This window comes from Taudactylus pleione, unplaced genomic scaffold (assembly GCF_031769625.1).
Source record: "Taudactylus pleione unplaced genomic scaffold, aTauple2 ptg000128l, whole genome shotgun sequence".
Lineage (NCBI taxonomy): Eukaryota > Metazoa > Chordata > Amphibia > Anura > Myobatrachidae > Taudactylus > Taudactylus pleione.
In genome coordinates, this window is record NW_028284530.1 from 12,799,785 (window position 1) to 12,943,963 (window position 144,179).

The window sequence follows — 144,179 nt, forward strand, 5'->3', positions numbered from 1 at the left end:
ATGGAGCGAGATCTTCACACGTCCATGTTACAAACTATGCATGTGCAGATCTCGTACTAGTAGTTTAAGCTAAGTGCCCCCTAAGCTGCTGCACGATTGCCATGGTTCGCACGTTAGGGCATCAGCCCCATTTTCTCGGAGAGATGAGGCCAGTGCCTGAGTATCCTAATTTAGAGAAGTTGTTATAATTAGTTACTATGGCCGTTTCCTTCTTTGCAAAATGCCTTGTAAGTGTTCATTTCCTGGCAAATGTGTTCAAATTGATAAACATTTTAAATTTATTGGGTTTCTGTGTGAGGGCAAACATCAATCCTTTACTGAGTATGGATACTTCAGATTGTGATAAATGGTGCAGTGCCAAGCTGAATATAGCTTTGTTTTTTGGATCTAGCTCCTTGTTTGCCTCGTCTTCTGAACTTTTGCTTCTCAAAAGGAGATATCCTATTGGACGGCATCCACGCCCTCACATCTTCTTCACAGATAAGCTATTTTATTCTGTATGATATAGCTTGTATGCTGTATGTGTTGTTCCTATTTTTTAAACGTACATACTATGCTATGGAGAAATCTTTTATTGATATATGGGGCTTCTCATAAGTGAAGTATTCTCTTCTGGGAGGAGTACCAAACCTGAAAAGTTAAACTCCTGCAGTTACGCTTTTGAACAAGCGAACATTTGATACGCATATTATCAAAGGATTTTCAACCATAATATTACACTATCTGTCAGGGTCCTGTGGGCCGACCCTCCAGATACGCCAATCTGAGAATCGCCACCCGTGACTTTTGCAGGTTACCTCAGCATGTGTGATTAACTAAACCTGGTTACTGCCACCAGCAGAAGAATATAATGCTAAAGCATATGGTAAGCTTCTGCTCTTACCTGCACACACATTTATCAATACTTGGAAAAATAGGTAACATGAGCCATATGAGGCCTTGGGTCATAAAAACACAGATCCAGAATTAGAATTAATGTTTAATTGAAGAATGTTTTCAAAGCTAATGTACAAAAGCTTGTATGCTGTATGTGTTGTTCCTTTTTTTTAAACGTACATACTATGCTATGGAGAAATCTTTTATTTATATATGGGGCTTCTCATAAGTGAAGTATTCTCTTCTGGGAGGAGTACCAAACCTGAAAAGTTAAACTCCTGCAGTTACGCTTTTGAACAAGCGAACATTTGGTACGCATATTATCAAAGGATTTTCAACCATAATATTACTCTATCTGTCAGGGTCCTGTGGGCCGACCCTCCAGATACGCCAATCTGAGAATCGCCACCCGTGACTTTTACAGGTTACCTCAGCATGTGTTTAACTAAACCTGGTTACTGCCACCAGCAGAAGAATATAATGCTAAAGCATATGGTAAGCTTCTGCTCTTACCTGCACACACATTTATCAATACTTGGAAAAATAGGTAACATGAGCCATATGAGGCCTTGGGTCATAAAAACACAGATCCAGAATTAGAATTAATGTTTAATTGAAGAATGTTTTCAAAGCTAATGTACAAAAGCTTACAAAGAATATAATAATGTTAAAAAAAATCACAGGTACTCACACTTTCCAGAAAATAAAATAATAAATGGGGAAACAAACCATTCGGCGGATTCAAACAGCGGATTAAATGGTTCTGGGATGAGGCCTTCCCAGTGACGAACTCGAGATCATCTGTATCCTTTGATAGCCTCATGCCGGATGAACCATTGAGGAGGTTTGACACATATTTATGCCTGCTTTTTCCAGGCACCCCTTCACCCCCTCCCTGGGGATGATTTTACCCTTTTTAGCTCAGAGTGGATTGTTTAGCTGGCTGAAGCTCAGGGATTCCTGGCAACCTGAGCAGGGGTTCTATAACTACACACTCAGCTCTATTTGAAGTTTGGGGAACAGGCTTTGGTCAATAAACATGCCCAGTGACTAGGTGAGGAGATTCACACCTCTGGAGAGCGAGTGTCTCCCTGGTCCATCCATTCTTTTGATCACTGGGCCTGATTCAGAGCCGGACGCTATTTGCTGATGGTCGTTCCAAAAAAGGGTCCGGCTATGTAAATTGAGCGCTCACTCATTGCGGTTTGTTGACGCCTCTATGTCTGAGTGAGCGAACGAAAAATGCGCTTGCTATTTTGCAAAGATGCCCCTTTGCCGTTCACATCACATGTCATCTCCAGTATTTATTTGATTAATCGGATACATCAAAAGGCATCTGAACTGCTCGCAGTGCTTGTGGTAGGTTTTTCCTACCGCTATCACTGCGAGCAGTTCAGGCTAAAAGACAACCAAGTGACGTGGTCGATGACGCTCCTTTACTAGTTATGCACTCCCATTAAATCCCCTTTTTACCGTTAGGCACGCCTGCATTTGGATCTCCACTCCCCCGTTTTCAAGCACCTTCCCCTGTTACCATCCACAGACGGTACATTCTGTCAATCAAATTAGTAGCCCCTCGCTGTTTTGCGAGCGCACGATTTCCGACCGCAATGACTGGTGTGCGCATGCGGATTATGACCCATACGCATGCGCAGTTGTGCGAACATCGCTCAGAGTGAACAAGCTGCCGTTTACGAGCGGCTCTGAATCAGGCCAACTGTCCCCAAACAGAACACAGGGCTCTTAATGACTGTTTTAGGAAGACGGACCTTCTTACATCCTCGCTTGCCCAGCTTCAAAGGGGACTAGTCAAGAGGGGTTTTGTCACCTTTCCACACACCAGACCTCATGCTGATTAGACCCTAGAGTAACGCTATACAAAGGATTATTACATACAACTGAGGAGGGAAAAATACCTGTTATTACCAATACAATATCATTTGGAGTTGTGCCCATTCTGATGTGAAATTAGCTTTTCTGCTACACTATCAGGAGCTTGTTCTGTCTCCATTTGTTTCTAGAAATTCTGTTGACTCACCATCGGTTTACCGCAGAACTGAGCTGCCACCCACCTTTTTCAGTGCAGTATTTTTGCCTGTGGCACTGCCTGCCCTGTGCTCCAGGCAGTTTCTGATAGTCAGAGGGGAGGCTGATCTTGTTGCTGCCTCACCTCTCACCTCTTCCTGTCATACTCCAATGAAAATAGCAGCTGACCTCCCATTAGCAAGTGGTAGGCGAAGTAGATGCTGGATATAGCTGTTACAGGAGCATTATGGCAGTGGCAGTGCACTGTCAGAACCCCCTGCATATAGAAAATGCATGATAAAAGGAATATATATGTGTTTAACTTATCGAAGATGTCAGAATGGCAAGAGGTTGTATCTTATTTCACGCTGAGTGTAATCTACAGGCTCACAGATGCTTCCTGAGATGGCGGATCATAGATGATAATACTGAAAGATACTGTTCACCTTGCTATATGAAGATCGCGGGCTAGAGATACTAAGGTCCATCTGTCACTAGTGATTGCGGTCTCAGATAACTTGGAGAAAGTCCACATAACGGTGGCAGCAGCACAGATTAACACAATCCCCATTGATAAGGTTCACTGATGAATTGATTTCCAGAACGCTGCAGGGATCCATCAACCAATCCATAACTGATAGGAGGATGCCAGGAACCGTGCCAATCACTTAAATTTATAATGTCTGATTAAAAGCAACAGTCTTTAATTAAAACTCATTTGAATATGTAATTGAAGTACAGGATAAATAGCAGGACTGAAGTGTAACCAGTGGGTTAAATAATTAATTTCTACATAGGTAAATAAGTTGTAATACACAACTGTGCTAGGCCCCATTGAGGTTTGAAAAGAGATTGTATCCATGTAGTTCTAGTCTATGCATAGACTGGTCAGATTCACCTTTGGGGTCAGACAAGACATATATTGGGGGGCCTACTTGTACCTGTCATTAGCAGAAATTAACCCTTAAGACCTTATATGGTGTTAGTTGTAGACAGTTAGCCACATTCCAATAGAATAACCATTGTAAGATGTGTAGAGATGCTAAGCATTATGGGTTACTGACAGCGATGTCCATATTCTTTATACAAAGAGGGGCTTTGAGATAGTGTAACTCCAGACATTCTAAGACACGTCATAACTGTATTTCTTTGTCCTGAGTATATCTTAGTGCTTACTGAGCATGTGCAAGAGATAAGAATGGTCCACACTATGTTGTACCAATCATGCAGTAGAGTGTCTGCAATGTAAATTGAAAGACCTGGGCATTGTGAAACGAGGGCTCCCCAGATTAACATGAACTACATCTTATGTTGAAGATAATGAATCACCGGTGTCATCTGAACACATAGACAAAAGTATACTGTATACTTTGTATGTTTGTTACTTGTACTTAATGGGCTTGATTCAGAGCCGGTCGCTCTGACAGAGCGCTCGCTCTGAATCAGGGCCGGTCTTTTTTTTTTTTTAGAATGGCCTTCTGGCCGCTCGCATAGCTGTGGCCGACGACCCACAGCTATAGCGAGCGGCCAGGAAGATGGTCGCGATGGTCAAGACCATCGCGACCATCGGGCTTGCGATGAGACCATTGTAGTAGGGTCTCGTTTCCGCAAGCCCCAAAGAGCTTTCGGCTCAAACAGAGCCGAAAGCTCTCCCACTGACATCACTTGTGATGTCAGTGGGGCCGCCCCCAGACGGTAGGCGTTCTCATGGGAACGCCTCTGCCTGGGCAGCCACCCTGGCCCGCCCACCAAAGGGGGCGTGCTGTCACTCAACATCGACAGCATGCCACCTTTGGTGCAAGACCCGGAGTGATGTCTTGCCCGTCGCTTTCTGGGTCTCGCGCATGCGCACGATGGAGCCGGCTCCGTCGTGCACATGCACTCTGGGCCACCATCGACCCGGTTGCGAGCGCTCAGCGTTTGCGACCGGTTCTGAATCAGGCCCAAAGTGTGTTAATTTGTACTCACTCAATTGGTTATGTGGTATAACCATTCACCTCGATCAGAACGAAACCCACCATTATGCCCTGAAGCTATGTGAATGAGAGCCTTTGGATTGAAGCCTTAGGCATGGCTGATATCAATATTGCTGATTTGTAATCCCCTGCTAAAATATTATATAAAGAAGAATTTTCTCTTTACTTGGTTTGGAAAGCAAAAGTTATTTAATTGCTCTAACTACACTGATGTGTATATGGGGACGAGAGTGAGAGACACTGCACGAATCCACACAGTTCTCTGTTCCTGCAGGAAGTGTACGAGTCTCCACGTGGGCCCCCAGGTTCTGGGTTTAGCACCCTACAATGGTGATTTTCTGGTCCTCCTGGATGTTATCATTTTGTAACCCCTCACCCGGGCGCAAGTCTCTCTTGGTGTTACTGAAAGATGCCCCCTCACCCGGGCGCAGGTCTCTCCAGATGTTACTAAAGGATGACCCCTCATCCGGGCGCAGGTCTCTCCTGGTGTTACTGCAGGCGGTGGATTTGCTCTGCTCGTTGATGGTATTACCACAGATGCCTCTGCCAATGACTCTGCAATCAGAAAGAGATCCAACATTGTTAGCGATATGTTTATGTGGATGGACGTACTCTACAAGTCCCAGATTGGCTAACGCTACTGTAACATGAAAAGGGCCACACATCAATTACACTACAGCGGCAATAACCCAATATTGGTAACTTAGTGATAGTTTTCACTAATGTCTCATTCTACCACGTAAGTGAAATATAAGTTATGATGTTAGATACTGTACTACTATAGTAATACATGACAAATGACCGGGGATAGTACTTACCATCAACATCCTCCGGCTTCTCCAGAATGGAGGCACACTCTGCACAGGTCCATGTGCTCTCAGCAGATCTCAGGGCTGAGCAGGCGAGGTGGGTTCCCGCTGACCCACAGCAGTGACACCGAATTATATACCATTCACTGAAAGAGGAGACACAGAGGATAAATCTCTTCCCTACAGCTGGAGCTATAAATCTGAGAAATAGCCCTGAAGATACTAAATGTTTTATTGTGTCTAAATACCTCCTTGCGTGCCCCACTAGTCATCCGCCATGCTATGGCATGACTCTGTAGTGCTGAGCATTTTTTTCCTTCAAATTCATCTCAAATCGCACAGTGATGCGAGTAGGATGCACAAGCAGCCCCTGATGCGGCATGCCTATATTCTGTGCGCGACTGCGGGTTTATCTGCATGCAAAATGCTACGTTACAGTGCCAGTGGCTGCGACACTGTAACGGTTGATACGCCACCCACACAATGGATGAAACACCACCCGGCTACCCTCATTCTTTTATATTGTGGGCATGGAATATCATAATGAGTCTCTGGTGCCGAATAGAAGAGCAGCCAGGAAGAGAAGCCTCCGAGCCGCCCAACCAGCACAGTGAAGCACAATAAAGAGAAGAACGGAATTATAGGGCAGAGGAAGAAGATAGAGGCGGAGGAGCAGGTAAGTGTGGGGTGAAACCAATAACAAAGTGGGCAGCGCTGTCAAGAAAACCTAAGGCACTGGGAACTCTCTGATAAAGATTCCAATAATACAATTTATTGAATACACTATAGATTCACAACACATATAAAATATGGCATACGTTCAGTATCCCGGCGCATCCTGTACCCATCCTATAACATATATAATAACAGAAAACGATTATAGTAGCCAGGTTCTTAGTGTCGGCATCTTAGTAAGCACACAGTAAATGTGAAAGATATCAGCCTCTTAGTAAATACACCATCACATATATTACGCAAACACCCAGTAGGTCCTTAGCTAATAAACGTAGGGGCCTATTTATCAAGAGTCTCGGCCGCATTAATCATGCGGAATGAGCAGGGGTACATTCCCAGGGGCTGCTGCTGGGCCATAGCACACTGGCAGCCCTTAATAAATAAAATGCAAAAAGTTTTACCTGCCGCTCTCGCTGTGAGTTCTTCCACGCTCGCAGCGGCAGGGATCCGCGTCACACTGTTGGTGGACCTGCAGCAGTTCTCCGAAGGCGTTGTTCTCCAGTTCCCAGGATGCATCTCTGAAAGGTTAATGTGAGTTAATATCGCTGATGTAGTTAATCAATGTGACATTACAACGCTTTATTCTGTCTGTTTCATCTACTCCAGCAATTCCCAAACTGTGTACCATGGCGCCCTGATGAGACGCAGTGCACCTACAGGAATGCAGTGCAGGCCTGGGCCTGCCTACCGCTGGGCGTTCTCCCCAGCCAGTCTCTGGGACCATGCGGTACTCCTGATTTTGGGAGAACCGCACTAGGGAGGGGGGCCAGATGGTGGTGGGATATACAAAGCAGCAGCTCTGGTCCTTCCTTCCTGCTGCTCTATGGTGAGGCTCCAGGGTCAGAGGAGCATGTGCTGAGCCATGATTGGTGGACCCCAGCAGAGGGCGTGACTACAGCGGCATGTCCTGGCAGCATGGAGGAAGGAGCTAATGGCTCCACATCAAGGAGAGAGGTACCTCAGTGTGACCCTGCCTGTCTGTATGTAATGTATGTATCTATGTGTGACCACTCCCTGCCTGTATGTAATACATGTGTCTATATATGACCCTGCCTGTCTGTATGTCATGTATGTGTCTATATGTGACCCCGCCTGTCTGCATGTAATGTATGTATCTATGTGTGATCCCTCCCTGCCTGTATGTAATGCATGTGTCTATGTGTGACCCTGCAGGTATGTATGTATGTATGTAATGTATGTGTCTATGCGTGACCCTGTCTGGCTGCATGTAATGCATGTTTCTGTATGTGACCCTCCCTGCCTGTATGTAATGTGTGTCTATATGTGACCCTCCCTGCCTGTATGTAATGTTTGTGTCTATATGTGACCCTTCCTGCCTGTATGTAATGCATGTGTCTATACGTGACCCTGTCTATCTGCATGTATTGCATGTCTCTATATGTGACCCTCCGTGCCTTTATGTAATGTATGTGTCTATGTGTGACTCTGCAGGTATGTATGTATGTAATGTATGTGTCTATGTGTGACCCTGCAGGTATGTATGTATGTAATGTATGTGTCTATGCGTGACCCTCCCTGCCTGTATGTAATGTATATGTCTATGTGTGACCCTCCCTGTCTGTATGTAATGTATGTGTCTATGTATGACCCTCCCTGCCTGTATGTAATGTATGTGTCTATGTGTGACCCTCCCTGCCTGTATGTAATGTATGTGTCTATGTGTGACCCTCCCTGCCTGTATGTAATGTATGTGTCTATGTGTGACCCTGCAGGTATGTATGCATGTAATGTATGTGTCTATGCGTGACCATGTCTGCATGTAATGCATGTCTCTATATGTGACCCTCCCTGCCTTTATGTAATGTATGTGTCTATACATGACCCTCCCTGCCTGTATGTAATGTATGTGTCTATGTGTGACCCTCCCTGCCTGTATGTAATGTATGTGTCTATGTGTGACCCTCCCTGCCTGTATGTAATGTATGTGTCTATATGTGACCCTCCCTGCCTGTATGTGATGTACGGTATGTGTCAATATGTGACTCTCCCTGCCTGTATGTAATGTATGTGTCTATGTGTGACCCTGCAGGTATGTATGCATGTAATGTATGTGTATATGCGTGACCCTGTCTGTCTGTCTGCATGTAATGCATGTCTCTATATGTGACCCTCCCTGCCTTTATGTAATGTATGTGTCTATACATGACCCTCCCTGCCTGTATGTAATGTATGTGTCTATGTGTGACCCTCCCTGCCTGTATGTAATGTATGTGTCTATGTGTGACCCTCCCTGCCTGTATGTAATGTATGTGTCTATGTGTGACCCTCCCTGCCTGTATGTAATGTATGTGTCTATGTGTGACCCTCCCTGCCTGTATGTAATGTATGTGTCTATGTGTGACCCTGCAGATATGTATGCATGTAATGTATGTGTCTATGCGTGACCCTGTCTGTCTGCATGTAATGCATGTCTCTATATGTGAACCTTCCAGCCTGTATGTAATGTATGTGTCTATGTGTGACCCTGCAGGTATGTATGTATGTCTGTATGTCTTATGCACACATAAGAGATTATTATTGTGAGATAACCTCACTTGCATTTGCTAGTATTACATTAGCAATAGAATTTCCAACAGAACCTCAACGCTAATTGAATCTATCCCTTGGCCTAGGGGTGCCGCAAAACAATACTGATACAGTAAGGGTGCCATAACCCAAGAAAGGTAAGTTTGTGAACCACTGATGTAGTCCTTTCCAAGCCTTGCCAGACACACAGTAATATTATCAGGCAGAAACTGGCATCTACAGTACATGGGCCTCCCCCGACTAATACAGATGGCAGAAAACACATTATATCTGGACACTGTAATGGGTCCTTGGTATCCTCCACACAGAAATTTGTCTCAATGTGTCCCGGGCACCAAATCTACAGACCTGGCCAAGGAAACTGGGCCTGGCATGGAGTGTCCAGCACTGTGACTATATTATAAACCTCACGGCCATTGCACGCCTGGCTGGCTATTAATTATGGCTGTAGGAAGAAGCCAGAAGACTTTCAGCTATGATTGAAGTGTGCAAGCTGGAGCATGGTGTGTAAGCTTCCATAGAGAAGGCACTTTGGTAGTTACAATGACGGATGCAACAGACTTGTCTCAGAGCCGTACTGATGCCGTTCACCCCATGATTCCATTGATAGCTTTCAAAAAATGCAGCCAGCACCGTGTTTCAGAAGCGATCCCCAGAAACATGGCAGCTGCGCCATATGTACGGATATAACACCAGATTACTGCGCATGCACAAGGGATTCTGGGTAAACTCCAGATTGTTTGTGATGTTCTGTGAATGCGCCATTGCCATTTTTTTTTCAGGGGGAGTGGGCTCACAGAAATCCTTACACGGGCCCCCCTCCAGTCTTTAAATGCCCCCTAGTTGGCACATGCATACAGCTATGCGACCGAGCGAGAGATCCGGCAAAGCCTCTGTGATGGAGCTGGATTCTATGTTCTAGATAAATACAATAGTTACATATACCTGTGGGGAATGTAAATTCCCATTTGCAGCATCTCCTGCTGGAAACTCTCCATGTTCTGGCATATGGGGCACTTCAGGAAATACTTCCCTGCGTTTAATGCCTGCATCTGTAATGTAAGAAGTTCAGATGAAATACCAAATATATATCTACAGTCATAAAGCAAACATCCTGCACAAGAGCTGACGAGCGAGGACAAGCCGACCAGCCTAACGTCAGGCCGCATTCGCCATAATCCTTCAAAACCCTCCACTCCATTGGCTGTCATGCCTCGGCTCTCTCCTGGTTGGCCTCCTCCCGGTGACTCCGATAGTGAGGAGTAAATAGTAAAGCCATAGCTCACCTGCAGGCAAGTCCTGTGGAACCAGGTGTTTTTGCAGCAGGGGCTCTTAATCACATCATATGCAGGGGCCGGGGTCAGCTCCTCCAGGCAGATGGTACATGCACTTACTTCATTCTGTGCCGCAGCCTTCTGAATTGGCCGATGCCTTGGGCAAAATGATCTGCAGGGAAACAGATATTACAGAATTAATTGTGAGAAGTTCAAACAAAAAACTCCACTGTAACGGACCATACATACACAGCGCGATCGCACGCCAAGACATAGTGGGCGTGCTAATGCCTTGCGATCGCCTGCTTTGCCGGATTTGCATACGCCGGCTTCCTGTGAACGCATCTAGCAAGCGGGTGTGAATCGAGCCCTGTATACCTAGAAGCAAATGGATTACTCACGGAAACTCCTTGAAGTACTGGAATATAAATTCCTTTTCCTGGCCACAGGGGAAGTGCACGGTCTCAGCGCAGCCCTTCCTGCTGCAGCGTATGGAGGCGCCCGTCCTCTTGCACACTGTGCAGGGCTGCAAACATGATTAACTGATTACAATACTGAGCAAAACATGAACAATGAGTGTACATAGGTTCCCCACTATATATAACCTTTGTTCTAGACTCCTTTACTTCCTAATAATAGAACAGTCACTGTATATAACACTCAAGTATAGCCAGGTCCTCTGCTAACCACCTTAGTGGGAGAGATAGAAAATAGCTCCTATAAGGCTTCCAATCATAGCTGCTGCGGCCGATCGGCCATCCTACAGAGAGACCTATGGGACTTTAATCTTTTTTCTTTCTTTTTTTTTTATATTAGTGAAGTGCAAGTGCTGAGCTTCCAGTCCTCTGTGCATGCAGGAGCCGGCAAGCTGGATCACACATGTGCATTTAGCAGCACACTGGCTCGGGGAAGCAGAAAGATCTGCATTAACGCTGACAGGCGGCATCACTTATCTGCTCCCAAGAACTATTTGGGAATTGCGTTAGACTAGCTACAACCCCCACCTCCTCCCCCGTTTCTTTCCACAAGCACCCACTGTCTGCTCTGCATCCAAATACTCACTACGACCACAGTAAGTAAACCATCAGGACACATGAACAGTAAAAAAAAGAAAAATAATAGCCAACTGCGCCAACACCTGCAATGCATCCACCTCTGAATTAGGCTCATAGACCCAAACATTTTATATAAATAAGACTCTCCAGAATCTGTCGGCCACCTTGGGAAAACACTTCTGATTGGCTGAGTAGCTTTTGACCTTCCTGGTCACTTCAGTCCCACAGTCATTCTGCACCGCGGCTCTAGGCAGAGCCGTTCTCACTGTGGCATCACAAAGCTGTTTATTTTATTCTCTGTGGATTATCAGGGAATAGAATAAACTCCCAATTAGGCCATATATGTGTCATTCAGTTCTCCGTTGACTTCCTTAGCGCCGGTCACATGCATGAGAAAGTATCAGCACGATCAGCTCCTCACCTGCTCTGCCGCACGGCTGGCTGCCTTCCACACGTCTGGGTACAGGAAGCCATAGAAGCCTTGCCTGTCACTGCCCCTCTGCAGCACACCGCTGGATAGTAACTGGATAGGAAAGAGGGGAGAGGTACTTTTATGGCTGTCACCACTGCTGCAATATCTATAACAATTAGGAACATTTGTAACTCTAACATATGCTCCAATACAGTTTTATCATGTTTTATGCACTTAGCATATTAAAATTTTCCACCATTTTAATTAACAGAAAATATATGGTTTAATTTGGTAGAACAATTTGTTGCTTTTATGTGGGGGGGAGCAACCACACTGATTGACCCCCCCCCTTCCCCCGTGGCTTTGTGCTAGGCTGTGGGGCTTACAGCGCCACCGTCCCCAGTGCTGCAAAAAAGAGGGGGTTTTTAAGCCTCCCACAGTTAGGCCACCTCCCTTGCTCCATGGCCCAGTTCTCTACACCCCTGCCCAAAACACCTACAAGCTATCTCTCTGCTTCAAAGGCTTACCGTGACTTGTTCTTATCGGCACTGGCCTCCCAGGAAGAGGAGATTGATAAATTTGAGTAAACATTTACATTATCACCTTGCGAATATAGGGCCTGATTCAGGATGGATCGCAAGTCTGCAATCGCACGCATCCGGCCTTCGCAAAAATATGCTAATGAATGCATTCGCAATGCGATCGCAGCACTATACTCAGACGCAGCCCACTTCCCAATACTTACATCCGCAATACCTTTGGTAGTCTGCGAAAACATCGGTAACACAGAGTAACATCGGACCCAGACGCACAGTTGTGGTAGAGCTGACCTGACTCAGAAATTGCTAAACTTCCTGTCAGTATCTAGAGCTCAGGCTGCGTATGCTGTCACAGGGACTTTATTATGCAGGCCCCTGTAACGGCGTTCAAACGCACTGGCACGCCTGCATTCCTTCGACCACCCCCCTCTCTCCAGCCCAAACCAAAAACAGTCACTTCCTGTTAATTACTGTGCAATGGGACTGCGTGCTCACTGCGATCACTTCCCGATCGCAGCGGCCGGTTCGCGCACTGTGATGCATATGCATGCGCAGAACGCAAACATCGGCAGGGTGCGTGTGTGTCCGCAGACTTGCGTTCCAAGTTGAATCAGGCCCATAGGACAAAATGATTATCACATTTGCATAAATATTGCAGACTGTGATAAATCTGCACCTTACTGTGTAACAGGCTGATTTCAGCTGCTATAACTTATGCATCATTACTTTCCATACTTACCAGGCAGTAGTGGTGGACAGTCAGCTTCTCCTTGGCATTACGCAGCAGCTCTCCATACTTGGGCACGTCATTCTCTGCACGACCACAGAAAATGCATGCTGTGGAAGCAAGGCAAGACATTATGTATGGTGTGTTCTTCATACAAAACACAAATCACACATTAAACCAGAACAAGTACATGCAAGATAGGTGAGGGAATGTAGTTGTGAGACAGAGGGTAGAGAGAGCGATGCTCGACCAGGTGTGTACCCAGCTTTACTCTATGTCAAAATGACAGATATATTACTGAAGGTGTATAAAAACTTCTGCTCCTGTCTTACCTGGATCGGCTTCTAGCGATGAGCTTGATGCCGAATCTCTATTCGTCTTCCGCTTTCTCTTACTAAAGATAGAGATGCAAAAACAAAATTGTGAATTATAAGTACAAATAATAATCCTCCTTTATGTATATGTCATATGTAATATGTTCTGTGAGCTGGTGCTTTAGTAGAAGTGGATCTCAAAGTGCAGCTGCTGTATAAAATTACCTTTATGGGACCAGATAAACAGGGGTTAAAGTGAGCTGGAAAGCGGCGGTACTGAGTTCAGTCAGTTATATATGAAGGGGAAAAAAGTCCCTCCGCTGCCCGCGGCCCTGCAGCTGAGCCCAATGCCAATCTAGTGACAAGCATCACCCCATGCCGTCTGCAGTCAGCGCACAGCGTCACCCCATGCCATCTGCAGTCAGCGCACAGCATCACCCCATGCCATCTGCAGTCAGCGCACAGAGTCACCCCATGCTGTCTGAAGTCAGCGCACAGCGTCACCCAATGCCATCTGCAGTCAGCGCACAGCGTCACCCCATGCCATCTGCAGTCAGCGCACAGCGTCACCCCATGCCATCTGCAGTCAGCGCACAGCGTCACCCCATGCCGTCTGCAGTCAGCGCACAGCGTCACCCCATGCTGTCTGCAGTCAGAGCACAGCGTCACCCCATGCCGTCTGCAGTCAGCGCACAGCGTCACCCCATGCTGTCTGCAGTCAGTGCACAGCAACACCCCATAAAGGGCGGCAGCAGAGTCCAATTGGCTGAATGCATCTTGAGCCTATTTATGCCAATACTACAGTAATGTTACTGTTATTATCTATATGCATTATTACAGTGATATTGGTAATGGGTTTGCAGTAATAAGGCATATACTTCTGCAGGTCAGATTACATTAGTCTTCATTCTAGCACACTCTGGTCTGTATCTCGGCAGTGTGTTGCATCAGCTGAGTGTGCTAGAAGCACCAGAGCAGAGAGCGACACCCCAGGCAGAAAAGAGGAACTGCATGGGCTGTGACAGGTGCAGGGTGCTAGAATGGACACTATTAAATTGGCCCCTAAGAACAGAATTTTGATACAGCATAAAACTGTTCCTAATCTTCAAAAATGACAATAACAAAATGGAACAAATTGTTTCCTTGGATCATTTTGAATTTATCTTTATAAGCAGATTGGATGGTTTATAATGAGGAGGATGAGGGCTGGTATGTTTCCCGACTTATCTTAGAGACAACTACATTAAAGAAGTTTGTGTAGAGCCAACCTGTGGCTCTACAGCTGTTGTGAAACTACAAGTCCCAGCATGCCCTGGTACAATTTTAGCATTCCCTAATAGCGAAATTGTGGCAGGGCATGCTGGGACTTGTAGTTTCTCAGCAGCTGGGGAGCAACAGGTTGTCTAGGCCGGGTGTAGAGGATGAGAACGCTTGTTTAGTACTATTAAAAGAATTCAAGTGGTTTCATATGAAAATAAAAATAAAAACAATTGTATTATATGCTATTATGTAATGGATTGATGTGATATTCTATTTTTTTAAACAAATTTTGTAATTGTAATTTTTTATGGTGTTTCAATAAAAAAAAAATAATAATAATAACAATCCCCACAAAAACAAACAAACAGTGAAACTTTAAAGTATCTCGGCTTCTGTTTCAAAGAATTTGAAGCAAAATTATAGGTTAATCAATTTTGGATGCTATCAATGTTTGTGTAATTAGTCACAGTATTGATGTACTTGGTGAAATAAATTAGCTATAATTGGTGTTCCACATAATTGTAAATCTGATCATAAATATTACATTTGTAACAAGGAAATCCCTATTTTTAAAAACTCAACACAACCAGTCACTTACCTAGACGAGGCCATGACGCCTCACATTTAGTCTTACAGCCTCCCAGATGCTTCTCCAGTAGTAGAATTAGAGAAAAATGCGCTTTATAATAAAAACGATGCAACTGGCTAGGATTCTGTAACTATAATGCAAGTCTCTGCTGAGGGTGAGCCTCACTGGCTGTCCTGTGTTATGACATCACTGGCCACTGTGACATCACTGATTTGCATAACCATGGCAGGTCAGATATCTGACACAGGGTCTCCATCATGCACATGCAGGGGCTCCATCAGAGGCCGGACTGCCTGGGGGCCCGCTGTGGCCAGAAACACAGCCTAATTCTTCTGTACTGGGCCCCATATTTCTCTGCGCACATGTACCTGCTGCCCGGGTCACTAGTTCTCTCAAGAGAGTCATTCTGGGGAATAGTGAGCTCCTTGTAATAATAAGCAAAGATAAATCAGGGCAAATCCATGAACTTAAAGTTTTCTTCCTGAAGTTATTACCACTTAGTGTAGCCCCATGTAGTCTATTAATGCACAGTCACATCATACTCTGCAATAAGCCTGTGTACCAAACTTGCTTACTTCTGAGGTGACAGACAGGTTGGCTCAGCAGGGGGGAGGGCCCCACGGGAAAACTGGAGCCAGGTCAGTGGTCCAATCTTTTTCTTATTAAATTTTCAAGGTGCAGCAATGACGGGGCTGCATCTCTTGTGCGCCCTAAAAGGCTGCACCACGGGCCTGGAGCAGATACTCGTTTGCTCAGTAGTAGTACAGAATCCGCACCGTAGAGTTAGGTGACGCAGTTTAGCTATGCCGCATATATGCCGCGCCCCCTGACCTCTCCTCAGTGCTGCTGCTGCTCCATTGGGGCTAGAAGGGAAATTATGTTTTTCTGATGGGAAGCTGAAGTTTGTTTCTATCTGCTCCATGAACAGAACTCCAGTGTGCCCCATGTCCTACAGAGGGAATCGGTATGAAATACTGCCGGCTGCATGGCCGGCGGTTCGATTCCCGGCAGCGCCTGGCCGACAAAAGCAGAGTTCCCGGCAGCGGCAGCCCGACAGCGCTGGAAATCCTGATCGTCGCTAAGGTAAGTATAAACTAACCTAACCCCCTAACCCTCCTTAGGGGTGCCTAACCCTAATCCCCCCTCTAAGTGCCTAACCCTAACCCCCCCTTCCCCGTTGCCTAAACCTTAGTCCCCCGGGGGAGTGCCTAACCCTGACCTACCCCCAGGGGTGCCTAACTCTAACCCGCCCTCTCCTTAGCCTAACCCTCCCGGGGGGGTGCCTAGCCCTAAGTCCCCCCCAGCTGCCCTAAACCTAACCCTCCCCCCCGTGGCTGTCCGCTCGCGCCGCCCGGCATCCCTTCGATCGGGATGCCGGGCGCCGGTCTCCCGACGTCGGGGAAATGACAGGCATCTACATCTAGACGCTCGGCATTTCACCCTCGCCGGGATATGACAGTCGGGAAGCTGGCTGCCGGTATTTAGGCAGCCAGTTTCCCAATTGTATACCCTACAGAGTGCCCCACACCACATCCACAGCTTTTCAGTGTGCCCTGCACACTACACAGAACACTCCAATGTAACCCTCGCCCTTCCAGTGAGCCCCATGCCATACCCATGGCCTTAACATGTCACCAACTGCAAACCAGAGGTTCTCACATGCCAGCCCCTGCCCGCTAGCATTTCTATCTGCATAACGATGGGTTTCGTTCTGATCGAAATTAAATAGTACACACATGTGACCAATACGAGTGAGTACAAATAAAAACACTTTATTTACAAGTAACAAACAAACAATAAACAAACAACATACAAAGTATACTGTATACTTAACTTTTGTCTATGTATTCAGATGACACCGGTAAATCATCATCTTCAGCATAAGATGTACTTCATCTTATCTTCTCTCTGGGGAGCCCATCGTTTCACAACGCCCAGATAATCAATATACATTGGCAGCATCCTACTGCAGTCTCAGATCTACCACGAGCTAAAGGGTCCTTTGTGTACCTCTGGTTTATATACCCTAAAATGGGGTGTTGACTTTCCGGATATTAAGCCCATATCAATTGCATACAGTGCTAGGTATCAAGCACTCATTGGTCCAGCATAGCATTGACCAAACTTATCTCTCTTGCACATACTCTGTAAGCACTAAGATATACTCAAGGAGATACAGTAATGATGTATCCTAGTGTATGGAGATGAACTGTTTCAAAGCTCCTTCGTGTGTAGAGTCTGGACATCACTGCTAATTACCCATAATGCTTAGCATCTCTACACAGCTTACAATGGTCATTCCATTGGAATGTAGCTAACTGATAAGAACATAGAAGCTATGAATGGCTCATTATACTTATAGTTGCAATAGAAATGACAGGTAGAGCTAGGCCTCAATATTTATGGCTTATTTGACCCCAAAAGGTTATATCTAACAATTCTATGCAAAGACTGCAACTGTATTAAGACAATCTCATTTCAAACCTCAAGAGGCCTAGCAAGGGGTCTATATGTGATTGTAACTTATATGCCTATGTAGAAATTAACTATTTAACCCACTGATTACATTCCACCCTTTGATTTCTACATATCAAATATAAGGAACATGATCCCCATTGCATAATCTAAACCTCCATTGTACTTTCACTACTTATCCTAACACACTATGTAACAAATAACATAATATCACACTAAGCAACATTTCCATTCAGGACTTGACCACTCTGGCTGTATTGCAGAATCTGTCAATAAGCATCACTGAACTCTTGTTTCATTTCTAACTCTCTACATATATATATTCCTTTATATCATGTGAATATTCTAATAACACAGTGAAGAATATATATGATTATATCAAATATATCAGTTACTTATAAGATAATTAATATCAGTAAAGTAAAATAAAGTTCAGTTCAATGAAATCTTGAAAAAGTCTAGAGAATATTGGTGAGTGTGGATCCAACCAATATAAGGCACAAGTTCAGTTAAAGAAAAGAAGTGCAATTTTTTATTTTGAGGTGCAAAGGTAGGGAAACCACTAAGAACCCTTGTCACAGCCCCCCCAAAGGACAACTGTGTCAAAAAAAATCAGAAAAAAAAGAACACCCCAAAAAAGTACTTTAATTTTGGTGGCGAAAAAGTAAAAAGTGGGGGGACAAGCATAAAAACTAGCGAAATAGACTTTTTGGGGGTCTACAAGGATGGGTCAGGTGTTTTTAGGATTGCAGGTACATGCAACAGGTGCGTTTTTCACGATTTTTAAAAGTTCACTTTAGAGACATAAAAATATGCTAGCACCCATTTTCAGGTATCCCAAATTTGTCAGGACTACTTATTTTCACCCAAAAATACTGCTTTATGCCATTCTTCACCACTTGTGCAAAGACGCTAATAAGAAGCTATTAACACAACTTAAGTACCCCAAATAGATTTATTAGGGCAATTCGGGCACATCTACACTGATCCCCAGTGTTAGTGCATCTTTTTGGGGGGTTCAGGCTGATTTCCCTATTTCTGACAGCACTTTCTGTCTGATCCGACTTCGCGGCTCGCCGTTTTCGCGTGGTTTGGAATCGAATAGGGCGAATAGCGGAGCGCACGATAAGTTTACGCGTCCAAAACACGCGATGTAGTTGGAAAGTCAGGCAGGCGAAACTGTATCGCGGACATGAAACTAATTGAATACCGCCCATGGTAGAGAAAATCTTTATTTTAAGGATACAATGTTGGAACAACTTGCAGAACCCTGTGCCCCCCCCCCCAATGAGCTTAATTAGTCCAATAATTACATGTCATTTTTTTGCCTCAAATTACCCCAAAATGAACTTGTTAGTTTGATGACCCCAAATGTATGTAAATTGTAAATTTTTATAATTTTTTTAAACACCCTCAAAGCACACAAAAATCTCCTTATATCCTACTTTTTTTTTTTTACACACCCTACACCTACAGTGCAATAATAACAAAAAAAATCATTCCATGCAAACTCTTTGTTTTAGGAGAGAGAACATGTAGAACATCCCACCACATACCTCCCAACTGTCCTGCATTCAGCGGGACAGTCCCGTTTTTGTGGGACTGTCCCACTGTCCCACCCATGGGCCGCAGTGTCCTGCGGTGGGGGGGCAGTTGAGGAAAGCATACACCGCTGCTCGTGGGGGGGAAGCCCGGGGACTAGGTCACGCCCCCTTTACGTGTAGGCCAGGCCCCTTTTTGGGAGCGTGTGCACCGAAGATGTCCCGACTACAGATTGTCAAATGTTGGGAGGTATGCCACCAGGACTAACATCATGTAAGTTAGAAGATCTTTTGCCTCAGAAAGTGGACAGAACACAACTTACTCGTCCATTTGGGGTACACACCAGGGAACTTCTGACACAAACTTGCTCTGCTGCTTCCACAGGAAATCAGATGCTAGCTTGTGAGACATATTACCGGCAGCAGAGAGCCAAACCCACACTCACTAGCAGCAAAACAGAATTCTGATTTCTGACATTTGTTTTATTATTATTTTATTTTTATTAATTAAACAACTTGTCTCCAGTACAGAAGACATTTTCCTTGAGCCCACATCCTTATCGTCAACCAGCTTCGGTCTTCAAGAAAATGGAGACGACGCCAGACCACTGTCAGACATGTTTTAGCCAGGCCAATCAGAGAGCGGGTCGGGCCGTCGCCATGGTACCTTGAAAGCAACAAGCCTGTAGGGAGGGTGGTGAGAGGGACTGGAAGGCTCCTGCACTTACGGAGTATTGCTAGGGAGCTGCTCCTTCATGTTAGGGGTACTTTATTTTATACACTAGTTATTTTTTTTTTTAGCAGGGTTAGGCAATGTGTGGCACTCCAGCTGCTGTGGAACTACACCTACCAGCATGCCCTGCCACAGTTTTGCTGTTAGAGCATTATAACCCTGTGGCAGGGCATGCTGGGATGTGTAGTACCACACGAGCTGGAGTGCATCACGTTGCTTATCCCTGTATTATTATAGCATAGAAGCCTGTTATCATCAGTAATGCATGTGGTGTGACAGCCCTGATATCAGATTTTTACAGTGGGTACAATTTTATGGATCTGTCCCTGGTTTCTTACTGCACGGTACCATCCTGTCCCACCGGAGGCTATTCTCATTATCTATTATTATGTGTCCAGGCTCAGACGATAGTGGCACTGCAAGTTCCAGCATAACCTGCGAGCTACACAATTCCTGTGTTCCTTGGGCTTAATCCAGAGTTGCACGCTATGCCGATGTTGGACGAATGTGCGGCTATGCTGTAGCGAAGGTTGCGGACAGGATTAAGTTTAATTGATACGTAATAGCGAATTTGGTTGTTACATTTAAAAAAATGGTTTCCAACATGGTTGCAAGTGACACGTGAGTGTCTGTGACGTGTGCCTGACGTAAATCAGGCGCATAGGTTCCTGTCCCCAACCCACACTTAAAATAGTCATCAGCGTCACTTTGTATGTGGTTGCAATTTGTGATTTTTTTTTTTAGTGAACCTAATTTGCGTTTGCGATCGAATTAGAGTCTAATGTTGTTTTGTGAAGTAGAACCACTAAAACTATGATCCTGGACATGTTCAGCCGCTTACATATTTCTCCATTCTAGGACCAGCCCTAGTGTAAGCTCCGGTGATCTGTCACCCATGAAAATAGCAGAATAAGTAGGAGAACTTGTGCCACCGCTGTCTTTATGCTGCAGTGCATGTAAAGCACGGGAGCTGCTCCAATGACATTATCCAAGATGAAGCTATGCTGAATGTGACAATGGCTACAGAAGTCTCGTTCCAGGACTTTCGTCCACCAATGGCTAATCACTTGATGGGGTACAAGCAGAGAGATCTGTCCCAGACTCGTTTCTTCAAGGTGGCCTGCAGGACTTTTGGACCTCCAAAGTCAAGGACAAGTCGGGATCTGAAAGGATGGCTGAGATCGGAGAGACTAGTAACACCGGTCAGAGCATTTCAGACTGGTTACTGGAAAGACTGAAGTTCAGGACCCAGTTGGACAGTATGGGGGACATAGACAAATGGCTGCATGGAAAACCGGACCTGACAGACGTAGAAACCCGGGTACAGGATAGGATGGATGAGAGAAGTCTCAAAAGCCGAATGTCCCTAGAAACCACTGAAGAAACGGTGGGTTCAGCCAGAGCCGGATTTAGACCTCATGGGGCCCTAGGCAAGATACTAGTTTGGGGCCCCCTCCCTCAAACGATCCACAGCACTATATTTGAGTTCCTGATTCATGCCCTTACATAATTTTTTTTGTTTTACCTCCTTATATTGAACTTTTTAATGCTTTAAACGTTACGGACATCAAAACATTAAAATGGAAAATGAAAACACAAATAATGTGCATACATAATATGTGTGTGTGTATATAATATATATATATATATATATCAATGGGAATGATCCATTTCCTATATATATATATGTACACATATACAGTATATAAGATGTTGACATTGTAAAAACTGTGCATATATCCAGTAGCTGTCACTAGGTCAAGTGTTGACCTAGGGACCCCTACAGGATAATATACCGTTTTAACAATGTTACTGGATGAGAAAAAAAAATATATATATAATTATTCCCCCAAAAAATTAATTTGAAAATTGGGGTGCAAAAAAAAAAATGGGGAAATAGGTTCAGGGCTATTCTGCAAGTATGCGGCAGATGTTTTCTAGAATAAAATTATAGCGGCAGGTGCACAAATGCAGAATTTTTAAAAACTTACTTTAGGGACATAAAAATATGCTAGTACCCATTTTCATGTACCCCAAATTTGATGGGACCACTTAAAAAAACGAAAAAAATAACCTAAGTGCTCTTCTGCATCACTTCTTCAATGTCGGGAAAAAAACACCTGCTGCGGCTATTTAAATCCCCGACTTTCAATTAAAGGCTAAAATGGGGGTACCCATAGTGTTCCCCCATGTTTTTACTACTTTAGGGGGGTCTTACAATTTTTTTAAGGAAAAATTCGTAACTTTACGCAAATCCAACTTCGGAGTTTCCCGTTTTCGTTAATTTTATATTGAATACGGGTATAAGCGGGAGCGCGCCCGATACTTTAGCTCAGGTAAAAACTCCGATATGAAACGTTAACTTCGACAGTGAAGTTAACGTTTCATATTGAATACCCCTTTGTTTTAAAATTTACAATAATTTATTTGCTCTTATCCATGCTTCTTTTATTATTTTATTGTCTGATTTCGTTATTTGTTATTACACAGTCTATATATTATATATGTTCCCGTTTTTTATAAATTACTTTTATAAATAAACTGCATTGTTTTTATGTATACCTTCTGGTTGGTGCTATATTATTCTTTTAATTAGGTCATTTTTTGCACTACAGCACTTGCACTTTAAAACCTATATACTGTCTTTCACACTTTGTGGCTCTTTCTGGCACTCTGATCCTGTTCTGCTAGTTTCACAATTTTCTAAGGGGTTTACCACCCCTCATTTCTATTGGATTGAGCTGACACCCCATATATTTTCGGGGGGTGCCCCTCTTGTTTTATGTCATATTTGATATTTAGATATATTATTACTACTTTTAGAACACACATATATATGTTTTTATGGTAAACCACAAATTTCTGGCGCTCTAAAGAATCTACTAGTTACATATATGTATATATATATACACATATATACAATATTTATAAACACACACAAATATATATATATATACACATACATATATCTAAACATATATATATGTATTATATAGTGTCTATATGGCAGCTCATCAGGGTAATACAGGTGCCTACCTGCCTGGCCTTGGGTGCAGCACTGCTGCTGATTGTTGCTGGTGGAAAGCACTGACAGCCGCGCGGGACTCTCTGGGAGTGGAGGTGGGACCGCGTGAAGTCATGATGTCACGCGGTACTCGCGCAATGCTCCTTTGGGAGTGCTGTGATCGGGGGATTTCTTCAGGCAAAGAGGCCCGCCGTCCACGGGCCCCATGGGTCCCGCCCGGCCCTAGGCGAGTGCCTAGGATAAATAGCGGGAAATCCAGCCCTGGGTTCAGCACTTAGAAATCACAATTTTCAGCAACTTTAGTCCTATCGACAGACAAAGGTCAAAAGTATCCTTCAGCACCGGTGCAGCTTAAGGTGGGACTTATCCAGAAATGTGAAACACTTATCCTTAAACTCTCAGCAACTGCCCATTCAAACCTTTATAGTGTTATACAGGTATTTTATACAGACTTATGAATCTTCTCCACCACTCAGTGGGAGCTGCCATGTTGGTTTTGCTAAGCGTGTTTTACATACTGAGAGCTAAGACCATGTTATTGTTACAGAAGGACAATATTCTTATTTATTAATAGGAGGTGTAAACAGGTAGAGGATGGTAAAACATATGTTAATTTATTTATTGACCCAAATCAGTCATTAAAAATGTGGGGCATACTGTGGGGTAAAGGGCAGTAAGCAACTTCTGAATAGTTTTCTGAACAACACTATATCTGTGTCTATGCATTAGAGTTCCATTTTAAACTGCTTTTTCTTCTCCTGGCATCATTGTTGTTAAATCGGGGTCTATGTACTAAGCCTTGGATGGAGATAAAGTACCAACTAATCAGCTCCTACACTTCGTAATATTAGCACCACTTTGGGTCATATATTCTTGTTTCTAAATTGAAAGCTAACTCACCTAGTGGCACCCCAGCATCCTCCAGTATGACAATACAAGGATCAGCATTCCCTCCAGAAATTATTTTTGGCACCCCCCTCATACTCACACACACACACCTAGAAGGGGCAGCATTTCAGTTTACTGATTACATTTCTGCTTAAATAATTAAGAGCTTTCAGGGAACTTGCGTTGGCTGGATTAAGAATGCATCTGCTCTCGTTTGAAACATCTTTTCACTATTCCTAGATACTTGTGATATCTGATATAGCTCAACTAGATGATCCCTGTTACCAGCTAACTATAGTATTGTGCTTCCAGGCATATAAAACTGAGGCAGGCGGTCGAAGCATGATGAGAAGCTCGCAGTCCCTTGTGATCATACCCACCATCCAGCAGCCTAACCCAGAAGCCCTGGCTATCCTGGAAGGTTACCTGAATCAGCACCCGCTGCGCCTGGTGGACCTCTATAACCAGACAGACAAGAGAAAGAGGAAGCAAATCTCCAGCCACGACCTGAAGACTGTGAGAAAAGAGGTAAAGATTTAAGAATGGTGGTTTGGTTGTTTGGTCAAAGGATAACTCTTTCCTAAGTTCTTATTTTCTCTTATTTATTACTTGTAGATAAATACATACTATACTAGTGTATCCAGTGGTGCTGGCTCTCATGTAATAGGCTCCTCAGTTCCTGCATTCAACCTTGGATAGTTGAGATGTTTATCGAACTGACCGCTGGACTGTAACGCAAGCCTTGCTCTTTCCTAGGCTAATATTCCCATCAGTGACTTGCAGTGTGATGACCTGGTGATCTCACTCAGCAATAAACAGCCAAATCAACTACAAGGAGCTGTCAGTGGGACTTTATTCCTGGAGGAAGAACATGAAAAACCATAAGAATGGTGTAACCGTCAGACCAGGTAGACTAACACCTCTTACACACCCTCACCTCAGGGATCCTTCCTGTGCAGAATAATTGCCCATAGTCTTATTACTGACCAAATATTGGTTTTCTAGTTAACAAATGAGAGACAAAGCTGAGAGTATGATGAGTGTGGTAGTTATATCATACATCCAGCAGGTAGACTCATCATGGCTGTTTAGTTTTTGGGTGGTGTTACATAAGAAGTCTCCAATGAAATGAGTGGATAGTGATAAAATGGAAGAAGACATGGGGTGACCATACTTACACGGTCCATGGCATGGACCATTATGCCTGGTGGTAACATCATCCTTTTTGGGTACAAAGAACAGATTGCTCCTTCTCGACAGAAAAGCATAAGTACTGTTTTTGTTTGGGTGTAATGTGAGCTGCGACGCTGCGTGTTATGTGTCTCTGTTGGCCATTATCATGTTAAGTTTCCTATGTCCTTGCAGCCGCAGTGAGGTATTTCCAGCCTCTCAGCGACCACAACACTGAGGGAGGCGATTCCCAGCCTGTGGTGACCCTCTCTGGCATGCTTGAAGGCCTAGGAAGTGTAAGAACAGAATCTTGGCCAGTCCACAGTGTGCAAAGCGGGGGAGCGGGTCACAGTTTCTGCAGGTGCCCCCAGTCAGTTTGGAGGAAATACCCCTCAGCTATGAGGACATGGAGGACATTGGGAATAACTAGAGAGAGAGGAAGCGCAGAGTAAAGGTGAGGACACCAAAGATGGAAATACGTAGGCATGGCCACCACTCCCGTTGTTACTGAACTGCAAGTCTCAGCATCCTTTGCCAGAGAGTTATACTTCGTACAGGAGTAGCCGTCATCACTGTCAGCGGCACTTACCCCTACCCTCTACTGGGTGCAGGAGATGCGTCTGAAATTGGCATCTACTGTGCATTCACACAACTCATAATAGAACGCAACACAGCAAGCCAATGACACACCCCCAAAACGCACATCCATATTGTTGACGCCCATTTAGTATTCATACACAAAATGGTGTAACACTCTGAATAGAACATATATTCACATAGATGCATGTGCAGCCCGCAATGCATATGCAGTCTGCGAAAAATCACTAGATGCGGCCTGCACGATTCAGTATCAGGTCCTTAATGTTAGGCTTAGGGAACCTGGTGACAGCATGGTATAAGCATTCGGTATTCACACTGTCTTCCATACCCCCCAGAGTAACTCGGCTTTTGGACTGGTTAGAGCAGTGCCGTTTGGTGCGCACCGGCAATGCTGCAGTGGATGCTCATTCCGTCTTCTACACGGGGAGGGGAGACAGCAGAGCTGGTGGAACAATTCCGGAAACAGGGGCTGCAGCAGTATTACAAGATCCTAAGGCTGTGCCAGGCCTATGAGGTTCCTCTCACTGAGAAGCAGCTGGAACGAGGTGAGGAACCAATTTTATTGTCTGTGCTCTAGAGACGTTCATCTTGAATTGGGGATATTCCTGGTGCCAGGGTCTGATTCCGCTTTAGACAGGGAAGGCTAGGAGGTGGCTAAATAGGGGATGATCTGATTGGAGCTGGGGGGAGGATGAAATGTATATAGTAGGGACACTATATTCTGTAACATAACTGGGAAAGCTATATAATGTACTATGTAAACATGGGAGGGAATCACTTTTTCCATTTTAGTCAATCAAATACTAATATATTATAGTATCCATGCAAACATACCTAACACTCAATGTACTGAAATAATTAAATTGAGACAAAAATAAACTTTACAAGTCCATTTAACTGAGTTAAAGCTAGACTTTTCATATATGCAAATTAATTTGAAAGTGCACCAGTATACATGGTCATCTGTGTGTTATAGGGTAACACGGTACTCCAGTCACCACCCATTACATAACAGCATGTGTTATCATGAGCAAATAAGTCATTTTCACAAACTGCAATAGATCCCAGCAGCCCTAGGGACCCCTGTATGCTGCGCAGGCTCTGGGCTGGTTATTTCATTCCCCCCTCATTGCAGTCACAGGAACACAAGTACGAACCACTTAGCGGACATAGGAATGTTTCTAGATCAGATTTTCAGAATTCAGAAGTAGAAACTCTTCTGTATCAACTAATCAGACCTCACTGGAGGTGATGGGGAATCATACTAATCAGACCTCACTGGAGGTGATGGGGAACCATACTAATCAGACCTCACTGGAGGTGATGGGGAACCATACCAATCAGACCTCACTGGAGGTGAGCGTGGAACCATACCAATCAGACCTCACTGGAGGTGATGGGGAATCATACCAATCAGACCTCACTGGAGGTGATGGGGAATCATACTAATCAGACCTCACTGGAGGTGATGGGGAACCATACTAATCAGACCTCACTGGAGGTGAGCGTGAAACCATTCGATTGTGTCTGCATGGTAAAATGTAGGTAATACTGTAACACAGCCTGTAAATCTATCCATATTGTCTGTGCCTCTATAAACAGCACTATTATATCCCGGGGACAAACTGATCACCTGCGGACCAGGGCAGCAGCTGCCGATTCGCCAGGCCCGAACTGTCACCATGTCAAAGGATAAATTCAAGAGAAAGAGCGGAGCGTCAGGGAGTGATGCCCAGGAAAGCGGGACAGTGCCACTTCGACAGCAGGGAACAGCAATGAGGCCCAAGGATAGGTCCATGAGGAAGAGCAGTGTATCAGCGAATGATCCCCAGGAGACAGGAAAGGTGCACACGTGATTAGTCTTTGGGAGCAGACATGTTCATTTAATAAGTCGCATGGAAACAGATTTATTTTATAAGTTTATGTACAGGTGTAGCAGTCTTGTAAGATATACATACATTTTTGCCTACAGACTGGAACGGTCATATTTGCAAACTTTATTTTTTATACAGTATAAAATTTAAGGAGTTAGACAAATTATATAAAAATTTGTAATTATAATAAAATATTTTTTTTAATATATAGTTGAGCAAGATATTACCACACAAAAGACACATACCTTAAAAAAAGTGAAAATAAAATAAAACAAAAGACGGTACTTAAATTGAAATGACCCTTAGTGCTCCCATTGCGGGCAGGAGCCAAAGCATAAAGCGGAATATACCTATTGTGGTATTGAAAATGGAGATTTGTTCTCCAAAACCTCAGTAGAAATATGTACAAAGAAATACGGATGACGTATGTGCTGTATATAAAGAAAGGAGCATACAGGAAACGCACACTGTTAAATAAGGGTGGTAAACTATTAATGCCAAAATCTATATTTCCCCTGCCAAACACTATTTAAAAAGTACTTCATTTATTTGGCATGTTTTGCTAGAATGTTAAAGTTTTTACTTCTTCCCCACAGAAATTAAAAGTGCAAAAACTACATATGCAGAGTGCAGGCAACCATTCTGTGGACACATTTAACTTAAGTTCCTTGATGAGATCATTGGTTTCTAAATACAAGTGACAGAATGCAGTGTCATGAATATTTGTTCTTCTAACAAAATGGCTGCCACCACTGTATTAAGGCAACAGGTGCACTTTAAACAATGTAGTGATAAAAAAGTCACTTTGAATTCAACCTTTTTAAATTAAGAGCACATAAAAATAAAAAAACATTAGTGTGTCATACTCCACAGGTTTATTTTTAATTAGGTCTCCTCCAATTCCTTTGCATGGAGGAAACCCCCATCACTGCTGATAGTGTATGCAAATGAGAGAGAGGAGACTGTTTCAACAGGGGAGGTCATTTACAAAAAAATGGACCCTGCCAATATTTATCCAAGAGTATTTATCTTTCCCACCACTCTAGAGCAGGCACATCCGTAATCATACATGCGATACTGATTCAGTGAAACAGAATATTAGATTTGGTGAAATAGTTTCTAGTATGCCATATGGTCTACGATGCATTCTGCATGGTACTGCAGACGACAACAGAATATTCAGTGCCAGCCAGAGTCCTTCCTTTCCACCGCACAACATGAAAGGTGCTTGTTGTTATAAGTTGTTCCGTCATTTACCAATTACATGAATACTACAAAATAAAAAACAAAACAGGCTTAAGTTTCAGTTTCTAATATCGGTTCTTCAAAAATTGGTATTTTTCTCATGTTTATAGGTGTTTAATCCATTCCCGGCAGCAACGACATTGCTTTACTGGTAAAGTTGTTTTATGGAGAAAGGAAAAAAAAATAAAAATATGTTGAGAGAAGAATCAATCTGAATCGCTGAAGTCACTTTGAAGAAAAGCAGAATAGAGTCAGTACAAGAGTACAACAGATTAAATGATTAAATGAGGACACCAGTCAAACAACATTCTTATTAGATCATTACATGTTTTCTTTAATGAGGCGTTTCTCAAATAATGTCGGATATCAATTATAGATCACCTATTTCCACAAATAACATTCATAAAATGTTAAAGAGAACACATTTCCCTACAAAGACATACGGCAGATTGAAAAGTACTATAAAAGCAAAGTCTGTATTTACAGAGCAGTTATGATACACAAAACTAAAAATATTTTCAAATTCAAGAGGGGCAGTGCAACAGTTACTGACCATAGTACTGTTATTAAACGTTAAAGCAGCAATTCCATGAAAAAAACTAAATATTTAACTTTTCTCCTTGCCATCTTTATTTCCAGGCTGCTATTAATGATCTATCGTTCCTACAGAGTGTCATGGACTACCATGGCGACCACAGTCACATACCACATGATGTTGAGAGCTTTGGAACACCCCTCTGAGCTCTATCTTCCACACTCTGTTATCACATGACATACTGAGAGCCATACTTAATTTACTCTCCAGAATTACTTTGAAAGGAGAAGGATCTGTAGGTGTACAGCAAAAAAAACAAAAAAAAACCAACAACCTGATAAAATATGATTATTAAATTATTTAAAAGAGAAAAAAAAAAAATATCCCTATTGGGGATTGCTGCTTTAATGCACAGTTATGAAAAACAATGCATCACATACACAAAAACATTGACAACTTAGGTTTCTACCTAATTTTATATACAATGCGAAAATCATTAATTATTTACTGTAGATTACATGGACAAAAATCAGTTGTTTTTGCTTAATGTCTTGTACAAATGTATAAACCAGCCATTAAATGCATTCAAAAGAGAAAGTGTACAGCACTTTTAGGTTGCCACTACATGGATAAACTATTTTCTTTACAAATTGATGGGAGAAAAGTCCCTAACCAAGACAGAATATTTTCAGGCATTTACTTTAGATTTTTAACATTTTCAAGACAGTGACCACAGTTCCACGGTAATCGTTTGATGTAATTTTTTATTTAAACTATAGACGTAATAGGACCCACTCCTACTCACATTAATAGCATGCAAAATTAGAAACTGAAAAAAAAGTTGTGTGTGCATAATGACATGACATACCTCCATGTGTTAGAATGCACATAAAATTACATATCCATGAAAATAAACCCAAACTGAAATTAGTGCTATTTTCCCAGTTACAAGCACTGTAAAGTAAAATTACAGAAAGGTGCCTTTACATAGAACAGGAAATTTCCGTACTATATAGCCTGCTTCCCATACAGAAATAACATTTATACATGTATAAAACACTTACACTGTTATGTAATTACTTCAGAGTGTATTAGTTACACCTTTGTATTAATTAAAAAAAAATCTGTATCAAAATATATCAAGTCAATTGAGTTATGCGATTTTTCTTAAACATGCAGCAATGTACAGTGATAATTCAGTTCATTCTGTAAAATTGATATATTCGGCTACTACCTGAAACTATATACGATATACAATAAGAAAAATCATTTCTATATAATGGAAATCGTGATTACACATGTAAGATATGGTCGCTTATACAAGAGTGGTAACACTCCGGCACTCCAGCAAGTGGATTACTATCTTAATTCAGCAAAAAGCTGGAGTCACAAATGTAAGGAAGGCTGCAGATTTACAGGTGCTAAACTATTCTCGCATTCCCATAAAATGGACCCACAATGTGACAATCAGAGGACAGTCAAAATAGTATTAATAATAGATGTCTATTAGGATTGGTGCCAAAGCAGGTAACATGGTCACCAGAAATTTAATTTTCGCCCCCGTTCAACCTTCCCATGACCCTATTCCCTCCTGCCTTCTCCACTACCTTTCTCCTTTTGCCTGTTCCCATCTTGCCCACCTCCTCAATCTCTCCCTCTCATCAGGCACTGTCCCCTCTGCATTCAAGCATGCCCGTGTTTCCCCCAGTCTTAAAAAAATAAAAAACCCTACCCTTGATCCTAGCTCTCTCCTTCTACAGATCCCTCTCTCGCCTTCCTTTTGCCTCCAAATGCTTTAAACACATTGTTTACAACCGCCTTAGCACCTTTTCTTTCCTCCCGCTACCTGCTTGACCCATTTCAGTCTGGCTTCCATACTCTCCACTCCATTGCAACTGCCCTGATGAAAGTCAGCAATGACCTGCTTGCTGTCAAGTCTAAAGGCCCCCATACATGGTGCGATATAGCAGCCGATCCGACGGATTGGAACGATATCGCCGCTATATCGTTCCATGCGTGTGGATATTGGCAAGTGCGCGCTCCTGTGGGATCGTACATCGATCCTCCAGATCTTTCTGCATGTTCAGTTCATCTGGGGGAGCGATGTACCATACCATGCAGAGTTATGCGGGTGGGGGAGGGGGGGTACCAGCATATCGGGCCCACTCGACTGCTCCGTGTATGGGGGCCTTAAGGGCCATACGCTCTCATATATTCTTCTTGACCTCTCTGTTTCGACACTGTGGATCACACTCTCCTCCTTCAAATCCTTTACACCCTTGGTTTACGTGATATTGTGCTCTCCTGGCTGTCTTCCTACCTCTGACGGCACCTGGTCTGTCTCCTCATGACTCCACTTCTCCCCTACTTCCGCTAATGGTAGGTGTCCAAGGTTCTCTTCTTGGACCTCTCCTATTCTCCTTGTATACGTCCTCTTTAGGTGAGCTCATCAGCTGTTTTGGCCTCCAAGATCATCTCTATGCTGATGATACTCAGACCTATTTTTCCTCCCCTGACCTCTCTCACTTGTGTGTCTGTACCTCTCTGCCATCTCTTCCTGGATGTCCCAGTGCTTTCTTAAACTTGATCAGTTCAGTTTCAGACATTATCTTCCCGCATAACCTCATTTCTCACAATTTCATTTTCTATTGATGGCACAACCATCTCCTCTAGCCTTCAAGTGTGCTTTTCTTGAGTTATCCTTGACTCTTAACTCTCCTTCAGACAACACGTTCAGTACCTTTAAAGTCTTGCAGTTTCAATCTACAAAAATATTTCTAGGTTCAGACCCTTCCTCACCCTGGATACTACCAAGACCCTCATCCACTCACTGGTCATCTCCAGATTGGACTATTGTAACCTCTTCTTATCTGGCCTCCCTGACTCCCACCTCTCTCCACTCCAATATGTCCGCAATGCTGCTGCCCAGCTTATCTTCCTCTCCAAACATACTACATCTGTCTCCCCTGTCCTACAAGCCCTACACTGGCTCCCCTTCCCTTTCAGTACCCAATTCAAGCTTCTCACACTCAGAGTCCTCACCCATTCATCTCCCAGTTACATCTTGGACCGGATCTCCCTTCACACTCCTGTCTGCCCTTTTCTCTCCAATAATGAATGCCACCTCTCCTGCCAACTGATTACTTCTCCCCACGGCCACCTCCAAGATTTGCATGCGCTGCTCGCAACCTCTCCCTGTCAGACTCTCCACCACTCTGAAAAACTTCAAACGGGCTCTCAAGACCCACTTCATCAAAGCCTTTCAGCTCTCATCCCAACACTCAGTCAGCATGGGACAATCTACCCCATTCTTCGGCACCTAACCCTTGACTTCTGCCACCGTGCTACTTGAGTGATATGACCGCTGTTGCAGCAATGTTTATATACCATGTTCTTGTCCTGCATTGTCTTGTACAGCAAGTCACTGTTCTCTTCTTCTGCTAAATTGTTTATGTACTTTGTTAGGCGCTGTGGAACCCTTCTGGCGCCATATAGTAATGCGGATGTCACATTTTGTAATATTACCAATAATAAAGCCGGGTATAATATTTCTGCATATTCAAATCTCATACCAATTATCTTTCACACTAAGTCTCAACGGACAATTTTTTTTCCCACAAAACCGCTCAGAAATATATTTTTTGTATCATTTAATAAAGTTTAAAAATTGTGCAGAATGGATCTCCTCTATAAAAGATGGGGGAGGCAGTGCGGTCGCATGTGATTGCAACCTTCCCAGCTGAAGCACTACTGGCTGTGGTCTCCAGTTAAAAGGGTTAAAAGGAGTGGCATCACGTATAAGTCTATAAAACGTGTACCCCAACTGTACTCTCACAAGCAAGCATACCAGAGAGTTATTGGTTGTACAGTCTCATCTCATAGTAGTTCCATAGGAGGGTTACGCCACTTTGGCTTTACACTTTTCGACTGGCATGCAACATTTACAGCAGCAAATCAACCAGCTGCTTTATAAGAGGATGTGCCTCACCTCTACCCCACAGAAATCTTTATCGATTTTAATTAAATATCAGGCTCCTTGACTTAAAAAGGAGACCCGCAGCACTGGTCTATAATTCTCTCAATAGAAATCATTGTCCCATATGCCTCTTAACAACTATTACCACCAGCAAGGTTTTCTTAAACATCTAGCATGTTTATCAGTACTCTGCACGTTATCAAAAATTAAGAACGATTTGTTATTCTATATACACTACAGAAACCTCACTAATTGTTACCGGTTGTGCTCCATAGGTCCCATTTTTACTTAGCAGAGCACAAGTTTAAATGAGGTTCGGAACTGCCAGAGTTAAACTGGTCTAACTCTGGATTGAAACAGAAAGGCAATGGGTTAATATTTATCAGAATGCTTACAAATGTCCACATTGGGTCTCATATTTGGAAATTAGGTTCTTGCATTTGCCAAGCTCCTTGCGCAGCTCGGCCACCTCTGTACGCAGCACAGTGTTCTCCTTTTCCAGAAAGGCTGCTCGGACAGTGATCTGATTTTCTTTAAGTCGACGAGCATCTCGAGATCGCTTGGCCGCCACATTGTTCTTCTTCCGTCTATTCCAATACCTTTCATCCTAAAAGAAAGCACCATGAACATTGATTTATTAAACTCCGATCTGGTACCAAACACAGTAATGAAAACAAGAGATATGGTAAGAACTTACCTTTGTTATCTCTGTTTCTACGAAGTCCATAGGGTCCACAGGGTTGACCTTGGGGGTATAGCTGGATCTGGATCCACGGGCACCACGCAGTTAAAGCTTTGCTGCTCCCAGGATGCACTTGGGTCCGTCCTCCTCTATACCCCGCCCCGGCCACAGGCACCTCAGTTGGTAAGCAGCTAAGGCCGGAGGAGGAGACTAAACAGAGAGAAGGAAGACTGGAACACACAAGAAACCATACTCACAGAAATGGGAGACGGAAAACCGGTGACCAGCCACACAGCCCATTTGAAGCCAGGTGCGTCAGGGCGGGCGCCCTGTGGACCCTATGGACTTCGTAGAAACAGAGATAACAAAGGTAAGTTCTTACCATATCTCTTGTTTTCTACTTCAGGGTCCATAGGGGGTCCACAGGGTTGACCTTGGGGATGTCCCAAAGCAGTTCAACTAAGGGCGGGGACGCTCCTGTGCTGAAAGGAGTACCCGGCGCCCAAAGGATGCATCCTGAGAGGCGAAGGTGTCAAACGCATAAAACCTCAAAAACGTCTGAATTGAAGACCAAGTAGCCGCCTTACACAGCTGAACAGCGGAGGCGCCACGTCTAGCAGCCCAAGAGGGACCCACAGAACGAGTGGAATGAGCCTTAACAGAGGCTGGCACAGGTAAACCCTCCTGCGCATAAGCCTCACAAATAACTGAACGAAGCCAACGGGCTAACGTTTGCTTGTTGGCAGGCCAACCCCTCTTGTGAAAACCGAAGAGGACAAACAAAGAATCCGACTTCCTAACCGAAGCAGTCCGGTCCACATAGATTCTAAGTGCCCGGACCACATCCAAGGAAGCCTCACCAGCAGAAAGATCAGGTGACTGAAAAGCTGGCACAACAAGTTCCTGATTAATGTGGAACTTTGAAACCACTTTGGGCAAAAACTCAGGACGCGTGCGGAGCACTGCCCTGTCCTGGTGAAAAATCAGAAAAGGAGGGCGACAGGAAAGCGCCCCCAATTCTGAAACCCTCCTGGCCGAAGCAATTGCCAGGAGAAAAATGGTCTTAAACGTCAGCCACTTCAGCTCCACCGACTCAAGCGGCTCAAAAGGAGGACCCTGCAAGACCCTCAGTACCACCGTCAAGTCCCACGGAGCCACCGGAGGCACGAAGGGAGGCTGGATCCTGAGAACACCTTGGAAAAAGGTGTAAACATCTGGCAGTGTAGCAATCCGTCGCTGAAACCACACGGACAAAGCAGACACACGAACCTTCAGAGAGGCCAGGCGTAAGCCGAGGTCCAAACCCGATTGAAGAAATTCCAAGATTCTGGAAACCCGGAACACCTGCGGATCATAGTTTCTGGATTCACACCACTGAAAATAAGTGCGCCACACCCTGTGGTAAATCCGCGCGGAAGCAGGCTTGCGTGCCCTAAGCATGGTACCAATCACTGAACTGGAGAAACCCCTAGACCTCAAGACGGCTGTCTCAAGAGCCACGCCGTCAAAGACAGCCGACCCAGATCCGGGTAAAGGCAGGGCCCCTGAGACAACAGGGCCCGACGCTGAGGAAGAAGGTACGGAGCGTCGATGGAGAGGCACCTCAGATCGGAGTACCAAGGACGTCTGGGCCACGCCGGAGCCACCAGCACGAGCGTGCCGCCGTCCTGCTTGAATTTCCGCAGAACCCGAGGAAGTAAGGATATCGGAGGAAACAGATACGCCAGGTGAAACGTCCATTTCACCGACAGAGCGTCTACCAGACAGGCGCCTGCGTCTCTTGTCCTTGACCCGTAAACGGGCAACTTGTGATTGTGACGGGAGGCCATCAAGTCCAGCTCCGGCAGCCCCCACCTGTCCACGAGTAGCTGAAACACCTCTGGGTGAAGCGACCATTCCCCGGGATGCACATCGTGACGGCTGAGGAAGTCCGCCTCCCAATTGAGGACTCCGGGAATGAAGACTGCCGAGATCGCTGGAACGTGACACTCCGCCCAAGCAAGAATGCGAGACACCTCCGACATTGCTGCCCGACTGCGAGTTCCCCCTTGGTGGTTGATGTACGCCACCGTGGTGGCGTTGTCGGACTGCACCTGAACCGCCCTTCCGTGAAGAGCGGGGCCGGACGACTGCAGGGCCCTGTACACAGCCCGCAGTTCCAGGATGTTGATGGGGAGAAGTGCTTCTTCCGCCGACCAACGACCCTGAAGCGATAATGAGCCGGTCACTGCCCCCCAACCCCGAAGACTGGCATCCGTCGTGAGTAGGACCCAGTCCGGGATCCAAAAGGGGCGCCCCTCGACCAGATGCGCCGTCTGAAGCCACCAAGCCAAAGACTGCCTAACCTCCGCGGACAACACCAGCATCTGAGAGCGGATCCGGTGAGGTAACCCGTTCCATTCCGATAGAATCAGCCCCTGCAGGGGCCGGGAATGGAACTGGGCAAATTCCACCATGTCGAATGTCGACACCATGGACCCCAGAACTCTCATAGCTGAATGGACCGACAGGCGGCAACTGCTCAGGCAACTGTGTATCCGCAGCTGCAGGGAGGAGACCTTCTCTGGAGTCAGGAAAATCCGCTGCTGACGAGAATCCAGCAGGGCTCCCAAATGAGCCATCCGCTGTGATGGAATCAGGGAGGACTTCTTCCAGTTTATCAACCACCCGTGTGCTTGAAGACAAGCAATGGTCAGGTGGAGATGTCGAAGAAGCACCTCCGGGGAGCTCGCCAGCAGCAGAAGATCGTCCAGGTACGGCAACAGACATAGACCCTGACCCCGAAGGTGGGCAGCCATAACCGCCATCACCTTGGTGAACACCCTCGGAGCCGTGGAAAGGCCAAAAGGCAACGCCCGAAATTGGTAGTGATGGTTCAGGATAGCAAACCTCAGATACCGCTGATGTGCCGGTGCTATGGGCACATGGAGATAGGCGTCCTGGATATCGAGGGAGACCATATAATCCCCGGGTTCCATCGCCAGAATGATGGAACGTAACGTTTCCATCCTGAACCTGGGAACTCTGAGGTATCTGTTCAGAGACTTCAAATTCAGGATAGGGCGATGAGAACCATTGGGTTTCTGTACCAGAAACAGAGTAGAATAGTACCCCGTCCCGCGCTGAGACTGCGGAACGGGAACAATGACCCCTGCTTGTAGCAAGGATTCTATAGCTACCTGAATCTGACCAGCTTTGGTCTTGTCCAGAGAAGGACTCGTACAGAAAAACTGGTGGGGCGGCCTGAACCGAAAAGACAGGGCGTACCCCTGAGAGACTACTTCTCGAACCCAGGCATCCGTGGTGGTATTGTGCCAACACTGGGCGAATTGGAGAAGTCGGCCTCCCACTCTGGGGTCCCCCAGAGAGAGGCCCGTCCCATCAGGCAGCAGGCTTATCCTCCTGCTTGGAAGAAGGGCGCCGAGCACTCCATGCCTGCTTCTTGGGCTTGGGTGCGGCCTTGGTCGCCGAATGTCTCGGGAAGGACTGGCCCTTGGCCTTACCCTGAACCCGAAAGGACCGAAAGGCAGAGCTCCTCACTTTAGCCGGCGCAGAGGCCGAAGGGAGAAAAGCCGACTTGGACTTAGCCAAAGTATCCACTATTCTGTCCAAATCCGGACCAAATAGTAAATCACCATTAAAAGGCAAGGCCTCCAGACCCTTTTTTGAATCTGCATCAGTCCTCCAGGACCTCAGCCACAGGGAGCGCCGAGCAGACACCGCTGCAGCCGACACCCTAGAAGTGAGCAGGCTGGCATCCAAAGACGCTTCCCCAATATAGGAAGCTGCATCCCGCATCTGTCCCACTAACGCTCTCTGGATATCCGGAGCCTCATCAGGAAAGGTATCCTCCAAGCCATTGGCCCATGCCTCAATGGCTTTAGCCACCCAGGAGATAGCCATGGACGGGCGAGCCACCGCCCCGGAAAGAGAATAAATGGACTTTAAACAAGTCTCCACCTTCCTGTCCGTGGGATCCTTCAAAGAGGAGATAGACGGCAATGGCAGCGTCGCGCTTTTGATCAAGCGGGTAACGTGGGAATCCACCGCCGGCGGAGTTTCCCATTTCCTGCAATGAGCTTCAGGAAAAGGATAGTTCGCCTCCAACCTCTTCTGTGGATGGAACCTCTTACTAGGTAATTGCCAGGCCGCCGCCATATGATCCGATAATTGATCAGACAGGGGGAACACAGTTGAAGTCACCTTGGCCTTTTTAAAATTAGGAAACTTCGACCTAGGAGCCGGCGCATCATCCTCAACATGTAGGATAGCCCGCACCGCCCTAACTAAGGCTGGAACATTAATGGAGGACTTAGCTTCCACCTCCTGCCCCATGACATCAGAGTCAGAGTCCTCATGGATTTCTCCATCATCTGAGGACACTTCCGAGTCCGACAACTGCGCAGCTAGTGAACTCACAACCGGACGTTTAGACACCCTTGGTGGCACATCACCTTGCAACATGGACTGAAACGCCGAGGATGAAGCCGCCAGACTCTGTACGGAGCTGGATAGAACATCCACCCAAGGCGGAGGAGCCGTCGGAGCAAAACTCTGCAAAGGCACTACAGACTGACGCGTCCCTGGGGAAGACTGCACATACACAGGCAGTCCCGAGTAAGGACCCACAGTCTGGGCCCCGGGGGAAGACCGCAACATTTGTGGAACCCTCGGGGAATGGGGGATGGTGGGCTGCGGTAACGCCCTAGAAGGGACCGCTGATGGGACCGATAACCGGTCCGCAATAGACGCCAGCACCTGTGAAAACATCGCCCAAGGAGGGTCCTGTGATACAGGGGGGTTGGAGGGGTCCGGTACCAGCTGGCACCGCCCGCACAGACCATCCTGAGATAAGTCCTCCCCATCAACTCCAGCAGCACAACGTCTGCAGGAAAATAGCACAGGAGCCACAGAGCGCTCAGTCTCCTCATCAGACATGATACCGTAAATCACAAGAAATAGGTATCACCAGAGGAATTACGGTTTTAACACCCGCGCACTCACCAGTATGCGACACAACAGCCCAGATATGGTACTGTGTAGCACACAACAGTATGTGACTGACCCCACAAATACGTGTTTTATATAAGTGAGGGTCTCAGAAAAACGCCCTTCCCCCACACACCTGCCGGGCCGTAGGAGAAGGAAAGGGATAGTTATAAGCTGACAGTAAGGAGAATAAGTCACAGACAGGCAGCACTAGCAATAGTCACATACAATGCAGAAAAGTTATACTCACTGCACCTTCCGCTACAATCAACCGCCCAGATTCAGTGTCTGGGAGGGTTATAGCGCTGTGTACACTGTCCTTTAGCAGGGGAGAGGTACACAGGGGGACCTATCCACTTGATACCGCCTGGGAGTCTGCGATGTGCCAGTAAAGATGGCCGCCGGAGACCTCAGAGGAGGAGTGGCCGAGAGATAAGAGCAGCTCAGCGACGCCAGACTGCTTGTTGAAAGGCGCGCTGAGCTGAGGGGAGGAGCCGCTAGACAGGGAAGGCTGCCTCCCCTGGCTAGCAATTAACCCCCGGGTTGCCGGTCCCGCTACCAGCCTGATACCCTGGTGGTCTAGCGGACACGCGGGGTATTCCTCAATTGAGGGGGAGCCCGCCGCCGCCGCTAGCGCCTCCGGTCTGTCCCCAGAGACCGGAGGCTCCTGACTGCATTGAAGTATCCGCGGGCCGCCGCACGCGGCGACCCGCGGCATACCTGATCCCCGTCGCGTCCGGCAGCAGTCAAGGGAGTCCCCAGAGCCCGGCTAGTACAGGCTCTGGGGTCCCGCCGCGATCCCCAGCGCTGTACTGGCGTCGCGGCGCCAGCGGGGAGAAGGAGCGGCAGCGTGGACGTCCTAAAGGACAGTCTGATGCTGCCGCTCTAACAGTGTAAAAAAAGTAGAAAAAAATAAAAAATTTCTCTTTTAAAATAAAGCTTAGGGGCTGCTCCTGCAGCCCCACTGCGACAGGTTGACCCGACTCCGGCCGGGCACCAACTAAAACTGAGGTGCCTGTGGCCGGGGCGGGGTATAGAGGAGGACGGACCCAAGTGCATCCTGGGAGCAGCAAAGCTTTAACTGCGTGGTGCCCGTGGATCCAGATCCAGCTATACCCCCAAGGTCAACCCTGTGGACCCCCTATGGACCCTGAAGTAGAAAGGTTGGATTCTAAGGAGCTACATATAGTGGCTATAAAAAGTATTCACCCTTCTTACATTTCAGTTTTGCTTTTTTTTTTTTTTTTTTAAATCATGGAAACAAAATGGATTCAAGAATTTCTAGCATTGAAAAAAATCATATAAAAAACAAAAACTAATGTAAAATGAAGCCCACGCCAAGTCTATTATTTCCCACTAGAAGCACACCGAGCTTCCCCCTCTCGGAGGTCAAAAATAGCATCTGGTATGTCACACACATGGAGAAGGTTACGCAACGCCTTATGATAGACTGGACATCTTTACCCAGTTGTTGGCACCCTAGCTTGTTGAGCGACGATGATGCATACAACCATTCTTATTTTCCTCCAGACAACAAAGTTAGTGCAATTTGTTTTTAATGGCGTGTCTTGATCAATGATGGTCTATGCATTTTTAATTAACATTTCTTTATATATTCTGATTTTCCTCTACTGTTCTTCAAATACCCCAAATGTATGTTCTTGCCTGGTTAAAGCCTTTTCTTCGAGAACCATAGGGGACACAGGGACAACGCTGGGTATAGGGCTGTGCAGAAGTCTGGGTACCAAACAATTAAAACCTTTGACATAACGATGGCCCAGCCTCCTCCCCTATATCCCGCCCCAGCCACAGGCAGGCCAGTTAAGTTAGCAAGCCCAAGGCAGGAGGGAGAAAGAAGGAAGGCTGGTGCGCACACACAGATCCAAAAACACAGAATAGATGGACGGGAACCAGAAACAGAACAAACACAGGAAAGCCAGGTGTGCCAAAGTGGGTGCCTTGGGTCCCCTATGAATCTCAAATAAAAGGATTTAACCAGGTAAGAACATAAATCTCCTTTTCTTCTTCACTTCCATAGGTGACAAGGGACAACGCTGGGACATCCCAAAGCTATTGCACTAAGGGAGGGGACGCTCCCGAGCTTCACTGAGAACTCTCCGCCCAAATGCCGTGGAGGTGAAGGTGTCAAAGGCATAGAAACAGATAAACGTATGGATAGAAGGCCACGTAGCCGCCTTGCAGAGCTGCTCCGCCAAGGCACCCTTGCGAGCCACCCAAGAAGTCCCTGTCACTGTGTACACGTGGCGGATAGTCAAACGGAGCCAGCGGGCCAAGGTCTGCTTAGAAGCCGGCCAGCTTTGTTTGTGAAAGCCATAGAGCACAAAAAGAAAGGAATTTGACTCTCAGATATTCCCCGTGCGGTCTACATAGATCCGGAGATCCCTCACCACATCCAAAGAGGCCTCCTCCAGTGAAGAATCAGGTGGTTAAAAAGCCGGAATCACAATCTCCTTGTTGATGTGGAACCAAGAAACTACCTTCCGAAGGTAGCCTAACAGTGTTCGAAGAACGTCCCGGTCTGAGTGAAAGACCAAAAGCGGAGAGCAACATGACAGCACGCTCAAGTTCGACACACCCTTAGCACTAAATACAAGTCCCATAGAGCCACCCGAGGAACAATGGGGGGCTGCACGTGGAGGACTCCCTGAAAGAAAGTTCTGACGTCAGGCAACAACACAATCAGTATCTGAAAGCGTACCGAAAGGGCTGAAACCTGAACAGTCAGGGACGAAGGGCAAAGATTCAAATCCAGGCCCGCTTGCAAGAAAAGAGAACCCAGGAGAGACAACAGAACCTAGAGTTAAAAGGCCCCTAGCCGAACACTAAGAGAAGTAAACCCTCCAAACCCAGTGATAAATCTTAGCTGAAACAGATTTGCGGGCACTGAACATGGTACGAATGACCATCCTGGAAAAACGCTTGGCCCTCAAGACAGACGTCTCAAGAGCCACCCCATCAAAGTGAGACAGGCCAGGTCTGGAAGGAAGCAGGGGCCCCAAGACAGTAAATACGGCAGCAGTGGAAGACGCAGAGGAATGTCGATGGCGAGGCCTTGAAGATCCGCGTACTAAATTTGCCGCAGCGAATCGAGAGCCACTAGGATCACAGTGCCCCATTCCAATTTCAATTTGCAGAAAACCCGCAGAATAAGAGAGATCGAAGGGAATATGTGCATGAGACGAAAGACCCACCGAACCACTAAGGCGCCCACGAGAAGAGCTCCCAGATCCTTGGTGCGAGAACAGTACCTTGGCAGCTTGTGGTTGTGACGAGACGCCATCAAGTCGATGTCTGGTAGGCCCTAGCGACGAACCAGAAGATGAAAGACGCCTGGATGAAGAGCCCACTTGCCCAAGTGAACGTCCTGGCGGCTTAGGACTGGATTGAAGACCGCCGACAGTTGGAAGATGAAGCTCTGCCCAGCTCAGAATGTCTCTCACCTGCTTCATGGGCCTGCAATTATGAGCACCTCCCTAATGGTTGATGCAGGCAAAGGTGGTTGAGTTGTCGGACTGAACCTGGACCGGACGATGCTTGAGGAACGGTTGCGCTAGAGACAGAACCCGAAAGACCACTCGGGGCTCCAGAATGTTAATTGGAAGGTGGCTCTCCTGAGCCGTCCACTGACCCTGAAAAGGCTGCTGGCAGGTTACTGCCCCCACCCACGCAGACTTGCATCAGTGGTGAGCAGAACCCAATTCAGAATTCAAAAGGAGCAGCCCTCATCTAAGTGGGACCCCTGGAGCCTCCACGAGAGAGAGCAGGACCTCCTGAGAGAGGAGGATTGTCTGCACCTTGATCCATCAATGGGATTTGTTACATCGAGTCAGAAATTCTCTCCGAAGCAGCCGGTACTGAAACTTTGCATTAGATCTTCTCCAATCTCACGGGTGGATTATCAATCGCCAGACGAAGATGTTCCTTGAGGACATCCAGAGACTGGACCAGGATTAGAAGATAGTCCAGGTGAGGGAGAATCTTGACACCTCTGTCCCGTAAATTAGCTGCCATAACCGCCATGACTTTCGTGAAGACACAAGGAGCCGTGGAATCCGGAGGAAGCACTGGCTATTGAGCTGGATAGGAACAAGTAAGTACATATAATTAAGTATTCTGAACGTCCAGAAAGGCCATGAAATCCCCCAGTTCAAGCGCCAGAATGATAGCATGCAGAGATTCCATGCGGAACCTGGGGACCCACAAGAAGTGGTGTAGAGACTTCAGGTTGAGTATTGGCCGAAAGGACCTGTTCGGCTTCTGAACCAAGAAGAGGCTGGCATAGACGCCCGTGCCTTTCTGAGCCTGGGGTACTGGAGTAATTACCTTGGAGGCCAGAAGGGAGAGAATGCACTCCAGCAGTGGTCTTGCTTTTCCTGGATCCGCTCGATTGCCTGTGTAAAAACTGGGCCGGAGGAAGCTTTCGGAAGGTTGGAGCGTAGCCCTGAGAATCCACCTCCGGTACCCAGAAATCCGATGTGGTCACCAGCCAGGTCTCTGAGAAAGCAGATGCCGGCCTCCCATGCTGGGGTCCCCTCAGGTGGAGACCCTTCCCTGTCAGGCTGCAGGCTTGCTGGTGGGACGTATGGCAGCCCAGTGTTTGTTTTGGGGCTTGGAGCCATTGGAGGAAGAACCATGGAACCTGGAAAGACTGGCCCCTGGCCTTTCCTTGCAGAAGAAAGGAGCGAAAATTAGACACTCGTGACCTAGGGGCCGCTGCGGAAGGTGAAAACTCCATTTTGGATGCCGCCAATGTGGCAATCATCTTGTCCAATTCCAGACCAAAAACAAACATCCCCAGAATAGGAAGAGCCTCAGAGCCTTCTCAGAATCGGACGGCGTGCCAGGAACGACGGCAGAGGGCTCTACTAGCCACAACAGAGGAATCTGACACTTGGATATTAGGATACTAGTGTTAAGGGCCACCTCGTACAGATAGGAGAAGCCTTCTTAATATGCGCCACTAGGGACAATAACTTTCATGGAAGCACCAGAAGAGAAGCCCTTTTCTAGGGCGTCCATCGAACTACTGATGGCCTTAGCCACTCAAGCGGATGCCATAGCCAGACGTGCGATAGCACCTGCATGGGAATAAATAGCCTTAAGGAAGATTGCCAAGCTTCCTATCCGTTGGATCCTTAAGGGAAGTCGTATTAGGGATAGGAAGGGTAGAGTTCTTAACTAGAGGAGCAATGGACCCGATCTCCTCAAGGTCTTAGGAAACCTCAGAGTCTGAAGCATAAGTAGACTGGGGGGGTACTTCCCACTTGGATGGTCCACGTTTAGAAGCACTGTCCTTATCCAGCATCTGCTGAAAGGAGGTGGACACTTGCACCAAACCCTGAACAGACTGGTAGAAGGAACTCATTCATGGCGGTTTCAAAGCAGATGGCTGCAGGCCCCTCTCGGTTGGAGGGGAGGAGCGTGGTTTGTCAATCAACCAACCAGCTGTAACATTTCCTGCGACAGGGAGGCAGCCAAAGCCCGATCCAGGTTGGCGGCTGTGGATGGGACCTCTCACTGCGCATCCATGCAGCACCGGATACATAAACCGTCCTACTCTGGATCATGCGGGGAGAGACCAACAGAACAAGATCTACATATGCGCAACACAGGATCTCCCACCTCCTTAGGCGCTTTGCCCCTGGAAGACATGGTAGAATCCAAGGCAATCCCCACACACGAAGCTGCAGTAACAGATGTGTGCAATAATGGGACGGTAACTACCAATGCGCACTCCCCTGCCGGGGACACACAGGACGATTTTCGTTCGGGGAGAAAATCGTCCCGTATGTACACACCATACTGTATAACCTGACCAGAGAGTGAGGTATACAGGGAGACAGAAGCCCAAATCTCCGGAGACTAGCTGCAGCTGACTGTTAAAGAGAAAATGGCCGCTCAGGATTTCTCTGGGAGGGAGAGGAGGGAAAACCAACTAACAGGAAGCCTCCGTGAGGGAAAGCACCAGGGGCGAGGGGAGGAGCTAGCGTGGAGAGCCACCTCCCCTTTTGACATGAAGCTCCCTGGGCAAATGGCCGCCACTATAGTAGTGCCCCCCATTACCAGAGTGCCCTAGTGGTCTAGCTGGGGTGCGGGCAACCCGGCCACCAGCTTGTCAGAGATCGCTGGTAGGTGAAGTTGCACTAATGCAGGTCCCTGCAAGCAGCGAGCCGCCTTACCTGCTCCCCCGGCGTCCAGCCCTCTGTATTTGTGGAGGTCGCTGACCCGGCCACCGGCGATGGGGGTTGGGGGTACAGCAGCGCTGTGCATCCGCTGCTCACTCAAAATGAAGTAAAAACAAAAAAATTTAAGTTTGAGGCTGCACAAGCAGCCCCGTTATGTGTGTGCCTGGCTCCTGCCGGCACCAAACGTAAACTAGCCTGCCTGGGTCTGGGGGCGGGGTATACGGGAGAAGGAGGCTGGGCTGCCATGATATCAAAGATGTTAACTGTTTGGTGCCCAGTCATTCTGCACAGCCCTATACCCAGTGTTGTACCTGTGTCCCCTATGGAAGTGAAGAAATAGTGGATGCTAATAATAAACGAACTGTAGCAAGATAAAAATAAATGTTATAATGATATCTATTTCATCCCACCACAGACTTGTATGTAGATAGAACTTGATAAAGAACATACCTTCATGTCTTCTGGAACATATATTTTCTTGGCTTTCTTGATCATAGGCTGTGGCTTCAGCTCTTCTTCCGCAAACCGATGTTTCCTTGGATCAAAGAGTTCCCCTCCCGGCACACTGGAAAGAACCAAGTCTGTGGGATCTGGACTGAAATTTACTTCCACCTCTATCTTGTCAGGGTCAATGGGACTGGGAGGATCAGCATCTTCAATTAGAGACGTTTCTGCATTCAAAAACAAAAGGCAAATATGTCAATAGAGCAGAACTGTAAGATAACAACTTTACTACAAAGTACTACCATTTCCTGTTAGACTCAAAGGGCTGATAAACAGAAAGACAAAATTGGTCCAATATAAAAAAGTAAACAAATAATGGACATTGTGGGCAGCACAGTGAATCATGCTTTACAGCAGTGGTTCTCAGCTCCAGTCCTCAAGTACCATCAACAGGTCATGATTTGTGGATTTCTTTAATCATTTTGTTGGGTCAGTAATTATCTCACCTGCTTCCCTAATCCTCATAACATGACCTGTTGGGAAAATTTGAGGGTACCGATTGCAAACCACTTTAACTTGTGACTTTGGTTGTGTAAATTCCCAACAAGGGTCCTGTCTGTGTTGAGTTTGTACAATTTCTGTTGGCATGGGTTTCCCCCCCACACTCCAAAAACATATTGTTAGGTTAAATAAGGAAACTTTGGTGAACTGAAAATTACTATTCACCACAGGGTGCTGCGCTTATTCAGACTTCAGGGACCACATATAATATATATATTTTAACAAAAACATTACAAGCTTAGTTGTTAAGTTAAGCTTAGTTGTTAAACTGGTATTATAAGTAGGGATGGGCAGGCTCGGATAGGTTCGAGTTTGCACGCCGAGTTCGGATTTTCCCTCAAAAAAAACGGAACTCAGAAAGAGGCTAAACGTCATCTTGCATGGACAAACATCACCATTCCTGGACAGTCCAGGAATGATGATGTTTGTCCATGCAAGATGACGTTTAGCCTCTTTCTGAGTTCCGTTTTTTTGGAGGGAAAAATCTGAACTCGGCGTGCAAACTCGAACCTATCCGAGCCTGCACATCCCTAATTATAAGTAAACAAAAAAAAGGTTAATCTTTTTTCAGATTTAAATCAGTTCCTCTAGATGATATATGTTTCAAAGATTAATTACTTTGCCTCTGTAATCTGTTAGTATCAGTTCCAGCAGATACATATGACCATATTAATTAGCCTCCGTACAATGTTCGTTAGCAATCAATCACCGATGGTATGACCATTGCGTTATGCGAAGACTGCCTCTTTCTATATTACTATAAAAAAATTTCCTAATGAGAAAAGTATTTCCATCATTAAATCTTTCAATATTTTAAAATATTTGACATCAGGATTTGAACCCGGGTCTCTGGGGTATTGTGGCTGTCTCTTGAGCCACAGAGGCCCTAGGTAACCCAAGAGGTTTTTTAGATATATTTGAACTACAATGTTCTTACCTTGGGCGCTCCCTCTCTATTCCTATAATTATTTATTTCTGTTCTTATAATTATTATTTATTTATACATTTTGCAACCGACATATACTGCAATTTGATGAGGTCGTTGCCTATTAAGTTATCTTTTTAATATACTGTGGAAGATCTAATGTGTTTTATACTAATTTGATAGATCTCAGGCCACATCTTTGATTAATTATCTAATCAACAATCTAATTGGTCTAAAAATAACAAGGAGGGGTATATAAGATGTTCACAAAGAGGACCCCATAATACTGACCCTTTGAGGAAACCGCCATATGACTGAGAAACGAGTCAACAACAATACCGCTACATCTAGAATCCAGTCTTTACCAGCTCCTTTTACATATGTTTTACCATCCTCCAATCAAGACATCATCATAAAGATATGTACCAGCAGTGCGTGATGGGATTCAACCTGAAGTAATAACCCCCTGACTTACACCTACACTGGGAGGAATCACTTAAAATTTGTACAGTACAACAGAAACTGTTTGTGGACCGGCGTCACTCCTGAGGACAAGTGAGGAGAGGAAAGCTGAGTAATTATACCGGGACTGTGTGTGTGCGCATTTCCATAATCAAATGCTACAACCAATATGCTGGAGAGTATATCTATTACTCTGTAGTGGAGCTGACATTTCTTCATTGCTCACGAACACTGCACGGAAGCCAATTAATATGGTCATATCTATCTGCTGAAACTGATACTTACTAACAGATTACGGAGGCAAAGTAATTATTCTTTGCAACATATATCTAGAGGAGCGGATTTAAATCTGAAAACAGATTAACCTTTTTATGTTTACTTACAATACCAATTTAACAACCAAGCTGTGGATGATACAAACAGTGGGTGTATAGATTGTTGATTCATGTGGTTTATTTCATGATTGTTTTCTTTACACACACACACACTTATTAAAAACATCACAATATATATGTGGTCCCTGAGGTCTGAATAAGTGCACCCTAAAGGCGAATAGTAATTTTCAGTTCACCAAAATGTCCTTATAAAATGAGTCGAGTATGTATGTATGTATGTATGTATTTATGTGTACACGCACTTGCAGGTTACAAAATTTAGACTGTAAACTGAAAGGAGCCGGGACTGATAAGAATGAGCAGTATCTGTTCAGAGCTACTTAAAATTGTAATACTATATAAACAATGATAACTACTATTTTTGTAGTCAGTAACATAAGCAGAATTAAATCCTTTTAATGTTGATCCACCAGAATGTAAACTCATGAGCAGGGGGTTGGGTAGGGGATGCAGGCACTTGGGATCCCGGCAGTCAGAATCCCGACAGGGTTAGGATACAGACACCTGTCGGTCGGTATCCTATCCCTCCTCCAGTCCCTACCCGATGCCTGAACCTAACCTCCCCGCACCCTAAACCTAACCCTCCCCCCTTGGTGCCTAACCCCGCTACTTACCTTTGGGATTCCGTTGGTCGGGATGCCGGTGCCGGCATTCTGAGCGCAGGAATCCCCGCGGTGGGGATTATGACGGCATCCCTGAGCAAGGCCCTCTATAACCTGCCTGCCATCTGCACCTTTGTTGCCAAACTCATGTTCTGTGTTAATGTTACATATAAATTGTGCATCACTTGTCATTCTGAATTTCCAGCAGTGCAGTGTTCTGTGGTTCCTGTGACTAAGTGAGGACAAGAAATATGCAACATGATGCTAAACAACATGCTTGTGATTACAGTACAGTATTGTGTTGTGTTGGCTGAATAAGCTCTTCCCTTTCTTTATACTGAACTTCTTCCAATACTAGTGAATCAGTAAGACTGTTGCATCAGCATTTCTCTCTGCAGAGAGACAGCTACTAATGACCTAGCAGCTCCAATCAGTGTATATAAATCACTCAGTGTTTGACATATTATATGATGGGGAGGGTAGAAAAATTAAATCTCCCTTCTACCTATTACTTTCATTTTGGGGTTCAGTACTTTAAGGTAAAATTGTGCAGAATCATACAGTTTGTGTGTCTTTTTTACATTTCATGCAACTTAAATGAAAATAAAATAACTGGATTCTAGAAGCAAATATATAACATCATAATCACCCTTTTTTTCAGAGTTCTTCAGCAAAACAGATGGAGATACAGGTGGTGTAGAGGTAGAAGATCCTGGCTCTGCTCCATCTTCCAGCTCAGCTACAGGAATAAGAGAGTTCTGAAGGGCCTGGGCAAGCTGTGTAGGGCTGGATGGGATCCCGTTCTCCAGCAGGAATTCGTCAAGGTCCATGTACTCCAGATGAAAAGATTCTCCATCATATGGAATGGTCTTATCCCAGATAGGGGGCATAAGCGCAGCAGAAACAGACATAGCATTTTCATTAATGTCATCCTTGTCCAATTTGGTCTTGTCTTTATCTATAATATATAAGAGCAGATCGGCATTAAGAAATCGCAGTTGTGAACATTGCATCTGCTATATAATAAAAAACAACTACAAACAAGTTGAAAGTTCCCTATAACTTCAAGTGGTAAGCATGTTCCCATCAATCACACAGAGTAAAAGGAAGCGCCAGTATGAACTAACAAAACCTCAATCAATGCACTTGTTTTAATTACGTTCAATGTAAAAAGATATTAAACATGTCTGGGATCTGATAAGTCTGTTATAAATAAACGTTGCAGTATAGGGGTGGACAATCCATTATCTGACCTATGCATGTAACCTTACAAGCAGGGCCCTCTTACCACTATGTCTGTCTGCTATTACCCAGTCTTCTTTTATTACTTTTTTGTTCCCAATTATAAAGTGCAACAGAATATGCCAGCACTATACAAATTAGTGTTCCATCGCACCCAGCCCAATTTTAAAACGGCAACATGTGCCTTGTCTTTTTGGCGGTGCCCTGCTGCAACAGCCTGTCGTGTGGCTTCCCCACCTGCCGGCGACAGTGACCCACAGAGTGATGAAACGAGGGCGCTTCTTAAGGATTCGCCCCCTTTCATGTTCCCTTTTAGGACCCACGCGTGCAATTTTTAAGGTTCGGGACAATGTCCTGCGCCGGACCTAGAATGAACACTAAGTAATTGTTAATAAATAAATGTGATCCCCAGAATCCTGCAAAGCCATGAAGCCCAATGGCAGGTCCCTATTTGCCAGACAGAAACAGCGCAATCAAAAAGTACCCAAAGGATATCAAATCTACTAAAAGATTTAACTTCCACTTGAAATACATTAGGATCAGAAAACAAATAGAACACAATGTACTACAGCAGTCATTTATGGTCTGACTAAATGTTACTGGGACATTAAACATTGTCAGATAGTGACATATTTTTTATATTTACAACCATCTGCTCCACAACAAAGTCATACTTGCTCCTATTAGGCTTATGCAGAGCTAGGACCAAAGCCTAAAAATAAAAAAGCAAATTTGGACCTTGGCAAAACCAAGTTGCTCCTTTTTTGCTTTGCACTCTGTATAACCCACACAAATCCTGAGACCAGGGCACAACTGAAGTAGTGACAACTACACTGATGGTTAGACATCAACGTGCCACTGCGCTGCATCTTTACAGATCACTGATGAAAGTGCAGCCACAACTACAAGTCCCACAGTGACCTGCGATGATATTCTGTGCAGCCCCACAGTGACCTGCAGTGGCGTAACTAGGGCAGGGCGAGCGGGGTGCGTGCCCTGGGCGCCGTTGGACCGGCGGTGCGGGGAGGCGCCGCCGGCCACGGTACCGGCCCGCCCTAGCTAGCCAGTGTAGCGCCGACCGCAATGAGTGCGGTCAGCGCTACACATTTACACAGGACCGGCGCTAGGCTTCCAGCGCCGGTCCTGTGCTGCACACCTGAGCCCGCTCCCACCCCCTGAGCACTTGCCCAATAGCACTAGGAGGCGGGCTCAGGCTGTGCATAACACACGTATCGCCGCCAGCGCTGGCAGCGATGCGTGTGTTAAACAGCAGCCAATGAGAGTCAGATAGACTCTCATTGACTGCTGCAGCACCCACTGCAAGAGCCGGACTTCCGTCCGGCTCCTGCAGTGGGTAATGGGACAGACATCATAACGTCTGAGCGCTGAGCGCGCCAGCCCGGGAGGTCAGGCGGGCGGCGGCGCGGACCGGATCAGCAGCAGCGTGGATTCAGGTAAGTATATTTTTATATATTTTTTAACCTATCTGCACTACTGGGGGCACAACGGGGGAGGAGTGGCTACTACTGGGGGCACCATTTTTGGGAGAACCTCTACTGGGGGGGCTACTACTGGGGGCATTTAATCGGGAGGGGGAACCTCTACTGGGGACTACTAGGGGAGGGAACTACCACTGGAGGCATTATAAAAGGGGCCTACTACTAGAGGCACTGCACTCGGGGGACCACTACTGGGGGCAATAATAGGAAGGGCCACTACAGGGGGCACTGGATAGGGGGGATCACTACTGGGTGCCTGCATAAGGGGACCACTACTGGGAAAACTGCATTGGGGGGGGCGCGGGGACTACTGCTGGGGGCACTATATAAAGGACACTGCACAGGGGGGGGCGGAACTACTACTGGGGGCACCATATAAAGGGCACCGCATAAGGGGATACCGCTACTGGGCGCACTGCATTGTGGGGACTGCTACTGGGGGCACTGCATAAGTGGGGGCCACTACTGGGGGTACTGAGTAAGGGGAACTAATTGGGGGCTGTATAAGGGGAACCACTACTGGGGATACTGTATAAGGGGCACTACTATGGGCCTGCATCAGAGGGACCACAACTGCATACTGGGGGTACTGTATAAGGGGTACTACTAGGGTTAAGGTGCAAATGGATGTTCAGTGTGAAAATAAAGGGGTGTGTCATGTTGACACGCCCCATTTTTAAGTGACCACGCCGATTTTTTGCCGCGCGCGCACATCGGGGGGGGGCTCCCTTTTCAAATTTGCCCTGGGCTCCAAATACCCTAGTTACGCCACTGGTGACATGCGATGATGTTCTGTGCAGCCCCACAGTGACCTGCTATATTCTGTGCAGCCCCACAGTGACCTGCGATGATATTCTGTGCAGCCCCACAGTGACCTGCGATGATATTCTGTGCAGCCCCACAGTGACCTGCGATGATATTCTGTGCAGCCCCACAGTGACCTGCGATGATATTCTGTGCAGCCCCAGTGACCTGCGATTATATTCTGTGCAGCCCCACAGTGACATGCGATGATATTCTGTGCAGCCCCACAGTGACCTGCTGTATTCTGTGCAGCCCCAGTGACCTGCGGTATTCTGTGCAGCCCCACAGTGACCTGCGATATTCTGTGCAGCCCCACAGTGACCTGCGATATTCTGTGCAGCCCCACAGTGACCTGCGATATTCTGTGCAGCCCCACAGTGACCTGCGATATTCTGTGCAGCCCCACAGTGACCTGCGATATTCTGTGCAGCCCCACAGTGACCTGCGATATTCTGTGCAGCCCCACAGTGACCTGCGATATTCTGTGCAGTCCCACAGTGACCTACGATAATCTGTGCAGCCCCACAGTGACCTGCGATGATATTCTGGGCAGCCCCACAGTGACCTGCGATGATATTCTGGGCAGCCCCACAGTGACCTGCGATGATATTCTGGGCAGCCCCACAGTGACCTGCTGTATTCTGTGCAGCCCCAGTGACCTGCGGTATTCTGTGCAGCCCCACAGTGACCTGCGATATTCTGTGCAGCCCCACAGTGACCTGCGATATTCTGTGCAGCCCCACAGTGACCTGCGATATTCTGTGCAGCCCCACAGTGACCTGCGATATTCTGTGCAGCCCCACAGTGACCTGCGATATTCTGTGCAGCCCCACAGTGACCTGCGATATTCTGTGCAGCCCCACAGTGACCTGCGATATTCTGTGCAGTCCCACAGTGACCTACGATAATCTGTGCAGCCCCACAGTGACCTGCGATGATATTCTGGGCAGCCCCACAGTGACCTGCGATGATATTCTGGGCAGCCCCACAGTGACCTGCGATGATATTCTGGGCAGCCCCACAGTATCTGAGGAGTAAAAAGCAACTTTTATCTCTGCTGAACATATTTCCTGCCATCATTATGCAATATAGCAGGTAGGTAGCCTACATGACCCTCCACCTTCATCCATATAAGTGCAGATCATTTGACGCCTATGTAATAGGGGTGGCCAAATGGCGGTGCTCTGACAATCTTTAGGATTGATATGGAATTGTCACCTTTGTATATAATACATATTATACACACTCGGGAAAGATCTTGTATGCGCATACTAATGAAGACACTGCAGAGCATGTAAGAGAACATTGCTTTGCTGCCATGTAATTTTGGGATCGATACTTCAGATACATCATGTCTCCAGGATCAATGCAAATATTGTGATACATAGGGGGATAAATAGAGATATATCTATCTATATCTATCTGATATGACTTTGCACTCCTGGGGAGAATAATGTGTGCGTGTGTGATGATCCCATGGCCTGGTGTTATGATAGACAGGTACGCTGCATACTATGGCCGCTAGCAGCTCGGAGAGGAGGTGCTATGGCCGGTCACAGGAGTCCCTCACCAGCATCCAGAAAGCTCTTTGGAGGGTTCTCTATGAGCTTCTTCAGCACGAGCGGGAAGGATTCGCCCAGCAGTGACCCAGGGACAGCCGGGACGGTGGAGGCTTCGCCGGAGGGATGTGGCGCAGACATCGCGGACACAGCGACACCAAGCAAGTAACTGAAGGGATGTTTACTGTCACTGCATTATTCATGAGCAACCGGCGTAAATTGTCCCCGTGACCTAACAACCTCCATCCATAGGCTCACCAAGCTCTGACGTACAGTATGGGAGTGGTTTGAATCCTACATCGTCAAAACGGGCAGTGGCACCCGAGTGACGCAAGTTACTATTAATTGGATGCGCTGCAGATACAGCTCATTGGCTGTCCGATCTCAATATATTTGCATACAGCGTAACTATTTGGCAGTGCCGGTGCGTCTGTTTTACACCGCCTTCCGCTCAGCACAATCACGTTTCGGTTAAGAGGCGGTCACATTTGAAAGCTCCGCCTCTTGCGCGCTACCAATGCGTTGCGGTGTTTGATGGGGTGGCGGTTGTTTATAGACGTCTCTGGCTCCTTATTGGATAACAGCCAGGTGGTATCACCGCCCCTTGATTACCACTCGGGGCTGTCACAGGGCTGCAGCACGTGTCCCACAAGAGAATGTCATGTGACTAGCTGCACAACCCATGCAATACATTGCTAGTATAGACCGCTAAGGTTGGCTGTATCTCCCCTTCGTGCTAGGGATCTGGAAGTAACGTGAGTGAGGGCGGAAGTGAAGTTCCTGCCCATGAAAGACAGCTAAAGAAGTACTTTGTCCCCACTTAAATAAGTTTGCTGCGCTCGCCACACTTCGGGGACGGTGGCTCGCTACACTCGCCACATGATTGTATTCCCCCTCTATGCCCACTTGGATGGCAGGGAATGACACTGGCTGATGACGTCAGGCTCCTCTCCGTGAAGGGGATTTAGACATTACCATAGACCTTAGGTTAGCTGTCACATGGTTGTGACATCAGAAGTCCTCTCCTTTCTCCAACTTGGAGCTAGCAACAACCCCACTCCTCTGCCGGCCCCCTCCTCCCTAAAGGTTACAGCTAGATCCCCTTCCGTAGATTGACCCCGACGTCACCCTCTGCTAAAATGCCTATGGGCATTCAGAGGACACGCTGGCTGCATTAAATGCCAATATTCACGCATTAGAGTACTTATTTGCTACTGCGTAAATGCAAAATATTCTGAAAGCCCCTATGACGCTTGCCTCCTATGTGCACGCACAAATGTACTGTTGCCTATGGGAGTGCCAGCATTAGAAATGGTAACACAAACATCTTGGGCGTTCCTGGTTGGTTGGTGACCTGAAATGAATGCAAAAAAAAAAAAAAAAGGCTGCCTCGTGGGGGTGTTATAGGAATATTGCTGGGGTGTCAATGATGCGTTCTCAGTCGTAGAGTCACAGCCACAGAGGCCATGTTTAGACAGAGACGCTGCACTTACTTTTTATAACACTGCACTGAGTTAGTTCAAATACATTAAAGATAATAACCAGAAAAGAAGTCTACTCCTTGTCTCTTATTATTTTTACTTTTATACCAACAAATTTACATTTTGTTATAATTATATTTATTGGTTGATTTAGTGTTTCTATGTAAAACTATGTTACCACATACCAATCCTGCTGCTTCATGAATTAATAACGTTTTTAATTTCTCTTTGTAGTCCATTTAGGGTTTACACTTTTAAATAAAGTGTTTCTTCATAGAACCATGACAAATTGCTGTTCAATAACAAGATTATTTTAAATGATGCATATTATATTTTCATGTACTATACATTACTATATGATAGACATACTATCTTCAATGGGGTAGATGTCCGAAGCCTAGAAGTATCAGCACACGTTATGTGCGCTGATACCGCTTCTCCCCGATGTGTGATCGGAGGTCTAGGCGGTAAATGACAGGGGTGCTATGCGCCCCTGTCATTATCGGCGCTATCTACAAGACAGCAGCGCCGAGCGGCAGGGCCATGTATGAACGGTCATACCGCATGACCGTTTGGCCGGCTGTAGCTGACGTTATCGGCAGCTATAGCCTGGCGCTAGCCTATCCCCACAGCAGGGACAGCGCTGTCCCTGCTGGGGCTGCTGCCGGTTCCAGGGCTGCACACGGGGATCTCGCGACACTTGTGTGAGATCCCGCGCATGCTCAGTGGAGCCGGCCGTGACAGAGACACAGCGCATTAGCACTAGGCTGATGCGCTGCTGTCTCTAGCGGGTAGCGCCGGAGGGGGGAGTTAACGCTCCCACTCTCTGGCCGATGAGATGTTCTTACATCTCATCAGTAGTGCTTCCTGCTTCGCCTCGGTATAGAGGCGAAGCAGGAAGCGGTATAGCGGCACGTTAAGTGCCGCTATCATACAACTACCCCACTGTCTATTGTGACATGTAAATTAGTACTATAAATATTCTTTGAAACAAGGCTTTTTGTTTTGTTTTTAGTTTAGTTGTATTGGGTTTCATAAATAGATACATATACAAAATTCTGAAAAACAAAACTGAAGTTCTTTATACAAGCATGGGACTTATTACTATATGGCTGAAACATGGTTTTAATTACCATATGTTAAACTACATGATCATAATAATTAATGGGCAAAGCTTGATTTCACAATAAATATGTTGTCTGCAGAGCTCACAGTCAGTATAAGGTGCATACACACGTAAAGATTTTCTGTCCAACCATCCAACTAGTTGATTGGTTGGAATGAAAATCTGGTAATGTATGGGAGTAACTGATGATCAGCAATTTGTTCCTAAATGCCAGAAAACAGATGAAAATGGTCGTCAGACAAGTTTGTTAAATGTTTGATCTAAACAATTTGTTCAAACAACAGTTTTTGTCCATTTTCTGGCGTTTGGGAGCAAATTGCTGATTGTCATTTGCTTTCATACCTTCCCAGATTTTTATTCCAACCAATCAACTAGTTGGATGGCTGGACAGAAAATTTTACGTGTGTATGCAGCTGAAGTCCCGTATTCAATATTGGAGCGAAAAGTCCGTGCTGGACTTTTCACTCCACATCGGACCTTTTCTGGAGATAAAGTATCGGGTGCGTGCCCGCTTTATCCCCGTATTCAATTTGGAGCCTGCGGAAAGGTAAGTATCGGGAAAAATAGGGGAATTTTCGGGAATTAATCCAGGGACCCCCCTAATGACATGGGGGGATCACTGTGGGTACCCCCGTTTAGCCCTGCAGAATGCGTTCTGCATTTTTAAATAGCCGCGGCAGGTGTTTTTTCCCAACATTAAAGAAGTGATACAGAAGAGCACTTCGGTTTTTTTTTTCGTTTTAAAAAGTGGTCCCACCAAATTTGGGGTACATGAAAATGGGTACTAGCATATTTTTAAGTTCCTAAACTTATTTTTAAAAAATTCTGCAAAAATGCACCTGCCGCTAATACCCTAATCTAGAAAACACCTGCCGCATACTTACAGAATACCCCTAAACCTATTGCGCTATTTTTTTTTTTTATAATCATATAATTTTATTGGGGTGTCAATACCAGAGAAACAGCAAAAAAAAATTGCAGATTTCAATCCCCAAGGGGGATTAAAGAACGAAATAAACAGTAAATAATCGTCATACAAATAGAAAAACAACAGGTATAACAATATACTGACATTGAAATTGAACTTTTCTTTTTGTTATTTCCCCTTTTTCCGCAAAACCTTAACAAAATAATAATAAGAAAAGAAGAAAAAAAAAAAACAATAAGTAAAAAAGAAAAAAAAACAATAATAAGTAAATAAATAATTACAAATTAAAGGCTTGGGAATGATGTAAAGGGGAAAGTTAGGGAAGAGAAAAAAAAAAAAATCAAGGAGCGGAGAAGAGGGAGAGAGCGAGCTGGGGGGATAGAATAAAAAATTTGAGGATGAGGTACTGAGGAATAGAGGGAAGAAGAAAGAAAAAGAAAAAGAGAGCAGAAGGCAGAGAATTATGAGGAACCAGGAGGGGTCACACCGTGGGAACCGTACCAGGGGGACCATATTGCGTTAAACTTGTCCACCGTGCTGTATTGGAGACTCGTGATGTATTCCATTTTGGCCACAAACCAGACGCGGTTGAGAAACTGTTGACGAGTGGGAGGGAGTGGTTGTTTCCAAGAACTAGCAATTTGATATTTGGCGGCACAGGAGATGTGTAGGGTCAACTTATTCTCATGATTGGATAGTTGACAGACCGGGGCACACAGGAGCAACGAAGCAGCAGAAAGAGGGAGAGCATGAGGAATCATTGACGATATAGTAGACTGGACCATGGACCAGTAAGGGACAATATATGGACAGGACCACCAAATAAGCTAGAAGGAGCCGACCTGTCCACATTGTCTCCAGCAAAGGTTGGAAGAGTTAGGGTATATTTGGTGAAGACGCTCCGGGACAAGGTACCAGCGGGTGTATACCTTATAAGAGTTTTCCTTAATGGAGACACTAATTGAGCATTTCGATATATTAAGGCGTATAGCCTCCCAAGTGTCTTCTCCCAAAGAGGTACCAAAGTTCATCTCCCAACAACGCTCATGGGTCTCTAGGGGTGGGCAATCCTGATCTAGTATAGAATGGTAGATCTGAGAGATTAACCCCTTTTCCGTGGGTCTATAAATACAAAGGCATTCCATAGCCGTGGGGTTTCGTAATGCGTCTAGCGAAGAAAGGGACGAATAGACAAAGTGACGGATCTGAAGATATTGGTAGAAACAAGATAGCGGTAAAGAATGCATCTCCCGCATCTCTGTAAAAGATTGGGGGGCAAAATCTCCCAGGATGTGGTGAAAGCGGGTGATGCCCGCTGCCGACCATGTAGAGATCATGAGGGGCGAATGGCCAGGGAGAAAAGAAGGGTGAAACCAAAGAGGTGTCTGAGGCGAGGAATGAGCAGACAGAGAGAACTTAGTATCGAGAGAGTCCCATACAGATAAAGTAAGAGTAACTGATGGGACCAGCGAGATAAAGAGAGGTCTAAGTTTTCTAGGGAGCCACGGTAGGTTTGAGACCGATGGGGTTTTGGTGAGTGCAGATTCAAGATCAACCCAATCGTTTAGTTCCCTTGGGAGAGTGCCAGGTGACTAGTTGACTAAGTCTAGAGGCTTGGTAGTACTTGGATAACGAGGGGAGACCTAGGCCTCCAGCCGAAGTGGTCTTGAAAAGGACTGTTCTACGTATACGAGGTCTTCTATGATTCCAAATAAATTTGCCATAACTTGCCTGTAAAGAAGATGGAATGCGGGAAGGGACTGCCACAGGAAGGGTTTGGAAAAGGTAGAGGAGTTTGGGAAGGGCACTTATTTTAATCACAGCTATACGACCTGTCCAAGAGATAAATAAAGAGCGCCAATGAGAGAGGTCTTGTTCTATGGCCTTAAACAGAGGGAGATAGTTTGCCTTGTAGAGACCATGATAAGATTTTGTCAGATTGACACCTAGATATTTAATGGATTCCGAGCGCCAGTTAAAATTGAAATTGAGACTGAGGAGATCTAGAGATGACCTCGGAATATGGAGGGGCAAAGCTTCCGATTTGTCGTTGTTGATTTTATAACCGGAAAATTGTCCATAAAGGGAGATTTCTTGGAACAGATTTGGGAGGGAAATCAAGGGATTGGTAAGAGTAAGCAGGACATCGTCGGCAAATAGAGAAATTTTATAAGAGGAGTCACCTACATTAATACCGGAAATGTCTGGGTGCCCTCGGATCTTACAAGCCAGGGGTTCAATAATTAGAGCGAAGATCAGCGGGGAGAGTGGACACCCCTGCCTAGTGCCATTTGAGATAGGGAAGGAGTCAGAAAGAAGACCTCCTGCAAGAACCGAAGTGGATGGATTGTGATAAAGGGCCCTAATGGCCTGGAGAAATCTACCCTGAAAACCGAAGCCAAGGAGAGTATTAATCATAAAGGGCCAAGAGACCCTATCAAAGGCCTTTTCGGCATCAAGAGCAAGAAGGAGAGAGAGAAGACTGATAGAGTTTTCGTGGTGTATAAGGTCTACTGTACGCCTAGTGTTATCAAGGGCAATGGCGGGAGGGGACAAAGCCTACCTGGTCCGGATGGATGAGAGAAGAAAGAATGGGGTTTAGTCTATTTGCCAAAATTTTGGCAAAAAGTTTGAGGTCCGTATTTAAAAGGGAAATTGGTCGATAGTTAGTTACCATATGGGGGTCCTTACCCGGTTTCGGGATAACTGTTATTTTAGCCCTGGTGGTATCAGTGGGAAAAAAGTTACCTTCAAAAATTTGATTAAAAGAGTTTGTGAGATGGGGGATTAGAGAGCTCTGGAATGTTTTATAGTAAGAAAAGGGTAGACCGTCCGGACCAGGTGCCTTCGAAGGTTTCTGATGTTTCAGCGCACAGGAAACCTCTTCCTCAGTTATAGGGAGATTAAGTGATTCAGAGGTGGAAGCATCGATGTGGGGTAGATCACAAGAGGTCAAGTAGTCAGTAATGGAAATAGGGAGGGGGGGTGGAGACGGATCGTGATCTGTGAGGTTATAAAGATAAGAATAGTAATCTTTAAAGATAGAGTTGATTTTGGAAGGGCTGTATTGTGGACATCCAGAATGATCCTTAAGCGCAGGAATCGCCATAGCCACCTTGCGAGCCTTAAGACCATTGGCAAGAAGAGTGTCCGCCTTATTGCTCTTTTCTTAGAATCGCTGATTCAGCCATCTAAGAGATTTTTAAATTTTTTCAGAGAGAATGGAGTTAAGGGCAGATTTTGCAGTAGTGAGTTGTTTGTAGAGAGGGGCGTGTGCTTATGGAGAGACTCCAAACAGTGAACCTGATCTGTGAGAGATCGAAGAAGACGCTTGTGTTCTTTATTTCTGTGAGAAGCAAAGTTGATGATGTGCCCACGAAGGACAGATTTGTGAGCCACCCACTCCATGGGAGAACATCCGGAGCCGGAAACATTAAGAGCAAAGTAATCCTTTAAAACATCTGTAATTTTAGTTTGGAAATGAGGGATTTTAAGAAGGGTCTCATTTAACCGCCAAGTGGGCCTAGTGACCAGGATGTCTGAGAAATCGAGAGAGGAAGTAACGATAGAGTGATCAGACCAGGAATTAGGAATGATACTCGCATCTATAAGGTGTTTATAGATGGGGAGACTACATAAAATAAAATCAATTCTGGAGTAAGTACGATGGGGATTGGAATAGAATGTGTAATCCTTAAAAGAGGGATTGAGAGAACGCCATGTGTCAAAAAGACCAGCCGTTTTCATATGTTTATTGAGAATTTTAGATATAGGACAAGTAGAGGGGCGGGTCCTAGAAAAAGACTTATCCAGGGTCGGATCCAAAACGGAGTTAAAGTCGCCACCAAGAATCAAATGGCCAGTACGACGTTTATGCAATATTTTAAAAAATGAATTAAAGAAACGACATTGGCCTACATTAGGGGCATATACCGCAGTGATAGTCACCTCTGTGTGTCCAAGCCTGCCAGTGAGAATAATGTATCGACCATCTGCATCAGTATATACAGAGTCTTGAGAGAAAGGTAAATTATTTTTAATGAGAATGGCCACACCATTATGTTTAGACGTACTGGAGGAATAAAACACGGTGGAGAAGTTTCTAGAGATAAGAGAAGGGTGGTTTGGTGAACGAAAGTGGGTTTCCTGCAAAAGGACAATGTCGGCTTTTATTGACCGAATAGTACGAAATAGGTGGGAACGCTTCTGGGGAGTATTAAGGCCGCGAACATTCATTGAAGCTATAGTGAGAGGCATGTCAGGTTAGCTCTGGGTAGGCTGGGAAGTAGCAGTAGAATGGAGAAAAGGGTCCCAGCTCGCAAGAAAAAAAAAAAAAAGGTGAGGAAAAAATAAGAAAAAGGGAAAATAGCAACAACAGCTGGGATTGAGTACGAAAACCCTACCTACAAAGAAGGAGGTGAATGGATCTCTAAGTCCAACCTATTGAGTACAAAGAGGAGCAGGCTAAAAAAAAAAGCCAGATAAACCTCTAAGAAAGTAAAAACACAACAAAAATAAAATATAATAATGTTAGCAGCGTCACAGTAAGGGAAATATATAAATCTCCTAAAAGAGAGAAGAAAAGAACAGAAAAGGATTCGTATGAGAGCAGGAGCATCCCCTGGGTGCAGAAGGGGGCGGGGATGGAAAAGAAGTGACAGGTTGGTAGTTATAATCACAAAAGGAGCATAACTCTTAGAGAGACATACAAAAGAAAAAGGAGAGAGGAAAAAAAAAAAAGCTAATTAGACATATATAGGGTAAAGTTATAGATTACAATTGTAGTAAGGAGAAAAAGGCAGAGAATCACTACAAGATCTCAATGCTCTAAACATCATTAAAAAAAAACAAGACATGAAAATAATAAACAGTAAGGTAGCACAACAGATCAATATTAGCTAGTACCAAAACTGAGAGAACAGCTAAAAATATTATATGTATAGAAAGTGGATACATGACATAATACAGAACTGTCCCAATAATAGCGAGAAATTATAACCATAAAAGTTACTATCATTACAAAGAGAAAAAAGACAGGAAATCACTACTATATCTCAATACTCTAGTCTTCGTAAAAAAATAAAATAGACAGTAAATATCCTAATAGATCAGTATGAGCTAGTACCTTAACGAAGGGAGCAGCTAGATATATGTGTATGAAAAATAGATACAGAACATAATACAGATTTGTCCAGATATTAGTAACAAACAGTAACCATATCTAAGACGTAAATAAACAATCTACATCTCAACTATATTACCTAGAAGAGAGATGAGCAAGAAAGGGGAGAGACAGGGGGTGGGGTGAATACAGAGCGGAAACCAGTAATCAGATCACGATTATAAGGTAGTAAAAAATCAAGACTTAAGTGTGGAGAATAGTAGAGCAGGAACAAGGCACAATCGTTGGTGGGTAAGGCACTCCCGAAACGTCGGGGTTCCCTTCCGGGGAGGGGCCCGATTCTTCTAGGTAGTGAAGCAAGTCCTTACATTCACGAAGATCTCGAATGATAACAGTCTTGCCGTTCAGGTCTACAATAAGCTTAAAGGGGAACCCCCAGCGATATCTGATTCTTCTATCACGTAGAGCCTTGGTTAAGTCTCGAAAATCTCTCCTCTTGGCAATCGTCAGGGGTGAAAGATCCTGGTAGAATTGGAGCTTGGCTGATTCGAATAGGATGTATGGTTTACCCTTTGTAGGATTAAGAACGAGTTCTTTGTCCTTATAACTAAGGAACCTCATAATGACGTCACGAGGAGGGTCGCTATCCTTGGGTTTCGGCCGAAGAGCGCGGTGAGCTCTTTCAAGTGGTAGTGAGCATGAGACAAGGTCGGGGAGTAGAAAAGAAAAAAGTCTATAAAGATATGATTCCAAAGCATCAGGAGAAACTGATTCCGGGATGTAACGAATGCGGATATTATTCCTACGTTCCCGATTTTCCAGATCCTCGTTTTTAGAACGAAGGTCAGAAAGTTCAGTAACAATATGATCCAGGTCTCTGCTGGTCTCATTTAAGGCTTTTTGGAAGCCGTCCTGGCGAGATTCAAGTTTAGTGGTTCTTGTAGCTAGAGTTGAAACTTCAGCTTTGATAGAGGCAACTGCTTTGTCGCGTTTAGTTTCAAGAGAGTCCTTAAAATCCGTGATGAGGGAGCGAAGAGCTAGAATGTCTTCTTTAGTGGATGGAGCGGGTGAGTGAGAGCCATCCTTATCCATGGCAATGGAAGGGGGGGGAAGGGGGACCCCTTTGTTGAGAAGATTTCGTGCCTCTCGTGAAGTGCTGCGAAATATCACTTCCCCCTTGTTTAGGAGTCTTGGTAGTAGATTTCTGCATGTGTGGGCCACCAGTGTCAGGGTTGCCGGAGAAAAAAGACCCAGTGCCAGTAAATATGTCAGGGAACAAATAGGCTAGAGAGAAAAAATACAAATAAAATATATAGGGGGTCAAAGCACCCAGGGGATGGGGGGCATGCCCACTTAGTGTGTCATTGTACTCAAATAGTCAGGGTTAAGGACCTGACAATTGCACGCAGGGCAGAGATAGGACTTAAGCCTCTGACAGTGCCTTAGGGCTGAGCTGCACTGAGAGCAGCAGACATGGGCCAACCTGCAGTAAACAAGCCCCAGAATCAGACCCCGGCAGGCACCCCGGAGCTCAGCACAGCAGAGGGGAATAAGATGTCGGACAATCCCCAGCTCCGTAGGTCAGCACCGGCAGTGAGGGGATCCAGAGCCCGAAACAGGGAGCAAGGTACCTGGGGGGAGATCGCAGGTCTCTAATCAGGACATTCACATAGAAGAAGCGCAGTCAACTGGTTAACCAGGGGAGATTATGAGCAGCATCAGTTCAGTCGTGGCTGCCTGGGCACCGGGTGACTGTCAGGTGATGAGCGCGGCTGCCTCTTAGTCAGAACGCAGGAGGCTCCACGAGGAGACACCTACCTCAGACTTCCGTCAGTGGGGATCTCACCACCGCAGGAGGGGACCTCCGGACGGAATGGAGCAGGAGCCGGGATAGGAGGTAAGGCCGCGTGTATGCCGGCGGCTGTGGCTAGCCGGGAGTGCCGCTCTAATTCCGGCAGTGACGGTCCCGCGAACTGCCCCACGAGGTCTTCAGGGTCCGCGGTTGTAATCCTAGGCCGTGTAATGGAGCCTATCGCGACCTCCGCGGCCTTTAAATCTAGGCCACGGGTTCAGCCCAGCTATAGGCCCCAAGCACGGGGCGCTAGCTCAGACACCGCTCCGGGTTCAAGATGGGCAGTGGGTTGGGACCCGGTCAGCAGTGGCCCAGGAGAGCCTGAAAGTGGATTGGTTGGGTGTAGCAAGTGGGTTTAAGGCTCCAAGGTCTCAGGAGCTAATGGCAGCCACGTCTGCCTCAGTATTCGCCCAGGCCACGCCCCCCCTATTGCACTATTTTTAAACATTGTTCCATTTTATTTTATTTTTTTACCCCAAAATCAAATATTTTTGGGGGGTGTCACTATTTTGTTTTTTATGACACATTTTGTTTTTAGGGTCTATTCCCAGGGGTGCAGGCTATTTTTTTTAGGCCTGCACTCCTAAACCCCAATTCTGCACTTTTTTTCGCCATGTAAAGCATGTTGAAAACTTATCCCCGATTTTTTTACAAAGACTTTTCTAACCGGCGAAAAGTCTTTGTAATTGAATACGGGGATAATTGAAACATGTGATAAATTATCGCCGATGACGTCATTATCACCGATTCCAACTTTTCGCATCCAAATTGAATAACCCCCTAAAGCTGGCTACACACGTAAAGATTTTCTGTCCAACCATCCAACTAGTTGACTGGTTGGAAAGACAATCTGGTAAGGTATGAAAGCAAAATGACAATCAGCAGTTTGCTCCCAAACGCCAGAAAATAGACAAAGACTGTTGTTTGAACAAATTGTTCAGATCAAACATTTAACAAACTTGTCTGAACAACCATTTTCATCTGTTTTCTGGCATTTAGGAGCAAATTGCTCATCATCAATTACTCCCATACATTACTAGATTTTCATTCTAACCAATCAACTAGTTGGATGGTTGGACAGAAAATCTTTATGTGTGTATGCAGCATTAAAGTCTCCGTTGCCTAGGAGACAAAACAAGTGACGTTCCATTGTTCTGCATAAATCACTTTCACCTGCTACTCCTATACACTGCATACAGTCAGGTGCATAAATATTGGGACATTGACATAATTTTCATATTTTGGCCTCTATTCACCACCACAATGGCTTTGAAATGAAACAAACAAGATGTGCTTTAACTGCAGACTTTCAGATTTAATTTGAGGGTAATTACATCCAAATCAGATGAACTGTGTAGGAATTACAACGTTTTTAAGGGGCCAAAAGTAATGGGACAAACTAAACAATCCTAAATCTAACTTTCACTTTTTAATACTTTGTTGCAAATCCTTAGCAGGCAATTACAGCCTGAAGTCTGGAACGCATAGATATCACCAGACGCTGGGTTTCATCCCTGGTGATGCTCTGCCAGGCCTCTACTGCAAATGTCTTCAGTTCCTGCTTGTTCTTGGGGCATTTTCCCTTCAGTTTTGTCTTCATCAAGTGAAATGCATGCTCAATCAGATTCAGGTCAGGGGGTTGACTTGGCCATTGCATAACATTCCACCTTTTAGCCTTAAAAAACTCTTTGGTTGCTTTTGCAGTATGCTTCAGGTCATTGTCCATCAACACTGTGAAGCGCCGTCCTATGAGTTCTGAAGCATTTGACTGAATATGAGCATATAATATTGCCTGAAACACTTCAGAATTCATTCTGCTACTTTTGTCAGCAGTCACATCATCAATAAATACAAGGGAACCAGTTCCATTGGCAGCCATACATGCCTGCGCCATGACACTACCACCACCATGCTTCACTGATGAGGTGGTATGTTTTGGATCATGAGCAGTTCCTTTCCTTCTCCATACTCTTCTCTTCCCATCACTCTGGTACAAGTTGATCTTTGTCTCATCTGTCTATAGGATGTTGTTCCAGAACTGTAATGGCTTTTTTAGATGTTGTTTGGCAAACTCTAATCTGGTCATCCTGTTTTTGTGGCTCACCAATAGTTTACATCTTGTGGTGAACCCTCTATATTCACTCTTGTGAAGTCTTCTCTTGATTGTTGACTTTGACACATATACACTTACCTCCTGGAGAATGTTCTTGATTTGGCCAACTGTTGTGAAGGGGTTTTTCTTCACCAGGGAAATAATTCTTCTGTCATCCACCCCAGTTGGTTTTCGTGGTCTTCCGGGTCTTTTGGTGTTGCTGAGCTCTCCGATGCGTTCTTTCTTTTTAAGAATGTTCCAAACAGTTGATTTGGCCCACCTAATGTTTTTGCTCTCTCTCTGATGGGTTTGTTTTGATTTTTTCAGCCTAATGATGGCTTGCTTCACTGATAGTGACAGCTCTTTGGATCTCATATTGACAGTCGACAGCAACTGATTCCAAATGCAAATGTCACACCTAGAATCAACTCCAGACCTTTTACCTGCTTAATTGATAATGAAATAAAGAGGGAATAGCCCACACCTGTCCATGAAATAGCTTTTGAGTTGATAGTCCCATTACTTTTGGCCCCTTAAAAAGTGGGAGGCACATATAGAAACCGTTGTAATTCCTACACCGTTCACCTGATTTGGATGTAATTACCCTCAAATTAAATATGAAAGTCTGCAGTTAAAGCACATCTTGTTTGTTTCATTTCACAGCCATTGTGGTGGTGAACAGAGGCCAAAATATGAAAATTCTGTCAATGTCCCAATATTTATGCACCTGACTGTATGTAGGGCTACAGCACTGCACTGCTCTGTAGAGAGACAATCCATCACTCACAGTGGTTCCGGCACCAGAAGCACCACTGATTGCTGCACAGTTTGTGGGTAAAACAGTTGGACATTCAATGGAGTAAGACCAAGGATTACTTACAGCGGTCCCATCACCAGGAGTGCTACTTATTGCAGCCATGCATGTGAGTAAAACAGTGGGGACACCTAAGAAGTAAGGTAGAAACCTATGGGGGTTTCTTCTGCTGCCAGAAATGATGGGACCACAGCAGATATTGAAGCTATCTGCTGCAATCCCTCCATAATACATCTGGGGAATACTTAATATTTGCACATATCCCCCGAAAACGGATGTTTTTCTGGGAATATGCCACAAATATTTATTGATAAATAGATCCCTGTATCATTGCTGCAGTAGAGTCTATGGTGTGAGAGCCATGCTTATTACCGGCATTATATAATCCTTCACTGCCACCTATCTCCGGACAGCATCTACATTACAAAACACTACTGGAGGAATAAAAGCACTTTACTTTGCATATTTAACCATCAGCACTTTCTCAGCAATTGTGGAGACTGGTATTCATTTTATCTACTACACTGGAGGGCTCCCATCTATTAATGATCACACTTGCAATGCCATCTGGGCAAGCCGGTACCACCCATGATCGCATTGCAAGATGCGATCATAGTGCTGGGATGTATTATTGGGCACAGGCAGGGAGAGGGGCGGTGTGTAGCCCAGGCATAGGCTACACAGCGGCTAACGCCATCTTCAGGTGGAGTCAGCCGCTGGAGCCAATATCGCATTCCGGATGCGGCTGCCTGTGGGAATGGAGGGGTCACAATAGGTATCGTGATACTATACCTGCTGCGGTCCCTCAATACATCCGGGGCATACTAAATAATTGAGGTTAACGCCCGAAAACGTGTTTTCGGGGACATAGCAGCAAATATAGAATGAAAGTGGGCCCCTAGTGAAGCTAAGACTGAATATTACAACTGCAGAGGACACTAACAATTTTTTCCTGTAAGATTCAGCATTTGATCCAGGTTATTATTATTTAACTTTTATGTTTATTGAGAATTGAACATACTGGATTTTAAATTGTCTACATCAGTGGTTCCCAAACTGTGCGATGCGGCACCCTGGGGTGACTCAGGACACTTGTAGGGGGTGCCTCCAATTGGCGGTCCAACACCAAATCAAATTATTTATGGTCAATGTAATATAAATATGTGGACAAACAGAAGCTCAAACCTGTCCATCACCACATAACTAAGCCTAAAGATGACAGGTCAGCACTATTTACTTCACTTTACTACAGTTTTTAATGAATTTCTCAATAACAAACGTTTGGCCTAGGGCTGCCGTGAAAACAATGCTGTTACTCTAGGGCGCCCTGATTCTAATACGTTTGGGAACCTCTGGTCTACATGCAACATTTTAACATGTTTGTTTCCATAGAGAGTCAGAATATCAATGTTTAAACAACAATATTACTATGTAATGTAATATGTGCATTTTTATCTAGTAAAATTCTATCTTACTATTCATTTAAGCCTCATTGTTTCACTTGTCAGAGAGCAGACTTAAATTTTTATTGTTATTTTTAATTTATTTGTTTGAACCAATTTAGCACAGTGTTCCTTTTTATATTCGTTGTTATTTCAGTTTATTAGAACCTTTTGCATATACTTCCGTCACACTAGCTGCTAGTATAATTTGATCTTTCAGTTAAGCGCCAGGGTTTAATACAGTGATTTTTTTTCTATTATCCTTCACTAGAGATCCCTTTTGGCTTCTGTGTGTCTAATTGCCATTCTGGGACTACAAAATTATATTTTGCTAATAAGTACATTAAAGGTCAAGAGACTTAAATGTAATTTTTAATTGTACGTCTGTTTTACAATGACAAATATTTGGCAAAATACTACAGCAGAGCCATTTCTATAGTATTCATAAAAGGATGGTATCCCTGGAATGCCTCTTGCATACACACTCAAGGCCATCTCAGACTCCATGCACTAGTGGCATGTTCTCAGACTCTACCACTTGTCATGCTTGGATAGGTGGCATTCATTCTCCCAATAGTAGCTCCTGATCGTTTTGAAATTTATGGTTGGGATCTGTGGCTCAGTTAGAATTCCCTGTGTAAAGATAACAATCTCACATCTAATTTTAACTAGATTTAAAACATAACCCCCAACATTAGTAACACCTCTTATATGCAAAGTGTCATTACCTATCATAACCCCAAATCTCTACTGCACCCCGGGCCTAACCATGTTATTTAATAGTGTGATGTTCTGTCCCATTACACACCTATAAGATGGACCATTTTGTGCGTGTGAATAGCAGCCCCCAGTCACCGCCCAGCACATTTCCAATACATTTCTGATACCATACATCTCAATCGCAACTGCAATGCTGTGCGCACACACCGTGGGACGCATGTGCTGTGAGAGTATTTTAGGGATTTTTGTCCAAGCGCACTACCAAAACATTGCTGACCTCTGTAAACATTGGTATTGTCTGCGTCTCAGCATTAGGCAGGGTCGGTTTGGCCCATAGGGGTACCCCTGGTGGCCTCACTGCGTGAGGGCCCTCCCCCTCCTCCCAATTATAATCCTACAAAATCCCTGACTTTGTGCAAGTGTACCTAAAATAATTGATGTAATTTTGAAGGCAAAGGGTGGTCACACCAACTATTGATTTGATTTAGATTTCTCTTCTGTTCCTTTACTTTGCATTTTGTTAATTGATAAAAATAAACCATTAAACACTTATTTTTGAAAGCATTCTTACTTTGCAGCATTTTTTCCACACATGCCTAAAACTTTTGCACAGTGTATATATATATATATATATATATATTTTTTTTTTTTTTTTTTTTTCTTAAAGGAGCCCAGACTATGCACTCTCTAAAGCAGGGGTGACCAACCAGTCAGAGGCAAAGAGCCCAAAAACATCTGTAGGTATGTAAAAAAGCAGAGATCATGCGCACGCCAAAGGCGCACGTGAAAAAAGGGGCATGATCAGCTTGGCCACGCCCCTGGTATGATGTTTGTAGGAAAGTGTAAAAGTGCATGCACACAATCACCATGGAGGTAACTTATTAGAAGCCAGAGCAATTTAAAAAAAACAGATCCACATAAAATTCACTGACATTCACGTAACACAATCCACCCCCCCTGATATCACTCCAGCAGCCCCTCGTGTCACAACAGCAGCCCCCTATGTGTCACTCCAGCAACCCCTCATGTGTCACAACAGCAGCCCCCCATGTGTCACTTCAGCAGCCACTCGTGTTACTCCAGCCCATTTGTCACTCCAGCAGACACTCATGTGCCACTCCAGCCCCCCCTCTCCGTGTCACTCCAGTCCAGCCACCATCCCCCACACTCCCTCCCACTCCAGCCCCCCCACGTCACAAATAAAATGAAACAATAATAAAAGAATCCCCACAGATCTTCAGCTCTTACCCAGTTGCGAATGTCTGTCACGTAGGTAGGCTCTGGCATCTGCGACCTCCTCGTGGCCAAGGGTTCAGTCACAAGTTGAGCTCTGCCTCCTGTTTGCAGTGTGACATCACCACATCTCCCATACATGCCTCCAGAGTGTAGCAGACTGCTGCAACAAAGGACAAGCCTCCTCTGAACAGCTGCACGCCTATCAGGGGAGGCAGTCAGTGTCAGTCAGGGGAGCCGTATCAGAATAACGTAAGAGCCGTTTGTGGCTCAAGAGCCACAGGTTGATCACCGCTGCTTTAAATGGTTAGCCAAGTCTCTGTGGAGGCTGGCCACATCCCCCCTTTGAAGGCTGTCCACACCCCTATGGGCCCTATCACTGCATTCCCCCAGTGGGCCATTCTTCCCCAGTCTGATACTGGAATCAGGCCCATGGGCTCTATGCATTGGATCCAGTTCTGTGGGTGCTGATTTGTGCTGCCCGCAGACATGTCTATGCTTAGCATTTCTGAGTCATGGTCGATGTAATGTGAACACTCCCCAATCATTATTTCTCTTTGTATATTACATTTATGTAATGCTATCTATAGATATATTCTACTACTATTCAAAAGGAAATCTAGTCATTTTCTACCAACTGCTGGTAGTGGTAGAGAAATTAGAGGGTCACTTGCTCCTGCCCACTGTAGTTCAGGAGATACTAACCCCAGCTGGTGCCATTATTCAATGCTTCTTCATTTATTTGTGCATAGAGTAAGGTTATTGAGACTGTTAATTGGACATGTCTTTGCAGCTGTTGCATCAGCTACATTAATACCTTACAAGTTACTGTTGGTGATAAAGAATGCCAAAAGTGTATGGGGCCATGATATCTGTGCTCCCCCCCAGGGGAGGACACATTTCCCGGTTTCTTCCTTGTGAAAAACAGGGGAAATGTCTGTCGGTCGGTCGGTCGGTTTGCCGCGGCTGGGCATACACTGCCCGATTGTCATTTACAAAATACCACATTGAATGGGCATGCTGGACGATATGACATGCCCAACTGATGGATATTTTCAGATTGGTCGCTCGCTTACACTGTACAATAATCTCGCCAATATCAGGTGGATCGTCCAGATAATTGTATAGGGTATGCCCAGTATAAGCTACACGTAGACTCAGTACAAGTATTCAGCATCTTCTTTAAAAAAAATAAAAAAATTGTAAGCTGGGAGATGGTAAGAAATTCAGTGCTTGTGTAACATTACTGTTAAAATTGCACTAATACCTACATAAAATTATTTACTCAATATTATTATTCCACTAGCCAGAACCCAAAGGCTACAGCAGACATCTATCCTGGGCTCTAGAAATTCTGTAATACAGATATGGCAAATTAATAAATGTAGCCAAATTTTAATGACAAGGTATGGGGAGCAGTGGTGGCTCCAGAGGTAGGGCTGTAGCACAGTCCAAAATTCAAACAGGGTAGCCACACCAGCTGCCAGTGAGTTCCAGCTGGCTATGTTTGGCAGCATTTGAGGTGGCAGTTGGTGTGGCTCCCCTATTTGAATTTTGGACTCCCACCTCTGGAGCCGCCACTGATTGCATAGGCAAACGCAGGGGGGGGGGGTTCTGTTTGCCTGGAACCCCCCCCCCCCAGCCCACACCATGACCACAATAGAAATAGTACCATAATAGAATTTTACTAGTGCTGCATGTTCTTCTCAGTATCACAAATGAAATAGTTAGTACCACCTGTGGATCTTTTAAAATGTATCAGCCAGTAATAAATAATCTGTGCACCAACTAGGAGATCTGGAAAACATGCACTGTTAGAGATGCACTGCTATAGAGCCCAATATGTACAGTACATATATGTCCATGACAGTGCTAGGTTCTTCTGTTGCTCCTCTAGGCTCCCGGACTTGCTTCAATAATCTGGAACGGTGCCCACATCTAAAATAAATACATTCAGCTCAGGCAGGATGGGCTACTGACACATTTAATGGTTTACTGTGATCCAAGGTCCTGTATATGCTGGAATTATTACACACATAACACTTTGTATGATGCTTATTAAAACGGGTTAAGTACGAATTCTGCCCTCTTCATTGACTGGCCACACTCGCTCTAAAATTAAGCATTTGGAAACCCCCCTCTGGAAATCCTGCGTTTGCCACTGGATTGGGAGCGTAATTGGGACTCCGCTTCGGCAGTGGAGAACCTGGGAGCTGAGGGCCTGATTCAGACCCGCTCGCAAGTGGTTCGATGGCCAAGCAGTGCGCACGCAGGGTGTGCGCACTGCGCGTGCCCCGGAGTGAGCTAGAAATCACTTGCTCCGGCGCTCGTATCCAAAAGGGGTGGCTGTCGATGTTGATTGACAGCTCACCCCATTTTGGAGGCGGGCAGGGGGGGTGGCTGGCCAAATGGAGGCGTTCCTGAAGGAACTCCTGCCGTTTGGGGGCGGCCCCACTGACATCACGAGTGATGTCAGTGGTGAGCTTCTGGCTCTATTAGAGCCGAAAGCTCACTGGGGCATGCGGGAACGAGACCCTACCACAAGGGTCTAGGCAAAAGCCCCGATGGTCGCGACCATCACCTGGCCGCTCGCATAAGCTGTGGGTGGGTCATCCACAGCTATGCGAGCGGCCAGGAGGCCGAACCAAACAAAAGAAAAAAACACGCCCTGATTCAGAGCGAGCACTCTGAAAGAGCGTCCGGCTCTGAATCAGGGCCAGAGTTCTCTAAAAGCTCGGCCTCGGAAAGGAGAGAGTAGTCGACGCAGCCCGAAAGAGGTATAGTCCGATGCATAAATATTGGGACATTGACAGAATTTTCATATTTTGGCTTCTATTCACCACCACAATGGCTTTGAAATGAAACAAACAAGATGTGCTTTAACTGCAGACTTTCAGATTTAATTTGAGGGTAATTACATCCAAATCAGGTGAACGGTGTAGGAATTACAACGTTTTCTATATGTGCCTCCCACTTTTTAAGGGGCCAAAAGTAATGGGACTATCAACTCAAAAGCTATTTCATGGACAGGTGTGGGCTATTCCCTCGTTATTTCATTATCACTTAAACAGGCAAAAGGTCTGGAGTTGATTCTAGGTGTGACATTTGCATTTGGAATCAGTTGCTATCGACTCTCTATATGAGATCCTATGAGCTGTCACTATCAGTGAAGCAAGCCATCATTAGGCTGAAAAATCAAAACAAACCCATCGGAGAGATAGAAAAAACATTAGGTGTGGCCAAATCAACTGTTTGGAACATTCTTAAAAAGAAAGAACGCACCGGAGAGCTCAGCAACACCAAAAGACCAGGAAGACCACGGAAAACAACTGTGGTGGATGACAGAAGAATTATTTCCCTGGTGAAGAAAAACCAATTCACAACAGTTGGCCAAATCAAGAACACTCTCCCGAAGGTAAGTGTATATGTGTCAAAGTCAACAATCAAGAGAAGACTTCACAAGAGTGAATATAGAGGGTTCACCACAAGATGTAAACCATTGGTGAGCCTCAAAAACAGGAAGACCAGATTAGAGTTTGCCAAATGACATCTAAAAAAGCTATTACAGTTCTGGAACAACATCCTATAGACAGATGAGACAAAGATCAACTTGTACCAGAGTGATGGGAAGAGAAGAGTATGGAGAAGGAAAGGAACTGCTCATGATCCAAAACATACCACCTCATTAGTGAAGCATGGTGGTGGTAGTGTCATGGCGTGGGCATGTATGGCTGCCAATGGAACTGGTTCCCTTGTATTTATTGATTATGTGACTGCTGACAAAAGCAACAGAATGAATTCTGAAGTGTTTCAGGCAATATTATATGCTCATATTCAGTCAAATGCTTCAGAACTCATTGGATGGCGCTTCACAGTGCGGATGGACAATGACCCGAAGCATACTACACAAGTAACCAAAGAGTTTTTTAAGGCTAAAAAGTGGAATGTTATACAATGTCCAAGTCAATCCCCTGACCTGAATCCGATTGAGCATGCATTTCACTTGATTAAGACAAAACTGAAGGGAAAATGCCCCAAGAACAAGCAGGAACTGAAGACATTTGCAGTAGAGGCCTGGCAGAGCATCACCAGGGATGAAACCCAGCGTCTGGTGATGTCTATGCGTTCCAGACTTCAGGCTGTAATTGCCTGCAAAGGATTTGCAACAAAATATTAAAAAGTGAAAGTTAGATTTAGGATTGTTTAGTTTGTCCCATTACTTTTGGCCCCTTAAAAAGTGGGAGGCACATATAGAAACCGTTGTAATTCCTACACCGTTCACCTGAATTGGATGTAATTACCCTCAAATTAAATCTGAAAGTCTGCAGTTAAAGCACATCTTGTTTGTTTCATTTCAAAGCCATTGTGGTTGTGAATAGAGGCTAGAGGCCAAAATATGAAAATTCTGTCAATGTCCCAATATTTATGCACCTGACTGTATGTGTGTTACAACTGCCGGGCTTCTTGATAGCCCCCACTAAATCCACCACTGATCATGAGGATGCAATTCACTACATCATGTCCCCCAAACTTCCCACCTCTAAATCCCCTCTAGCAAAGGGGAGACTTTAAAAAAAATGCAGGCCATACATCCATGACTCTCCGTTCTGCCGATGCGATCTGCTGATCGGTGTTCAAAAACAAAGCTCAGGGAACAATGTTGATCAGCGATCAGTCTGGAAATCAGTGAAATTCAATATGTTAAAAATCTAAGAATCGCTGATTGCGACCACTTTCATGTCGGAATCGAGATTCAAAAACAATCAGAAGCTACTATTGGGAGAATGAACGCAACCTATCCGCTAAGTGTGACAAGTGATAGAGAAGGTTCCACTAGTGCATGGAGACTCAATGCACTAGTGGCATCTTCTCTACCACTTGTCATGCTTAGCAGATAGGTAGCAACAGGGCCGGACTGGCCATCGGGCACTTCTGGCAAATGCCAGAAGGGCCGATGGCCAGATGGGCCGGTCTGGGTGTCTGCAGGAGCGTCCGGCAGAACTGCCTCCTGGGTGGCACTGCAGCATGCTCATCTACATAGTTTGTTGTGCAGGCGGCCGCGTCATTGCGAGCTGCCCCACCCCCGACTCACTGGTGCTGCTTAATCACAGCTGGCTGGGTGGAGGGAATCGCCAGCCCTGAAAACAGCGCACCCCAGAGACTCCTCCCTCTCCCCTTACTGGGAGCATTGGACTAGGGTCCAGGCCAGGGGTACAAAGGTTACCCCCGTCCCAGCACCTGTAGTTCACAGGGACCCAAGGGTCAGGGCACAAAACTGGGCCGCTGCGTCTAATAGTTATTTATAAACTAACCACTGCTGCCCTTATGGCGCGGCAAAAGTAGGGGGGAAAAATAATCATCAAGCCGTCCCACTGTCCCCCAGGTTATCCGTCACTTGGTCCTGCCCAGTCCATGCTGCGCAAGATATGAATGATGTCATTATGCATGAGGCTGCACCAGCCCTTCCCTTTTCTGGTCCTGACCTGCCGCCGCGGCCCGGGAAACCTAAAAGTAGGAGGGCAGCCAAGCAGGATCCACCGCCAGCGGGCACAATCCACTTCATGCTGCAGGCCTGCAGCACCACCGCTGTCTGACTCTGCTCCTTCTAAAGACACCGTCCCTGCCCATTGCAGTTCCAGCCATGAAGAAGAGTGACAAGGACTGGCAGCACAGCAGCCTAAGCCTTCACCAACAAAGACTAAGTCAATTAAAGTTAGTGTATTTTACTTCATTTTTGTATTGGATATTTGTATATTGTTTATATGGGATAAGTAGCAGCAGCAACACAGCATATAATATTCATACCCACACATGTTACTAGTAGATCCTTAATATGTGGTATCTTAAATGTTAGGTTTGGTGGTCCTCTCAATGAGCTAGATGCAGTATAACATTATTCATTTTTAGATTGCTTTTTTGGGGTATTTGTAAGTGTAGGAGTTCTATAGTTCTGTTATTTTTGTTATGCACTTTATTTACTGTTATAACTGATCTGTATATACACCTTTCCTCCATTCACTTGTATATTAAAAAAAGTATTTAAAGCTACATTCTGCTTATACCATTTTTTTTTTAAACAATTTTAAAGCTGGTGTATATATATATATATGGTGCATTCTACATTTATACTAGCAGTACTTCTGAAACTAAAATTAAATAGAAGAAACTGTATTTTGATGTGTGGGTGTGGAAATCAAGGGTGGTGGTGAGGGGGGCCCAGAGGTGTCAGTGTACTGGGCCCCAAGATTTCTGTTGCCCTGGGCAGGTCTATTGGACATTTGAAATGGCACAGGTACAAGTGTATATAGACTGATTAAACACTCTGAGGGCATATTATTCCCTTGCTATTCTGCAATATCATACAAAGTATCATTTACTATTTGTCAGACTGGCTATATATGTTTAGGGACCCGTTCGTTCTTCCAGCTGTGCTATTTTATTGGTGTTGGGTTGTCACTATGGTAACAGGTTGCTGCCTGTGGTATGAGGGGCATCTGCAGCGGAGTTGTGGCTTGATGACATCACTCACCTGGTGTCAGCTTTGGTTTGTTTGGCATATGGGTGACTGGTCCCTGAGGAAGTCTCTTATAATGCATGTCCTTATGTGTATTATGTGAACTACTGTGGCGTAATGTGTATCAAGGGGACTACTGCGTGGTGTAATGTGAATAAGGGGCTATACCGTGTGGTGTAATGTGAATAAGGGGCAGTACGGTGTGGTGTAATGTGAATAAGGGGCAATACTGTGTGGTGTAATGTGAATAAGGGGCAATTCTGTGTGGTGGAATATGAATAAGGAGCAATACTGTGAGGTGTAATGTGAATAACAGACACTACTGGGTGACTTAACGTGAATAACGGACACTGTCCTGTGATGTAATGTAAATAAGGTTGCACTATTGTGTGGTGTAATTTGAATTGGGGGTACTATTGTGTGACCACGTTCCTTCCCAGCAAAACCACGCCCCTGTCCCTATTGAAAATAAAAGGGGTTTGAAGGTGCCAATGCTCTTGCCGACACAGGGCACCATAATGTGTTACAGCTCTGCGGATGAGTATTGCTATGGGTTAGGGGTGATGGGTGTTGCTAGATGCTTCTGTGATCTGTGCTGCTCAGTGATGGTTGCTGACTCAGAGGCGGAACTAGCAGAGTTCCGGCTCTGTTTTAGTGCGCACAGACATGTCATCCTCTGCATTCAGCACCCCTGCCTAAAAAAAAAAAATCCTACAGTAAACACTATCTAGTCCTCTACAACTGCTAAGTTAGGGCTTGGTAAATTGGGAAAATACCTTTCCTTTTCTTTGTGTGTGTAACCTACAGCAGTGTTCCAGCTAGCTTGTTTTAGCAGGAGGCCGCGCCCTGCCCATTTAGTGGCGCCCCCCGCTAAAGCAGCATGCCCACAGCCTTCCCCACCGATGGGCCGCAGTGTCTCGTGGGTGGAAAAAGTTGTGATCGATCACTGCCGGGTGAATAGACGCCATACGCACGTGCACGGCATCTATTCACTGTGAGTGGAGAGCTTTGGGGAAGCCCATCACCTCTGTAAGTAGTGCTCCTAGGCTGTTTTAGTGGGGCCCTGTCCCACTTAGAGGCACCCCGCTAAAACAGCCTGCGTGTGCTGTCCCCACCCATGGGCTGCTTTGTCCTGCGGGTTGGGAAAATAGCTTTGCAGCAATCACCGCCGATGAATGGGTGCCTCGCATCTATTCACTGAGATAGGAGCGCTTGGGAGCAGCCCGGCATGTCCGTAAGTGCCAGGCACGCCCCCAGGAATGATGAAAAGGGGATGAGTCTTAAATACACATCCCTTTTGTTGTGGTCTTTTTTTGGGAGCGCGCGCCTTCGGCGAGCACAGGAGAGCCCCTTTCTAGGTCCAAACCCCTGCCCGGCATGGGACTTAGAATGAATAATAGTAAGTGCTTGGCACACCCCCAAGCATAACAGATTGGATGCGGGTCCCAAGGACACCCCTTTTCCGTCCGGCCACGCCACCTTTGCCGCTCGTAGAGACTCCCGGCCATCACCCTCCAGCGCCCTGCCATTCCCACAGCCTAGCGGAAACCTTATGACCTTCTCCAATGAAGTGCCAACTTTACCTAAAATAACCAACCAAATGTCTGACTATGGCACATGTTTGAATCCCCTGCAGGGTGAGCTCTCGTGTGTATTTTAACACAGAGAATGTTGTACTAATAGTAATTATATTTGTAAGAGCATAGAGTGGGACGAGTCAGGAATAGTAATGGGAGGAGTCTATGCTGACGCGAGGTGGGCCTGTGTGCTGTAAATGCCAGGGCCTATTTTTAGTCCCAGTCCTGCCCTGGGTAGCAATACATGCTCCCAATAGTAGCATCTGGTCTTTTCGACATAAACTCGACATGGTTGGGATCTGTGGCTCAGTTAGAATTCAAAGTGTAAAGATAACTCTCTCTTATTGAATTTTAACTGGATTAAAAACATAACCCCCAACGTTAGTAACACCACTTATATGCAAAGTGACATTCCCGATCCTCGCCCCAAATCTCTACTGCACTCCGGGCCTAACAGTGTTATTTAAAGTGATGTTCTGTCCCATGACACTCCCATATCACGCCTACAAGATGGACCATGTGGTTGGGATCTGTGTGTCAGCACTCTAGGGCCATTGGCCTCCTGAGATGGATCAGGCGCTGCTGACTAGGACACTGCCAGCAAAAACTGAGGAGGTGTCAAATAACTCTTCCTCATAGAAGAATACACAAATAGAAAAATACTTGATTTTGAAGAATATGAGATTTTATTAGTATCACAGCACTGGTTAGAATGGTGCATGGTCAAGAAAGAACAAAAATCCAGAATGTAGAGATGGTAGATGCCAATATGTCCAGGTCTGGGAAGTGACCCCAGCATATGACATATGTGGCTGTCGATGTTGATTGACAGCTCGCCCCATTTTGTGGGCGGGTGGGGGGGTGGCCGGACAAATGCAGGCGTTCCCTTAGGAACGCTTGCCATTTGTAGGTGGGGTTACTGATATCACTAGTGATGTCAGTAGTGGACTACATGCTCTGTTAGAGCAGGAAGTCCACTCTGGCTTGCGGCAGCTCGACCCTACCCCAGGGTCTTGTCGCTAGCCCGATGGGCGCGATAATCGCGACGGTCTCCAGCCCACTCGCACAAGCTGTGGGTGGTCACACACAGCTTTGCGAGCGGCCGGAGACAAAAAAAACAAAAAACGCCCAGATTCAGAGCGAGCGCCCTCCAGCAGCGAGCAACTCTGAATCAGGGCCAAAGTACACAAGGATGCGTCGTAACTCCTGGAGTAGTTCTCCGAGATGCGTCTTTAGAGGAGGACTTAGTACGCTGAGGTGAGTCTTCAACAACGATGAAGTAGGAATGGCATGGGAAATCCGAATACACGTGAGCATCAGGAGCCAAATACTTACACTTGGAGAGGCGTTGTACAGGCACTGAATGGTTTAAATAGGCAGTGCACATTCGGTATGAAATACCGCTGGCCGCTAACCTAACTGTATCCCCTAACCCCCCATCTGCCTAACCCCCCTTTCCCCACTGCCTAAACCTAAATCCCCCGGGGGGGTGCCTAACCCTCCCTCCCCCTAGCCTAACCCTAACCTCCCGGGGGGGTGCCTAAAGTCCCCCCCTGGGAATTGTAAACCTAAAACCGCATGGCTGTCCACGCTCGGCAACCCTTCGATTGGGATGCCGGGCGCCGGTCTCCCGGCACAGGTTAGTTAACCCACGTCGGGATTCTGTAGTCTAGATGCCTGGCGGTCGACATAGTGACCGCCGGCATCTTAAACGTATACCGACAGTGCCTGTTGCTGATTCTCAGCTGACTAGAGAACCAGGAAATACTGATGGACTCTGGCTACAACGAGACGACCGTGTCCATGAACTGAGGACACCACCGGCAACTATGGAGGATATCATCAGACTGCACGAGGGACGCCTGTCAGTGTGGAGAGAGAGACCTGCGGCTGGAGTGTTGCCGTGAAGATGATCTGCGGTTGCCAAGAACCACGAACCAGAGACCGGAGGTAAGTAAGGCTACTGGCTTGGCTCTGCCTCGGGACCTGGAAACGGAGTTCCTGACACTGTGGTTCAGTTAGACTTCAAAGTGTAAAGGTAACTATCTCCCATCGAGTTTTAACAGAATAAATTCAACATGTTAAAAATCTCAGACTCGCTGATTGCAACCATTTGTGTGTCGGAATCGAGATTATCCAACATGTTGGATTTCTCTGATCCCTGGCATCGGCAAAAGAGGGAATTGGCCCAATACATGTATGGGCCCATCGAGCAAGTATAATGTACTTCTGACAGCATTGTCAGATTGGTAAAGAAAGATGTGATACAGTAAGTGCTTAGCAGTGCTGATTATGATTTTAGAATAGAGCAAGTTCTTAGGCTAGGTAACATTTTGACTACACAACTTAGATGAAATAACTGAATGTAAAGAAAGGAAGATAGGAAACCCAGCATGAAACAATGTGTTTGGGAAAATAGGACATTACAGTTGTTTAATTAGTTACATAGTAAAGGTACAAAGTTAAGGTTAAAAAATAAATGACTATTATGACATGTCTGGCTCTGCTGTGCTGATGTTTGTAATGGTGTGATTCCCAGATAATGATTTTAATTTAATATGATGCCATTCACAATAGGCATGCCAAGACAAATACATCAAAGCCTGCTCACTTCTAGCTTCTTCAAGATGCTTGGTACTAATCATTTCCTGGCAGAGAGCCTGGTGCAGATTATACAAGTAATGTCCAGTAGGTAGATTATGCAATTTCTTACATAAGACACAAATAGAACACAACAAAAATAGCAGCCATTATTATCAATCACAGGTATTGTGATAACAATGACATTAGGCAGTGGTAATAAAAAGTTGGTTGCTTTAAAGCAGGATAATGGGGAGGGGTGTGTGATGGGTGCCGTCGCCCTGGGGGTGGCACCGTTGCTGCCCCATAGGCCCCTGCATTTGGCTAGCAGGGGGCTGCCTGTTGCACTGCTGCAGTGCTGTTCGTAGCATTCAAAGGACTCTCCATCCGGGCAGTTTTCCACTATCTCCTGCCAGTGGACCCATCCACTCATGTTACATCACGTGTCGGGCATGGCACAGGACGGCAGTGAGCCCTTCTCCAGCCCTGCTCCAAAGTAGTCTTGTGTGGGGAATGCTGACCTCTTTATAAAAGAAAGCAGAGCCTTGGGGTAGATAAGCAATCTGCAAGATAAGCAAATCATCAGAATGCTAACAGCAATATAGGGCAAGGTCCAACTGTGTAATCGTGGTCCCTCCCACCATTGCATAATGCCACAATTCATGCAAGTGGGGGGTCAGCCACAATGTGAGTGCACTCTTGTGAGAACACCTGGAAATTCAGGAGTCTCCCGGACATTGACTGTCAGTGACAGAGCTACAAATTTCAGATTAAGCATTAAACTGTGAAAGGAGCAGATTCCCTCAACAGCATAGAATTATAATGCAGGTTTGCTGTGAAACTGATGCAGAATGATTGGGCTGGGAAATGCAAATGGGTTGGGTACGGGATTCCGACGGTCAGGATACCAACAGTCAGAGTCCAGACAGACAGTGCTATTCCAACAGTCAGAGTCCAGACAGACAGTGCTATCCCAACAGTCAGAATCCAGACAGTGCTATCCCAACAGTCAGAATCCAGACAGTGCTATCCCAACAGTCAGAATCCAGACAGTGCTATCCCAACAGTCAGAATCCAGACAGTGCTATCCCAACAGTCAGAATCCCATCAGATTTTTGTAAGTATTGCAAACCTTCCCCTAATCCTCCCCTCCCGCAGCCTAATCCTAACCCTTCAGTTTCACTACCTAACCCTCCCATCCTGCAGCCTATCCCTAATCCTCCTCCTTGTGCCTAACCCTCCCCCATCTATCGGAACTCTGACAGTCGGGTTGCCGCTGTCAGTATTGTCATCCTGTCAGGATGCTGACTACAATCCATACAAACACCTCGCATGGAATAAATGTAATACAACCAAGTGGTTATTTGTGCAATTAAATTAGCACAAATGTGATTATATGTCCCAAGTCTCGTGATCTCTCTATATTTGGTCATGTGTTGTTTTTAGTTATGCTTCTGTTATACAACTTTGTGCGCTTTAATGCTATTTTCATCAAAGTATACATGAAGATTAAGATTGGATGATATTAATTTATGTAACTGAATAGAATCCCATTTAATTGAAAACCATAGCAGTGTCAGACATTCACACTACAAGTAAATATCACATATAAAGTAGATTTCACTGACTTTAACTTTCAGACTTCACTGAATTTTATTTCCAAAAATAAATACCAGGACAATGGGTAAAAAGAGATAAAAGTGGCTGTGTGAACCACAATGGTAACCTCCAGGAAGAAAGTACATTTGATTTTGCTAAATACCACCCCTCCTCATAACTAGAAAAAAACGGTTACAGTAGCCTCTCCAGGCAAAAGAATGTGTAAGAAGTTTTAAAACATATACAGTAGGTTGCATTAAATGTATTTTAAGTTAAGTTGCTGATAAAGTTTGAGATATTGATGGAAGTGAATATACAGCTCATACTTGCCAACTCTCCCTGATAGTCAGGGAGACTCCCTGATATAATAGCAATCTCCCTCACTCCCTGAAGAGTCTAGCAATCTCCCCGATTGCACGTTACCCTAACTATGTAGCTGTTATACACTTAAGTTGGGTACACACTTACAGATATATTGGCTGATCAGGGCTGTAACTAGGGTAGTGCGACCTGTGCCATGGCACAGGGCACCACAGGGCAGGGGGCGCTGTTTAGGCCTGTAAATTTTCTGTTTATTATCTTTTATCCCCAGCAGTTCCTGGCCTCTTCTATCTCTTCTGTGGCCCTTCCCCATGAGAGAATTGCAGTTTTTCGAGTGCGTGCCTTATGTCCTTATTTGAAAAATTATATGGGGGGGGGCTCTTTCTGGCACAGGGCACCAAAAAGTCTATTGATATCTGGTGCCCGTTGGCCAGTGCATACCAGTGATATATCTGTGAACGATGTTGTTCGCAGACATATCGAGTCGGCTGTGCTGCACAGCCGATGGACAGATATCTTCAGACATGTCTGTCCATCGGCAAGTGTGTACTGCCGGTCTGCAACGGCAGCCGTGGGGAGGGGTCCCCTGCCCCGCTGGAACTGCGGCTGCCTGAAAGATGATGGTCGTTCAGTGTATAGGAATGACCATCATCTACAGATATATCTACAGATCACTCGATCTGCAGACATTTCTGCTAGGTGTGTACCCACCTTTAGAAAAAAAATAAATCATAGATATATACATTCAAATGGGATCATAAGTGCCATTTACCTGCATTGATTTTAAGACACAATGATCCCTTTGGCTACATGCATTTTCATATAATGTTTCCTGTGACCACTTTTATGGAATCACTTGTAAAACACAATACATGAACAAGCCCTGAAAAGTTTTCATCAACTAGTATATCTTAATAACGGCTTTGGGGCTCGTTTACATTTGGATGTAAGTCAATGACACGCTCCTCAGATGTAGCAGTACACGCCCACTTTACCGCCACGCTCATAGGTGGTGCTTTCACAAGCTCCCTGAAATGCTTTTTAAAAAGTAGAGAAGTATGCTACAGCTTTTGAACTAATTATCCTAACAGCGTCTTATTGTGTTTGTGTCAATTGGCTCAACAAGGGGGAGAGGGGAGTACAAAAATATTCAATGCAAAATGTTCCATCTCTTTGGAGCATATTTAATATTAATTGCGGCCAGCCCCCAATATACAATCCGTGACAACAAGGAATTATTTGTTCACTGGAATGTATAAAGTCTGACTCCAATAAGAGCCCATCCCGATGATCAGTAATGCTGGGCATACACTATACAATTATCTGTCGGATATCTGTCCAATCTGGCTGGTTGGAATGAAAATCTGGTAATGTATGGGAGCAAGTGGAATACAGACTTATGATTAGGAAGAAACCAGTCCTGCAACAGCCTTGAGGCCTGGAACTCTTGGCAAGTTGCGGCCATTACAGCCTCGAGGGCTGGTGAGGAGTGACGACAGGTGGCCTTTGGGCCGTGAAGCAGGATGCCACCTTTGGGCCATGTAGCAGCCTTAAGGGCTGAGAACCCTTGGCTGAATGTCACTGTTGTGCGACTTGTGCCGTCGGGTTGACACAACAAGCAGCAATTATTTCAGAATTGTCTTTAAAAAAAATGAAAGGGGCATGCAGGAGATGGTGTCTGGCCATTACAATTTCTGGACATTCATAAACCGTAACAGTAAAAATGTCAGACAGCAATGCCCCAACCAACACATAATGGAAAGGAAAAACGTGCAAGATGGAATTGTCCTTGGGCCTTCCCACCCACCCTTATGTTGTATATATGAAACAGGACAATCACAGTTTAACAAACCAATCACTTCAGCGACAGGGACTGCCACTTGTGGCTGAAATTATTGGTTTGTTTGGACCCCCCACAAAACAAGCTGCCAATGCACAGTGGACATTGGTGGCAATGATCCCATACACAAACTAGCTTTACAATACATTAGATTAGATATCGTCAACAGTGTGTGCATCCTCCTCTTCTTCACACAATATGAATTTGTCCACGCTGGAATCCACCATTACAGACTATTCTGTATTTTTTGGACTTAAGTGCTGGTAAAGGTCTTCCTCATGGAATTCATTTTGATGAACATCATCTTTTACACATTTTGGGGAAGTAACCTCCTACGACGATCACTGACAAGGTTCCCGGCTGCGCTGAAAACTTTTTCAGAGTACACACTGGAGGGTGGGCAACTCAAGTACAGCAAAGCCAGTTTGTGTATGGGACTCCAAATTTGCCTCTTTTTCCTGCCAGAAGTAAAACGGACTGTCTGACATGCCTATTTGGATGCTATCCCTAAAATAGTCATCCACCATTCTCTGAATGGTGACAGTCACAGACAAAGTCACGGTAGACATGTCACTCATTGTAGGCAGTTCTTTCAGACCCAACCAGATGTAATTAGATTTTGCTGACTGATCTGCATCACCACCAGCAGTGGGTCTCTTAGGAAAATTTAGTTTTTTCCTGGCAGCTGTAGAAACTGAAGGAGGAGATGCTGCCGTGTCACGTTCCGCTTGAGCTGACAATTTTGTCACCACCAGCTCTTTGCATCTTTTCAGATTTATGTCTGTCGGAAAGAAAGACACAAGGTATGACTTAAACCTAGGATCAAGTATGGTCGCTAAAATATAGTGATCTGATTTCAAGAGATTGACGACCCTTGGATCCTGTCAAAGCGAATTAAGGGCTTGATCTACGAGTCTGACATACTTAGCGGAATCACTCCGTTTCAGCTCCTCTTTCAGTTTCTCCAGCTGCTTTTGCAAAAGTCTGATTAGAGGAATGACCCGATTCAAGCTGGCAGTGTCTGAACTAACTTCACGTGTGGCAAGTTCAAAGGGTTTGAGAACTATGCACAACATGGAAATTATTCTACACTGCGCTTGACTAAGGTGCATTCCCGCCCCTTTCCCTATGTCATAGGCCGCAGTGTAGCCTTGGATGGCCTTTTTCTGCTCCTCCATCCGCTGAAGCATATAGGAGGGTAGATTTCCACCTAATTACTACCTCGTTCTTCAGCTGATGGCAGGGCAAATTCAACAGTTCTTGCTGGTGCTGCAATCTTCGACACACAGTTGCTGAATGTCGAAAATGTCCAGAAATCCTTTGGGCCACCGAGAGAATCTCCTACATGCCCCTGTCATTTTTAAAAAAAATGCTTCACCACCAAATTCATTGTTTGAGCAAAACATGGGATGTGTTCGAGTTCGCCCACATGTAATGTTCGCACAATATTGCGGGCATTGTCAGAAATCACAAATCGCGAGGAGAGTCCAAGTGGGGTAAGCCATTTTGCAATGATTTCCCTGAGTTTCTCTAAGAGGTTCTCAGCGATATGCCTCTTACTGAAACCGGTGACACACATAGCCTGCCTCTGAATTAGCTGCCATTTGTTAGTTGCTGCTGCTGCTGTTTGCACTGTTGGAGCCAATACACCTCCCAGTGGGCTGTCACAGTCATGTAATCTTTAGTTTGCCCTGTCCCACTTGTCCACATATCTGAGGTTAAGTGGACAGTGGGCACAATGGCATTTCGGAGGACATTAATAAGGTTTTTTTTTAATGTCCTTGTACAGATTGGGAATAACTATTCTAGAGAAGTGGAATCTAGAAGGGACATGGTAGTGGGGACACACAACCTCCATTAACTGTGTAAAACCCACTGCATTAATGGCTGTTATGGCATCAGTAATCCACTGTGCAACTGGGTGCTTGCCGTCATACTTTTTCACCAAATCAAAGGATTTTATGACAGTCAATTGTTTGGATGAACTTCTTGAACTACTAAAAGTAGTCTTCTTCCTGGTCCCCTTCTGGGATGAAGATCCACTCATAGCAACAGCAGCAGTAGCAGGCGTAACACTCAAGGATCCTTCTGTGGAAATACAACAGATAGGAGAGGAGTCAGTCCTTATGATATTGGATGCAGGACTACTTTCGATCATGAATGAGGATATTGATGATGATGCAGGTGTTGGTGGTGGATATTGCAGGCGCTTGGATCCAGATAGAAGGTAGCAGCTTTTTGACACTGGACTGATTGTGGTTTGTTTTTTTGTCCCCAAAGTTTCAATACCCTTTCCAATTTGATGAATGCGCTGCAAGCGACATAACAGGGAAGAGGTTCCAAGATGGTTAAGGTCCTTACCTCTACTCACTGTTACATGGCAACGGTTACAAATGGCTTGGCAAAGGTTGCCCGGATTTGGGTGGAAATGATTCCACACATGAGATGTGGATTTTTTGATCCTTTGCCCAGGCATGCCAACAATGGGATTTTTCCCACCATGGGCAACAACTGTTGCCTGATTGTGATTTACAGTTTTTGCACAAACATCCTCGGCATCAACTTCCTCATCATCCTTGTTGTTATCGCCAACTACATAAATATCCTCCTCATCCTCCTCGTGCAATTCCACAGAAGCATCCTCGATTTCTAAATCAGCATGTTGACTTGTGCTGCTCATCCCCACATTTGCAGAGGGCAAATGGTGGAAGTATGATCCTCTTCAAGTACAGTATTAGAAAGATCAGGCTCACACATGGCAACCGCGGACACACTTGGACTCTCCTTGGGGGATCTGTGACTTTTCGGAGACAATTTAAATTTTTTTTATATCTCTTCTACAAGCAGAAGGGCTTAAATCATCACAACTAGAACCACCAGTCATAAATAAAGCCCAAGGCCTTTTCCTTTCCTTGCCACTTTGTGTAGTGAATGGCATATTGCCAAATTTTTTGTTTCTCTAAAGCTGACTTAGCTTTAGATTTGTTTTGCTTTAACAGGGTAAAAGTTGATTTTTTTAGCCTGACTCTTTGGCCTGACTTAAGCCCTGGTACATCGGCCTTCATAGATGACGTTGACGGCCTTGCATCGTCATCATGACTGCTGTCGGCAGCTACAAGACTAGTATGTGGATCGTGCTCTACTGTCATGTGACTGTCCTCCATACTCACTGCGGTCTTACAGCAGTGTCACCAAGCAATTATAGCGCAGCTAAGTTGGGGCTAACGCACACAACCACACACAGAAAAAAAATGTTTGAAAATTTTTATCACACTGGGAGTGAAGAGCACCCCTGAAAGAGGCAGCAGCCCCTTGACAGACAGCAGCACTGCACCCCTGCGCACCTACGTTGATGACAGGTGTGGCTAACACGCACACAGAATTATTATTTTTTTTTTTACACACTGGGGGTGAAGAGCACCCAGGGCTGCCATCAGAAATTATGGGGCCCGGGACTGACAAAATAGACAGGGCCCCCCCTTCTGTGTCTCCCAGCCAGCCCCCCTTCTGTGTCTCTCCTGTCACCCCCCTCCTCTCAGCATAGTGGCGCGGCGTGAAGTCATACAAGCTGGGCTGAGTCTCGGAGGTGGATTAAGACCCAGTGGAGACCTAGATAAAGTACTGGCATGGCCTCCCCTCCTCTGTGTGTGTATATGTAAATAAAAGCTATGTGTGTGTATATGTATATATAAGCTATGTGTGTGTGTATATATGTATATATAAGCTATGTATGTGTGTATATGTATATATAAGCTATGTGTGTGTATATGTATATATTAGCTATGTATGTGTGGGCCTATACTACAACCACTTACCGCTTGGCTTTAAAAACACTGATCTCTTTTTCTTGACAACTACTTAATTCACCCCCCTGATACATTGCAATACCCCACCCAACCCACCTCACTCCCCAGGATAATGCTTACACTTCTCTTACACATCCCTCCCCCCTCCCATTAATACAAGTATAGACCCCAACCTCACCCACATAACATGAATAAGTATGGTGCTCCATAATTATGGAGTCACCTCTCTCTTGGTTATGGGAACCCCCTTTGCCTAGTGGCTTAGCCCTGTCCCCAGGGATATTGTAAATGATATGCTGCTCTTGTATAAATATAGGAGACACCCCACAGTTTTCTAGGCGTCCCCTTGATCCCCTAATCGTCACCACTGGTTTTTTTTATCAGGGAGCTAACATACAGTATAGGAGTGCCTTATGGACATTTTTAAAAGCCCCTGTATTTTTGTAATGTGGTGCCCCACCCCCTCTGTTAGGGACAATTCCTTTGAGTAATGGCTCCACCCTGTCCACAGGGATATTGAAAATGATATGCTGTATAAGTACAAGGGAACACCTGGAAAAAATTATACTTCACAATATCCCTGGGGACAGGGCTGAGCCACTAGGCAAAGGTGGTTTCCCTAACTAACAGAGGTTAGTCAGGGACACCATAACTATGGGGCACCACATAAAGTACAAAGCCCCCCTAAGGTACTTACCTCTGATAGCAGCATCGCAGGAGGCTCTGTGTCCCTCACACAACGGCTGCAGATGCAGAGACAACATCAAGCAGGCCTGGAAAAGCATGAGGGGGCGGGGACTCTGGAAAGGGGCAGGGAGGGACCTCACACTATCTGAAGGAGAGGACATGTAATAAAGAGCAGGAGAAAAAGAGGGGCTGGGACTCGGGTAGGGGGCGGGGAAAGTGGGCTTTACACATCCGTCGGCATGGGGGATAACTCGTGCAGAGGGAGAGACAAAAATAATTTAAGTGAGGCAGTGCTAAAAGCAAAGCCTCTGTCCTGCCCTCCTATGAGAAGGGGCCCTGCAGCTGCTGGTAGTCACATAGTGACTGACACTAACAGGGGGCCCCGCAGAGCACCGATCCTGCAGTAAACTGCTTTGTACTCACAGGAAGTCATCTTCCTGTGACTAAGACTGAATCATCTGCACTCTGCGGGCCCCCTCTGAGCCCGGGCCCGGTACAATAGTACCGGCTGTACCCCCCTGATGGCGGCCCTGAGAGCACCCCTTATGGACAGAGCACCCCCTGGACAGCACAGCAGAATAGCCAGTCCTATGGACAACAGCGAGCCCCTATGGACTATAGCCAGCCAGCCCCTATGGACAGGACAGCCAGCCAGCCCCTATATATGGACAACAGCCAGCCAGCCCCTATGGATGGGACAACAGACAGCCACTATACATGGACAGGACAACCTCAGTCACAACAGCCAGCCCCTATATGGACAACAGCCAGCCCCTATGAACATTAAGCAACACAACTGTAGCCAGCCCCTATGCACAGCACAGCTTCCAGCTCCCTCCCTCTTCACTCTCCACAGCCAGAATGAAAAATGGCGGCGATCGCCTAGGCGGTGAGGGTTAGTGTCAGGCACCACTGGGTGGGGGGATTAAGGCACTAAGTGGGTAGGGTTAGGTTTAGGCACAAAAGGGGGAAACTTAGGTTTAGGCGCTAACGGGGAGGGTTAGGCTACAAGAAGGGAGGGTTATGGGGGAGGGTAAGTATACCTACCCGACCCCTGTCGGGATACCAATCATCGGGATGCCGCTGTCGGTATTGTGAACGGAGGCATCCTGACAGCCGTCATTACATACTAATTCCCTGCCAGCCCATGTGCAAGCAGACAGCACTGGGAAGGGATCCTACAGATCACTTTATTGTAAAAATATGCAAAATGTAACCCATAGTCTACAATGGTTAATGCCATCTATATATGGCGTTAGCTACCAGAGCCAAGTAAATTCAGCAATTAAACATCCCCCTGTAGAAACCTATGGGGGACTGCTTTTTCAAACAAAAATCGGGGATCAAAGCTGATCTCTCTTATCTGCTGCGGTCTCCCTTAGATACAATAAGGAGGCTACTAATATTTGCTGGCACCACCAGAAAATGGGTGTTTTCAGGGGATATCAAGCAAATATTCTATGATAAATAGGCCTCCTAGTGGTAAATTTACCAAGAATAGAGTCTGATAAAGTTTATTTTTCAACTCGATTTGCATCGCTGAAACTCGGGTGATTTGATGCTTTTGAAAATCTCAAATTTACTAAGAAGTGAGTTTAGCTGTGACAGAGTTGGCTGATGGTGAAGCAGATAGAGAGCAAGTTTAGTAGCAAGTTTAGATTTCTTGAATATGGGATCGCAGTTGCAGGATGACACACCTACAAAATGATCGCGTCTCACTTGCGTTCTTTGCTGCCACCCCCCATTATCTCCCACAAACACTTCCTACCTGTCAATCACACTGCGAGTAAATAGTTACTTCGAGGAACTATGGTAATGTACTTTGACATATGCGCAGTGCACCTTGGATGCATGCGCAGATTGCCGATTAGCGCTCAACTGCGAAAACATCAGCATAGCGTATAAGCCTGAATCAGGCCCACTCGGACATTACACAACCCATGGTGATCAGTTATCTCCATGAGCAGAACTGTTCAAACTGTGGTCACCATGAGGGGACTACAGCCAAATGCCAAAATCCTGTAACAGACATGTCGAAGCCGGATGGTTGGCTGAGACCTAAATTGTAAAAATAATATATGCACGACACCATCTGGCATAGTCAGTATAATATTATTGTGCACGCCGCTATTTTAGCGTTGTGTACATCCGCCATGTTACTGCACACTGTTAAAGTCTTTACATAATCATGAATACACATATATTTAAAGACTTTATATATTCAGTGCTGACAGACAAGTCTTGTGGACATGTCTGGGACTAGTAATTGGAATACACAAAGATACTGTGAGTTTTTACTTCACATACAAATACAGTATGTCTGTGGCAATTGAAGTATAACACAGACACTGATATGCTCATAGGGAGTGTTCTGAATATGGATTTAGAAACAATTGTCAGACGTTTAGCTATCGTTAGCAATTGTAGGCCTTGTGTCCCGTGCTGATGTGGTTAAGAAGAACTGACAATTGTATTCTAAATAAACATAGGAAAGCCTTTTGTTGAAGTTATCAGACTTCTTGACTAAGCTTGCTCCACCAGTGAACAGGACAAAATCCAATGTCTATTTTTTTTAGTTCAGACAGAAGTACTATTACTGTCTGAAGATATGTATGTATGTATATATATATATATATATATATATATATATATATAATACACACACACAAACAAATGATCACATGGGTATCCACAATGCGTGCACACATATATATACAGTTGCAATTATAATTAGAAACACACACAGCGCATGTTTTGTGCTGTACACAACCCCTGCATACAGTGCACCTTTTACGCTGCATGAAGACACACAACGCATACTTACATATAATCATAAATATGCACGCGCTCATAAAAGGTTCCTGCACATTATGGTTTATATTAAAGTTATTATTTATGTAAAATGTATGTATATGATATCTAAGGTTTAGTACATGATAAGCAGACCATGTTTGGTACCATTCTAAACCACTGCCTATTTGCAGATCTCTGGTTTCATCGGTAAGGAGATCGCAACATGCGTCTGCAAGTTTTGGATTCTAGAGAATTAGGTGTTAGAATATACTTTTTATGTAGTGTCTATTGATTAGTTAAAACACACAAAGAGCCATTGGAGGGCTGAACTACCATTGTACAAACTGACCTATGACAGAAGAACCAAGAAGAACAACCAATAGGATAATGCCACCTCGTTTCTATTGTATTGCCCACTCTCTGTACTGTATATATTCAGGCGCTCTATTTCCAGTAGTTAGTCATAATATTCTTTGTTTTGACGGAGGATTCACCCTTTGATGCCAGAAATCTGGATCCAGAGCGCCTCTGTACGTATCGACTGTACCTTGTTTATGTATAATCTTTTGCGCTAATTGTATTTAGATCACAGCGTGTAATAAATGCTTTTTATGTGAATAATAGCTTTTCGTGCTTTGGAACCACACTCAAAGTCTGGAAAGCAATTCTTGTGCGACTTACAACGCTAAATAGCGACATTTAGGTATATAGATTATTAGGTATTCATAGAGAGGAAAGGAGCTAGAGTGGCTTAGGGGCCTATTCATCATTGCTAAAATATTGCTGGAGGCAATTAATCTCGGAATCGGTATGATTTACCGCCGGACCCATGCCCAGCGGTTGGAATCCCGACAGCGGCATCCCGGCAGAGGAGGAAATCCAGATCGTTCAAGGTAAGTATTCTCTAACCTAATTCTACCCCTAAACCTCCTTTAGGGGTGCCTAACCCTAATCTCCCCTCTAACTGCCTAAGCCTAACCCCCCCATCCCCGCCACCTAAACCTAAGTTTCCCGGGGGCGTGCCTAACCCTAAGTCCCCCCGGGGGTGCCTAACCCTAAGTCCCCCTTCCCCTAGCCTAACCCTAACCTTCCAGGGGGGGGTAAAGGGGTGCCTAACCTCAAGCCCCCCTGAGAACCCTAAACCTAACCCCCCCCCCCCCCCCGCGGCTATCCGCACCCTGCGTCCCTTCGTTCGGGGCGCCGGTCTCTTGGCGTCTGTAAAATGACAGGCATCTAGATTTAGGTGCCTGTCATTAACCCTCGCCGGGTTTAAGCGGTCGGGAAGCCGGCTGTCAGGATTAGGTCCGCCGGCTTCCCGACTGCATACCGTTAATCTCCCCTCTGTTCTCTGGTGGCACTTGGAAGTGCTTCTTTATTTAAATGTTTTAGTAAATAAACAGTTAAATTGAAGAACCACTTACAAGTGTCACCGGGGAACAGAGGGGAGACGCTGCCCTGCAGCAGCATTGCAGCGGGGAGAACACCCACAGCCGGAGCCTGAGAATGGGGACTAGAGGAGGACCTGCCCAGCTGAAAGCAGGTAAGTATCACCCACTATATGCCACCTGAGAGTGGCAAATAGTAACACCATCAAATTCCGAAAATACAGAATTTTTTAAATTTGATGAATAGCCTAAATTTCCATATCCCCATACTAATGTGGAAATTAACGCAGGGGGACTTAACCAGGAGATATCAGTGATATCTCCTGTGTTTAGTGTGTTAAGTGTGTTAATGAATACTAAATTAACGGTAATTAAGGAAAATGTTATTTTAGTGTTGATGAATAGGTCCCTTAGTCAATTAATTGCTTACTGTACACTTCTATAAGCCTGTCCCGCAATTCAAGTCACTGACAATCAATAGATTAATTGTATCACAAATAAATACACAATCTTCTCACAGCAATTCCAATATCATTTAAATTTTTTTGCTCTCAAAGTTAGGGTGTTATTCATCAAGGTGAATGGGTACACAAATGCGGAAACAGTCGTTTCCACATGAGTCTCATTTATTTAAGGACATCATTGCTATAACGCAGGAGAGATCACGAAAATCTCCTGCATACAGTACAGACCTGACGTTCCACATCGTCCCCATACACGAATATGTGGATATAAAAATTCAGTGTGAACTTTTGCCACTACTATAAGCGTCAGAAGTGGTAGAGTTTGGTTTGTGGGACAGCTGCTTTTCAGAGCAGCTGTCCCCACACTGGAACAATGATATATACGTATTTGTACCTGCCATCACAAATCACAGTGAGTAAGGTCCTTAGAGTTCTATGTACTAACATGAGTTAAAGGGTAAAAAGGTTAAAAGCTAGGGAAAATCCATGTATATACTGCTTCTCGATATGTACTAATGGTCTATTCATAAAGAACATGAAGTGGCTCACGATAAATATCACTATATATCGCATCACATCGATGCAGTATATAGTGAAGTTTAGTAGCTATTCATGTATACTTACCTCTCCGACGTCTTCATATGGTACCTGGCCCCTCCGCCAGAGGCGTCACTTACCTCTGACACCCGGAGCGGCAGGACTGAAATGCTTTGCACACCGTAGGTGCGCGCGCTCGAAATGAGGTGTGGCTTTGCGAAAGGGGGCGTGGTGTTCTCGGCACAAAGTGGGCTTCCCCAGCGTTCCTGCAGCTGCTGGGGCAGCCCACAATCTCTCCCCTTCCTCTCCCCATGTCACGGCGACACCAAAATAGCAGAGCAGCTCTGCTATTTTGGTGTCACCTCCTTGGATGGTGTCACCCAGTGTAGCCCGCACCCCCCTAGTGACGCCAGTGCACTCCGCGATCCCTGGACGCAGTGAGAATACAGACATATTGTATTCTCACTGCACATGCTACAGCGTCTGAGAGCAAAGGACGCTGGGCAAATGTGGCGGGGCCAGTGCCGGGTGCTGGGCAGTGAGCAGGGCAGGATGCAACTTCCCTGCTCTGTTCTGCTTGCGGTACAGATTACACTATCCTCAGATGGCGATTTTGTACGCAGCAGAGGAACAGATAGCTGATCTTTCCATTCTTCTATGAAACGCACTCATGCAGGCATGGAGCGAGTACACCACTGGAGAAGTAATAAACTTCTCTATGGTAACTTGCTCCATGAATAGCACGATGCAGAGAAGAGCCCGATTTCAGCTAAACAGGGCTCTTCTCTGCTTCATGAATAGACCCCAAAGTGCTTTAGATGTTATCAAAGATATTTTTACTTACCGTCTCTAGTCTTCTCCAGCGCCGCATCGCGACCCCAGGCTGCCGTTCAGTGATGTTTTCTGTCCCTTGAAATGCGATCAGGACGTACCAGTTGTATGTTTTGTACTGCGTTAATAGTTTTTTTTTAAATTCTAAAAACAAAAGACACACAATGCTGCTGGTCTATTTTCTGAGGAAAGCCAAGAGGAAGATCCCACCGCAAAGAGAAGTCCACCGTCTACGCTCCCATTTGACTGTGTGGTCCATCTTTTCATTCAGACGCCAGCAGTCACACGGCAAAAAAGTAGAGGCACATGCGCATTAACGCCAGCACGGCCGAAAAGTAGAACAAAAGAAACTACTGAGGAGAGAACTTAATGTTCACCCTCTTCATCAAAAGGTTTCTTGGTACACATCGCGGTAGCCGCTTCCTGCCAGGGCTGCCATCAAAAATTGTGGGGACTGACAAAATAGACAGGGGCCCCCCCACCCCCCGTGTTTCTGTCTCTCCAGCCCCAGCAGTCCCCACACCTGGTTATTGTTGTTCTGAGAACCACTCCTCATGCGACGCGGTTCCTCTCTTTCAGGGGAGCAGCGTTGCGGGTGGGGATCTGGGCGGGCGGTCAGTGGGATTGCAGGGGCAAATGCAGGTTTTGCTTATATATATATATATATATATGCAAGCAATACAGTCTCACCACCAAAAATTACAAAATCTTGTTGTGGTTCCCTCCTGACTATATCAATACAGTATTGGCAAAACGGCGCCACTCACAGGTACAGTACTATCATGCAAGACTTTAAATGACAAACAGTGTCTGTGTTCACCGTTCCAGTCCATCCGGACTTTCATGAAGAACATTCTTGCTAAAAGTCCAGATGGACTGAAACTTTGGACAAAGATACCGTCTATCGTTTGAATTCCTGCATTTAAGTACCCATGAGTGACGCCGTTTCTCCAATACTATATATTGTCATGGCTTCAGCATAGGGTTTGCTATGTTATATTAATTCATATTAGCAGCCCCACCTAGTGGTCAGGACAGTAGCAGTTTAAATCGGATCTATTTTGTCCCTCCGCCTTAGCAGTCTAGCAATGCATTCTGGGCTAAAGGAGCTGTAAGCAGCCATTTCCTCCACACACATGGTCCCAGACAGTTATCACTTCATATGCTCAACCTGGTACAGCATCCGATGAGGAGTTTCTAAGCTTCAGCTGTGCCATCATAGATCTGCTTAGCCAGTTATGTATGTTAGCTGTACTATGTCACACTGCAGCCTACACTTTGCATAGTGTATATTTCATGCTGTTTGCATATTCCATGTTATGTATATGTTTGCCTTGCATTTCCATGTACATATTGTAATTGCCTTTTATTGTTTACATTTACAGTTTTACCGCACACACTCGCTTATACGCACGTATCTGTGTACACTCACGCATGCTCCTCTATAGAATAATAAACTCAGTTCTTCAGTTCACATCTGACTGGATTATTGGAAGACAGAGTATTGGTTATGCTGTCTGCTCCAAAATTGGCAGACACATAGTGAGGGGCAGAACACACACACACATATATATATATATATATATATATATATATATATATATATATGTGAAGCAATGGCGCCTTCAGTGTACCAGTTCTTTTTAGATGTTTAGCAGCAACACTGTTCATATAGAGTCCATATAATCTTTATCCTGACGGGTTCTCAGTGTATAATGTCCCAGGTGTATATCTCAAAAAAAGAAGAGAATAAAACCCAACATAGTGTAACCTGATATAAAGTCTTAATATAAGACCTCCCCTACATTCTGCCATCTCCGTGGCTACAAGGAGCTGCCGCGCATGCTCTGCAGCTCCCTTCACTAACAGCCTGTTGGGAACTCCAGCGAAACGGAGACGAGAATCTCAGTCTCACAAAAAAAATAAAAAATAATAATACACTTGTTTAGCAGCGGCAATTGACTGGCGGGCAGGAGGGGGTTTCTAGATACTGAATCCCCCCCTGCCTTCGCTACTGGGATTGTGGACGGGCTCCCTTTCTGTCCGGGCTCGGGACTCCAGTCCCAGCAGTCCCCCCCTGATGGCGGCCCTGCCTCCTGCCTCACAGCGCTAGCAAGCAAAGCAGGAACAGCATTAACTCCACGGTAAGTGGAGTGAAAATACATAGACCCCTAAATTTGCCATCACTTAAACCTGAACTTTCACCTAGTACAAGATTTTACCTGGTGATAAAAGGTGTCCCTTCCCCTAGCCGGAAACAAATACTGCACTTTTTCTTCTGCCTCCTGCATTTCTGTTACAGCTTGGTGCAGAGAAAAAAAATGAAAGGCGTGGGGGGGGGGGGGGGGGGGGCAGAGGGGAGGAATACCAATCACACCTCCACCAAGAAATAGTTACTAGTGATCACTGTTAAAACACACCCTCCTCCTTCTCCTCCTTTTAAAAGTGTTGAATGAAACAAATTAGCCGCGTAATCGGTATGAAATACCGACAGTCGGGATCCTGGCGGTCAGAATCCTGACACCAGGATCTCGACAGTGTTAACATACCGCCCCCTCTCCCTACCCTAACCCTCCCTCTTTGGTGCCTAACCCTAACCTCCCCCTTGTGCCTGACCCTAACCTCTAAACCTAACCCTCCACCCAACCCAGTTACTTACGTTCGGCATCCTGGCGGTCGGGATGCCAGTGCACGGGATTCTGACCAGCATTTGTATTCTGGCGCTGGTAATGTAAGCATCGACATCCCGACTGCCGGAATGCCAAACGCATACCCTAGCCGCATTCAGTGATGTACACAAACCCAATGGTTTGCGTACTTCTCCGATGGTCGGACATCTGCACAGGATCTGTTCTGCACATTTGCAGAACATGTCCTGCATCAACACACGCAGTTCCCCCAGCTGTGCCACATTTGGGGGCCAAGTAGGATCGGTGCCAGCATCTATTCCGGAAAACGGGGTCATGTCGGGAGTGCCGAGGCTTGGGTCTGCATTCACCGACGCAGACTTCCTAGCCTCAGCTACTGAGCTGTGAGGGCCAATCAGGGTTACTCAGATGGTCAACGGTCTCACAAATGATCTGCAATGCTGTCAGGAGACTTTTTCTCCTCAGACACCTCCTGATTCATTAGCATATTTTCATATCGCTGCTACGTCCACAGACACAACAGCGATGTCAAGAGTCCATCTGTGAATCAGGCCCTGAGTTCTATCTAGAGGGAGTAGCACATTAATAAAAGCATTAATCCAGGTGGCAGTGCAGCTTTAATACAAGGGTTTTATAAAAGGTTTTTACTTTTTCCCAGTTAATGTTTGAGCATGCACCTAGAAGATAGTAGCGATTAGGTTATCCATATGCTGTAGAAAAGTAATGGTGTGCCTCACATGAGTATGCCATTATCCAACACTGACTTTTCTTTTCAGCTACCCCTTGTACAAGGAAATCCAGGTATGTGTGTAGCTACAGTATGTGCTAATTTTGCCTCTGTGGTCATTATTGACTTGTTATCTCTAGCTTGGATTTATGGGATACTTGGCACTTTGCTCTGCTGGAAGCACTGCTTTCAAGATCCACAAATACATCAAACCAATGAGTCAATAAGTCTATTAATAGAACTTATCCACATTTGCTTCAGGTCATAATTTTGGACCCAGTTGTTACTACAGAGCAGGATGTACAAATTGTGTAAACTGAGCTCATTGTAGACATCTATCTCTGTCTGAGGCATTGTCCCATGATTGCAAGAAATAAAATACTCTTTTGTGCTTGGGCTACATACCAACTAAAAAGGAAATAAAAATCATAGATCTGGCCAATGGAAGTGTTATCAGAACATGTGAGTTTATTGAAATTCCATGAAAAATTGTTCTATAAAAGTTTGGTAAGTGTTTTGTGGCTTACCTCTATCAATAAAAAAACAGGACTAGAATACTACATTATACAGTGCAATAGACTGTAAAAAATGCTGTATGTATAACACAAACATTTTTTTTTATTCAATGCATATTATAAAACAAAAAATCAGAGTTCAGTCCCTCTATCCTTAAGATCTACACCCACCTTTTTGTTTTTTTACTCCTAAGATTTTATTGCTAAAGCTGGGCATACATGGCCAGAGAAAATGCCTGTCAGACCCACAGACATTTTATCTGGCAGCCTGCCAGCTGCAGATGTCCGCGGCATACACTGACATTTCTCACAGTGTATTAGCCCGACATCTGCGCTCCGCCCCCGGAGGAGGAGACCTTTCCCTGTTCCTTCCATGGGAAGGAACACAGGAAATATCTGTCGGCCGCGGCGGGGCATACACTGGCCGATGCGGCCGACAGTTTACCCCATAAATATCGCATCGGATGGGCATGCTGGACAATCCGGCATGCCCGACCGAGCAATATTTAACCCTCGGTCGACCCCCCACACGCTACAATTATATGGGGCGATCCGCGGATTCCGGGCGGATCGCCCCGATATTTGTAGCGTGTATGGCCAGCTTTAATGATATCTGCAGTGCTTCCTATTGCATGTGATGTGCCCTGAATCCTGATAAGTGTGTCTGGGTTATTAGATGGCTTCCACACAATGCAAAATCATTTATGAATTATTTCAGGTTCTAAAGGGTTTATTCAATATCCCTTAGTGCACTAATACTGCAGTCAGTGATAGGGAACGCGGGGTCAGTTAATCTTCAGATCAGCTGTTCTCCACGCCGGAGCAATGTTGAATTGCTCCGTTGTTTCAGTATCCACCCCTGCTACTCGCAATGAGTTGGATACTAAATTAGCACTGCTGATCGACAGTGCTTAATGAATAAAGCCCTATATATCTAATGTGGTGGCGGATTTCAGGAACATTGTCAGAACTACAGCTTGAAATCTGATCATAGTACTAGTTATAGAGTTGTAAATATTCGAATAATACCTAAACATTGTGCGATGCATTCATTCCAGACTTCCTGGTTGAAAAACCAGGATATTGACAAGACTGACTTTATATTTTCTAAATTATATTTACCCACTTTTCAGTTTCAGTGAATGTTTAGATTAATCACTTAAGTGCCACACAGGATTCCAAGTTTGGAGCAAAACAAGCAAGTAAATTTGTATCTGGAACAAACCATGTTGCAATGCAGGGGGTGCAAATTATTGTTTTTGCATGCAGGGTAAATACTGGCTGCTTTTGCATGTAGCCCACAAATTCTGGACAGCTTTATGTTTACACTGCAATTTAGATTTGGGTATGGACACACCCCTCCCAAATCTAAATGTGGGTACACACCTAGCAGATATATCTGCACATTGAGTGATCTGCAGATATATCTGTAGATGATGGTCGTTCAGTGTATATGAACAACCATCATCTTCCAGACAGCCGTGGGTCCTGCTGGCTTGGGGCGTGTTCAACCCCCTCCCCATTCCTTTATTCACGTTCTATTTTTTTTTTATATTTCACCTATTTCAATTGATAAGATTAATATTTAGTACATACCAATAAAGTTTATAACTTTTAAAATTATATTATTGTGGTGACCAGTGCACCCTCGAAACTACTTACCTTTTATATTGGCTGATCAACTGATCGGCCAATATATCTGTCAGTGTGTCAGGGTGCTGTCGAAGCTGGATAATTGGCTGAGACAAGATCAGTTTAAAATTGGATCGCAGCGACGCCATCTTGCGACTGGCCGCAAGACGCCATCTTGGAAATGAGATCGCAAGACGCCATCTTGGAAATAAGATCGCAAGACGCCATTTTGCGAATGGCCGCCTAAGCACCATTTTAGATAAACTCACACTTTAGTACATGTGGCGATATTACTATTAGCATCATGCGATTGCATCGGTGACCATCGCCATAAGTTACGGCGATTCATCAAAAGCTCATTTCATGACTTTACGTAGTTTGGGTGCTCTGGATAAAGTGTGTATATTATTATAATTCCCCTAAAGGATATATTTCAGAAATGGCTGTACAGTATGTCAAAATTGGATTGCATTAGCTAAACAGAGCAAATGGCCACGTGACAACTAGCCTGTGAAGACAAGCTTCATGGACATAACGTCTGCTCTCACTCCAGGTGGCCTTACTCGAATACAGCAAGAGGGTCGTTTGTGGCACCTTACATTTGCAGGCTTCCTACAATAAAATACCTTCAAAGCCAAGAGTGTTATCTGAGGTTTGGGTCTTGTAGCTGTGCTAATTTGCATCTACACAGGCCTTGGGAGAACAAAGACCAGTATTTTGGAGCCTGAAAAGGGTGGGGGCTGCTGGGGCATGAGCAAGTCATGGAACTATAATGCTCAGCATTCCACACTGCTAGGTGTTCTCATACACACATTAATACGCACAATTGCGCTGTTAACTTGTCGCATATTAGCGAATGCATAAGAACCTGTATGAAAACGCTGAATATTAGCTCCATGCACACGCATCTGCCCCAAGTTAACTAGCATCTTTACATCAAACCCCACATACTCACACATTACATATTCACATACAAGGTTCCATAAGCTTTAAAGGTATAAGATTCGAGTATGCACATGTATTATCATTGCTAGGAAATAAAGGTTATTTCGTAACTAAGGTTTTTATACGTGATAAGTAAGCCATGTTTGGTATTGTACTGATGCGTACTCTCTCAACAGTATTCCGGTAATATCAATGGAGAGATCGCAACATGCATTCTCAACTTATGGACCGCAGAGACTTCAAGCAACAAAATGTACATTATATGAACAACTGTTAGGATTTGCATGAGGCGGGAAACCAGAGACCACCAGTTGTTAGAGGCTGGATTGTGTCCATTTGAACCAACCTGTTAAATGCCTTGTAACATATGCCCTCTCCTTTAGGACCAATGGTATTAGCAACAAACTTCTCTACTGTGTTTATTCCTGGGGGGTGTAAATATGTGTAAATATGTGTGCTCTGACCCTGGGTTCCTAGTCTTCGTGCTGAATGCTGATTGACGAGGGGTTTCTTGCTGATGCCTAACATCTGGACCAGAAAGCGCTGCATATGTATAATTGTACTTGGGTCTGTATAATCTCTTTGCGCTAAGATTATATGAGGATCATAGCGTGTAACTGCTGTAATTTTACTTGAATAATACTTTGTGCTTTGGAACCACAGGTTCTAGGTCTGGAGTCTTTATTTACTGTATGACTGCGTATGCAAATTGGCATCATCCTTTAGAGGTTTATAGGCAGGATATTAGAAGGTATAGGCAGGGGTATATAGAGGTTCAAAGGCAGTATCCTTAGTTGGGGGCTCATAGTGAAGTCACTTACCCACTCACACGGCACTTACGGTTATCGATTTCTCACCAAAGGGTGGAGTGGCCACATGCAGGGTTTACCTGCAACCGCTCAGTGCTGAGAGATCGCTACCCGTTTTCATGTGAGCCAGGGATGCTGACGAGAATCCAGGGACAAGACGCACTTTTGTGTACGCAGCTAAAGGTTGTCATATGGTTGTGTGGTAGTCGCATTATTGTGCATGCGACTGGTCGCACAATAGCGTATACGTACTTCCGGTCGTGCTGCCACGTGTTTAAACAAAGCCTTTGAGGTTTACATTCTTTTCAATTGTTGTCAATATCTGGGTTAACGTGTATTTTTCTGCGCAGGAAAAAAGTGTGTAACAGTGAGTATTTGTTGGTAGGGGTAACTTGTTCCCTAAAGTTAGAGGCACCGTATGACCTTTAAGGGCTAAGTGCTAGCCCTCGGTAAGCAGCTTACCGTTCTATACACAGTAGCAGGTGTACATGTTGTCTTTGTTGTAGAGGTGCGTGGAAGTAGCCGACTTAAACTTCCATAGGTGTGGAAGTTGCCTTCTTAAATCTTAACCGGGTGGGTGGAGTAGCCTTCTTCAAATCTTCACAGGTGTGTGGGCACTGCCGTTAAATCGTCCACAGGTAAGTGAAAGTATCTTGACTGTCTTTCACAAGTTTAAATCTTTATTGAAAAACATAGGAGTTGTCTCAGAATGGGAAGCCATGCAAACAATAGAGATGTTATACAATGATGTGCTGCTAATGGAAGCGCCGTTTGGATCGGCCCGTCATATTATGCATACTAAATACGGTACTTATGCAATAAGGTATTGTGATGTATGGTTTAAAATGACGATGAAGAGTGTTAGACAGTTTCCCAGAATTGGTAGTTTTGATAAAGATGTATTAGATAATGTCCAGGATCACATCAGTCTGATGCACTCCCGAGAGAAAAAGGTCAAATATTATGAATGTTTAAAGTTGTGGCAGCATGAAGGGGATGCGTGGGTTAAAAATGTGCAAGCAACGCAAACTAGCGCTGCAAGCGCATTGCCAGAGAATACATACGCGACGCTGAATTGCAATGTGGGCGAGCCGCAAAATGGCACGCACGTGCAGCAAGGTAGCATTGTGTAAGGTATTGCCAGCAGTTCACGCGCACCACCCCCACCTTATGTGGATGGAGGTGCAAGTACAGTTATCAAAAATACCCATAAAAATGTAACAAGCAATTTGTACCCTCTCTTAAGCAACTATAAAGAAAATGTTCATGATGTGGATGATGAGCCTATTGTAATGTCTGCCATTTCCCATGCTGTACAGATGATAGAAGCTGCATCACAACAATCACGAGTGGTGCCGCCATCTCCATCGGTAACAGCAAGGGAAGTCCTAACACCCTCAGCACCTGTAGAGGAAGTTAATACCATACGTATCAGCAACAGATTAAACCCCCAGCCAAGTAACCGTTCAAAAGGATGTTTTAACTGTCACCAAGTGGGACACATAAGTAAGTACTGCAAAGTGAAGAACACCACACATGAACACGGGTTTCCCATGGGTTCATAGGCAATCCCACTATCTTCTCCCAGGCCTTATATGTGACCATCGCCATAAGTTACAGCGATTCATCAAAAGCCCATTTCATGACTTTACGTAGTTTCGGTGCTCTGGATAAAGTGTGTTTATTATTATTATAATTCCCCTAAAGGATATATTTCAGAAATGGCTGTACAGTATGTCAAAATTGAATTGCATTAGCTAAACAGAGCAAATGGCCATGTGACAACTAGCCTGTGAAGACAAGCTTCATGGACAAAACGTCTGCTCTCACTCCAGGTGGCCCTGCTCGAATACAGCAAGAGGGTCATTTGTAGCATCTTACATTAGCAGGCTTCCTACACTAAAATACCTTCAAAGCCAAGATTGTTATCTGAGGTTTGGGTCTTGTAGCTGTGCTAATTTGCATCTACACAGGCCCTGGGAGAACAAAGAGCAGTATTTTGGAGCCTGAAAAGGGTGGGGGCTGCTGGGGCATGAGCAAGTCATGGAACTATAATGCTCAGCATTCCACACTGCTAGGTGTTCTCATACACACATTAATACGCACAATTGCGCTGTTAACTAGTCGCATATTAGCGAATGCATAAGACCCTGTATGAAAACGCTGAATATTAGCTCCATGCACACGCATCTGCCCCAAGTTAACTAGCATCTTTACATCAAACCCCACATACTCACACATTACATATTCACATACAAGGTTCCATAAGCTTTAAAGGTATAAGATTCGAGTATGCACATTTATTATCATTGCTAGGAAATAAAGGTTATTTCGTAACTAAGGTTTTTATACGTGATAAGTAAGCCATGTTTGGTATTGTACTGATGCATACTCTCTCAACAGTATTCCGGTAATATCAATGGAGAGATCGCAACATGCATTCTCAACTTATGGACCGCAGAGACTTCAAGCAACAAAATGTACATTATATGAACAACTGTTAGGATTTGCATGAGGCGGGAAACCAGAGTCCACCAGTTGTTAGAGGCTGGATTGTGTCCATTTGAACCAACCTGTTAAATGCCTTGTAACATATGCCCTCTCCTTTAGGACCAATGGTATTAGCAACAAACTTCTCTACTGTGTTGTTTATTCCTGGGGGGTGTAAATATGTGTGCTCTGACCCTGGGTTCCTAGTCTTCGTGCTGAATGCTGATTGACGAGGGGTTTCTTGCTGATGCCTAACATCTGGACCAGAAAGCGCTGCATATGTATAATTGTACTTGGGTCTGTATAATCTCTTTGCGCTAAGATTATATGAGGATCATAATGTGTAACTGCTGTACTTTTACTTGAATAATACTTTGTGCTTTGGAACCACAGGTTCTAGGTCTGGAGTCTTTATTTATTGTATGACTGCGTACGCAAATTGGCGTCATCCTTAGAGGTTTATAGGCAGGATATTAGAAGGTATAGGCAGGGGTATATAGAGGTTCAAAGGCAGTATCCTTAGTGCTAATTAGTGAGGAGGGCATATTTTAATTTTGAAGAGCAAAAGTGAGCACTACATCTATATCTCTGCACAATCTATATTTTCTATCTCTATTATTTAGGTTGCTGCAGTGCAGTATGGTTTTTACCAAGGTGCACAGTTAGTTGCTCTTTCTTGCTTTACTCCCACCACAGAATCACCTAGAGTGTGCTTTTAGGTTCAGATTATGGCTGGTGTGATCTGTTCCACAGACAGGGCCGCCATCAGGGGGGGACTGCTGGGCCTGTAGTCCCGGACCCGGAGAGAGAGGGGGCCCGGATGTCGGAATTAATGTATTGGTCATTATTATATGGGAAGCCAGGGAGAAGACCTAGCGCTGCGCAGGCAGCATTCCAAATAAGTTGCCAGTCGGACCAGCAGCCAATCAGGAGCAGCCGTTCCTGATTGGCTGCTTGCAGAACGACAACCAATCAGGAACGGCTGCTCCCGATTGGCTGCTGGTCTGCGAGCTGTGATTGGCTCGCGGTCAGTGCCATATTTGAAGTGCCACCTTCTAGCTGGCTGCCGGTGCATAACTACACTGCTGCGGCCCTGCAACCCGGGCCCCCGCTCTCTCCAGACCAGCTGAAGTCAGTAAATAGGTAAGTACATAAGTCCTCCTAATACAGTAGCCTTTAACTGCGCATCCGCCCCCCCAAGTCCAGACAGCCTCCCCTGCCAGAGTCTGCCTCTCCCCTACTCCTAACAGCCCTCCCTCTCCTGTGCCTCCCCCCTACTCCAGCCTTTCCTACCCTGCCCCCCAATAAGGTTCAGCATTCCCTGCCCTATGCTCACCCCCAGGGGGGCCCTACCTATTTTATTAGTACCGGGCCCCACAATTTCTGGTGGCAGCCCTGACTACAGATGTTTGCTTGGCCTTCTAAAGTATATGTAGCAAAACATTTAAAATATTTACAATTGTTGCTACAAAAAGTACATGTCTCTTACATTTGTGTGAATAGCTATAACAAATTTTATTTATATTTTTTTTGGGGGGGAGGAGGGGTTAATACAATATTAAACTTAAGGTAATTTTAAAGCCAGCACAGCATTTGTTGTATGTAACTAACTGATCTTTCTATGAAAGCTAAAACCATGGCGAAAAGCTGTATTTGCACGGTTTAGGTATAACTTAACTGAAAAAAATTTTTTCCCCAAAACTGCTCATAAATTGTAATAATTTATATATTTACTAAAGTTTAAAAAGTATTGTTTAAAATATATTTCAATATTTTATTGCAAATATTCCAATAGGCATTATGCCTAGGGGGTGTCGCGCACCCCCTTATGCCCGTAGGACCCAATTGTAAACCTACCTCTCACCCCCCCGTTGACAAAGGCCCACCCAGTCACAATCGATCCCATTAACATTACCCCCTTAGTGGTAAGAGACCCTGTTTTTTGATGCCCCCCCAACCTCCATTGTAATAAGTCCCCCCCCCCTCCCCTGTGACCTGTGTATTTGTTTTTACTCAGCCCTTTTGCCTACCCTTCCTAAATGACTTTGGTGCATTACCACGCATACTACACCCCCAGTGCAAGTAGACCTCCCAGGGATATTACCGCCCACCCCATTGGGCATTACCCCTCCCACTCCATACATGCTGAGCGCAGTGGACTTTGTGTCAGGGAGGACTTGCAAAGATCAGCCACATAGTGCTGGGAGGGGAACACTTTTGTCCCCAGCACACGCGCTACAGAATGCTGTTCGCACAGTATCCTGGGGCGCAATTCCTGTAGGGATATCAGCAGTCACGGATCACTGTATCACCACCTGGAGGTCCGGGGAGTCAGAGGAGATCCAATCTGCACATGTGCAAAACAGATCTCTTTAAAAGGCAGGGGACCTCAGTACGGCACGGTCGCATGGGATGTGACCTTGTCAGCTGAAGCACAGCTGGCTGCGGTCACATTCGATGTGACCATGCCACTAAAGTGGCTAAGAATTGTTGGATGCTGGAGATAGAGGGACTAATTCAGAGGCAGATGCTAATGCATGCGTGGCTGTGATTTTTTCTGGATTTCCAACTGCGATACTATGCAAATGCTAGTTTCAGCCTTCGCTGTGTGTACTAGCGTGGAACGCCCACTTTCAATGCCTGTGGACAGTGCAAATCCGCCAGTGGTCTGAAACACTCCAATATCAGCCCCCATTGCAATCACCAAAGACATGAACGACGCCCTATGGCTGGTGCAAAGTCTCCTGAACTTTCTCTAAACATGGCCTCTATGGCTGCGGCTCTGCGTTTGAGAATGCAGCCGTGTTCACCGACACCCATGACACTCCCGTAACACACCTGTGAGATACCTTTTTCCGTATTTACTTCCGGCAACCATCCTGTAAACTCCCAGGATACCCATGGCTTTCCTCCGCCAGCTCAAATGGGAGTGATTCGGTATGGACCAGTGACCTCTGTGCACACTTAGTGGTACGCATGCGTCAGAAGTTTTGAGGCTTTTTGCGCATGCGCAGTAGCAAATCACTCAACTGCGCAAACATTGACAATGCATCCACCTCTGAATCACGCCCAGAGGCATCTACTGCATTAGGCAAATAAACATTGCAGACCACAGTCCCCATTATGCTGAAAGTGAACTACAATCTAGGATAATTCACCAAGCTACGAAAATCTCCAGATGGTGTTAGTCATTCTGACTTTAAGGCATCGCTGGAGCGGAATTTTCTGATGGCTCAGAGCAGCCTATGTGCTTCTCACCTCCCGGATACTGCACATGCACAGGGTCAGTGAAGTGATTGCAAATCTCTTTGCTGCAACAGACTACTCCCAGAGCCGTGCAAACAATACCTACAGCACTGAAGGTCATTTCTTATCACTACAATGTGTTCCAATGATAAATAGACCCCTAATCTACTGAAGGATACAGCTGCTGAAAAAGGGGCAATCAACCTACAGTACAACCCCTACAAGTTCAAAATAATAATCAAAAAGACGCTTTAAATTTTGTTCTGCTTTTACCTATACTATTGCTGCTTGTTCTGGTACAGCAATGGTTCAGCTATTCTTACTACATTATTAGTTATGGCTCTATCAATGATATGATGCCTTCACTCTTTCCATCCTTTATTTCATATCTGGAAATGACTGTTTTGCTCAGAGTAGGTCAATGACATGGGATTAGACCAGCCACAAGCTGAAATAAGCGTTCGTGCGTACCAATGACCTAGATATGCAAGTACTCACACCCACATATTGTGCAGGTCAACAATATTACAAAACTGGCATCAACATGACAATGTTAATTCATTATAAGAGGATTATCAAATTACACCATGTGGTTAGAACAAACACTCTGAATGTTGGCAAGCATTAGTCTATCCCCAAACAACCTTCCTTTGTGATTGCAAGTAAAATAAAGGTTACAGATCACCTCACACACCAGATAATAAATACTCTGTGGCTTGACATACAAAAACAACCATCAGGGCCGTAACTAGGGGTGTGTGACCGGTGCCACTGCTTAGAGCGCAGGGTTCGGTGGGCAGCACTGTCACTGCTCCATGACTCTAGCTAGCAGGGTGCCACGGAACAGTACCAGAGCATCCTTTAGATGCTTCTGACAGACATCCTGCAATCTGTGCCACTGATTAGAGCGTCCTCAGGACACTCCAATCAGTGCTTCACTTACCTGTGCTGCCACTCCCACCCCATCCACGTGACATCATGATGTCAGACGCTAAGGGTGAACCCAGTCAGGGTGCCATTTAGACCTGGTATGACGCTGCCTTCAGTACACTGCCAACAGGAGGCAGCAGTGGCATCCATTTTGTCTAGCAATTTGCTAGAAGCCATTGACATCACTGCGGCATTATCAGATGAATAGTCATAAGGCTGTGGATAGTCCATGCGGGAAAGTCAATTTCAACTAGCCAATCTTATAAAATCTCATAGAATAGTCTAAAGCTGGGCATACACTGTCAGACAGGCCCTTTCATAGGTTCTTATAGGCCCGGGGAAACCAAAATTAAGAGTCCCCCCCACCCCCTGTCTTAAAAAAAAAAAAAAAAAAAAAATGCATTTTAAATTGATTTTAATGCGTAACTATTAACATTTACAAATAGAATACTGTATACATATACTGATCTACTGGTTTATTGGAGATTTACAATTAGAAGGGCCATCCCAGCTTTTTTTCTGCAAACGCAGCAGTCAATTTGGAAAAATCCAACTTTAGTGCCACGTCACGTTGATATGGAGCATGGCCAGCCCATCCGATCGCTTTTCCCCATAGTTCATTCCCCAGAAGCAACAGATGCTGGCAAACTGAGGAAAACACGCAGAGCAATTGTGATAATGGGACACACCCCAGAAAGTCTGAGTTCTAGGATTTCTGTAAGAAGTTCCTTTGGCATGCTTTCCAACTAAGGGCGTTATCCATTTAGCCCCGAATGACGAAAAATGGGGATTATCCCCATTTTTCGCCAATGTTTTTTTCACCCTATCCTATTATTTTGGTTGAAATAATAGGCTAATTCTCCTGAAAACACATAGGGCCAGTGATAACCTCGCAGACCTATGTATTTTCACCATTTAGGAGGTGAAAAAAATGGCACTTATCATGGATTATTTTTCGGGACACATCAGGTCCCAAAAAATATTCATAATAAGTGCCGGCATTGTGCAAAACTTCCGGACTAATAGGATAGCCCCGCTGCAATCAATGTAGCGCTGCTAATTGGATACCCCCCTTAAAGTTTGTTCTATAAATTTGCTTCTGGAAAAGTAGTTAGTCACTGAAATCTTGGGCAATATCTTTCTTGTATTATTACTGCGGAGCACAGGTCTTCATTATTTTGTTGAACTCCCAGAGAAACTTAAACAAGTTACAAATTACTCCCAATGAAGTAAATAGACAATGAAGACCAAACTGAATTGAGTCTACGACTACATACAAAACTTGACCCTATAGTGCTTTTTGGCATACACAGCTTACTCCCTCCCCCCACCTCATTGCTCACTCCACAGCTGACTCCCTTTCCCCAAGCTCATATTGCCGCATACTTTTCCCCTCATTGCTCATACTGTTCCCCTCACACTGTCCCCTCATGCCCTTGATCTTTTCCAGCACCCCAAATCATTTCTCACACTACCCTAATTTATCCCAGCACCTCAATTGCCCCCCCATGCACACTCTTACCCTAATTCTACCCCAGCAATCACACACACACATACTTCAGAAAACAGTGAGTCTTTCTGCCTGCAGCTCCTCCTCCTGTGAGTCTGACAGCTGCTGCTCAGTCAGTGTAGCCCCACCCCATGCTCAGATATCACTCTCCCTCCCTCTTTCACGCCCCAAGCTCCGCCCCCAAATCCAGCCCCACGCCCCCTTTTTTTTTACAGCAACCCGCTCCCCGCCGAGAATGCCCGACAGCTCCCTTCCGGAAAGAGGGAGCAAAAGGTCGTCAGCAAGTATGAAATGGACATTGCGGCACGCCACCTTAGTTATGGCCCTGTTACCTAATTTATGCTATTTACCTTTAAAAACGTTCACTTGTTCATGTAAAAAAAGTGACATTTTAAAATGTATTAATAAAAACAAAACCTGTTAAATCTATACAAGCATGAGCATTGTAATAATAAAAAAAAATGAAATTAAATTTACCTAATACACCAATTTTGCAATTCTTACAGTAAACGATGAACATCAACCAGTCCGGTCCAGTTTCCCAATTATAAACAAACTATGCGAAGTTGCGAGTCACTCACCCCGGCAAATCTCAAAGACAAGTGACGTTCTCATGTGTATGTGGATAGATGCATTGTGCACAGAGAGTGCAATAAGCTTAGGCATGCTGCGTCATGCCAAATTAACCAATCAATATGTTTAGGTGCTTAATTTGAACTTTCACTACTTGGAAATTGCCAAATCAGCAAATGGATTATAATATTATATATATATATATATATATATTTTGTGATAGGATCACTGGTAAAGTGGTCTGTGACAGGGACATTTATCCCAGATTCCTGTCCTATGTGTTTAAAATCCCCAGGAGAAAGTCTGCAGTATAGCAGGCTTGAGTTGTGGCTTTTTGAAAAGCCGGTTTGGGACCTGGGGGTTGTGGGTGAGAGGAGAGGGAGGGCTCCACCCACGGCCACTCCAGGTTTTGGTTCTCGCAGCCTGGTAACAGGCTTGTTAGTTTTTCACCCGAGAGTGGCCAATATAAGCCTAGTGTGTTTAGGGCTGATTGTCTCACCTGGGAGAGCAGACAGGGAGTTTGCTCAGAGACACTTGGATACCTAACTGTGAGTGTTGTGCTGTGCTTTTGTTGCTGGCGAGGGCATTAGGCCCTGCCAGGTTTTGGTAGTGAGGGAACTACCTGTGAAGTTAGTGCCCCGACAGGGCTAGGATTTATATTTATGTTTTCTTTATGTAATTTCTGTCATTGTACAATAAAGACTGGCGCCGACCAGCTTGTACTTGCATCCAGACTGGTGTGCTGGTGTGTGTGTGTGTGTGCTGGTGTGTGTGCTGGTGTGTGTGCTGGTGTGTGTGCTGGTGTGTGTGCGCGTGTGTGTGCGCGTGTGCGTGTGTGTAAGGAAGGAGTCCTCTACCCAGGAGAGGGACCCCCTAACCTAACTGTGTCACAATATATATATATATATATATAAGGTTTGAAGGACGCACACATCGCTATAAATATTCCATGGGTGCTCGGATAGCATCAAGGATAGCAACAAGGTCCAAAGAGGAACATATCCAGCACATTCAATAAAAAAATATATTTAATGCCAAAATCACCAACAGGGACATAAAGCCATGTAGCACAAAAAATGTCTGCTTAGCATATAATACATAGCCTTCAATGGGCTCGGGGAGCCATGCTCATAAACCTGATAAGTCCCGACAGCAGCCGTTTCGCATCCTTCGTCAGGGGACTGTCGTGATTTTGGCATGAAATATAATTTTTTATTGGATGTGCTGGATATGTTCCTTTTTGGACCTTGTTGCTCTATAATATATATTATATATATATATATATATATATATATATATACACACATATACACACACACACACACACACACACAAATACAGTAAGTCAGAAAATTTTGTCAGATATTGTGGCCATGCACAGATATTTTACAGTGTATTGGCCATGATATCTTCTTTCCTTTCTTGGGGGACACACACACACACACACACCACATTTCCCTGATCGTCCCCTGTGAAGAACAGGGGAAATGTTTGGCGGCCAGCGTTGCACCCACTACCAGATGCGGCTGACTGATAATCAAATCAGTCTGGCATGTTGAAAGATTTTTCATTCCCGTCTGACTGATCATTGCCGATTGGTCACGGCACTACACTATGCAATTATTGGCTCGACCCGATAATCTGCGGATCAGGATGGTAATTGCATAATGTATGCCTGGCTTATCCTGGGCAGTGCACCACAGACTATCTTGATTTTAATTGCCTATTTATATTAAATATACTGTATAAGCAGGTGAATAGTAATAAGAGGTTGATCCTAGTGTTGATATAGTTCTCGGAGAAATGCTGGCCATACACAGAGATTCACTGGATAAAACTCACTATCAGACCAATTATCTGACATTGCCATAAGCTGTCAGATAATTGGTCTGTCTGTCTGTCTGCCTGATGGTGAGTATATCCACTGCCAGATCCGAGCAGCAATTATAACATCTGTCGGTCACGCTGGAAGAGTTCTCATGGCCAACAGATAATTGATGCTCGGTCACCGTACACTGCAGTTATCGGCCGGCTCAGCTGATAATTGGCTGCCCCGGGAGGGAGCCGCCAGGTCGACATAGCAGGGGACAGTGCGGAGTGTGTCGTGGCGTAATTGCATCATTGTGGCCATGCCACCACTACACAATGCAGAGATTACCAGCATTGCACAGCAGGGGGCATAGTTATGATGACGTAACTCAGAGCAAATTGCGTCATTTGCCGCCCAGACCGCCCACTTCACCTGGTATGTAGGTGGCTGGGGACAGGAGCTGGACATTTCCAGGCCGCTTTTCCAGGCAGCCAGAGTGCCACCAGATTTTCGGGAGCCTCCCAGCCATTGCAGGAGAGTAGGTAAATATGAATTAATCCACAGATTTTTTTCCATGCCAAGTTCAATTTACAGACTCAGTTGCACATAACAAGTGTCTCATATCAGAGGAATCAGCACAGTTTCCTGGTGTAACTTAGTCACATTGCAATTAGGATGTATTTTCACCAAGAAAATGCCCAACGCTAGCAGAGTTGCACGGGATCTGGTTGGCTCACTCACGCCAGGCATATCGAGGCTAGATGAGCAGGGACACATCTGTATAATTATAAGTAATGCTTCATTAGTCCAAGTATTTAATGTTAAGGGGCATATTTATCAAAATAATTTTATGGAAAATCCCTCAAAAAAATTTCGGGAAATACCTGCAAATATTAAGTGTCCCCTAAATGTAAGAATGGGTGATGCGACCCCACCCCCCCCGCAGTTTCCATGGGTGCTGCCAAATTGTGAAATGTACAGAGCCCTTTCAGGAGCTTTGCCCCAATAACTAATGCCACCTTTAGATGGCTTCAGTCACTGTAGTCTATGGGATACGTTATGCTAACATTTTTCAGGTGAGCATTCCAAAGGATTAGCAATCACTTTACATACCGCAGGGAACGCCTCTTCTCGTGGGGTCCTTGTCACAGCATGTGTTTTTTTGGTACATTACTATGATAAATAATTCCTTATTGGGCTGATAAGAAATTACTATTGGGGCCAATTCCAAAACTATAAAAAATAGGCCCCTAAATATCCTTTATTGGAAGTAAAGGCCCCCATACATCAGCAATTGATTGCAGCAATTGTGCAATCGATTGAAAAAGGGAAAGATTTTTATACACAATCGATTGCAAATTGCATGATTGCTGCAATCAATTGCTGATGTATGGGGGCCTTTAGCAACAGAGAATCTATATGATTTATAGTTAAGTATGTTGCGTACAAGTTATTCGAGCTATCATTAGAAGCATAAGGTAAAGGCATGAATGGACTGGCTATAGTCTCACGACTATTAAATCAGCCCAGAAAGACTATGCTTGTAGGTCCACATTAATTATATAGCAGTAGGGTGACCAGATCAGTAATTTAGCTTTGCACTTCCATAGCATTGATGATTTCAATGAATTTGGAATAATGGGAGAATAAAGGCTGTAAATACTGCAGACAGCAGGAACAGTGGGGCATGCCAACCGAATCATGGGAACATGCTCCCACAGAGGCTAAAGTGCCTGTCTAACTAGGTCTTAAATGTGCATGGCTAAAATGCAAATAAGACTCTTGTCTATTGCTAAAGATGCAACATTTACCTGTTTGTCTAAGGGTGCATACACACCTGTATGATATCGGCCCGATTTAGCCAAATCGGAACGACAAATCGGGCATATCGTGCAGTGTGTATGCCCAATTTGCGTGTACCCGCGGTCGCATGTGATATTGTGCGATTGACTGTGCTGCACAGTCAATCATACGATATCGCATGTGAGCCTGTACAAGTCAATGAAGTTAATGAAGGACGGAACAATGGGCCTGATTCAGACCCACTCGCGAGCGGCTGTCCGCTCGCAAGTGGGTCGATGTTCTGCACTGAGCATGCGCACGACGGAGGGAGCTCCGTCGTGCGCATGCGCCAGACGCGACGAGCGAAGGATTTTCCTTCGCTCGTAGTGTCTCTTCAAAGGGGGCGTGCTGTCGATGTTGACTGACAGCACGCCCCCTTTGGTGGGCGTGCCGGGGGCGTGCCTCCCTGACGGGGGCGTTCCCACGGGAACGCCCCCGTCAGAAGCCGGCCCACTGACATCACTAGTGATGTCAGTGGGAGTGATTTTGGCTCTGATAGAGCCAAAATCACTCCGAGCCTTGTGGTTGAAAAACTCAACCACAGGCTTTTGTACGCAGTTTCGATGGTCGCGATGGTCACGACCATCGCGGCCATCAAACTGCACGCTCGTATAGGCTGTGGGTGGTGACCCACAGCTATACGAGCGTCCAGGAGGACGCTCCATAGTTATGGAGGACGGCCCTCATTCAGAGCGTGCGGCTCTGAATGAGGGCCAATGATTGTTCTGTCTTTCATTACATCTTTCAAGTGTGTACCGGCAATCATGTGATGTCCAGGGTGAAGGCAAATCGCCCTGAACATCGGCACAATTGCCGATTGTTTAGGTGTGTACCCAGACTAAGCGCTTCATGCCTGTTTCTTTTAACCAGCTCAGGTTGTATTCCTTTGCTGTAATTACAGTATACATGGGCTGCTGTGAGCACTTTTGTTTTTGCATAGTTACATGTGTTACAGTTTTCTGTGTGGTTTATCAACTAGTCTGCTGATCAAACATTGTGACAGATCAAGTATTCTAATATAACACACACACACACATATATATATATATATATATATATATATATATATATATATATATTACTGTACAACTTGAACTGCGGTATAAAGAGCACCTGACCATCATCCAGCTAAATAGAAGACAAGAAAGATGTAGCAGTTGCTGTGGGAGCAATTAGTACTTTGTGCATTTAGTTGCAAGGTGCATTAACATGCAGAATAACCTGGGGTGTACATAAATATGCAGGCCTCAGCAAAAGGACTTTGATTAGATCACTTTGTAAAGTTTCGGTATAAACGACGTCAGACAAAAGGTACTATGTAATGTGTAAGATCTAGGGATTTCAGGTCCAAACTTTCATACTTCTTTTTATAGTGTTTACCTGCTTCAAAACTTTTAACATTCAATTTTAAATTGCAACCAACCAAATAGAGCGTTTAGCAAAGTGTTTATTTTCAAACAGTAACAAACATACTGAATTGACAAAGAGGATGATCGGATTGTAAGCTTTGCATGCAAGTGTTTTACTTCTAAAAGGTGCTCACACACTAAACAACTCGCAATCGATGCAATGACTAAAGCTGCATACACACACTAAACAACTCGCAATCGATGCAATGACTAACGATTTCCCTTGAACTCCCCAGCAGCTCCCTGGCAGTCCTGGACAAACTATATCATGCATACGATCTACCAACGACCATTAGTCCTTAACGATTTCCAGTGCATCGTTAAAAGAGATTGCCAGATCTTACCTGCAGTAGGTAAAGGGCTCCATACATCAGAGACGGATCCTCGCGATTTAGCGATACTGCAACCTAGCATCGCTGAAATCCAACATGTTGAATATCACAGATATGCCAGTCTCGATCAAAAAAAAAAAAAAATCGGCAGATCGGTAAAATTTAAAATGTAGAAGTTTACTGATCCTGCGACGGATCATCGATGGCCGCCGGTCGGCAGATCCGACTGACGGATCTGCGTTTCTGATCCCATCGTAACGATCCGTCGCAGATGAGGACCTGAAGATACAATTAACGACCGCGTGACTGTGCATTAGATCGTTATCGCTCAGTGGAAACTGCACAACTTTGAACATTTTATCTTTACGATGCAGCAAAATTGTGCAGATAATCAACACAGCAGCCGCAAATTGCGCACTACCATTTGTAGGATTTTCTGGTAACGAAGTGGTTTGAGAAAAATAAATTACTTTTTCATTATATTTCTTCAAATCATTTTGTATTGCATTAGATTTTGAATATATAAAAACTAATCACAATTAAAATATAGAACAATAAATGCACAGAAAATACACAAAATTAACATGTCCATTAAAATTCAAGTGGCACTTACCTGTGTCCTGCTGTGGAAGTGGGTATTCCAGAAGAGATTTCAACATTTCTGGGATATCCAGAAATCCCCTGATAGTCTCAGTTTCGGACATTGTTGCTGAGAGCCTCAATACACTCTGCTAATTGCTAGGGATTATGCTAGATAAGAACAAGAAGAGAGAGGAGCCCTGGAGTATTACACTGAATCTCCAATAGCTGTGTATGAGTGGGTGTGTGCCAGGCACAGACTTCTGAGCCAATAGAGGGACAGATGACTGGATGTTACCTAATCTGAGTGAGGAAGTTAAATTTGCAGAAGGGAGTAAAGGGGCAGTGCATATAAACACATAACTTAGTGCATGCTGCTTGTACATCAACTGAATATGAGTCACTCGCATTATGGAGATTCATGCTTTACACACCAAGAAATGTTATTCACATTATATCAAGTACTTCTGTTATAAAAATGCATATCTAATTAATATAAAACACATTGTTCAAACCTAACCCATTGTAATGAATCAAATATCAGAGCTTTGTTCTGTGTATTTCTATGTCTTTTCATGGTAGCCTGCTTTACAGTGTAAAGCTGGCCACACACTAGACCAACTTACATCCAACCATCCAACTAGTTGATTGGTTGAAATGAAAATCTGGGAGGGGATGAAAGCAAATGACAATCAGAAATTTGCTCCCAAACACCAGAAAATGGACAACTGTTGTTTAAACAAATTGTTTAGATCAAACATGTAACAAACTTGTCTGAACGACAATTTTCATCTGTTTTCTGGCATTTAGGAGCAAATTGCTGATCATCAGTTACTCCCATACGTTACCAGATTTTCATTCCAACCAATCAACTAGTTGGCTGGTTGGACAGATAATCTTTAGATGTGTGGCCAGCTTTATACTCAGGTATAAAAAAAAAGATGTCAGTTCAGCCATTGATAATAATCAGGCATATAACACATTTGTTGCACATCCACATTGTAATTAGTTCAGAGAGATGTATGTTGTATGTTTGCAGTTATTACCATCATACCTCCCAACATGACCCATTCCAGGAGGGACAAAATGCTATGTTCCTGGATCGCCCTCTTAATTTATAATTGCCATCACATGTATTAAAACACCTTTCTTATCAATTAGCTAGTTCAACACAGGTGACTGCAATCGATGGATGTCCAGGAACAGAGCATTTTGTACCTGATGGAATGGGTCATGTTGGGAGTTATGTACTATACATAGGCTTACTATACTATCCCTTTAAACTAGGGATGAGCGGGTTTGGATTTCCGCAATCCGAAACCCCCCCGTCCCCCCTATCCGAGCCGGGAACCGAGTCCGACCCCGGTTTTCCCGCCAGACTCGGTTCCCGGAACGAGGCAAAACGTCATCATCCCGCTGTGGGATCCTTGCGGGTTTTGGATTCTATAAAGGTCCCGCAATCGCCGCCATTTTACATTCCGGCTGTGGAGCGTGCGTGCAGAGGGAGGGAGCTGGGAGCTGTTGGCTACTACTGTGTTGTGTGATAATAAATAATACTTATATATACATTACATACTGGGCTGGCTGGCTACTGTGAAGAGGGAGGTTGCTGATACTGGCTGGCTACTGTTGTCCATATACATAGGGGCTGGCTGGCTACTGTTGTCCATCCATATAGGGGCTGGCAGAGGGAGGGAGCTGGGAGCTGTTGGCTACTGTACTGTTGTGTGATAAATAATAAAGTAAACTTAGTAGTACTTATATATACATTACATACTGGGCTGGCTGGCTGCTGTGAAGAGGGAGGTAGCTGGGAGCTGTTGCTGAAGCTGGCTGGCTACTGTTGTCCATATACATAGGGGCTGGCTGGCTACTGTTGTCCATATAGGGGCTGACTGTTGTTCTGTCCATAGGGGCTGGCTGGCTGGCTGTAGTGCTGTGTTCAGAGGGTGCTCGTCCTTCAGGGGTGCTCTCTTCACCTACCACCAGTGTTAAAAAAAATATATATATTTTTTCTGTGTGCGTGCCGTGTTAGCCACACCTGCAATCGGTGTAGCTAGGTGTGCAGGGATGCTGTGCTCCTGTCAAGGGGCTGCTGCCCAAAAATAAAAATAATTTTACAGGGGCTGCCCTGTGTGGTGTAGGTAGGGGTATGTTGCCCTTCATCAAACTACAGGGGCTGTCCTGTGTGGTGTATGCTGCCCTTCATCAATCTAATTTTTACAGGGGCTGTCCTGTGTGGTGTATGCTGCCCTTCATCATCAAACTAACTTTTACAGGGATTGTCCTGTGTGGTGTACGCTGCCCTTCATCATCAAACTAATTTTTACAGGGGTTGTCCTGTGTGGTGTACGCTGCTCTTCATCATCAATAATTTTTACAGGGGCTGTCCTGTGTGATGTACGCTGCCCTTCATCAAAATAATTTTTACAAAGGCTGTCCTGTGTGGTGTATGCTGCCCTTCATCTAAATATTTTTTACAGGGGCTGTCCTGTGTTGTACGCTGCCCTTCATCAAAATAATTTTTACATTGGCTGTCCTGTGTGTTGTACGCTGCCCTTTATCCAAATAATTTTTACATGGGCTGTCCTGTGGGTTGTACGCTGCCCTTCATCAAACTGATTTTTAAAGGGGCTGTCCTGTGTGGTGTACGCTGCCATTCATCATCAAACTAATTTTTACAGGGGTGATTCACTCCATAAAAATAATGCATGGAAGGAGCACCCACAGTCCAGTTGCTGATATTCAAATTGAAGATGTCACTGTTGAAGTACAACAGAATGAGGATATTGGAGTAGCTGGCGCTGAGGAGGTGGTTTGTTTAAATAAGGCACCAAGGGAAAGAGTTGTTGTCCGTGGGATGAAAAAGCCCATTAGAGTCATGCCTGGGCAGAAGACCAAACATTCCACCTCTTTGGTCTGGAAATATTTTTACCCAAATCCGGACAACTGTCTTGCCATATGTAGCGTATGTAAAGGTGTAATAAGCAGCGCATTCATAAAAAGTTACTGTCAAGTTCAGAAACTGGGACTGTAAGCAGTTCAGGGTCACTTAAATCCCTTTGTCCTGTTGTATCCAAGCGCTTGCAAACCACACCAGCAACTCCTTCCTCGTCAATTTCCTCCTCAATCAGGATCGGAAGTAGTCCTGCAGGCCATGTCACTGGCATGACTGACTCCTTTCCTAGCAGGGATTCCTCCGGAGGATCCTGCATTGCTACGCCAACTGTTGCCGCTGCTGCTGTTGCTGCTGGGAGTGGTTCATCATCCCAGAGAGGAAGTTGGAAACCACTACTTCTTTTACTAAGCAATTGACCCTCCAACAGTCCTTAGCGAGGAGGATGAAGTACGACAGCAGTCATGCAGAAGCAAAGCGCATAACTGAGGCCTTTTCTGCTATGTTGGTGTTAGACATGCATCCGGTATCCGCCATTAGTGCAGTGGGATTTAGAGAACTGATGGAGGTAGTGTGTCCCCGGTACCAAATCCCATCTAGATTCCACTTCACTAGGCAGGCGATACCGAGAATGTACAGAGACGTCAGAAAAAGTGCCCTCAGTGTCCTAAAAATGCGGTTGCACCCAATGTCCACTTAACAATGGACATGTGGACAAGTGGAACAGGGCAGACTAAGGACTATATGACTGACAGCCCACTGGGTAGATGTATCGTCTTACGCAGCAACAACAGCAGTGTCACCAGTAGCAGCATCTCAGAAACGCCAGCTCGTTCCAAGGCAGGCTACGCTGTGTATCACCGGTCTCAGTAAGAGGCACACCGCCGACAACCTCTTAGAGAAACTGAGGGAAATCATCGCCCAATGGCTTACCCCACAGACTCTCCTGGGGATTTGTGATATCTGACAACGCCACCAATATTGTGCGGGCATTACATCTGGGCAAATTCCAGCACGTCCCATGTTTTCCTCACACAATAAATTTGGCGGTGCAGAATTTTTTGAAAAACGACAGGGGCATGCAGGAGACGCTTTGGGTGGCCCGAAAAATTTCTGCCCACTTTCGCCATTCAGCGACTGCGTGCCGAAGACTGGAGCGCTAGCAAACACTCTTGAACCTGCCCTGCCATCACCTGAAGCAAGAGGTTGTAACGCGATGGAACTCAACCCTCTATATGCTTTAGAGAATGGAGGAGCAGCAAAAGGCCATTCAAGCCTATACATCCACCTATGACATAGACAAAGGAGGGGGTAAGCACCTGACTCAAGTGCAGTGGAGAATGATTTCCGTGTTGTGCAAGGTTCTCCAGCCCTTCGAACTTGCCACACGTGAAGTCAGTTCAGACACTGCCAGCTTGAGTCAGGTCATTCCCCTCATCAGGTTTTTGCAGAAGCAGCTGGAGAGAGTGAAGGAGGAACTAAAATGGAGCGACTCCGCTCCTTATGTGGGACTTGTGGATGAAGCCCTTCATTCGCTTTCCAAGGATTCGAGGGTGGTAAATCTGTTGCAATCAGACCACTACATTTTGGCCACCGTGCTCGATCCTAGGTTTAAAGCCTACATGGTGTCTCTCTTTCCGGCGCACACAAGCCTGCAGAGGTGCAAAGACCTGCTGGTGAAAACACTGTCAGCTGAAGTGGAACGTGACATGGCAACAGCTCCTTCTTCATTTTCTCCCGCAACTGGGGCTGCCAGAAAACAACTTAGATATCCTAACCAACCCGCTGGCGATGATGCAGGGCAGGCAGGACCAAGTTTGGACATCTGGTCCGGACTGAAGGACCTGGCAACAATTTCTGACATGTCTACTGTCACTGCATATGATACTGTCACCATTGACAGAATGGTGGAGGATTACATCAGTGACAGCATCCAAGTAGGGATTTCAGACAGTCTGTACCTGTACTGGCAGGAAAAAGAGGCAATTTGGAGGCTCCTGTACAAACTGGCTCTATTTTACCTAAGTTGCCCCCCCTCCAGTGTGTACTCCAAAAGAGTTTTGGTGCAGCCGCGAACCTTGTCAGCGAAAGGCATAGGAAGTTGCTTCCACAAAATGTGGAGAAGATGATTTTCATAAAAATTAATTATCAATTATTCCAGGAAAGTACAGAAGGACCTGTGGTGGTGGATTCCAGCGGGGATGAATTAATACTCTATGAGGATGAGGATGTACACAACACTGAAGAGGGTGAGGAATCGGTGGATGAGGATGACATCTTACCTCTGTAGAGCCAGTTTGTGCAGGGACAGATTAATTGCCAGCTTGTTTTGTGGGGGCCCAAACGAACCAATCATTTCAGCCACAGTCGTGTGGCAGACCCCGGTGCTGAAATGATTGGTTTGTTAAAGTGTGCATGTCCTGTTTATACAACATAAGGGTGGTTTTGGCAAACCGAATCCAGATCCAAAACACAAAGAAAGATCCAGATACAAAACCCAAAAAGTGGCCGGCGCACACCTCTATTATACACACAACCTGCAGGTAATTTTTAGAGATGTGCGCCGACCCCCGTGTTTTGGTTTTGGATCTGGATCTACCCTGGTTTTGGATCTGGATTGGTTTTGCCAAAACCTCACCTCCGTGTTTTGTTTCCGTGTTTTGGTTCTGGATTTTTTCTTAAAAAATCATAAAAACAGCTAAAATTACATAAAATTGGCCTGTTTTTGTTCCTACAGTATAATTAACCTCAATAACATTTATTTCCAGTAATTTCCAATCAGTTTTGACCACCTCACAATATTATTTGCTTCATCTAGTTAAGGCCAAAAAGTTGCATCCAGCTAGCAGGCTGACTAAGCTAAGTGACACAGTGGGCGGCACTAACATGTGGCAGTTCAGTTTCTAATTTCCAACATGGATACAGTGGGTTATACAGTATGGGTTGGATACACCAATAATGCACTTACTGTGACAGCAGTGTCGGCAGAGCAGGGTTGCTGACGGTGTCCTCCTCAGTACATGGAATGGCAGTGCTGCCGTGGTGGCAGTGTCCTCAGGGAAGGGTACCGGTGATGTTGGCAGTCCGGGGGTGCCAGTGGTGTCTTTAGTGCAGGTTTGCTGGTTGTGTCGGCAGTGTGGGAGTGCCAGCGGCGTCTTAGTGCAGGTTTGCTAGCTGTGTCGGCAGTGCGGAGGTGCCAGCGGTGTCTTTAGTGCAGGTTTGCTGGCTGTGTCAGCAGTGCGGAGGTGCCAGCGGTGTCTTAGTGCAGGTTTGCTGACTGTGTCGGCAGTGCGGGGGTGCCAGCGATGTCTTAGTGCAGGTTTGCTGGCTGTGTCGGCAGTGTGGGGGTGCCAGCGGTGTCTTAGTGCAGGTTTGCTGGCTGTGTTGGCAGTGCGGGGGTGCCAGCGGTGTCTTTAGTGCTGGTTTGCTGGCTATGTCGGCAGTGTGGGGGTGCCAGCGGTATCCTCATTGCAGCTTTGCTGACTGTGTCGACAGTGCAGAGGTGTTCTCAATGCAGGGTGCTGTTTTCAATGGGCTTAACGCTGATTGGCTGAGAGCCATGACAGACAGCTCTCTCAGCCAATCAGCGTTAAGCCCGCTGAAAATAAAACCTCGCGACTCGACAGAGGGGTCGCGAGGTTTTGCCTCGGGTCAGGGATCCCCCGGATCCCCCAAATTTAGGTGGGTTGGGATCTCTTAGATCCGAACCTGCTCCTCTCTAGTAATTTTATACAATATTTTCAATAATTTTGTAGCTCAAACAAAGTTTGTGTACATACATGAAATTAATTTATGTTTCATATACGCCTTATACACACAGCCTGAAGGTAATTTTATACAATATTTTTAATTGTGTACATTTGTGTACATTCAACCATCAAAAATCAAAGGTTTCATTTTCTCAGTCATGTCAAAAAAATTCAGTATTTTGGAATATTTGGATATGGGAGACTCAACCTGTAATAAGTAATAATGATATGGGAGTCCCAATACATGATAAAAAAGATACATGGGTACTATTAAATATAATAAAAGATACAGAAGCATTACTAATTCATATTATAGATACACAGGGCCACTTGTTTATTATGAAGAGATGTGGGGTACTGTCAGGGGCTGGCTGGCAACTTTTAGCCTGGGGGGCAAATGCATGCAGGCAGCCCTGGCAGAGGAGTAGCGTGTAGCCAGGGTGCCCGAAGAACATGCGTGCTACGGCACCGCCCCCCCTCAAGTGTTTCAGGGAGGAGGCGGGTCCATATGGGATTAATGTAAGGTAAAAATAAAGATTAGGGGCAGCCCCCTGTCGTAGTGCCCCCGTGTGCCACTGGAGATAACACCCTTATGCAGGCCTCCAGTAGTGCCCCCAGTAGTGATCCCCCCCTATGCAGTGCCCCTTGTGCCCCCAGTAGTGGTCCCCCCTGTTCAGTGCCCCTTGTGCCCCCAGTAGTAAGCCCCTTATATAGTGCCCCCAATAGTGGTACCCCCTATGCAGTGCCCCCAGTAGCAGTCCACCCCCCCATGCAGTGCCCCCAATAGTGGTAACCCTTATGCAATGTCCCTTAAATAGTGGCCCCAGTTGTAGTCTCCCCCCTATGCAGTACCCCCAGTATTGCCCTTTATATAGAGCCCCCAGCAGTGGTCCCTCGCAGTGCCCCTAGTAGTAGTCCCCTCCCCCCTATGCAGTGCCCCTAGTAGTAGTCCCCTCCCCTTGTAGTGCCCCCAGTAGTAGTAGTAGTCCCCCCTTGTAGTTCCCCCAGTATTAGTAGTCCCCCCTTGTAGTGCCCCCAGTAGTAGTAGTCCCCCCCCTTGTTGTGCCCCCAGTAGTAATCCACCCCCCTGGTAGTGCCCCCACTAGTAAACCCCCCCTGGTAGTGCCACCATAGAAATCCCCCCCGGTAGTGCCCCCAAAGTAATTCCACCCCTGGTAGTGCCCCCATAGTAATCCCCCCCCTTGGTAGTGCCCCCAGTAGCGAGAGACTTAATTTAAAAAAAAAAACACTTACCTGAAACTCCCGCTCCTGGTCCCGATGCTTCCACCGGCTCCTCTGGCCACTTTGCATTATGGGAGAGACGTCGTCATGACGACGTATCTCCCATTACCCACTGCGGGAGCAGGAAGATGGCTCCCGCAGTGGGAGCAGCAGCAGCCGATGAGAGTCTGACAGACTCTCAGTGGCTGCTGATTACAGCAAGCACACAGCTGCCGGCTCCGGCAGCTGTGTGTTTGTGCTGTGTAGCGCTGACCGGACTCCGTCCGGTCAGCGCTACACACGCGGTGCAGTCTGTGTCACAGTGACAAGACTGCACCGGCCCGCGGCCCGCATGATACTGCGGCCCGGGGGGCACATGGCACCCTGCCACCCGGCCAAGCCCGCCACTGGGTACTGTTCATTACTTTATCTCCCTTGAACCTCACCAGCAAAGGTAACGAAGAAGGGTCCAATACTACTCTGCATTGAGTCTTGCATAACTAGGTAAGCTCAGGGCCGTAACTAGGGCACCGCAGGACAAGGGGTGCTGTTTGGGCCTGTCAATTTTCCGTTTATTGTCATTCTCTCTTTTAGCTTCCTCTTATTTTATCCTCAGCATCTCCTGGCCTCCCCTCTCTTCCCTGGCCCTTCTCCATGAGGCCATGGCCCTTTTTTGGGTGCGTTATGTCCCTATTTGAAAAATGAGGGGGGTGCCAATGCTCTTTCTGGCACAGGGCACCAAAAAGTCTAGTTACGGCTCTGCTCAGGACCCCTCCCTTATAGAACCAGGAACAATGCTCAGTAGCATGGACGCATTATTGAAAGGGAAGGAGAGGTTCTTTAACTTTTATTTTATAATGCATGCTGACAGGCAAGACTGTCTGAGCTATTGTCTGTCACAAACACCTCTATTTTATGGCTGGATATCAGATGGGTTTTCTGGCTGTTTGTGAAACAGTCGCTTGATAAAGTGGACAGTTTGTATTTTAGTTACAAAAAATAAAATTGAGACAGTGATGTGTACTGTGGTTTTTTTTGCAGTTTGGCCTTTAGTAAATCATGCTGTTTCAAAACTGCCAATAAAAACAAAACCACCCTTTAGTAGGGGTGTGCCACTTTTCATGTTTTGTGTTTTGGTTTTGGATCTGGATCTTTCTCCGTGTTTTGGATCTGGATTGGTTTTGCCAAAACCACCCTTCCGTGTTTTGGGTTCTGGATTTTGTGTTTTGGATCTGTATTTTTTTTTTAAAAGCATAAAAACAGCTAAAATCACAGAATTTGTGGGTTTTTCTGCTCCTATGCTATTATTAACCTCAATAACTTAATTTCCACTCATTTCCAGTCTATTCTGAACACCTCACACCTCACAATAGTGTTTTTATGTCCAAAAAGTTGCACTGAGGTAGCTGGATGACTATGCTAAGCGACACGAGTGGGAGGCACAAACACGTGGCCCATCTAGGAGTGACACTGCAGTGGCAGACAGGATGGCAGTTTGAAAAACTAGGCTCCAAACAGTACATAATGCAAAGAAAAAAAGAGGAGCAAGATGGAATTGTCCTTGGGCCCTCCCACCCACCGTTATGTTATATAAACAGGACATGGACACTTTAACAAACCAATCATTTCAGCGCCAGGGTCTGCCATACGACTGTTTTTTGTGGAGTGCACTTTGGGGGTTACACCACCCTTTAACAGACTCATGGGACACAGGCGCACGCTTGGCACTGCTCCTTTGTTGATGCACGTTTAGTGCACACAATTCACAAACATAGAAGAAAATGTTTTATTTTTGTTGGAGTACACTTTGGGGGTTACACCACCCTTTAACAGTCAGACGCACGCTTGTCGCTGCTGCTTTGAGGATGTAGATGCGGCTACAGCCCACACAATTCACAAACACAGAAAAAAATGAAGAATTTATTTTTTGTGGAGCGCATTTTGGGGGTTACGCCACCCTTTAACAGACAGACGCATGCTTGTTGCTGCTGCTTTGAGGATGCAGATGCGGCTACAGCCCGCACAATTCACAAACAGAAAAAAAAGAAGAATTTTTTATTTTTTGTGGAGCCCACTTTGGGGGTTACACCACCCTTTAACAGACAGACGCACGCTTGTCGCTGCTGCTTTGAGGTTGCATGTGCGGCTACTGCGCATACATTTCACACACAAACACAGAAAAAAAGAAAATTATTTTATTTTAGTTGGAGCGCACTTTGGGGGTTACACCACCCTTTAACAGACAGACACACGTTTGTCGCTGCTGCTTTGAGGATGCAAGTGCGGCTACAGCCCACACAATTCACAAAGACAGAAAAAAAAGAAGAATTTTTTATTTTCTTTGGAGTGCACTTTGGGGGTTACACCACTCTTTAACAGACGAGCCAGCCGGCCCTTTACTTAGGACACAGGCGCATGCTTGGAGCTACTTTGTTGATGCACGTGCGGCCACAGTGCACACAATTCACAAACACAGAAAATATTTTTTTATTTTGTTTGGAGTACACTTTGGGTGTTACAGCACCCTTTAACGGACAAGCCAGCCGGCCCTTTACTTATGGGACACAGGCGCACGCTTGGCGCTGCTCCTTTGTTGATGCACGTGCAGCCACAGTGCACACAATTCACAAACGCAGAAAATAATTTTTTATTTTGTTTGGAGTGCACTTTGGGGGTTTAACGGTCAAGCCAGCCGGCCCTTTACTTATGACACAGGCACACACTTGGTATTACTATGTTGATGCACGTGCGGCTACTGCGCACACAATTCACAAACAGAAAAAAAAATTATTTTTTTTTGGAGTGCACTTTGGGGGAGCACCCCTGATGCACAGATCACCCCCTGGACAACACTACAGCACCCCTCTAGGACTACAGCCTTTATGGGACACTGCATAACACAGTCCAGTCAGCCCCTATAGACTTTGGAGTGGACACAGCCCCTATGGACAACTGACTGCACAACACAGCCCAGCCAGCCCCTATATTCAACAGCAGCACAACACAGCCCAGTCAGCCCCTATGGACTGAGTGGTCACAGCCCTTATGGACAACAGCAGCACAACACAGCCCTGCCAGCCCCAGCTCCCACCCTCCCTCTTCACTGTCCACAGCCGTAGTGAGAAATGGCGCCGACGTGGGGACCTTTTATAGAATCCAAAACCCACGAGATCCAGAAGGCGGGATGATGACGTTTTGCCTCGATTTCAGATCCGAGTCAGGCAGGAAAAGTCGAGCCTGACTCGGATACGACTCAGATTGGGGGTGCTCGGGGGGGGGTTCGGATTTCAGAAATCCGAACCCGCTCATCCCTACCTTTTAGTAAATCTAGCCCTTACATTTAATTCAGTGCATGTTCTAAATACAGAACTGTGAAAGATTATGTATTCCCACTCATGAACAGAGGTGTATCATGTGGCCAGGGTGCCCGGAGCATGAGCATGCTACCGCGCCCCCACCCCTACGCCCCCAAAAATAATGTGTGCTATATAATATAACCGCTATATATATATATATATATATATACATATATATATACATACATACATACATACATGGCAGGGTCACACATACATACAGTGCATCCGGAAAGTATTCACAGAGCTTCACTTTTTCCACACTTTGTTATGTTACAGCCTTATTCCAAAATGGAATAAATTCACTTTTGTCCTCAAAATTCGACACACAATGGGCCTGATTCAGAGCCGCTCGTAAGCGGCCGCTCGTTCGCTCCGAGCGATGTTTGCCCAACTGCGCATGCGTACGGATCGTAATACGCATGCGCGAACCAGTCAGTGCGGCCGAAAATCGTTTGTTCGCTAAATAGCGAATGCCTGCTATTTTGAGTGACAGAATGAGGCGTATGTGGGTGGTAACAGGGGAAGGTGCTTGAAAACGGGGAGTGGAGATCCAAACGCAGGCGTGCTTAAAGGTCAAAACGGGCGTTTTAAGGGTGTGCATAATTAATACAGCAGCGTCATTGACCACGTCACTGGGTTATTTTATAGCGAGAACTGCTCGCAAAATTGTGGTAGCAAAAACCAACCACAAGAATAGAGAGCAGTTCATACCCTGGTCGATGTACCCGATTAATCTAATAAATAGCGTACATGACGTAGGATGCGAGCGGCCAGGGGGCGTATTTTTTCAAAAAACGACCACAAGTTTTGTTCGCTCGTTCAGACATAGAGGCGTGAACAGACCGCAAAGAGCGAACGGTTCATTTCAATAGCCACCCCTATTTTCTGAACGAGCGAGCGCAAATAGCATCCGATTCTGAATCAGGCCCAATGCCCCATAATGACAACGTGTAAAAAGTTTTTTGGGAGATTTTTGCTAATTTAATTAAAAAAAAACTAAGAAATCACATGTATTCACAGCCTTTGCTCAATACTTTGTTGATGCACCTTTGGCAGCAATTACAGCCTCAAGTCTTTTTGAATATGATGCCACAAACTTGGCACACCTATCTTTGGGCAGTTTCGCCCATTCCTCTTTGCAGCACCTCCCAAGCTCTATCAGGTTGGATGGGAAGCGTCGGTGCACAGCTATTTTCAGAATGTCCTTGAGTGGCCCAGCCAGAGCCCAGACTTGAATCCGATTGAACATCTCTGGAGAGATCTGAAAATAGCTGTGCACCGACGCTTCCCATCTAACCCGATGGAGCTTGAGAGGTGCTGCAAAGAGGAATGGGCGAAACAGACCAAAGATAGGTGTGCCAAGCTTGCTGCATCATATTCAAAAGGCTGTAATTGCTGCCAAAGCTGCATCAACAAAGTATTGAGCAAAGGTTGTGAATACTTATATACATGTGATTTCTTAATTTTTTATTTTTTTTTATTAAATGTGCAAAAATCTCAAAAAAACTTTTTACACGTTGTCATTATGGTGTATTGTGTGTAGAATTTTGAGGACAAAAATTAATTTACTCCATTTTGGAATAAGGCTGTAACATAACAAAATGTGGAAAAAGTGAAGCGCTGTGATGCACTGTACATACACACATACATACAGGCAGGCAGGGTCACACATTCATACATACATGCATACATACACACATACAGACAGGGGCCCTCATTCAGAGGCGGTCGGAGGATGCAAGCGGTCGCTCAGAAACTGGGCGGCCGCTTGCATCCTGACCGCCCGCCTCTGTTTCGGATGTTAGGCTGTGGGTTTACACCCACAGCTCTAGCGGCCGCTAGGGTGATGGTCGCGATGGTCATAGACCATCGCGACCATCGGGGCTTACGACGAGACCCTAGGGTAGGGTCTCACTTGTCGTAAGCCCCGGAGAGCTTCTGGCTCTGTCAGAGCCGGAAACTCTCCACTGACATCACTAGTGATTTCAGTGGAGCCTCCCCCAAACGGCAGGCGTTCCCATGGGAACGCCTCCGTTTGGGCTGCCACCCCCCCGGCCCGCCTTCCAAACGGGGCGAGCTGTCAATCAACATCGACAGCTCACCCCCTTTGGAAAGAGACCCGCTACGACCGGCGCTGTCGGTCGTAGCGGGTCTCACGCATGCGCACGAAGGAGCCGGCTCCTTCGTGCGCATGCGCACTGGACAAACATCGAGGCGGCCGTGCGGTCGTACGGCCGCCTCTGTATAAAGCCCAGGGTCTCACATACATACATACATACATGCATACATACACACACATAGAGGCAGGGTTACACATTCATACATACACACACACATACAGACAGTCACATACATAGATACATACATACAGGGTTACACATGCATACAATACATACATACAGGCAGGCAAGGTCACATATACATACACATACATACATGCATACATACTAGGGGTGTGCACCGGCCACTTTTCGTGTTTTGTGTTTTGGTTTTGGATCTTTCTTTGTGTTTTGGATCTGGATTGGTTTTGCCAAAACCACCCTTCCGTGTTTTGGGTTGTGGGTTTTGGATCTGTATTTTTTTTAAAAAAAGCATAAAAACAGCTAAAATCACAGAATGTGTTGGTTTTTCTGCTCCTATACTATTATTAACCTCAATAAACTTAATTTCCACTAATTTCCAGTCTATTCTGAACACCTCACAATAGTGTTTTTATGTCCAAAAGGTTGCACCGAGGTACCTGGATGACTATGCTAAGCGACACGAGTGGGCGGCACAAACACGTGACCCATCTAGGAGTGATACTGCAGTGGCAGACAGGATGGCAGTTTGAAAAACTAGGCCCCAAACTGTACATAATGCAAAGAAAAAAAAGAGGTGCAAGATGGAATTGTCCTTGGGCCCTCCCACCCACCCTTATGTTGTATAAACAGGACATGCACACTTTAACAAACCAATCATTTCAGCGCAAGGGTCTGCCACACAACTGTGGCTGAAATGATTGGTTCGTTTGGGCTCCCACAAAAAAAGCTGGCAATTAATCTATCCCTGCACAAACTGGCTCTACGGAGGCAAGATGTCGTCCTCATCCTCCTCATCCACCGATTCCTCACCCTCTTCAGTGTTGTGTACATCCTCATCCTCACAGAGTATTAACTCGTCCCCACTGGAATCCACCACCATAGGTCCCTCTGTACGTTCTGGAGGCTGGTCTCCCTGGAAGAGTTGATCATTCATTTTTATGAACATCATCTTCTCCACATTTTGTGGAAGCAACCTCCTACGCCTTTTCGCTGACAAGGTTCCCGGCTGCACTAAACACTCTTTCGGAGTACACACTGGAGGGGGGGCAACCCAGGTAAAATAGAGCCAGTTTGTACAGGGGCCTCCAAATTGCCTCTTTTTCCTGCCAGTACAGGTATGGACTGTCTGACATGCCTACTTGGATGCTGTCACCGATGTAATCCTCCACCATTCTGTCAATGGTGACAGTATCATATGTAGTGACAGCAGACATGTCAGAAATTGTTGCCAGGTCCTTCAGTCCGGACCAGATGTCCAAACTTGGTCCTGCCTGCCATGCATCACCGCCAGCGGGTTGCTTAGGATACCTAAGTTTTTTCCTGGCAGCCCCAGTTGCGGGAGAAAATGAAGAAGGAGCTGTTGACGTGTCACGTTCCGCTTCAGCTGACAGTGTTTTCACCAGCAGGTCTTTGCACCTCTGCAGGCTTGTGTCGGCCGGAAAGAGAGACACCACATAGGCTTTAAACCTAGGATCGAGCACGGTGGCCAAAATGTAGTGGTCTGATTTCAACAGATTGACCACCCTGGAATCCTGGCAAAGCGAATGAAGGGCTTCATCCACAAGTCCCACATGCCGAGTGGAATCGCTCCGTCTTAGCTCCTCCTTCACTTTCTCCAGCTGCTTCTGCAAAAGCCTGATGAGGGGAATGACCTGACTCAAGCTGGCAGTGTCTGAACTGACTTCACGTGTGGCAAGTTCGAAGGGCTGGAGAACCTTGCACAACACGGAAATCATTCTCCACTGCGCTTGAGTCAGGTGCATACCCCCTCCTTTGCCTATGTCATAGGTGGATGTATATGCTTGAATGGCCTTTTGCTGCTCCTCCATCCTCTGAAGCATATAGAGGGTTGAGTTCCACCGCGTCACAACCTCTTGCTTCAGGTGATGACGGGGCAGGTTCAAGAGTGTTTGCTGGCGCTCCAGTCTTCGGCACGCAGTCACTGAATGGCGAAAGTGGGCAGAAATTTTTCGGGCCACCCAAAGCGTCTCCTGCACGCCCCTGTCGCTTTTCAGAAAATTCTGCACCACCAAGTTTATTGTGTGAGCAAAACATGGGACGTGCTGGAATTTGCCCAGATGTAATGCCCGCACAATATTGGTGGCGTTGTCAGATATCACAAATCCCCAGGAGAGTCTAAGTGGGGTAAGCCACTGGGCGATGATTTCCCTCAGTTTCTCTAAGAGGTTGTCGGCGGTGTGCCTCTTACTGAAACCGGTGATACACAGCGTTGCCTGCCTTGGAACGAGCTGGCGTTTCTGAGATGCTGCTACTGGTGACGCTGCTGCTGTTGCTGCGTAAGGTGATACATCTACCCAGTGAGCTGTCACAGTCATATAGTCCTTAGTCTGCCCTGTTCCACTTGTCCACATGTCCGTGGTTAAGTGGACATTGGGTACAACAGCATTTTTCAGGACACTGAGGACACTTTTTCTGACGTTTCTGTACAGTCTCGTTATCGCCTGCCTAGTGAAGTGGAATCTAGACGGTATTTGGAACCGGGGACACACTACCTCCATCAATTGTCTAAATCCCACTGCACTAATGGCGGATACCGGATGCACGTCTAACACCAACATAGCAGTCAAGGCCTCAGTTATACGTTTTGCTTCAGGATGACAGCTGTCGTACTTCATCCTCCTCGCTAAGGACTGTTGGAGGGTCAATTGTTTAGTAAAAGTAGTGGTGTTCCTACTTCCTCTCTGGGATGATGAATGACTCCCAGCAGCAGCAGCAGCGGCAGCAGGAGGAGTAGCAATGCAGGATCCTCCGGAGGAATCCCGGATAGGAGGAGGGAGTTGACGGTGTGGTTTGCAGGCGCTTGGATACAACAGGACAACAGGATTTAGGTGTCCCTGGACTGCTTACGGTCTTAGCCAAAGTTTCTGAACTTGACAGTAACTTTTTATGAACGCGCTGCAGGTGCCGTATAAGGGAGGATGTTCCTAGGTGGTTAACGTCCCTACCCCTACTTATTTCACCTTTACATATGGTACATATGGCAAGACAGTTGTTGTCCGGATTTGGATAGAAATATTGCCAGACCAAAGAGGTGGAATGTTTGGTCTTCTGCCCAGGCATGACCGTGATGGGCTTTTTCATCCCACGGACAACAACTGTCTCCCCCGGAGCCTGATTTAAACAAACCACATCACCATCAGAATCCTCCTCGCCAAGTTCCTCCTCAGCGCCAGCTACACCAGTATCCTCATTCTGTTGTACTTCAACAGTGACATCTTCAATTTGCATATCAGCAAGTGGACTGTGGGTGGTCCTTTCAGCACTTGCAGGGGGCGTGCAAATGGTGGAAAGAGCCACCTCTTCCCGTCCAGTGCTGGGAAGGTCAGGCATCGCAACCACCACCACACTTGGACTCTCCTTGGGGATTTGTGATATCTTCTTAGAACGCACAGTTCTTCACTGTGCTTTTGCCAGCTTAACTCTTTTGATTTTTTTAGTGGGAGGAGGGCTTCCATCGTCATGTGAAGCTGAACCACTAGTCATGAACATAGGGAAAGACCTTAGCCATTCCTTGCCACTCCGTGTCGTAAATGGCATATTGGCAAGTTTACGTTTCTCTTCAGATGATTTAAATGTTTTTTTCAAGGTCATTTTCCTGAACTTTGCCATTTGGGATTGTATGTGCCCTCTACTATGACATTGGGCATCGGCCTCGGCAGACGACGTTGATGGCATGTTATCGTCTATGTCATGACTAGTGGCAGCAGCTTCAGCACTAGGAGGAAGTGGTTCTTGATCTTTCTCTATTTTATTTTTATCGGAGTTTGGTCCTCCATTTCTGTTATATCGATTTGATATATACGTGCGGCTAAGGCGCACACAAACACATAAAATATTTTTTTATTTTTGCTGGAGAGTAGTGCACTTTGTGAGTTACACCACCCTTTAAGAAATGAACCAGCCAGCTCTTTACTTATGGGACACAGGCGCACGCTTGGCGCTGCTCCTTTGTTGATGCACGTGTGGCTACTGCGCACACAATTCACAAACACAGAAAAAATTTTTTTATTTGGTTTGGAGTGTACTTTGGGGGTTACAGCACCCTTTAACGGTCAAGCCAGCCGGCCCTTTACTTATGACACAGACGCACGCTTGGCACTACTTTGTTGATGCACGTGTGGCTACTGCGCATACAATTCACAAACACAGAAAATATTTTTTTATTTGGTTTGGACTGGAGTGTACTTTGGGGGTTACAGCACCCTTTAACGGTCAAGCCAGCCGGCCCTTTACTTATGACACAGGCGCACGCTTGGCACTACTTTGTTGATGCACGTGCGGCCACTGCGCACACAATTCACAAACACAGAAAATATTTTTTTATTTGGTTTGGACTGGAGTGTACTTTGGGGGTTACAGCACCCTTTAACGGTCAAGCCAGCCGGCCCTTTACTTATGACACAGGCGCACGCTTGGCACTACTTTGTTGATGCACGTGCGGCTACAGCGCACACAATTCACAAACACAGAAAATAATTTTTTATTTGGTTTGGAGTGTACTTTGTTACAGCACCCTTTAACGGTCAAGCCAGCCGGCCCTTTACTTATGACACAGGCACCCGCGCACGCAGGGGGGGTTTCCGAGTACCTAGAAACCCCCCCTGTCCAACCTGGTGAGCAGCGCTGCTGCTGAACAAAATATTTTTTTTTTTTTTCAAAGATTGACACTGCCTGGGCTGGCTGTAGGGGGAGCTGCAGCCGGCAAGCTCCTCCCAGTCAGTCCCCAGGCCGGGCACCGTGATCCGGATGACTCAGCGCCTCATGCCGCCCTGGACACACTGTCACTGCCAGCCAGGGCCGCCATCAGGGGGGACTGCCGGGCCTAAAGTCCCGGGCCCGGAAGGCAGCCCAGTTGATATGCACCAGCGGCATATTGTAGGATGTGCCGCAAGCCAATCAGGCCAGCGGCTGGCTTCAAATGCAAAATAGTACTGTTACCCGGGCCCCTCTATCCGGGAGAGTGTTTGCGGCTGCAGCGTGCAGCAGAAGCCGCAGTCTGCAACCGCCAGCCAGCTGGAAGAGGGCAGCCTGCCTAGAAGACAACAGCCAGGGGAGAGGGAGGAAGAGCAGCAGCGGCGGGGGAGATAGCAAAAGGGAGAAGAATAAGTCTGCATCCGCTGCTGCGCGATTATGAAGACCTCAGAGGAGCAGGAGATGGTGCAGGGGATCCAGCTTCCTTTCCAGCTTTTCCAGTGGTACAGACAGACCAGGTACAGTGCCTTCTGCTTTCCCACCCTCACCCTGCTTTCCCACCCTCTCTCCCACCTTCACCCTGCTCTCCCACCCTCTCTCCCACCTTCACCCTGCTCTCCCACCCTCTCTCCCACCTTCACCCTGCTCTCCCACCGCCTCTCTCCCACCTTCACCCTCTCTCCCACCTTCACCCTGCTCTCCCACCCTCTCTCCCACCTTCACCCTCTCTCCCACCCTTACTCTGCTCTCCCACCCGCTCTCCCACATTCACCCCTCTCTTTCACCCTCTCTCCCACATTCACCCCTCTTTCACCCTCTCTCCCACATTCACCCCTCTCTTCCACCCTCTCTCCCACCCTGCTTTCCCACCCTCACCCCATCCCACACCGCACTCTCACACCCTCACCCTGCTCTATCACCATCACTTCTACTGTATATTATAGATTGACATGTTAACACCCACAGCCTAAACTTTGATATATTTTTTTTAACTGGTTCACGCACATTACCACAGCAACGCCCCCCCCCCCCCTCACCCATGGGGGGGCCCTGCTTATTTTGTGAGTCCCGGGCCCAACAATCTCTGATGGCAGCCCTGCTGCCAGCTGCTATGGAGTTACGGAGCTGTCAGTCGCAGGACGTAGGTGGCCGCCGCCGGATGCCGCCCCGCCCGGGGGGGAAAATATTTATTGTTTAAGCGGCTGATGACTCAGACTGACTGAGTACTGCTGTATGTCGGGGGAGCGCCGGGGGTCTTGCGGGCGTTGTCGGCGGGGGGTGGGGGCTGGGAGTAATATTTTTTGAATGATGGCCATTTTCTGCTGCTCTGTTTATGGAAGGGGGGGGCAGCCAGGAGGGGATAATATGTATTAATATCATTCCATTCGACTGCTCCATGTATTTGCGGTGGGGGGATGGAGGGGGAAGGATACTATTTATTAGATTATGCAGAGCTGTCTGCTGTATGTTATTCCAGGGGTGTGGGGGGATGGGAGTATACTAGTTTTTAGATTATGCAGAGCTATCTGCTGTATGTTATTTCCGGGGGGTGGAGGAATGGGAGGAATCCTCCCATCCCCCCACACCCCTGGAATAACATACAGCAGACAGCTCTGCATAATCTAATAAATATTATCCTCCCATCCCACACCCACTGGGAATAGCAGACAGCTGGCATAATCTAATAAATAGTATCCTCCTATTAAAACTCTTTAAGTGTATGTTGCAGGCTTATTCTGGTTAGACATTTTTGTCATTGGGTCTGTAACCAATTATTTGGAAACCCTCCTTTCAAAATCCTGCGTTTGCCACTGACAGGCGCACGCTTGGCACTACTTTGTTGATGCACGTGCGGCTACTGCGCACACAATTCACAAACACAGAAAATATTATTTTATTTGGTTTGGACTGGAGTGTACTTTGGGGGTTACAGCACCCTTTAACGGTCAAGCCAGCCGGCCCTTTACTTATGACACAGGCGCACGCTTGGCACACAATTCACAAACACAGAAAAAATATTTTATTTTTTAGCACTTGGGGGGAGCACCCCTGACGGACAGAGCACCCCCTGGACAACACTACAGCACCCCTTTAGGACTGGGACACTGCACAGGACTTTGGACAACTGACTGCACAACACAGTCCAGCCAGCCCCTATGGACTTTGAAGTAGTGGACACAGCCCCTATGGACAACAGCAGCACAGCGCAGCACAGCACAGCACAACACTACTCTGCACTACACTACACTACACAGCCAGCCCTAACTCCCACCCTCCCTCTTCACTGTCCACAGCCGAGTGAGAAAATGGCGCCGACGCGGGTACCTTATATAGGATCCAAAACCCGCGAGACCCGGAAGGCGGGATGATGACGTTTTGCCTCGATTTCAGATCCGAGTCAGGCGGGAAAAGTCGAGCCTGACTCGGATCGGCCTCGGATCGGGGGGGCTCGGGGGGGTTCGGATTTCAGAAATCCGAACCCGCTCACCCCTAACACATACAGACAGGGTCTCTCATACATACATACAAACATACATACATACACACACATACAGGCAGGGTCACACATTCATACAATACATTGAGCAAAGGTTGTGAATACTTATGTACGTGTGATTTCTTAATTTTTTTATTTTTTTATTAAATGTGCAAAAACCTCAAAAAAACTTTTTACACGTTGTCATTATGGGGTATTGTGTGTAGAATTTTGAGGACAAAAATTAATTTATTCCATTTTGGAATAAGGCTGTAACATAACAAAATGTGGAAAAAGTGAAGCGCTGCGAATACTTTTCAGATGCACTGTACATACACACATACATACAGGCAGGCAGGGTCACACATTCATACATGCATACATACACACATACAGACAGGGTCTCACATACATACATGCATATATACATACACATACAGGCAGGGTCACACATTCATACATACACACACACATACAGACAGGGTCACATACATACATACATACATACATACAGGCAGGCAGGGTCACATATACATACACATACATACGTACGTACACACATACATACATATATACAGACAGGGTCTCACATACATACATACATACACACATACAGGAAGGGTCACACATTCATACATACATACACACACACATACAGGCAGGAAGGGTCATACATACAGGCAGGGAGGGTGATAGACATAACTGGGGTACCTCTCTCACCTTAATGTGGACCCTGCAGCTTCTTCCTCGTCGACATGCTACTGTAGCCCCGCCCCCTGCTGGGGTCAGATGAACATGTGCTGGTCTCCACCAATCAGAGCATAGCACAAGCTCCTCTGACCACGGAGTCTCTAACTAGAGCAGCAGGAAGGCAGGACAGGACGCTGCTGCTGCGGTCCCAGCAGCCTGTCAGCTACTTGACAGCTGCTCCAGAGTCCGACTTCAGGGCGGACTCTAGCAACAAAGGTGCCTGGAGCTTGCGCTCCAGTGGAACCGCCCTCCCTATACCCCTGCTCACGAATATGTATACACACAGCACAGAAGAAATGAACTTTGTTGTGGCAGTCATTTAATGCAGGATGCATGTAGTGAATGCTGCCGATTCTCCTGTGCTGACTAGGGATGGCCATCGACCATCGATAGTTAAAAACCATCAATGTTTAACTACCAATGGCCAATGATTTTGCCAATGATGGCAGAGATCCTGTCGTTCTCAGGCATCTATGGCCAACAGGGAACCAATGTTTTTTTCTGGTTTCCCGGCATCACAGGGCTTAGCCCCACCCCCAGTGGTCCACTAAGCCCCACATGGTGCTGATTGGCCCACAGCCTGCTGTGCCCCCTTACAACGGTGGCTATCGAGGGGTCCAAACCATTGATGGATTACCATAGATGGTTTTATACCATCAATGGTAATCATGGGTGGATCAATCGATGGGCAGCCCAAGTGCTGACTCTCCGTTGTCCAAACTCCGTCTGCATTTGTTTCACCGTTGAGAGGGTCTATGCGTGGCCAGGAGTTTCAGAGGGAGTAGCCAAGCAGTGACATGGACGAGCGGGGGAATTTTTCCGGGGTTAGATTAGGAGTGGCATGGTTGTGGGGGTTTTTTTTGCCTGGGAGTAGCTGCGCAGTGGTGTGGCCGCTTGGGGTGGTTTGTCTCGGAGAAGTACTTTGTGACACCATTTTTTTATACTGATGTGGTCTGTTATTACTGGGGGGAGGGGGGAGAGTGGTGGAGCTGTGCAGAGCAGTGGCGTTGCTAGGTGAAGGTGTCCACCATTTTTAATTAGTGTGTGTAGCTGCTGCAACAGCCGCGTAATGTACAAAGAGCTGCGTTCCTCACTCCACTGTAATTTAATTAATAATAAGACTCCTGCTTCTACTCTCCTGGGTCATATATTTTTGTCCAAATGCTATTTTTTTTTATATATATGAGGTGAGGGTCATTGTACTGCCCTCCATTTTTAACTATGATTTAATTAAAATAATCTGCTTAATTATAACTTAATAATAACTTAATTCATTTCTAACTACAGATGTCTCCTCTTGCATCTTTGCCACTTGTGCGGTAAATTGCGCCATGCATGTCGCGAGTCACACACCTGCGAATGGGTACGTGCACTGCGTTCGCATCCACGACTCTATAGGATTGCATGGTGCGAACGCAGCACTCGGCATGGCGTACCGTGGCGCATGCTGACGCGGCTAATCGCATGGCGCAATGTATGCGCGAGCGGCAAAGATGCAAGAGGACACGTCTGTAAGCACAGCAAGAGCTACTGTGTGTTATAGTCTGCTATCTTCATACCTGAAAAACAGGCACTGTTCAGTCTTATAGACTGGTGCTGAAAATGTATTAATAATATATTTATATATATATATATATATATATATTATATATAATATATACATACACACATACACAAGCAATTCATCCAAACAGTCAGCACTACACAGATTCAATGATGATAACAAACTTGCTCGTGTATGCAATGTTTCAAACACTTTATTGCACCTTTCATCAAAGCATATATACAATAATAGCAATCCTACCTTATATAGAGAGACCCCAGTAACAAAATACCACCATGCAGACAGCCCAACACGGTTAGGACTAGAATAGAGGGCTGCAGGGGACCTGTGATGTCACACCCACGTGACCCGGCATGAAAAGGGGGAGGGGTGGGGATGCTAACAGGGGACCAAAAGTGTCCCCTCGCAGGCTCGCTACGCTTCGGACACGGTGGCTCGCCACAAATATTTATTCCCACTCTATGCCCTAGTGGATTGTAACACAGGAGCGGTCCAGCCTCCTGCAACGGTCACGTGGTTGATACGTCACAGAGGTCCTTTAGCCACATAGGATCTAGCATCAACCAGCCGAGCACTGCCGGGTGGTGCACGCGATGTCATCACGCGGGATACACGATGACATCTCACGCAATGACGTCACGCATCATACGCAATGACACGACACGCAACGACGTCACATGCTCACCCAGGAGTGCACAAATAACCACCCAGAGCTGTGCACCCCTGGTTACCATGGAGACAGCTAATACACCAAAGCACACTTGTAAACATGATGTATATAGAGCGATCATAAAGTAATATTAATGCCCTAGAGACTAATAAACATAATACAAAATAGTTATAGTTAGTCATAAAAAATATCAGCAAAAATAATAAGCACATGCAATATATATAAACTAGGGGTGTGCACCGGCCACTTTTCGTGTTTTGTGTTTTGGTTTTGGATCTGGATCTTTCTTCGTGTTTTGGATCTGGATTGGTTTTGCGAAAACCACCCTTCCGTGTTTTGGGTTCTGGGTTTTGTGTTTTGGATCTGTATTTTTTTGAAAAAAAGCATAAAAACAGCTAAAATCACAGAATTTGTAGGTTTTTCTGCTCCTATGCTATTATTAACCTCAATAACCTTAATTTCCACTCATTTCCAGTCTATTCTGAACACCTCATACCTCACAATAGTGTTTTTATGTCCAAAAGGTTGCACCGAGGTAGCTGGATGACTATGCTAAGCGACACGAGTGGGCGGCACAAACACGTGACCCATCTAGGCGTGAAACTGCAGTGGCAGACAGGATGGCAGTTTGAAAAACTAGGCCCCAAACTGTACATAATGCAAAGAAAAAAAAGAGGTGCAAGATGGAATTGTCCTTGGGCCCTCCCACCCACCCTTATGTTGTATAAACAGGACATGCACACTTTAACAAACCAATCATTTCAGTGCCAGGGTCTGCCACACAACTGTGGCTGAAGTGATTGGTTCGTTTGGGCCCCCACAAAACAAGCTGGCAATTAATCTGTCCCTACACAAACTGGCTCTACGGAGGCAAGATGTCATCCTCATCCTTCCTCATCCACCGATTCCTCACCCTCTTCAGTGTGTACATCCTCATCCTCACAGAGTATTAATTCGTCCCCGCTGGAACCACAGGTCCCTCTGTACGTTCTAGAGGCTGGAAGAGTTGATAATTCATTTTATGAACATCATCTTCTCCACATTTTGTGGAAGCAACCTCCTACGCCTTTCGCTGACAAGGTTCCCGGCTGCACTAAACACTCTTTCGGAGTACACACTGGAGGGGGGGCAACTCAGGTAAAATAGAGCCAGTTTGTACAGGGACCTCCAAATTGCTTCTTTTTCCTGCCAGTACAGGTACGGACTGTCTGACATGCCTACTTGGATGCTGTCACCGATGTAATCCTTTAACAGACAGACGCACGCTTGTCGCTGCTGCTTTGAGGATGCAAGTGCGGCTACAGCCCACACAATTCACAAAGACAGAAAAAAGAAGAAGAATATTTTTATTGTTTGTGTAGCACACTTTGAGGGTGTCACCACCCTTTAACAGACAGACGCACGCTTGTCGCTGCTGCTTTAAGGATGCAGGTGCGGCTACAGCCCACACATTTCACAAAGACCGAAAAAAAAAGAACAATATTTTAATTGTTTGTGTAGCACACTTTGAGGGTGTCACCACCCTTTAACAGACAGACGCACGCTTGTCGCTGCTGCTTTAAGGATGCAGGTGTGGCTACAGCCCACACAATTCACAAAGACAGAAAAAAGAAGAAGAATATTTTTATTGTTTGTGTAGCACACTTTGAGGGTGTCACCACCCTTTAATAGACAAACGCACGCTTGTCACTGCTGCTTTGAGGATGCAAGTGCGGCTACATCGCACACAAGTCACAAACACATTAAAAAAATAGTTTTTTATTTTTTGGAGCAAGTGCGGCTACAGCCCACACAATTCACAAAGACAGAAAAAAAAAGAAGAATATTTTTATTGTTTGTGTAGCACACTTTGAGGGTGTCACCACCCTTTAACAGACAGACGCACGCTTGTCGCTGCTGCTTTAAGGATGCAGGTGCGGCTACAGCCCACACATTTCACAAAGACCGAAAAAAAAAGAACAATATTTTTATTGTTTGTGTAGCACACTTTGAGGGTGTCACCACCCTTTAACAGACAGACGCACGCTTGTCGCTGCTGCTTTGAGGACAGTATCATATGCAGTGACAGTAGACTTGTCAGAAATTGTTGGCACGTCTTTCAGTCCGGACCAGATGTCCAAACCAGCCCTTGACTTATGACACAGGCGCACGCTTGGCGCTGCTACTATGTTGATGCATGTGCGGCTACATCGCACACAAGTCACAAACACATTAAAAAAATAGTTTTTTATTTTTTGGAGCACTTTGAGGGTTACACCACCCTTTAACAGACAGACGCACGCTTGTCGCTGCTGCTTTGAGGATGCAAGTGCGGCTACAGCCCACACAATTCACAAAGACAGAAAAAAAAAAGAACAATATTTTTATTGTTTGTGTAGCACACTTTGAGGGTGTCACCACCCTTTAACAGACAGACGCACGCTTGTCGCTGCTGCTTTGAGGATGCAAGTGCGGCTACAGCCCACACAATTCACAAAGACAGAAAAAAAAAGAACAATATTTTAATTGTTTGTGTAGCACACTTTGAGGGTGTCACCACCCTTTAACAGACAGACGCACGCTTGTCGCTGCTGCTTTGAGGATGCAGGTGGCATCTAGACAGGATTTGGAACCGGGGACACACTACCTCCATCAATTGTCTAAATCCCACTGCACTAATGGCGGATACCGGACGCACGTCTAACACCAACATAGCAGTCAAGGCCTCAGTTATACGTTTTGCTTCAGGATGACTGCTGTCGTACTTCATCCTCATCGCTAGGGACTGTTGGAGGGTCAATTGTTTAGTAAAAGTAGTGATGTTCCTACTTCCTCTCTGGGATGATGAACAACTCCCAGCAGCAGCAATAGCACTAGGAGGAAGTGGTTCTTGATCTTTCCCTATTTTATTTTTATCGGAGAAAGTTTGGTCCTCCATTTATGTTATATTGATATATACGTGCGGCTAAAGCGCACACAAACACAGAAAATATTTTTTTATTTTTGCTGGAGAGTAGTGCACGTTGTGGGTTACACCACCCTTTAAGAAATGAGCCAGCCGGCTCTTTACTTATGGGACACAGGCGCACACTTGGCGCTGCTCCTTTGTTGATGCACGTGCAGCCACAGTGCACACAAGTCACGAACACAGAAAATATATATTTTTTTGGTTTGGAGTGTACTTTGGG

General features: G+C 45.6%; 1 protein-coding gene and 1 pseudogene across 4 annotated transcripts; one reads left to right on the top strand and one right to left on the bottom strand.

Annotated features, from left to right (window-relative positions):
- Positions 1 to 20,903: 20,903 nt before the first annotated feature.
- On the top strand, positions 20,904 to 25,481 carry LOC148523788 (EF-hand calcium-binding domain-containing protein 12-like; annotated as a pseudogene).
- A 1,945-nt stretch (positions 25,482 to 27,426) lies between these two features.
- TEF (TEF transcription factor, PAR bZIP family member) lies at positions 27,427 to 118,419 on the bottom strand. Of its 4 annotated transcripts, XM_088472737.1 has the most exons (6): positions 118,366 to 118,419; positions 117,346 to 117,482; positions 49,116 to 49,424; positions 45,528 to 45,748; positions 33,596 to 33,807; positions 27,427 to 28,917 (listed from the first exon to the last, which is right to left on the bottom strand). In XM_088472737.1, exons 2-6 carry the CDS (start codon positions 117,434 to 117,436, stop codon positions 28,896 to 28,898), a joined length of 855 nt encoding a protein of 284 aa, XP_088328863.1. In that variant the 5' UTR covers positions 117,437 to 117,482; positions 118,366 to 118,419; the 3' UTR covers positions 27,427 to 28,895. The 4 variants fall into 4 exon arrangements, with proteins under 4 accessions (XP_088328863.1, XP_088328862.1, XP_088328861.1 ...); XM_088472736.1 differs by lacking the exon at positions 118,366 to 118,419 and having other exon boundaries at positions 117,346 to 117,607; XM_088472735.1 differs by lacking the exons at positions 117,346 to 117,482; positions 118,366 to 118,419 and adding an exon at positions 53,582 to 53,783.
- Positions 118,420 to 144,179: the final 25,760 nt, after the last annotated feature.

Bases quoted from the DNA above. Each gene is read 5' to 3' on its own strand.
- TEF (XM_088472735.1), bottom strand. From the start codon at position 53,711: ATGTCTGCGCCACATCCCTCCGGCGAAGCCTCCACCGTCCCGGCTGTC. The intron at 49,425-53,581 runs GTGAGGGACTCC...TATATATTATAG, and splicing joins AAAGAGCTTTCTGGATGCTG to ATAAAGACAAGACCAAATTG. The intron at 33,808-45,527 runs GTATGTTCTTTA...GCTTTCTTTTAG, and splicing joins ATGTTCCAGAAGACATGAAG to GATGAAAGGTATTGGAATAG.